At 43.8% G+C, this 144,179-nt stretch overlaps 1 protein-coding gene across 2 annotated transcripts; it reads left to right on the top strand.

Moving 5' to 3' along the window:
* The first annotated feature begins 52,794 nt into the window (after positions 1-52,794).
* On the top strand, positions 52,795-138,856 carry LOC147707049 (WD repeat and coiled-coil-containing protein-like). Of its 2 annotated transcripts, none has more exons than XM_086926265.1 (4): positions 52,795-52,978; positions 97,651-99,577; positions 118,105-118,225; positions 137,415-138,856. In XM_086926265.1, exons 2-4 carry the CDS (start codon positions 97,670-97,672, stop codon positions 137,579-137,581), a joined length of 2,196 nt encoding a protein of 731 aa, XP_086782391.1. In that variant the 5' UTR covers positions 52,795-52,978; positions 97,651-97,669; the 3' UTR covers positions 137,582-138,856. The 2 variants fall into 2 exon arrangements, with proteins under 2 accessions (XP_086782391.1, XP_086782392.1); XM_086926266.1 differs by lacking the exon at positions 52,795-52,978 and adding an exon at positions 56,157-56,242.
* The last annotated feature ends 5,323 nt before the right edge of the window (positions 138,857-144,179 follow it).

Raw genomic sequence — 144,179 nt, 5'->3', positions numbered from 1 at the left:
TAATTTTATGAACTTCAACATGCGTGCAGAAAAAAGGCTTTGCCCTTCTTTTCCGCTTGATATCGCTGATAGTTCTGTGAATTATAAAGAAAAATAGATGTGACAATGGGAAATTTCATGCTAAAATGATGAGACTTTACACTACTTCGCTGTCGTGCCTTTTGACCTCACAGTAAAAAGGGAGTGACTGAGAGCATACTATAGTACTGCACATTAACAGGCACTTTAAATGTACGTCCATTTTGAATTTCAAGGTTGTAAAATGGACATTTGTCCTGACTGTTCAACTAAGCATAGCCTCATTCTGAATTTGCAAAATAAAGAGAGAAACGCAGATTTAGGGCGTGATTTAAATCTTGGCGAGCAGGGTACTCCTGCACAACGGTGATGGATATCCCATCCGCTGCAATATAAATCCAATAGGACATAATGGGATTTATAATTTGGTGGATGGGTATCCGTCACCGTTGTGACGGAGTAACCTGACCGCTGACATATAATTCACGTCCTTAGTCATGTCAGCTTTCTGCTGCACTCAACTGTATCTTCCTACCAAAATCTTTTCGCATTCTTCTCACAAAAAGTGCTTGGCACCTTAGTGTTTATCTTGAGTTTTGGTTTAATCACATGTTCATTCCTCTAAATACTGCATTGATTTTTTTAAATAAAAGTAGTACAGTAATATATAAGATTTAGTAATATTGGGCTCCAACGGGTTAGATAGTGTAGTGCTGGTCTGTTGACATTGCCAATCACACCTAGAATGTTTTTGCTACTCCCTATATTTTTGGCTATTAAACATGTCTTAGACCCTTCTCCTAGACCAGTGGGACACTGCAGGAATAAGGAATAGCGGACAGTAGTGCAACAGCCCCACAAAGAATTACATACCTCCAGATTTCACTTAAAACAGTTTTATGTCTTACACAGGGCATACTTTAACCCAGTCAGACTACAGAAAATCTTCCCTAACACACCTACACACTGCTCCAGGTGTATGACCCCAGATGCTAATATCTTTCACATGTTCTGATCATGCACACGTCTCATCCACTATTAGAGCTGGGTGTCTGGCGCACTAGCGTTTGCCACTGGCTTATGTACTCCTGAAACCTGTTTACTGGGCTTATTTAAGAAACATAAGACAGACAGGGCGAAGTCTCCACGTGTCGATCTGCCTCTCTTCTTAGCCCAACTCAATATAACAATGGCATGGAAGAGTGCCCCCCCCGCCCCCCTTCACTGACTAAATAGCAGAGTGCACTGATACAATGGGCGAATGTGGAACAGCACAAAATAAGAGAGCTATGCACACACACCAGAGCACACAGATGGAGTGAGCTCATTGAACAACTGCTGACCCACATTAAAAACAATAACAAGCCCCCTGAGGGCTCATAATACAGAAATCACCATACAACATCTGGCAAACAGAAGATGCGTTTGTACTACATGTAGAAACTGCTGCAGACACCCAGTAGGGAAGGTCATTGTTTCCGTCAATCATACAGATGACAGAGATAGAACAGGATGGCTGCCTGTTAGGAATACAGAGAGTGGACAGACTGCTTTCCCAACCTTTCAAGATATTCTCTACTAGTACTGCCAACTCTCCTGGACAACAATTGACTACTATTGGTTTATAGATAGATGTGAGGTAAGACAAAATGTGATATAGTTGTTATTTCTCCACAGAGTTGGGATACACGGCGTGCTTTAATGTTAATGGCACATACTAATAATGACACTGATGATTTTCTGAAGGAACACCATAAAACTAGGCGTATGTGTACTTAGAAAAAGAGATGGTACTAATGTGAATATAGTACTTTGGTACCTGTTTATATGTAATGTAATGTAATGTAATGTAATGTAATGTATGTATAGGCATTTATATAGCGCACTACTTACCCGGAGGGTCCCAAGGCGCTTCGACCGCTGCGAAACCCTTCCTGGCTTCCCTGAGAGATGGTCCCTTAATGGGTATCTCCAGGGTGAGACCAGGCATCCCCGGCGGTCTGGTGGGGCCGTTAGTGAAGATGAGGCAAGCTAATGCCCAGAGTTGCCGAGTGTGATTGCTGATCAGAGTGGGCACCGAGGCGAGAGAATTATCGAGTCCGCTGACCCTGGTCCAGAAACCTGCCGCGCCGGGAATCGAACCCTGGTCCCGGGCCGTCCTCTGCTCTCGGGTCTGCCGCCTCTAACCAGTGAGCCACACTACTTCACTGTAGATCAGTACTGTCTATACCTCCACTGACTTGTTGTACATGCTAGTGCCAATAAAACATTGTTTAAAAAAAGTTTTTTCCCAAGAGTTTTCCTTCAGAGATGTCATATTCACATCAATATAATTGGCTTCACTACTCAGTAGATCCTCTTAGTTCAAAAAGGAAGTTGAGACGCATACATTTTATCTCACCTTGAGATAAAAGTAGGAGTGCATCATATCTATGAGTAGTCGGCACTCGAATATATTTTGTGTAATTAATGTACTAATAGAAGGATGGAGTACTACATATATAAAGTGCCTTACGTATAACAGTTGTAGTTTATAAAATGAGAGTTTAAATTGTGACTAATGGAGAAAATGAATGCACTGATTTATTAATAATTTAGAGCAATGTACAGACATGATGTGAATTATTGTGAAACTAATTAAATGAAATGTGCAAACGAATGTTTAGGAGATTCAGGAGCAACACAACATTTTGCTCACTTGAGAGTATTTTGTTAATAATTCATAATAAGCTTTTGCATTATTCATGTGTTGAGATTCATTTCCAATTAGTTTAGATTTGTGCATGTGCATGTGTAACTTAATTCACTTGCTAAAGTTGGCTATACACTTTTGAGGCCTAATGTGCATTTTAGCTTAATTTCATGTGTAATTTCTTTCTAGCCCAAAGTTATATTTCAGTGTAAGCTCACGTCGTAGTCCCATCTTCTGCTTGTGTTTAAACTAACTTTAGAATGTTTTGTTGCATTTTGTTTTCACTGCAGGTGTGGACAAAAGCCTCATCAATTAGTATAGAGTTTTGTGTTAATAGATAGTAGGGTAGAAGAAGATGGAGTTGCCAAGAAGAACAGCGCTAACAAGTTGGGAGATGAGTTAACTCGGACTTCAGAAGGACCTGTCAGAAGGTGCCTAGAGTTCTCCTGCCCCTCTTCAATCTTTTAGCAATTAGCAATTTGTAGATGAGGCTGAGAAAGCAGAACACCAAAAGCTGAGTTTAGTAAAAGCTACTTGAACTGAGTCATGAACAGACAAACAACGCTGTGTATAAACCTGCCCCCTTACATGTGTGCAGATACACTAAGGGATGCGATGGTATATGGGACTGTGTAAAAACCTCACACCCACCTCACATGTCAACTGAGGTACTGAGGTTTAAATAGGCAGAATTGACTGTGCACACACTTGCCTCCACCATGTCAGCAGATGTACCAGGTCCTGAGCAAGCACACTGGATAGAGTATATGTTACCCTCATGCTAAAAGCACAGGCCTGGTATGTGATAGAGATTAAATGAAATGAAATGAATGAGACTTATATAGCGCATGACTTACCCTGGGGCATCTCAGCGCTTGCTTAGGGAACCCGTCCTGGTATTCCCCTGTGAGATAACCCTGGCAGGGTATCCACAAGGTGAAAGCAAGGCATCCTACCGCGAGGGGCTGTTGTGGAGATTAAGCAAGCTATTGCCCAGAGTCGCAGAGTGTGAACCCGTGAGTCGAGAAGGCACCGGAGCGAGAATTAACGAGTCCGTGGAATTCTTTTGAGCCCAAGACCTGCTGAGGCGGGGAATTGAACCCTGGTCCCGGGCCGAACTCAAGCTCCAGGTCTGCCGCCTCTAACCCCTGAGCCACACTTCTCCACAGAGAAATGGTACTCTCAGCTCTAAAGAGGTCATATCCAGGTAATAGCCAGACTGAACGCGGGGCTTCATACCCTGCTGGATTGCTGCTCATTCACTCTGAGAGGGCCAAAGTGACCCTTTCAGCATCATCTCATGACTGCTGGGGATGAAGGATATGACCAAGCCATCACTTGGGGTCTGCAAATCAGCATGTTCTTGCCCCTCCATCAAGAAATGAGGGCAGCAGCTGCAAAACTGGCAGGGTTTCAGTCTGCTTATCTGTGGCATGTTGAACATTTCAATGCATTAAGCATGACATTTTCAGTCACACAATTGCAAATAAAGTAAAGTGGCTATGTTCATATTATAATATAAATGATAAAAGAATCCCCTTTGTGCAATTTATTGATCTACAATAGGCCTTAAAGCAACTGCAGTTTCTGGAAGTCATTCTGAAAAGTCTATCCTATTTCCCTTTTTTGAAATGATCATTCTCCAAACAAACTGCAGAAACAGATAAGGGAGGAGGCCTCAACCAATTATTTTACTCCTTTATAAGTTCTGCAATCTCAGAATAGGATGAACAGTCTTCTATGCCCCAAACTCTATAGCACACATGCTGATGCACCTTGTCAGAGTCAGCTGGGCAGCGACCTCTGCTGCACAGTTCAGGGGCTGGGCCACTTCTATCCCCAGGCAAGGGTCCCACTCTTCCAAAACATGACATTGTCCAATAATAATTAACGGTACAAAAGGGGGTGGTGATGAACGGAGTATGTGAACCAATCAAACACTCACACCCAGTCAACGGATCTGGGTTTAATCCATCACCGTTCTTTAGCCTACTCTGCCATCCCAGTTCAGACATGGCCATGTGCAAATCAGTCTGACCCTGTGCCTCATGGGAACAGTCCAGCCCGAACTGCCAAGCCATGCCTTCCCTGGACCAGAATCAAGCTTCCTAGGACCGGTTTCTGGCATTACAGCCGTCTTCAGCCAGGCTTGCTTGAATCCAGTGGCAAAGTGAGCAAGGGACTCACGTCTGAGCATACCTTGCCAACTAATGGCGAGAAAAGCGGTACAAAAGGGAGTGGTGATGGACGGAGCATCTGAACCAATCAGACACTCAAACCCAGTCAACAGATCTGGGTTTAATCCATCACCGTTCTTTAGCCCACTCTGCCACCCCAGTTCAGACATGGCCATATGCAAATCAGTCTGACCCTGTCCCTCATGGGAACAGTCCAGCCCGAACTGCCAAGCAATGCCTTCCCTGGACCGGAATCAAGCTTCCTAGAACCGGTTTCTGGCATTACAGCCGTCTTCAGCCAGGCTTGCTTGAATCCAGTGGCAAAGTGAGCAAGGGACTCACGTCTGAGCATACCCTGCCAACTTATGGCGAACAAAGCGGTAGAAAAGGGGGTGGTGATGGACGGAGCATCTGAACCAATCAAACACTCACACCCAGTCAACAGATCTGGGTTTAATCCATCACCGTTCTTTAGCCCACTCTGCCACCCCAGTTCAGACATGGCCATATGCAAATCAGTCTGACCCTGTGCCTCATGGGAACAGTCCAGCCCAAACTGCCAAGCCATGCCTTCCCTGGACCAGAATCAAGCTTCCTAGGACCGGTTTCTGGCATTACAGCCGTTTTCAGCCAGGCTTGCTTGAATCCAGTGGCAAAGTGAGCAAGGAACTCACGTCTGAGCATACCCTGCCAACTTATGGAGAACAAAGCGGTACAAAAGGGGGTGGTGATGGACGGAGCATCTGAACCAATCAAACACTCACACCCAGTCAACAGATCTGGGTTTAATCCATCACCGTTCTTTAGCCCACTCTGCCACCCCAGTTAAGACATGGTCATATGCAAATCAGTCTGACCCTGTGCCTCATGGGAATAGTCCAGCCCGAACTGCCAAGCCATGCCTTCCCTGGATTGGAATCAAGCTTCCTAGGACCGGTTTCTGGCATTACAGCCGTCTTCAGCCAGGCTTGCTTGAATCCAGTGGCAAAGTGAGCAAGGGTGTCACGTCTGAACATACCCTGCAAACTTATGGCGAACAAAGCGGTACAAAAGGGGGTAGTGATGGACGGAGCATCTGAACCAATCAAACACTCACACCCAGTCAACAGATCTGGGTTTAATCCATCACCATTCTTTAGCCCACTCTGCCACTCCAGTTCAGATATGGCCATATGCAAATCAGCCTGACCCTGTGCTTCATGGGTACAGTCCAGCCCGCACTGCCAAGCCATGCCTTCCCTGGACCGGAATCAAGCTTCCTAGGACCGGTTTCTGGCATTACTGCCGTCTTCAGCCAGGCTTGCTTGAATCCAGTGGCAAAGTGAGCAAGGGACTCACGTCTGAGCATACCCTGCCAATTTATGGCGAACAAAGCAGTACAAAAGGGGGTGGTGATGGACGGAGCATCTGAACCAATCAAACACTCACACCCAGTCAACAGATCTGTAGACTGGGTGTGAGTGTTTGATTGGTTCAGATGCTCCGTCCATCACCACCCCCTTTTGTACCGCAATAATAATTAACAGCTGTGAGAGTGCTGACTTAAAACTCAAGATTACAGGTGAGAAATAGGGATCTAACTATCCTGTAAGATACATAGAAGAGTGATAGCTCTCTAATCGGAGGCTAGTGATAGCCAGGGCCCATGTCATACATCAGAGATAAGAGACAGTGAAGTCCAGAAGCCCACCACACGAGGGAATACCTAGCATCGGACCAGTCACAGTCACACAGCATGGCTAACCTAAAGACAACGAGGAAATGCTATTGAAGAGGGAAGAAATGAAAAAAGTGTAATCAAACTAATTTGGCTATTCTAATGTGCAATTCTCAGCACACAAGTGGACCTATACTTTTTAGCAAACATAATGCTATTTATTGTTGAAGATTTTATTTTAGATGGATAGTGATCTCTAAAAGTAACTCTCCGCCAGAGCCAGAAACCCACTCTGTCACTTTACCCCAATTGACTAAAACGTCAACCTTCTGTGCTCTTTAAAGAACACTGCCTGCTTTCTGACATTTGACAAAGCTGCATAGTAAATGCAGAAACACAACTAAGGTCTTTCTTTTCTGCTACACTACAATGCCTGAAACAACCTCTTTTGTGCAATTCTGTGGAAAGCGCACCCTTGCCCCCTGGATAGAACCACTCTTGTCCACTTAAATCCAAAGGAGTACCGGTAGTCAAAGGTAAAGTACAGTAATTTAATCATTCTCGACCGGGCACAAATCAACACTGGAAAAACATATCTGTGAAGGAAACGAAAAACTGAAACAATTCTCTTTTCATATTTATACTGTGCTACAAACACGTCTGCATGCAGAAATCACTCCCCTCCCCTAGTCCACTAGAAATTTCCTTCCAGTTATACATACAAAAAATAGCTAACCACACTACATTTACAAGGTAAGTAATGTGAGAGAGACTCAAACAGCTTGACTAACTGCAAATTGAAAGGAAAAAAGTGTGCTTTTCCATTACAGAGAGGCACAAATGATTAACAGGGTGTAATTATTCTACCAACCATTCAGTACTTTCCAAGGGCATGGGGAACAAGAAAATGTACAATTCAGGACATACATGGAAAAACCTCTCAGACAACGATGTAGAAAGTCAGATAGATACAAAAATAGCTGTACTCATGTTCATATCATACAACCTTTTCCTCAAATGGTCCTTGAACATAAGTTCAACATTTTGTCATTACCTGCTATCACTAACCTGATGAATCAATAGTAGATATTTTGGATTGGTCCCTCATATCATGATAGTACTTTATTTTCAGATATTCTCTATCATAGGGTTGTTGGCAGGGGAAAATAAGAAACAAGGGAGTGTTTGTAAGAAGGCTAATCTGTGAGGCCAGTAACACAAATAATCATTAAATCCTGTATTTCTTCTTCTTGCATCATAAGCATATCCTGTTAGGGAACAGAAACTGGAGGGGGCTTGCAAGCTGAAAGGAGCATGGTGCAGCACATGGGAAGACAATTAACACACAGCACTCTAAAATATTCCCACCTATAACCAAGACTATCACTAATAGTTTCCAACCCCATGTGATCAGTACTTCTCTAAACCAACCTGACCTAGTCCAATCTCTAGTATCCTGATCTATCTCAGCAACAATTTTTGTGAAGTTTTTGAATAGCCAAATTTACATTAGGGGCATTGTCTGGGATAGACACACAACATGAACTGCCACATATACGGCATACCCCTTCCCTTTCTACTAAAGGATGTCTAAAACAATATGATTTTGAAGGGAAGCAGGACAGGTAGCTTGCATTTCTACAGTAATGTTACTGAGTGTACCAGCAGTCTCATTGATAACAGCTTCCACTACCCTGGTTAATCAGCGGACCTGAACACTATTGGCCATGGGGCCCCAGAAAGGCACCATGCCCTTCTGCCTCGATAAATTGCTGCAGGGTGGTATATGTCTGGTCAACCAGTACTTCCCGTTTATTAAGTCGATATGTCTTGTGATAATCAGAGGGTGCAAGGTAAGTGAGAATTAATGTGATATAGCATCTGCCTGACCATCCTCTAGGGAGCAGACATAAGCCTGATTACCACAAACAAAATAGGTGTTTTGCAAGGCCACAAATAATCGGGAACTAGTGCAATTTATTATCACTGTACGAGAGAAAATACTATTCCCAACAGCAAGGGACCCTTCACCTTGAAATTAAAAGGGGGTGCTATGGGCATGTGCAGGTATGAATATCATAGCCACCTTGGACAGCTTTCTCTTACTAAAGTATAATAGCATAGAGGAGTTGCTATAGCCAGTGAATTCCTCCCTCTCCTCCATGGTGCCATAGATCCTAACAGCATTTGGCCAGCATAGATAATGGAGATGATCCCTAAACTGCCTCTATACAGTGTTATTAGTAACTTTGATATAGGACGCATAATTCAATTCCCACCAGGTGCAGCAAGACCCATTGTAGGGTAAAGGTAGGGGAATAAGAGGAGCCTTCATTTTGACTGAAGATGGCAGGAAGCCACATATCCAACAGTCTGTGGCATTATAGCCAAGATGGGTATTATGTAAAACCTGAATTAATGTATTATTCACATAATGCAAGTGTTGTGCTTGCTTATGAGGGGCAAGGGTTATGTAATGATGCTCTGGTATTGGTGTGGTAACTAATGTCACAGACTTGGCGACTGAGTGGTTTTCTTCTAACCACGAGAATAACCCTAGCATTCCTAATATTATTATCAGAAGTCACAGAAGCACCACAATTTTCAATTTCTTGATCCAGAAGTATTGTATGACAGACACTGGAGTCTTCCCTTCCTGCCACAGATCAGAAGGTGACTTCCTAAACGGCCTCTGTTCAATACTCTTAGTCTTACTTATAAAGTCAAAGCAGGAGGACGTACCTTTTCTTACCTAGCAGCACGACACTGGAATGAACTCCCAGTGGAACTTAGGTTAACTACCAACTGCAACATCTTTAGGAAAGAACTCAAAGCACATCTCTTCCCCAAAGACTGATGCATGACACACGGCCAATCCAGCTCCCATCCGCTAACATAGTCCTTAGCGCCGTGACATCCCTCGGGATAAATGTTTCGCTCAATAAATGAATAAATAAATAGAAAGTATATATCGTGTATGATATACAAATACCTGTTCTTGATGAGCGTTTGATGCTTTTCCTAATATTTGTTATTATATTTAGATAATTCTCTTTTTTTTGTCTTTTCTACCATTCCTTTCCATGGATAGATAACCCTGTTTCTGCAGGCCTCTTCTGTTTTTCCAAAAGAGAAACAAATCAAAAACACCTAACAGCCTAAAGCAAAGTAACGTGGCTAAGATATCTTAAAAATTCCTATCTACTCTACCAAAGAACATCAAGAGTTCCCAGTGTCCATCTACTTCAAAGTCTCGCTGGCAGGCTTATGTGCAGGTCCAGATGTTGGCAGTCTTGACCACCGGCATGGGTTGCTATCTCTCCAGAGATTATTGTTTTAATCAAAGTCTATAGTTTTTGACCTAGGTTTCAAATTATACCTAGGCGAATCACAATCCGGATGCTCAAGTAGAGGTTTTGCAATCAATTCGGGTTCAACAGGATGGGGTTGATCAATGGATGTGTTACTTCCCATTCTTCAACCAGTTCACCATCATTAAAAGGTTCTTGCTGTGGAATCTGTTCACATTCCAAATAAGGAATACCTTGCTTCACACATTGATCATAGGGCAGAGGCAATGGAGCTTTCTTGACGTGGCTGGCATGAATCCAGAGCGTGTGTCCAATGCACTTGACAGCAGTCTAAGTGGCACGGAGCACTGCACCGGTCCTTTCCAGAGAGGCTCAACCCTGGATTTTTTTTGGAAGCTTCGGGTCAAGACCCAATCTCCTGGCCTCAGTACATGATTGGCTCTTTCAAGGCAAGGTGGGAGACTGGACTTTGACCTGTTGACGAAAGAGATCCAAATCTTTAGTCAATTGTTCACAATAGTCAACCAGCAAGGGATATTCAATTTCAATGTCTTTGGTCAAGGTACACACCATACATTTGCAGGCCTCCCCATGACAATTTCATAGGGAGAGTAATTCATTTTCGAGAGTGCAGTGGTGCGAATAGAAAGCAATGCAATTGGTAATGCATCAGGCCATTTCAATGTTGTTTCAGCCAGACCTTTCCCAGTTTTCCTTTTAAGATACTGTTGTTTCTTTCCATTAGGCCTGCAGCCTGTGGATGGTGGAGAGCATGAACCTTTTGCCTTATCTGCAAGTCTCTGCAGTCCAGATCCATCACTTGGCCAAAGAACTTGGGAAAGCCATATCTTAGGAAGTACTCATTCAGGAGTACTTTTGCAGTACTCAAGGTTGTGTTATCCCGTAGAGGGTAGACCTCCACCCACCTACTAAAGGCGCAAACTACCACTAAGACCTACTTAAGCTTGCCCACTCATTCCAATTCAATAAAATCTATCTGCAAGACCTCAAAGGACAAATCTGGGGTCCAAAATAGCCCATTGGGACAGGGGTACCTTTTCCTGGGTTTTAAGTAGCACACAACATACATCACCTTACATGTGACTCTGCCACTCTAGCAATCAGTTGGTTGAACCATACATGATCTAATGTAGCGTCTATTGCTGTGGCACTAATGTGATCCGGGCTGTGTGCCATTATAACAATAGCATTAATATAACAATTAGGAAGCATCCATCTTTGTTTTTCTGACAGATCTACCCAACATCTGGTAACATCTAATCTACCATACATCCGCCATGTCTCTTTCTCTTCCATGGTAGATTCCTGCTGTATCTCTCTATCATATTCTAAGGTATTGTTAAACATTGGTACTTCAGGGACCCAACTAGCTGGTCCTGTAACATACATTAAACTGAATTCAGGTCTGGCTGTTTGCTTGGCTCTTTCATCTGCAAAAGCATTTCCCTGACATATCTTATCAATAACCTTTTTATGGGCACTGCATTTAACAATGGCAACTTTTTTGGTAACATAGGGCATCCAATAACTTTATTATTAATTCCCCATGCTGTATCTTAGTACCATGTGATGTCAAGAAGCCTCTTTCTTTGCATAATCTCCCAAATGAGTGGGCAACGCGAAAGGCGTACTGGCTATCAGTATAAATATTTACAATCAGATCTTTACTCAATTCACATGCCCGTATAAGGGCAATTACTTCTGTTGTTTGTGCTGACATTTGAGGTATTTTACATGACTCTTCCACTGTTTTCAAAGCGGTGATGGTATATGTAGCAGTGTTTGTACCATCCGGTAATTTGAAACATGAGCCATCCACAAACAACTCTCCCTGTGGGTCAGATATGGGAGTATCCGTCAGGTCACCTGTCCCTTGGTCTCTTCTTCTGTGGTGAACACACAATCATGGTGTTCTTCCCCTGAATCACTGGGGAGGGGTAGCACTCTGGCCGGGCTCAAAACATTGCAGCACTTCAGAAAGATATTCGTACCCTGTTAAACGTGCACTGGTCGGGCAAAGTCAGTTCTGTTTCTGTTCACAGCAGACATCAATCCTTGCCAACTGAAGTACCCGCTGAAATGGGCGGATTGCCCAATGCATTCTTTGAGAATATGGTTGAGCAGCAATATTAAAGAATTGTGGAACATGAACTATGGCAAGGCAGTGGCATGGCTGGAGGGTAAGACAAGGACTTGGTCTAGATTGTCACTATCCCTATCCGGTCGAATCGCTATAGCTAAAATGGTGGTCCTGCCTACCTTTTTATATTTGTTCATAAACATCTCACTTCCACTTACACAGGCCTTCTTCAAAACAATGCGATCTTTGTTAACATCTATGATTTGGGTTGGGAGACAGGCTCTCGTCTCATGAGAACTCCTGACGCTTCCTTTAGCACAGGGCGGGCTGGGAGCACCGGACATCCCGCTGTATGCTTACTGTACCCAAGCTCATCCTTCATTACTGGGTTCATCCTGTACCATTTCAGCCGCATGTCGCGGTCGAGATAGGCAAAGCTGCACCCACACCACTTCAAGTTGCACTACACCAACCATACAAATGGCTTCTCAATGAGATTGACACAGTAGACATTATGATGGGGCTGGGAGGGCCTGAGAAAAAGACCCAAACTAGAGATCCTATATGTGCCTTCTGTACCACTGGTGCACAACCTGCATATCCCCACATTGGAGGACAAGGGGAGTGTGGCGCTAGATCAGGGGCTAGGAGTAAACACATTTGCTGCTTTATATCCTGAGAACAACTTTTGCCCCCCCCCCCAGTAGAGCAAGAAGGGATAGCACCTATCTTCTCAAAGATGCTCTTATACCATCAAATAAGAACGACATGTCGACAGGTACATACTACTTTCCCCAGGCCCCCACTCAAGTTACACACACTCGAACATATGCTGTCTGGCGCATCACCGGGCAGACTCATTACACAATTGTATAGTACAATGCAAAACACAGCCCTGGTGTTGATCCCCAAAGCATTAATGGATTGGAACACTGAAATAACCCTCCACTCTCTGAAGAGCAGTGGAAGTTCTGTTGCGCCCCATTACGGATTAAAGCTCATACACTGTAAATTCCTGCATAGATTCTAATGAACCCCTTCCCAACTGCACTGCATAAGACTTAGACCTGATGCTGGTTGTTGGAGATGCAGGACAGTGCCAGCAACATTCTTACACCTAGCTTGGTGTGGCCCTCCTGTAGCAAAATACTGGGTGGATATTTTCTGCATAACTGGGGAAGCTCTGGGGACACTACTGATGGGCTTACTGGGGTACGTGAAAGAGACCCGGGTGAGTACACAGAAACTACATGCCATGCTACTACTCCTGGCAAGGAGGAGAGTGGGTATGCATTGGAGGAAGCCTAAAGCGCAGTTGACCAAGTCCTGGTTGCAGGATATCACCTATTGCAAAACACAGCTCTTTACATAGTGTAAAATTATGCCCTTCGCCTCCAGGCCAGAAGACATCTGTGGTCCGATTTGGGAATGGATACGCATTAACCAAACCTAGGATGCTGACTTTTCCAGCCCTGAAATGACAGAATCAAGTATTTAGACCCACACCACTGTGCATAGAGGTCCTGAATAATGTGCCACACAAATAATGCTTCTGTCGCTGTAGATGAATGGTAAAAGTATAAAGTAACTTTATAAGCAAAGTACACTGGCAATGCTAATGAGATTCGCTGATTCTATATTATCCTGTATGACTTGCTGTCCTGTGAGTTAACTGTTAAGTTTATTGTTGAGATGTAACTAAATACATGTCATTTACTGGTGTCGACCAATATGCAAATTGATATTGTATATGTAAAATGCCAATAAACATTTTTTTTAACAGGCACTGGTCATGTGCTGGGTCTGAGTTTTGCTTAGTAGCTCATCCACTGCGTGCAACACCATAAATGTCAACTTGCGACCTAGAACATGTATTTCAGATTGTCTGACCACAGCAGCTGCTACTGCGTGCAAACAATTTGGCAAAGCCTTAGCTACTGGATCCAATATGGATGAAAAATAGGCACAAGGTCTATTCCTCCCCCAATGGACTGTGTCAAAACAGACAAAGCACAGCCATATTTTTCATGCACAAACAAGCAAAATTCCTTAGCATAATTAAGGTTACTCAAGGCAGGCGGATTGCATAAAGCATTCTTTAGTTGTTGAAAAGCATGCTCACACTCATCTGTCCAAGGTAGTGGGTTACCAATATTCTTAAATGTTAGAGCAAGCAAAGGATTTGCAATTGAAGAGTAGTTAGGTATCCATTGCCTGCAAAAGGAAGTCATACCTTAAAAGGATCGAACATCAGATTGGGTCTGAGGAGGTTTCATTTTCTGTACCAGATGGATTCCTTGTGGGTGCAGCCTTCTACCCCCCTTTGAAAGAAGGTGACCTAAACAGGCAACCTCCTGTGGACAATATTCCATTTAGATAGGGTAAGTAAAAAAGTTTATTTGTTGATTAATTAAAATCATTACAAACAAAAAAGTACATATCTAGGGCAAAATTTGATTGAAAATATATGGATACAGTGGGTTTTAATATCCAAGATGAGATCCACAGCCAAGCCCTAACATGATTTGTTAAACTGCAAATTAACAATTTGCTAATAAACAGTTAGCAGCAGAAGATAAAGTACATTGTGCTTACAGCAACAGAAACTATAGTGCCTTGAGCTAGAAGCAAACATTACAGGTAAACTTTTTAAGTTGGTAATGCTACATAATATACAACACACCAACAGTATTTAAAGTGCCTTGTGCTAACAATTTAGAGTCGTCAAGTAAACTTTTGACTTAAAAAAAGTACATAAAATGCCATCTGCCAATATAAAATTACATTTAAAACAGAGCGTTACCGGGGGTAAACTCCATCATATATTAAAGTGACTTGTGCTAGCAGCAAAAATTAAACATCAACTTTTTTAATTAGTAAGGACACGTAGTATATGACACACCATCAAAAATGAAAGTGCCTTGTGCTAGCGATATAGAATCGACAGATAAACTTTTAACTTGAAAAAGTGTACATAAAATACTGTCCGTCATTATAAAATTATATTTAAAACAGTTCGATACATAGAGTATACTCCATCAAGTAGCAGCAAGAATTAAAGTGCCTTATGTTAGCAGCAATAATTATCAAGGAAATTACATTTAAAACAGTTTGTTGCATAGAGTATACTCCATCAAATAGCAGCAAGAATTAAAATGCCTTATGTTAGCAGCAGAAATTATCAAGGAAACTTTCAAAATAAAAGTATACATGAGATACAATCCGCTAATATGGGGTGACATTCAATACAAAATACATTTTTAAACAAACTTAAAATAGCCCACACACTCCCTAAAAGCATTTAAGATCATTATATCGTTATCGATTTTTAATTAACTTTCATAACAGATATTTCATTACTTAAAGTGTCTGCTTTACAGAATTTCTTTTCAGCTATAAGGATAAACTTAACAAATTGGTAAATAATACGAATGGTAACACCTCTTAGACATACAATAATTGCAGTCCTACGGGTTCTTACTCCCAATTCTTAAAAAATAGGCTTTAAGGCAATCTTCCGCTCTTCTAACAAATTTGGGCACAGGGTTACTATGTGCTGTAAAGTTTCATCACACAGCCCACATAGCATACAAATGCTCGACGGCCATTTTTTCTCCCATTTTGGAATTCCGTCTTTAGTCGGATATCTCCCAAACCTTAATAACATGAATTTATTCTTAATCAAAGGTTTTAGATGAAATAGCAAATAGGATTGGGGAGACAGTTGACCAAAAGAGTTAGCTATTGACCATAGGTGTTTTTTTTCCTTAATTCATCTTTATCCGTTATAGTAGACAGTGAAGCAGCCAATTGGTTAATTGATTTTTTATAAACCATTTTACTCCTCACTTCATCTACTAATTTTGGGCATTCAAAGTTACGTAAACACTCATTTAAATAAGTTTACCAACTACTCGCATATCCACCTTTTGAGATCTCAAGCCAGCACAGATTTGCTAACGAGCCCTCTTCAGCTTGAGATAGTGCCAGTACGGACTTTAAAAATGGGGATTGTCGGGCCAAAAACTGTTTCTTTAGGCGGAATTCAAGTCTTATATTGGCGCGACTAATATATCTGGGAATCCTAAAAACTGATTTATATGTCCCTAATTCAATATCATCAAGCGTTTTCGCATCTTTGCCCAAAAGATAATAGAACCGTAGTCCAAAGATGGAATTAACTTTGCTCTCATAACCTTCAGCAAGTGATCATAATTTGGGCATAATAGCTTATCTCTCAATTTTCTAAAAGCAAATGCGAGCGAAGTGCCCTTCGCTTCAAGGTTATTAAAATGCTGCCTAAATGACAAACTATCATCAAATGTCATTCCCAAATATTTGTACGATTTTACACATTCAATAACCAAACCATTAATATTCCATTCTTTTACTACCAGTATGCCTTTTCCCACGGTCATTATTTTCATTTTTTTTTGTGTTTATTGTTATCCCGTTTTGTGTAACATATATGTTAAGAGAATCTATTAATCTTTTTAGCCCTATGACAGTTTGGCTTAATAAAATGGTATCATCGGCATATTGTAAATATTTGATCTCCTTACCCAACACAGAGGGGGAGTGAGCATTAACATCATTAAAATGGGCTAGGAGATCAGACATAAAAAGATTAAAAAGGCAAGGAGCCAAACACACATCCTTGTTTCAAGCCGATACTGGTTTCTAGGTGACTGGACGTATGTCTACCGTCGCCAACTTTGATCTGTACCCAAGTATCGGAGTATAATAATTTGATCATTTTTAAAAGTGTGTCAGATATACCCCAATTGATTAACTTCAACCAAAGAACATTTCGGGGCACAGAATCAAAGGCGGCTTTTAAGTCAATAAAACAGATATACAATTTTTGTTTCCTACATTTGGCTCTTTCGCCTAATAATGTTAATAAAATCAGATTAGTATAAGTTGATTCTCCCTTTCTAAAACCGGTTTGCAAATTTGGAATCAAATCCTCTCTTATAGCCCATGGTTCCAATTCGTCCAACAGACAACTGGCAAATAGTTTCGCATCTACATCTGTTAATGTTATTAAGCGATAATTTGCGGGGTTGTCCTGGGAGCCACTTTTATAAATTGGTTGGATAATACTTCCCTGCCAGGCCTGTCTTAAGGCGTTCGGAATTCCATTCGGGCCAGGCGCTCTATTAGATCTAATCTTATTTATTACTTTTTTAACTTTGTCAACCGACCATGGCTCAATATCAAGGGAACTTAGTGGATCATACACCCTTAAGTCGGACCCACCATCTATTATCCCGCGTTGGCAATGATGAGTAGGGTTACTTTTACCACCTTTGCACTGTGGGCTTAGAGCAACAGTTTTCAAATTATTAAAAAACTTTACCCAACTTAATTCATCAATATTGGCACTATTACTTCTATGACTACCATTTTCAAGGTTGTTAATGATACTCCAAAAAAGCCGCGAGTCTTTAGATTTACAAGTACAATGTAATTTAGACCAAGTTTCTTCATAATATGCTTGTTTAGCCTTCCAACAGCCGCGGTCTGTCCATTGGGGCGTGGGGGCGTAGCCCCCCCGCCCGCAGCTCCCTCGAATCAGTTTACTTACGTTCAGAGAGGCCGAGGGAGAACTGACAATCATGTCAATCAACATGACGCCAGACCGCCCACCCCCTTCAGAGTTATGTTATGTTATGTTATAGGTTGCTGGGGAGTATCCTGGCGCGTTGCGGAGGTGACCAAACATAACACGGAGACTGCCTAGACCTGACAAACAAACAGATGGGTCTTGAGATCCTTTTTAAACTTGGATAGACACTGGGCGGTACGCAAATGAAGAGGGAGAGCATTCCAAGCCTTCGCAGTTACCACAGAAATAGATTGGCCGCCCAGCCTAGCCCGCTTATAGCGGGGAAGAGTCAGTTTGGCCAGCGAGGCTGACCTGAGACAGCGAGAAGGAGTGTAGAAAGAGAAGCGCTTCCTCAGGTAGCCGGTATTCCCAACAGCAAGGGACCCTTCACCTTGAAATCAAAAGGGGGTGCTATGGGCATGTGCAGGTATGAGTATCATAGCTACCTTGGACAGCTTTCTCTTACTAAAGTATAATAGCATAGAGGAGTTGCTATAGCCAGTGAATTCCTCCCTCTCCTCCATGGTGCCATAGATCTGAGGAATAGAAAATTGTACGCGGCCAGTGTGTCCCCCACCCGTACCCTATCCATGTACCTATGCCCCATGTATGTCCATGTTATCATGTAATTCCCTTCCTATGACTGTAATAATAATGCCTCTGTATTTCCGTCCTATGTTAGCATGTCAGTTATTAGGCCTTCCATGAATGAAACGTTAATTCTGCATCGAGGCCTATGTTGCCAACGCATTTACATGGTGCACGTTTAAAAGTCGAGATGCACACGTTTTGTGGCACAGCCGAGCCAGGTCCCGAATTCAGGCTCCGAGCCTCTTCTGACTCTGAAAGCTGTAGTTTAGTTATGCATCCCTGACCTCTCCCTTACTTCCTGCTCAGCCGAGAGGTGCCCAGCCTGGCCTGCCAAGACAGTATTTTGCCTACAGTTATCTGCTCAGCTCCGCAAAAACACATTCCAGTCTAGTGAAAGGGGTAAACATATTCCGCCTGCAGAACATAGGGCCTAGCCTTCCTGTCTCCATTCGAGTGATTTACTGAACCCGTTGCCATAGAAGGCCCATGGCCCCCACGTAATGCACGAAGAAATATATGCACACACTAGCATTTAGTGATGAACAGCTTTTGCTCGAGAGACCTTTACTCCAGACAATACATCCTCCAAACACAAGATATCAGATATGCCAAAGGTGCAGGTCGTTCTGACATCCCAGACTCCTCTACTAGTGCTAAAGTCAGCTCCCCCCAGTTACACGTCAATTTCACGTCATGACCAGTTTTGCGCGCACAAGTAGGGTAAAGGTTCCTGCTGACCCTGCAAACCTCCTCTATGCATCCACCCACCTATGACATCCCTATGACTCATCAAGTGAACACCCACGTGTACGCCTCCTTACACGCCTTCTTTCACGCCCATGTGTTCTTATCTCTCTCTCTTTCCCTTGCTCCGCCTTCTTTATTCAATGCAATTGTATGGTTTCACTATATATAATGTGTTATGTGAATAAAGATTCAGATGACGACCCTTCCTGAACCTTAGTGGTGATGGAACCCGATTCTCCAGTGACTCGAGTCATTGTATTAAAGCCCTTTTGAACCGGACACCACGGACTCTGCCTCTCTCATTTTATGAGCTATCTTTATTCCTTATTAATGTATAGAAATTATGACAGGGTAATAACTTATTTACCACATTAATCTGGCGCCCGAACAGGGACTAGTCCCCTTCCCCACGCGCCGGCGATGTAGGTGCAGCCCCCTGACCCCTTCTATAGCCGTGACGGACTTCAAGTGTACACGACAGCGGGACTTCCTGCCAACTCCCTCAGGCCCACGGAGGACACGGAGACTGCGACCAGGCATCCACACGAGGCGGTGAGGATTGCGGACCATCCTGACCAGAGCCCAAGCTGAGAGAGCAAGGTCCGAGGTATCCCGAGGCCCACCTGTTCCAAGGCGCATGCGCAGCAGCAGTAGCAGAAGCCGTAGCAGTCCAGTCCAGTATCGAGTTTCTGAGGCCTTCAGTTTTGCTTCCCGGTGAGTACCGTTGTTGGGAACGCATAGAGACGGGTTCATTTATTTGAGCCCGGTCAAGACGGGTCTGGGTACACAGATCCGGTACAGACGTGTCCATTTAGGTGGATGCGGTAAAGACGTGTCTCTTTATGAGACCGGTATGGCTGTACTGTACTAGCAGTGCATAAAGTAAACAAGTTTTTCCAGGATTGTGTTTCTTTCTATGTACTAGTTAGGATGTATCTGTTTTTAATGTTTTAATGTCGTGGTTTGAGTGATTGTTTCCAGTCTATTCATGTGCATATTGTGTTTTCGTTCAAGTTAGTTCAAACATGCTGCTGTTTCCGAAATTACGTCAGATAGGGACCAGGAAAGGGATACTCGAAGAGGCAGTTCCCGTCCCGCCTAGGGACACACATGGCCATTTTATGTACCAAAAGCATGGGCTAGATGCCATACTGTTTTTAGATTTATGGGTAGATTACACGAAGGATCTGGGAGAGAAATATAGATGGCCTGTCTCAGGGACATGGGATGCTGATTGCATCATGAGAGTAGAGGAAGCACTGTGGAAAAAGAAAGCTAGACAATCCCAGAAAGATGCCATAGAGTTGTGGCGTAAAGAAGCGCATAGGAGAACAGAGAAAGAAATCAACAAAGCAGAGAGAAGTAGAGAAGCATCAGAAAAAGCCAAAGAAAAAGAGCTAAAGGAAGAAGGTGAACGGGTTAAGGCAGAACAAGTAGATAGACAAAGAAATGCCCTTATTAAAGGCATGTATCCCGTCCTCGCCGAAGGACTACCTAAAGTGACCCCGGAAGTACCCAGTAACTTGCCGCCACCACTGACCCCGACAAAAGTCCATAGTCATAAACAGACAGCAGCGGACATTTTTCTTTCCTCCTATTTAGAAGGCGCTGCTCCAGATTATGTTAATGTAGACCTTCCTCCTCCTCTTCCTGTCAACCACCCTAACAATCCTTTTTACCAACCACCCGTAGCACAAGATCAACCCGCACCAGTAGTAACACGGACAGTGAAAGACGACTCAAGCCAAGGCGACTCAAGTCAAGGGGCATCGGGAGGGGGGCCCACTAGAGACATACTGCACACACCACCACCATAACGAACACTACGAGAATTGGCACTACAACGCACGCCAAAAACGACAACGACAACAGCATCTCTTAGACAAACTCTTTCCAATTGTATATATGATCCAGTACCAGGTGTGGGCTCAATGCTCACATACTCAGTACGTTTAAGACGCGTTGCAGACTATTTGATCACTTTACCAGACATGAAGGAACATTTAGACAGAATATACCACTTCGTTAGAACGGGGGAGGGACCAGAAAGTATACAAGAGGCCATGGCGCATAGAAAGGTGGAGCTTCAAAGCATGCTTTTACGATTTTTGATTAATTGTTTGATAAGGGAACAAGACCAGCCAAATAAAGAAGTAACTAAAGGTATGATCACTTGGAGTGACAATATAGCTGTCGGTAAACATGATACATTGTCAAGAATAGAGTGTATGTACAGGAAAATTCGTAAAGAAATTCTGAATATACACAAGAAAGAGCAAGCCGAGAAAGAGGACGAGGTAGTCACAGATGAGGAAGAGACAGAAACAGAGGAAATGGATAAAATGAATTACGTAGGCAGGGCAAGACCGTTTGACAGGCCTAAAGGCCTAGATTACAGTAAACGTTCCCTCTCTCCAATACCAGAAAGATATTATCTCGAACACCTATTCCAAGCTACTGAACATGCACTGAAAAAACGAGTAGGGGGCAGTGAACTTTGTACTATGCATGAACAGGAACTAGCCCGGTCAGCAGTTCAATGGGCTTGTAATTCTAACATATATAAGGATGACATAGTAGCGCAAACATTTTTAAGCCTTCCTCCGGAAGAACAGCGTTTAGCTGGTATTTACATGGTTCAACATCTCATCACACTGTACGAGAGTCAGCATTCTGATCCAGGTCCCTTGTATAAATTACTGGACGATTTACTTCTAGCGAGATGGAGAGGCCTAGGTGCCGAGTTAATTAATGTCATTCTAGATCAACAACATAAGTACTTGACTTTTCTGACCCCGCACTTGATTCCTGCCCCACACCGAGAAAGAAAGACCTTCCACATAGACAGACAGAACCCCCTACGAGAGGTTCATCCCGTTAGAACTGCAGGGGGTGAGCTTCAACGAGTATACGTTTACACACCCTTGACGAAAATGGAATTATTGGAAATGAAAAAATTACTGCCCTGTCATGATAAAGACCCAGGGGGGTTCCACCGTGAATTAAAAGACATGCTCCGCATAGGGGATTACACATATGCTGATATCATTAAATTATTGAAAGTACTGTTACCAGCAGGCATTTACGAAAAGCTTAAAGAAAAAGATTGGGAAGTGGGAGAGAAAAAGATCAGCTGGACAGAATTGGAAGACGAGGATAAACTCCGAGGCCCTGGTGTTGGTCTTGGGGCCAAAGCTAAAGAATTACCCGAACTATTGATACAGGTTTTGCCGAGATTATTGATTACTAAAAAGGAAGATTGGGATGCTATTTCAGCCTGCAAACAGAAACCAGATGAAGACACTAGTGATTTTTATTCTAGATTCGAAAAAAGTTTTATCATTAACAGTGGCCTGAAGCCAAATAGTGAATCGTACCCACATCTTTTTGTGAGCAAATTAGTAGAGAATTCCTTACCCCCGATCAAAAATAGAGTACTGAAGGTTGAGAGTACCTGGCAAGCAAATAGCCCTTCCCAAATGTTGCAAATGTTACAGTACCACCAGAACCGAATTAGAGAAGAACAGGAACACGAAAAGAGACGCATGAAAGATACGAAAATGAAAGTATTAGTTGCTCAATCAGTTCCAGCTGATGGCCATAAAAAGGGCGCGGCACCTGTCAAAGGGAACTGTAATTACTGCAAACAACCAGGTCACTATATAAATGAATGTGCTGTCCTGAAACACAATATAGCTACAGGCAAGACGAAAGAAAGACCGCGTCCTCCTAGACAAGATAACATCCTGCAGAACACGCAAACGCCACAGAACACGCAACAGACAGTAGCTGTACCCCAACCCATTGCTGCCACACAACATGTCACGCAACAAATGTACCAGTATGCACAGTCAGACTATCCAGACTATCAACAGTACTCATGAAACAGCCTAGAGAGGGAGGTTGGCTTGCCCCTTATTGAGGTACCTGTAGATCAAGAGGGTCCCTATGTACATAGTCGTGTATTGGGAAAAGACAGAAAATTTCTGATTGACACAGGGGCGAGCAGAACTACCATCAGTCATGACGAGGTTCCAGGGGCACCCCTCTCAGGCTCACAGAATGTTTCCCTGGGATTTTCAGGAAAGCCTATTGTTAACGAAGTGTCACAGCCAGTTTCCCTAGGAGTCGGTCCATTGTCCCGCACTACAGACTTGTTGCTTACTAAATCATGTCCAGAAAACTTGCTTGGTATAAAGACATTGAAAGAACTAGGAGCAGTGATTTGTTGTTCTCCGGAAGGAGTGAGATTGTTTTTACGTGATTTTAAAGGACATTATGTGTTGAGAGATTTCGATTCCAGACTCCAGAATGTACCACAGCATTTATGGGCGCAAGGTCCGACTGATGTAGGTTACATGCATAATACACCACACCGTGTCACACTCAAGCAAGGAGTTGTACTGACACGAATCCGACAATACAAGTTACCACCTGATGCTGTAGTAGCATTACTGAAAATTGTTGATGAACTCATTGCACGGGGAGTGGTTGTAGAGACTGACTCCAATGTATGTAATTCTCCTATCATTCCGATTCTTAAACGAACTGACCCAAATGCACCACCAGTCTACAGACTAGTGATTGATCTCCGAGAACTGAACAAATGCATAATACCACAGTACCCAGTGGTCCCAGACATTTCTTCATTATTGACTGCAATTGATTCCGAAGCGACGTTCTTTACTGTAATAGATCTCAAGAACGCCTTCTTTAGTGTCCCAATCCATCCAGAGAGCCAATACCTCTTCGGATTCTGTTTAAATGGACGAAGCTTCAAATTTACGAGGGCTCCTCAATGGTTCACAGAAAGTCCTAGTATTTACAGTCAAGCATTGAAAAGACAACTAGACAGTATTCACATGCCTACTGACACTGCACTACTCCAATATGTTGACGATCTTTTGATCACAGCACGAACAGAACGAGACTGTGAACGTGCATCACTGACAGTCTTATACTTCCTGGCAGAAAAGGGGCACAAAGTGTCCCCTTCAAAGTTACAATTCTGTGCCCAGCAAGTGGTGTACCTTGGACACTTGCTGTCCAAGAGGGGTAGACAGCTGACACCAGACCGCATTCAGTTAATCGCACATCTTCCACAGCCCAAGACACAAAAGGAAGTACGGGCCTTCATTGGCCTCACTTCTTACTGCAGACAATGGATTCCTCAGTATGCATATCTAGCTAAACCACTCATACAGTTGACAACACAGGAGGCAGCGACTTCGACTGTCCTCCCTTGGACTCAAGAACATACACTTGCATTTGATGAATTGAAAAAAGCTCTATGTCAAGCACCGGTTTTAGCGACACCATGTTACAGCAAACCTTTTACACTTTTTGCCACTGAAAGCGAAGGCACAGCATTATCTGTCCTTACACAAGATCAGGCAGGAAAACACAAGCCTTGTGCTTACTTTTCTAGTTCATTGGATCCAGTGGCCCAGGCTCTGCCTGCGTGCCTAAAATCAGTTGCAGCAACAGCCCTAGCAATCAGACAAAGCGATTCCATAGTGTTAGGACATCCCCTGACAGTGCAGGTTCCACACTCAGTGGAAGTTCTCTTGAACAGGACTCAGACACAACACCTGACTATAGCAAGACTGACAGGATATGAACTGACATTGTTCCAGCCACACATAGAGATTAGACGATGCAATATCCTGAACCCTGCTACACTTTTACCCTCGAGCACAGTAGACCCTGTGCCACATGACTGTGTGGAAGTAATTAATACAGTGACAAAGCCGAGACAAGACTTGACAGACATTGCACTGCCAGACCCAGACCTGACACTTTATGTAGATGGTTCATGTCTGAGAACAAGCACAGGAGTGTTAGTGGCCGCATATGCAGTGACCACTGATACTGAAGTCATAGAGACACATCGAATTGATACCCTGTCTGCCCAAGCAGCAGAGCTCATCGCTCTGACCCAAGCCTGTATACGAGCCAAGAACTTGAAAGTAAACATATATACAGATTCACAGTATGCCTTCGGAGTCGTTCACGACTTTGGAGTCCTCTGGCAGGAGAGAGGTTTTCTGACCTCTCATGGGGCCAAAATACAGCACGGTCCCCTCATTCAGGCTCTGTTAGATGCAATACACTTGCCTACAGCCATAGCTATCATGAAGTGCAAAGCACATACGAAAGTCACTGACACCATTTCCCAGGGTAACAACCTGGCAGATCGAACAGCTAAACTTACAGCCCAGACTCAAACAGACATTCCAACTGACACGACAAAGACAGAAGTACCATTACTGACAAATTGCATGACAGTCAGGGATCCCTCACAGGATGTACTCGACATACAGACACATGCCACTCCAGACGAAATCAAGAAATGGACTGAACAAGGAGGGGTCCAGACAGATCAGGGTTGGATGACAAAAGGCAAAGCCACGTGGTTTCTCCCTGACTCCATGGTTCAAGCTATCATAAATACAGCACATAGTCCAGCACACTTAGGAGAAAAAGCCATGTTAGACAGTTTACAGAATATCTGGTTCAACAAGCATCTGCGTGCAGCAGCAAAACAGAAAGTGCGTACCTGTATGATCTGTTGTCAGTTCAATCCAGGCAAAGGCATTCCCGTGGAACAAGGTGGATTTCATCCTCCTGACCACCCTTTTGAAGTCCTCCAGATGGATTATATTCAGATGGACAGATGTCGAGGATTCAAGTATGTCCTCGTAGTTGTATGTGCACTATCTAGATGGACAGAAGCGTACCCAGTCCCAGATTACGCTGCTTTGACCACTGCCAAGCAGTTGGTCCGAGAATTCTTTCTGCGATATGGCTTGCCCCGTGTTGTGTACTCAGATAACGGTCAGCCATTCTCTTCTGAACTGATGAAACAAGTATCTCTTCTGTTAGGGTACCAGTGGAAATTCCATTGCGTACGACACCCAGAGGCAGCAGGTCTCGTAGAGAGACACAATCAGACACTCAAAACCAAGTTAGCGAAGGTTTGTGCAGAAAAAGGCGTGGATTGGATGGTAGCCTTGCCGGTTGCCCTCTTTTACATGCGTATGGTAGCTCATTCCAGAACCGGACTATCCCCGTACGAGGTGGTTTTTGGTAGACCGCCGAATATGTGGGGTACGCCTATGCCGAAAAAGATCACTGATGTTGACAGTAATATGCTGACAGATTACCTGGCTTCCTTGATGTCTGCACTCCTTTCTTGTCGTTCACAGGTTGCAGCTGCCTTCCCCGACAACACCCAGGTGAAGAACCATTCGATTGTCCCGGGAGACCTGGTGTTTGTCCGAAATTTTGATCATTCAAGTCCTCTCGAGCCCCGCTGGCGCACACCCAAGCTGGTTCTTCTCACGACGAGGACCGCCGTCAAGGTCGAGGGGAGGAAGGGCTGGCTCCATGCCCACCACGTGAAACGCTACCATGGACTTGGTTCGGTAAAAGACTCTAAGGACTGCCTTGAAATCAGTGACTCTAAACTCCCTTTGCTAGAAAAGACTCCGCAACAGGAGTATAAACTAAAATTACGGTCTAGTAAGTCAGACAGCGTTTAATTGTTTAAGTCCCCCTCGGGTGAAGCGGTTAGACAGGTTCCTGACATGTATAAGATCGTAGACCCAAATAGACAGAGAGATAGACAGAAAGAGATGAAAGATAAATACTGCAAAACCTTACTCAGCAGATGCATAGTAACCCTGATCATTATGTTTTTTCTAAGTATATCGATTATATGTATAAGCTTGACGCTACATGTTTTCTTTCCTCCTCTTGGTTCACACATACATTCTACCTTCAATGACACTGTAGAGCACACATTCAGTGATCTGCCACCCCATGAATTGTCATATCGACTAGCACTGCGCAACAATACTTTTATTCGTATGTTACACCATTCTCACCAGACCAGCAATGTAACGAACTGCTGGGTATGTGGCCGACTCCCACCTTATCAGAAAATAAAGGGAGTTCTGCCCCTCTTTCCTTATCCGTTTTCGCATAATGGTTCGTGCGGAGCTTGGTTTGCTTTAATGTCATCAACACAAGACAGAAAGTTCACAAATTCCCAGAGTGAATGGATTTGGGGGGACCTGAATATAGTAATGAATAAGGCATGTTTTCCCGATAAAGATGGTTTTCCCCAAAGGAAAGGAACAGATCTAGAAAATGAAGTGTACGAATTAGGAAACGTTTCCCTTAGCCTCATGATTCTGAACGTCCAGTCCGAGACAAACACGGGCTCACCGTTTATAACAGTCTTACCAGTAAAAGGTTAATTATGCGTTAGAAAGAATGGTTCAGTGCACTTAGGACACAGTGATTGTAATACTGTGGTCGAATTCAATGATAAAGGAAAGTCTACTTTCCAAGCTTCCCGCCATTCCTATTTCATTTGCGGTCAGACAGCCTATGTACGTCTGCCCTTAGACTGGGGTGGAACGTGTTATATTGCGTTCCCACTGCCACCTGTTTTTCTAGCCCCATCCCATTATCATTGAGACTCCCGACTCGTACATGTAAGACACAAGAGGGAGACCGAGTCCCCGGTTGTCGATCAGACTGAGACAGCATTGGAGCAATATACAGATTTCAATAAAGGATTCTTTTTCTTCATAGGTCCTATCCAAAACAGTAAATTAATACGTAGATTAACAAGAACATTGGAAGCAGTAGTGAATGAGACTACTTCTGCCTTAGGTAACTTGACCAAGGAGCAGTCTGCTATGAGACTTGTTGTTCTTCAGAACCACCTTGTTCTTGACGTCATCCTGGCTGATAGGGGCGGAGCTTGTAGAGTGATCGGCTCGAGTTGTTGTGTGTTTATTCCTAATAACGCACCATCAGTGTATGCAGCAATAACAAGGCTCCATAAGGTAGCTCACGAGATACACCAGAATCCAGGCACCTGGACTTGGTCCGGTTGGCTCTGGAGTGTGATATCAGCCTGGGGATGGAAAGTACTGTCATTCCTAGGAATAATACTGCTCGTAGTATTCAGTTGTTGTCTCTGTCTGCAATGCGGCCCAGCGATTTGCAGCTTGTGTGCCACTGCCTGTATTCCCCGTCCATGTTCCCGTGCACAAATGAAAAAAGACGAGCAAATGATGCTATATGAACAAATAGATGGTCTCATGAATATAGATGTGTCCTGAAGGGCACAGTAGGGGACAAGGAGGGAATGAGGAAATAGAAAATTTTACGTGGCCAGTGTGTCCCCCACCCGTACCCTATCCATGTACCTATGCCCCATGTATGTCCATGTTATCATGTAATTCCCTTCCTATGACTGTAATAATAATGCCTCTGTATTTCCGTCCTATGTTAGCATGTCAGTTATTAGGCCTTCCATGAATGAAACGTTAATTCTGCATCGAGGCCTATGTTGCCAACGCATTTACATGGTACATGTTTAAAAGTCGAGATGCACACGTTTTTGTGGCACAGCCGAGCCAGGTCCCGAATTCAGGCTCCGAGCCTCTTCTGACTCTGAAAGCTGCAGTTTAGTTATGCATCCCTGACCTCTCCCTTACTTCCTGCTCAGCCGAGAGGTGCCCAGCCTGGCCTGCCAAGACGGTATTTTGCCTACAGTTATCTGCTCAGCTCCGCAAAAACACATTCCAGTCTAGGGAAAGGGGTAAACATATTCCGCCTGCAGAACATAGGGCCTAGCCTTCCTGTCTCCATTCGAGTGATTTACTGAACCCGTTGCCATAGAAGGCCCATGGCCCCCACGTAATGCACGAAGAAATATATGCACACACTAGCATTTAGTGATGAACAGCTTTTGCTCGAGAGACCTTTACTTCAGACAATACATCCTCCAAACACAAGATATCAGATATGCCAAAGGTGCAGGTCGTTCTGACATCCCAGACTCCTCTACTAGTGCTAAAGTCAGCTCCCCCCAGCTCTCCCCAGTTACACGTCAATTTCACGTCATGACCAGTTTTGCGCGCACAAGTAGGGTAAAGGTTCCTGCTGACCCTGCAGACCTCCTCTATGCATCCACCCACCTATGACATCCCTATGACTCATCAAGTGAACAACCACGTGTATGCCTCCTTACACGCCTTCTTTCACGCCCATGTGTTCTTATCTCTGTCTCTTTCCCTTGCTCCGCCTTCTTTATTCAATGCAATTGTATGGTTTCACTATATATAATGTGTTATGTGAATAAAGATTCAGATGACGACCCTTCCTGAACCTTAGTGGTGATGGAACCCGATTCTCCAGTGACTCGAGTCATTGTATTAAAGCCCTTTTGAACCGGACACCACGGACTCTGCCTCTCTCATTTTATGAGCTATCTTTATTCCTTATTAATGTATAGAAATTATGACAGGGTAATAACTTATTTACCACAGATCCTAACAGCATTTGGCCAGCATAGATAATAGAGATGATCCCTAAACTGCCTCTATACAGTGTTATTAGTAACTTTGATATAGGACGCATAATTCAATTCCCACCAGGTGCAGCAAGACCCATTGTAGGGTAAAGGTAGGGGAATAAGAGGAGCCTTCATTTTGACTGAAGATGGCAGGAAGCCACATATCCAACAGTCTGTGGCATTATAGCCAAGATGGGTATTATGTAAAACCTGAATAATGTATTATTCACATAATGCAATTGTTGTGCTTGCTTATGAGGGGCAAGGGTTATGTAATGATGCTCTGGTATTGGTGGGGCAACTAATGTCACAGACTTGGCGACTGAGTGGTTTTCTTCTAACCACAAGAATGACCCTAGCATTCCTAATATTATCAGAAGTCACAGAAGCACCACCATTTTCAATTTCTTGATCCAGAAGTATTGTATGACAGACACTGGAGTCTTCCCTTCCTGCCACAGATCAGAAGGTGACTTCCTAAACAGCCTCTGTTCAATACTCTTAGTCTTACTTATAAAGTCAAAGCAGGAGGACGTACCTTTTCTTACATAGCCGCACGACACTGGAATGAACTCCCAGTGGAACTTAGGTTAACTACCAACTACAACATCTTTAGGAAAGAACTCAAAGCACATCTCTTCCCCAAAGACTGATGCACGACACACGGCCAATCCAGCTCCCATCCGCTAACATAGTCCTTAGCGCCGTGACATCCCTCGGGATATATGTGTCGCTCAATAAATGAATAAATAAATAGAAAGTATATATCGTGTATGATATACAAATACCTGTTCCTGATGAGCGTTTGATGCTTTTCCTAATATTTGTTATTATATTTAGATAATTCTTTTTTTTGTCTTTTCTACCATTCCTTTCCATGGATAGATAACCCTGTTTCTGCAGGCCTCTTCTGTTTTTCCAAAAGAGAAACAAATCAAAAACACCTAACAGCCTAAAGCAAAGTAACGTGGCTAAGATATCTTAAAAATTCCTATCTACTCTACCAAAGAACATCAAGAGTTCCCAGTGTCCTCTACTTCAAAGCTTCGCTGGCAGGCTTATGTGCAGGTCCAGATGTTGGCAGTCTTGACCACCGGCATGGGTTGCTATCTCTCCAGAGATTATTGTTTTAATCAAAGTCTATAGTTTTTGACCTAGGTTTCAAATTATACCTAGGCGAATCACAATCCGGATGCTCAAGTAGAGGTTTTGCAATCAATTCGGGTTCAACAGGATGGGGTTGATCAATGGATGTGTTACTTCTCATTCTTCAACCAGTTCACCATCATTAAAAGGTTCTTGCTCTGGAATCTGTTCACATTCCAAATAAGGAATCCCTTGCTTCACACATTGATCATAGGGCAGAGGCAATGGAGCTTTCTTGACGTGGCTGGCATGAATCCAGAGCGTGTGTCCAATGCACTTGACAGCAGTCTGAGTGGCACGGAGCACTGCACCGGTCCTTTCCAGAGAGGCTCAACCCTGGATTTTCTTTGGAAGCTTCGGGTCAAGACCCAATCTCCTGGCCTCAGTACCTGACTGGCTCTTTCAAGGCAAGGTGGGAGACTGGACTTTGACCTGTTGACGAAAGAGATGCAAATCTTTAGTCAATTGTTCACAATAGTCAACCAGCAAGGGATATTCAATTTCAATGTCTTTGGTCAAGGTACACACCATACATTTGCAGGCCTCCCCATGACAATTTCATAGGGAGAGAAATTCATTTTCAAGAGTGCAGTGGTGTGAATAGAAAGCAAAGCAATTGGTAATGCATCAGGCCATTTCCATGGTGTTTCAGACAGACCTTTCCCAGTTTTCCTTTTAAGATACTGTTGTTTCTTTCCATTAGGCCCGCAGCCTGTGGATGGTGGAGAGCATGAACCTTTTGCCTTATCTGCAAGTCTCTGCAGTCCAGGTCCATCTCTTGGCCAAAGAACTTGGGAAAGCCATATCTTAGGAAGTACTCATTCAGGAGTACTTTTGCAGTACTCAAGGTTGTGTTATCCCGTAGAGGGTAGACCTCCACCCACCTACTAAAGGCGCAAACTACCACTAAGACATACTTAAGCTTGCCCACTCATTCCAATTCAATAAAATCTACCTGCAAGACCTCAAAGGACAAATCTGGGGTCCAAAATAGCCCATTGGGACAGGGGTACCTTTTCCTGGGTTTTAAGTAGCACACAACATACATCACCTTACATGTGACTCTGCCACTCTAGCAATCAGTTGGTTGAACCATACATGATCTAATGTAGCGTCTATTGCTGTGGCACTAATGTGATCCGGGCTGTGTGCCATTATAACAATAGCATTAATATAACAATTAGGAAGCATCCATCTTTGTTTTTCTGACAGATCTACCCAACATCTGGTACCATCTAATCTACCATACATCCGCCATGTCTCTTTCTCTTCCATGGTAGATTCCTGCTGTATCTCTCTATCATATTCTAAGGTATTGTTAAACATTGGTACTTCAGGGACCCAACTAGCTGGTCCTGTAACATACATTAAACTGAATTCAGGTCTGGCTGTTTGCTTGGCTGTTTCATCTGCAAAAGCATTTCCCTGACATATCTTATCAATAACCTTTTTATGGGCACTGCATTTAACAATGGCAACTTTTTTGGTAACATAGGGCATCCAATAACTTTATTATTAATTCCCCATGCTGTATCTTAGTACCATGTGATGTCAAGAAGCCTCTTTCTTTGCATAATCTCCCAAATGAGTGGGCAACGCGAAAGGCGTACCGGCTATCAGTATAAATATTTACAATCAGATCTTTACTCAATTCACATGCCCGTATAAGGGCAATTACTTCTGTTGTTTGTGCTGACATTTGAGGTATTTTACATGACTCTTCCACTGTTTTCAAAGCGGTGATGGTATATGTAGCAGTGTTTGTACCATCCGGTAATTTGAAACATGAGCCATCCACAAACAACTCTCCCTGTGGGTCAGATATGGGAGTATCCGTTAGGTCACCTGTCCCTTGGTCTCTTCTTCTGTGGTGAACACACAATCATGGTGTTCTTCCCCTGAATCACTGGGTAGGGGTAGCACTCTGGCCGGGCTCAAAACATTGCAGCCCTTCAGAAAGATATTCGTACCCTGTTAAACGTGCACTGGTCGGGCAAAGTCAGTTCTGTTTCTGTTCACAGCAGACATCAATCCTTGCCAACTGAAGTACCCGCTGAAATGGGCGGATTGCCCAATGCATTCTTTGGGAATATGGTTGAGCAGCAATATTAAAGAATTGTTGAACATGAACTATGGCAAGGCAGTGGCATGGCTGGAGGGTAAGACAAGGACTTGGTCTAGATTGTCACTATCCCTAGCCGGTCAAATCGCTATAGCTAAAATGGTGGTCCTGCCTACCTTTTTATATTTGTTCATAAACATCTCACTTCCACTTACACAGGCCTTCTTCAAAACAATGCGATCTTTGTTAACATCTATGATTTGGGTTGGGAGACAGGCTCTCGTCTCATGAGAACTCCTGATGCTTCCTTTAGCACAGGGCGGGCTGAGAGCACCGGACATCCCGCTGTATGCTTACTGTACCCAAGCTCATCCTTCATTACTGGGTTCATCCTGTACCATTTCAGCCGCATGTCGCGGTCGAGATAGGCAAAGCTGCACCCACACCACTTCAAGTTGCACTACACCAACCATACAAATGGCTTCTTAATGAGATTGACACAGTAGGCATTATGATGGGGCTGGGAGGGCCTGAGAAAAAGACCCAAACTAGAGATCCTATATGTGCCTTCTGTACCACTGGTGCACAACCTGCATATCCCCACATTGGAGGACAAGGGGAGTGTGGCGCTAGATCAGGGGCTAGGAGTAAACACATTTGCTGCTTTATATCCTGAGAACAACTTTTGCCCCCCCAGTAGAGCAAGAAGGGATAGCACCTACCTTCTCAAAGATGCTCTTATACCATCAAATAAGAACGACATGTCGACAGGTACATACTACTTTCCCCAGGCCCCCACTCAAGTTACACACACTCGAACATATGCTGTCTGGCGCATCACCGGGCAGACTCATTACACAATTGTATAGTACAATGCAAAACACAGCCCTGGTGTTGATCCCCAAAGCATTAATGGATTGGAAAACTGAAATAACACTCCACTCTCTGAAGAGCAGTGGAAGTTCTGTTGCGCCCAATTACGGATTAAAACTCATACACTGTAAATTCCTGCATAGATTCTAATGAACCCCTTCCCAACTGCACTGCATAAGACTTAGACCTGATGCTGGTTGTTGGAGATGCAGGACAGTGTCAGCAACATTCTTACACCTAGCTTGGTGTGGCCCTCCTGTAGCAAAATACTGGGTGGATATTTTCTGCATAACTGGGGAAGCTCTGGGGACACTACTGATGGGGTTACTGGGGTACGTGAAAGAGACCCCGGTGAGTACACAGAAACTACATGCCATGCTACTACTCCTGGCAAGGAGGAGAGTGGGTATGCATTGGAGGAAGCCTAAAGTGCAGTTGACCAAGTCCTGGTTGCAGGATATCACCTATTGCAAAACACAGCTCTTTACATAGTGTAAAATTATGCCCTTCGCCTCCAGGCCAGAAGATATCTGTGGTCCGATTTGGGAATGGATACGCATTAACCAAACCTAGGATGCTGCCTTTTCCAGCCCTGAAATGACATAATCAGGTATTTAGACCCACACCACTGTGCATAGAGGTCCTGAATAATGTGCCACACAAATAATGCTTCTGTCGCTGTAGATGAATGGTAAAAGTATAAAGTAACTTTATAAGCAAAGTACACTGGCAATGCTAATGAGATTCGCTGATTCTATATTATCCTGTATGACTTGCTGTCCTGCGAGTTAACTGTTAAGTTTATTGTTGAGATGTAACTAAATACATGTCATTTACTGGTGTCGACCAATATGCAAATTGATATTGTATATGTAAAATGCCAATAAACATTTTTTAACAGGCACTGGTCATGTGCTGGGTCTGAGTTTTGCTTAGTAGCTCATCCACTGCGTGCAACACCATTACTGTCAACTTGCGACCTAGAACATGTATTTCAGATTGTCTGACCACAGCAGCTGCTACTGCGTGCAAACAATTTGGCAAAGCCTTAGCTACTGGATCCAATATGGATGAAAAATAGGCACAAGGTCTATTCCTCCCCCAATGGATTGTGTCAAAACAGACAAAGCACAGCCATATTTTTCATGCACAAACAAGCAAAATTCCTTAGCATAATTAAGGTTACTCAAGGCAGGCGGATTGCATAAAGCATTCTTTAGTTGTTGAAAAGCATGCTCACACTCATCTGTCCAAGGTAGTGGGTTACCAATATTCTTCAATGTTAGAGCAAGCTAAGGTTTTGCAATTGAAGAGTAGTTAGGTGTCCATTGCCTGCAAAAGGAAGTCATACCTATAAAGGATCGAACATCAGATTGGGTCTGAGGATGTTTCATTTTCTGTACCAGATGGATTCCTTGTGGGTGCAGCCTTCTACCCCCCATTGAAAGAAGGTGACCTAAACAGGCAACCTCCTGTGGACAATATTCCATTTAGATAGGGTAAGTAAAAAAGTTTATTTGTTGATTAATTAAAATCATTACAAACAAAAAAATACATATCCAGGGCAAAATTTGATTGAAAATATATGGATACAGTGGGTTTTAATATCCAAGATGAGATCCACAGCCAAGCCCTAACATGATTTGTTAAACTGCAAATTAACAATTTGCTAATAAACAGTTAGCAGCAGAAGATAAAGTACATTGTGCTTACAGCAACAGAAACTATAGTGCCTTGAGCTAGAAGCAAACATTACAGGTAAACTTTTTAAGTTGGTAATGCTACATAATATACAACACACCAACAGTATTTAAAGTGCCTTGTGCTAACAATTTAGAGTCGTCAAGTAAACTTTTGACTTAAAAAAAAGTACATAAAATGCCATCTGCCAATATAAAATTACATTTAAAACAGAGCGTTACCGGGGGTAAACTCCATCATATATTAAAGTGACTTGTGCTAGCAGCAAAAATTAAACATCAACTTTTTTAATTAGTAAGGGCACGTAGTATATGACACACCATCAAAAATGAAAGTGCCTTGTGCTAGCGATATAGAATCGACAGATAAACTTTTAACTTGAAAAAGTGTACATAAAATACTGTCCGTCATTATAAAATTATATTTAAAACAGTTCGATACATAGAGTATACTCCAACAAGTAGCAGCAAGAATTAAAGTGCCTTATGTTAGCAGCAAAAATTATCAAGGAAATTACATCTAAAACAGTTTGTTGCATAGAGTATACTTCATCAAATAGCAGCAAGAATTAAAATGCCTTATGTTAGCAGCAAAAATTATCAAGGAGACTTTCAAAATAAAAGTATACATGAGATACAATCCGCTAATATGGGGTGACATTCAATACAAAATGCATTGTTAAACAAACTTAAAATAGCCCACACACTCCCTAAAAGCATTTAAGATCATTATATCGTTATCGATTTTTAATTAACTTTCATAACAGATATTTCATTACTTAAAGTGTCTGCTTTACAGAATTTCTTTTCAGCTATAAGGATAAACTTAACAAATTGGTAAATAATACGAATGGTAACACCTCTTAGACATACAATAATTGCAGTCCTACGGGTTCTTACTCCCAATTCTTAAAAAATAGGCTTTAAGGCAATCTTCCGCTCTTCTAACAAATTTGGGCACAGGGTTACTATGTGCTGTAAAGTTTCATCACACAGCCCACATAGCATACAAATGCTCGACGGCCATTTTTTCTCCCAGTTTGGAATTCCGTCTTTAGTCGGATATCTCCCAAACCTTAATAACATGAATTTATTCTTAATCAAAGGTTTTAGATGAAATAGCAAATAGGATTGGGGAGACAGTTGACCAAAAGAGTTAGCTATTGATCATAGGTGTTTTTTTTCCTTAATTCATCTTTATCCGTTATAGTAGACAGTGAAGCAGCCAATTGGTTAATTGATTTTTTATAAACCATTTTACTCCTCACTTCATCTACTAATTTTGGGCATTCAAAGTTACGTAAACACTCATTTAAATAAGTTTGCCAACTACTCGCATATCCACCTTTTGAGATCTCAAGCCAGCACAGATTTGCTAACGAGCCCTCTTCACCTCGAGATAGTGTCAGTAAGGACTTTAAAAATGGGGATTGTCAGGCCAAAAACTGTTTCTTTAGGCCGAATTCAAGTCTTATATTGGCGCGACTAATATATCTGGGAATCCTAAAAACTGATTTATATGTCCTTAATTCAATATCATCAAACGTTTTCGCATCTTTGCCCAAAAGATAATAGAACCGTAGTGCAAAGATGGAATTAACTTTGCTCTCATAACCTTCAGCAAGTGATCATAATTTGGGCATAATAGCTTATCTCTCAATTTTCTAAAAGCAAATGCGAGGGAAGTGCCCTTCGCTTCAAGGTTATTAAAATGCTGCCTAAATGACAAACTATCATCAAATGTCATTCCCAACTATTTGTACGATTTTACACATTCAATAACCAAACCATTAATATTCCATTCTTTTACTACCAGTATGCCTTTTCCCACGGTCATTATTTTCATTTTTTTTTGTGTTTATTGTTATCCCGTTTTGTGTAACATATATGTTAAAAGAATCTATTAATCTTTTTAGCCCTATGACAGTTTGGCTTAATAAAATGGTATCATCGGCATATTGTAAATATTTGATCTCCTTACCCAACACAGAGGGGGAGTGAGCATTAACATCATTAAAATGGGCTAGGAGATCAGACATAAAAAGATTAAAAAGGCAAGGAGCCAAACACACATCCTTGTTTCAAGCCGATACTGGTTTCTAGGTGACTGGTCGTATGTCTACCGTCGTCAACTTTGATCTGTACCCAAGTATCGGATCATAATAATTTGATCATTTTTAAAAGTGTGTCAGATATACCCCAATTGATTAACTTCAACCAAAGAACATTTCGGGGCACAGAATAAAAAAAAAGTCAATAAAACAGATATACAATTTTTGTTTCCTACATTTGGCTCTTTCGCCTAATAATGTTAATAAAATCAGATTAGTATAAGTTGATTCTCCCTTTCTAAAACCGGTTTGCAAATTTGGAATCAAATCCTCTCTTATAGCCCATGGTTCCAATTCGTCCAACAGACAACTGGCAAATAGTTTCGCATCTACATCTGTTAAAGTTATTAAGCGATAATTTGCGGGGTTGTCCTGGGGGCCACTTTTATAAATTGGTTGGATAATACTTCCCTACCAGGATTCCGGAATCAGGCCTGTCTTAAGCACTTCATTGAAGAGGAGCGTTAATAACTCTGGCCAATTTTTTATATTTGCTTTAAAAAAGGCGTTCGGAATTCCATTCGGGCCAGGCGCTCTATTAGATCTAATCTTATTTATTACTTTTTTAACTTTTTCAACCGACCATGGCTCAATATCAAGGGAACTTAGTGGATCATACACCCTTAAGTCTGACCCACCATCTATTATCCCGCGTTGGCAATGATGAGTAGGGTTACTTTTACCACCTTTGCACTGTGGGCTTAGAGCAACAGTTTTCAAATTATTAAAAAACTTTACCCAACTTAATTCATCAATATTGGCACTATTACTTCTATGACTACCATTTTCAAGGTTGTTTATGATACTCCAAAAAAGCCGCAAGTCTTTAGATTTACAAGTACAATGTAATTTAGACCAAGTTTCTTCATAATATGCTTGTTTAGCCTTCCAACAGCCGCGGTCTGTCCATTGGGGCGTGGGGGCATAGCCCCCCCGCCCGCAGCTCCCTCGAATCAGTTTACTTACGTTCAGAGAGGCCGAGGGAGAACTGACAATCATGTCAATCAACATGACGCCAGACCGCTCACCCCCTTCAGAGTTATGTTATGTTATGTTATAGGTTGTTTTGTAGCGCGCTCTGCTACTGGGGAGTATCCTGGCGCGTTGCGGAGGTGACCAAACATAACACGGAGAGACAGCCTAGACCTGACAAACAAACAGATGGGTCTTGAGATCCTTTTTAAACTTGGATAGACACTGGGCGGTACGCAAATGAAGAGGGAGAGCATTCCAAGCCTTCGAAGTTACCACAGAAATAGATTGTCCGCCCAGCCTAGCCCGCTTATAGCGGGGAAGAGTCAGTTTGGCCAGCGAGGCTGACCTGAGACAGCGAGAAGGAGTGTAGAAAGAGAAGCGCTTTCTCAGGTAGCCGGGGCCTAGCTCCTGGACAGCTCTAAATGACAGCACGAGAGATTTGAACATAATTCTCTGAGCTACAGGGAGCCAGTGGAGTGCGCGCATGTGTGACCGAGCGCTCTGCCATTTCGGAATGCTAAACAAAAGGCGGACCGCGGCGTTCTGGACAACCTGCAGTCGTTTGACCAGATACGCCGGGATACCACAAAACAATGCATTAGCATAGTCCAATCTGGACAAAATGAGGGCACGCGCAACCGTTTCCCTGGCTTCTCTGGGCAGCAGAGGGAAGAATTTTCTTAAAGCCCTTAGCGTAGCAAAACAGGTCCCTGACAGCTTCTTGATATGGTCCTCAAATCTGAGGTCTTCTTCGAACCAAATTCCGAGGTTCTTAGCTGGGCCTCCCATCACCTTGGGACTAGGAAAATCCGGGGGCCACAGAGTCTGAAGGGGTGGGCGGTCTGGCATCATGTTGATTGACATGATTGCAGGATTGTCACCAGGGCCAGCACCAGCGGGCAGCAACACAAGTGCGCATGAGTGGGGATGGAGGATGAATTTTTTACCCGTGCCCACTCATGCGCACTTGTGTTTGCGTTTTTTTGCGCATGCCCATTAGGAGTCCTTTGGACTCCTAATGGGCCTGCTGCGGGCGAAAAGTAACCTGTGCCCCAAGCCAATCCTGGCGCTGCAGCAGCGCCAGGATTGGCTGAGAGGGGCTGTCAGTCCAGTGCCATTTGTGAAGTAAAGGCGCCAAGAAGGGGAGCAGAGCCAATGGTGCGGACCCGGACCGGTGGCCGGTGAGGTAAGTTTTGTTTTATATAATTCTCTCCCCCCAGGCCTATCCCTCCCACGCGACCCACCCCTCCCCCCGCATCTCCCACCCTTCGAGCTGTGACTGATTATGCGTCAAGAAAAGGCAAACTATAGTTGTAATGTAGCACATTTCGAAACAGTATTACTTCACTGTTTTGTCGTTTTTACTCGAGGTCACACTGTTTGGGCATATATTTCACCACATTAATATCGATTGAACACTGAAATACAGTGTCAGTAAGCTAAAAGCGATTAGTCTCTCTCTGTGTTAAACGCCTGTCAATGTGCAGTAGGGTTTCGCAGTTTGTTTTGTTAAATTATGCAGATGATGATGGATTATGTGGCAAGTGTGCGAAATCCATAATTATATGGAAAACGCTGCAGCAGCAGAATCGCAGATTTCCAGTGGCCCCAGGTATATTTGACAATTCCCTGTGCAACAAAACTAGCACTAACCCATGTCTAGCATTGTCTCAGGCTGTCTTCCTCCTCTGCCAGATGTTGCCATGAATGGGATTTATTTACAGCTGCACAAGGGTCGGTCCACTCCTGGCCTTCGAGGAGTGGGGGGTGGGGGGATAAATTGCTGTTTCATTTCCGGCCCAGCGACAGGAGCACCAGCTCAGTTTTGGGTCTGTACTGACTTCTGTCTGGAGGCATCTTGAAAAAGAAAAGAAAGCCTAATTTAGCTCAACATATTGATAATTTTTACCAAGTTGTGAGGCTGCTGCTACGATCTGTGAGTATTCAGAACTTTCTGGATGTAAGACGAGAACTGTGGTGTTAATGTATATGCTGGAGTGATCTGTGTGCACTTTTATCTCATGTTTAAATCATAAAATAGCTCAGTGAGTTAATGTACCTGCTGCACAGCATTACCTATGGATGTGGGTCACTGATTTATGTTTTATGTATGACAGCTCAGTGGTTTCATATTTTTTGTTTCACATATTGGTATGCTACATCCAGGAAATGAAGGTGATAAAGCAGGGTCAGGGAACCAGCAGCTGTTCTGGGTCAGGCTCTGGTGTCTTGCTGATGCAGTGAAGTATGCTGAATTTGGTTAAATATAACTTGCCATCAATGGGATACAGTGTCTGCTTTCTGTTCAGAGCAACACCTAAAAGCGGTGAGGTGGCTTTTTCACTTTCACTTCCAGCTTAGTCCAAACTCCCCTGGATATGAAAAAAAGGCACTCAGGTTATCAATACCTAAATACCTAAGAGGAAATACGATTTAGAGGCAGGTTGTTGAATATGCATTCACTCTAAGAATGTCATTGTCAGACATATTTGCCTGAATGAATAACAACACAAAAAACTATTTAAATGCACTGATTTATTTTATTTAAATATTCTATAGCGCTACTCATCCAATATAGGGTGTCGGAGCAATTTAGAGCACATTCATACACAGTGATTAATTTGTAAACAAATAGGTGCCAGGGCTCTTGTCAAGAGGCAGCTTGCACCATCCTCCTGTCTTATGTTAGCTCTGCCTAAAAGAGAACCAACTACTAACCATGAAACCCTGCAAGTGGCGTAATGGCCAAAGCTGCCGATTTGGAGCTAGGGAACCAGGTTCTAGGCTCGGCGTGGCTCAACATTCTTTGATTCTGGACAAGTCACTGAAGCTCTGGGTGCCTGTAGTGTGTCCTTAACTGGTGCTATAAGCGCCAGTTTTGATGATTAACCGGAAACCACAAGCTCAAATTAAGCACTGCACGCATACATTATAAAGAGACAATAACTCATACAAGTCTGTAAATCAAGGTAATGGACATGTAGCCTAAGACTACAAGAGTTCCAAGGTATAGAAGTCGAATATCATCCATACTAGTAGGCATTATATGTTATGAGTCCATGGACGGGAGAAACACAGTCTAGATTTAAAACGTAACTCAGTGGTTGAGGTCGTGTCTACATCCACAACATTTATGCCCCACCACTTTCAAATGTCACCAGCCGCCCCTGCCTTCCAAATTTCGTTCTTCTATCCCCTTTTCAATTCTCTACTTTGTTGGAACATAGAAAAATATGATATTCCTTTTGCTTTACAATACAATGATCTTATTGTTTTATTAAGACTTCTTTTAAGGTATAGTAAGCGATGTGAAAACCTCCCTGGATTCTTAGGATTTAAAGTTATACCCCCAGAGGGTTTCGAATTAGAGAAATTAGCCAAAAGCGCAGAACATAAAGAAGGCCAAAGAGCAACCATAGATTTCCCTTCAACATTAGCGTCTTGAACATCTAAAATTAAACGGGAAAGGACTTCCAAAATATCTTTCTCGGTTTTAGATAGGGATACTTTATGTCCTAAGAGTACTAAATGATGTAACAAATTAACTGTTGTCTTTTAACAACTTTCCTCTATATCTAAAGCATTTAATAGGTCATCAATGTATTGGAGTAATACACAGTCTTTTGAGGGGGTAAAAAGGTCTAATTGTTTCTTTGAAGCTTGACTGTATGTACTAGGGCTTTCTGTATACCCTTGAGGCGCTTGAGTACATTGAAATGAATGCCCTTTGAATGAAAATGAGAAAAGATGTTGACTTCCTTTAGCAATGGGTACACTAAAAATGCATTTTTTAAATCAAGCACAGTAAAATATACGGCTGAAGACGGAATCATGGTAAAAATAGAATTCATTTCAGGAACAACAGGATATTGGGGTACTACAACTTTGTTAATGGCTCAAAGATCAATCACTAATCTATATTTATCAGGTATTCCATCTGTGTTTTTTAAGAACAGGAAGTATAGGACTTCTACATGGGCTACCTTCTATTTCTTTTATTATACCCTTATATATTAAATCAGGGATAACATCTTTGAGACCTTCCTCTCACTCCCAGGATATTTTGTATTGAGGAATGCGGGGGTAAGGGAACACCTCGTTTAACAGTGATTACTATAGGATCTATGTCCATTTTACCAACATCATTATCTCCTGATGCCCAGACCGTTTTATCAATTTTCTGTAATTCAGGTGTGAGGTGAGTAACATCTGTCATTGTAAACATTTGCTAAAGTTATCAGAAGCCACTGAGGTAAAAACACCATCAGGAGAACAATAAATGTTGGCATTCAGTCTTTTCAATAGGTCCAGGGCTAATCAGTTCTCAGCACAATTTCTAGTGAGCACAAATTGGGCAGAGATGGTGAAGGGTCCTATAGTAATAGCTATAGATTTGAGATGGGGCTCTGGATGGAGATACTTGAGAATCCCACTGATGTATTCATTCTGTCGGAGAGGGGAGCCCCTGGAAATTGGTTGTGAGCCACTGAGGTACAAGTGGCACCCATATCAACAAGGAAGTCGCATACTTCCCCTTCTATACCCATGGTGACATATGAACCTGCTTGATCAACTGGAATCATGACCCTCTTTCCACCCTTTCCATTGCTGTCCTATTGTGAATACTCAAAAGTATTGTAATCAATGTCAGTATAATCTTCATTATAGAAACTTCTGTCAACTTGTTGGCCATTAAAATAATTCTAATGTCTATTGTCATTCTGACGCTGCATGAAATCTTGCCTATTTGTGCCACCTTTCCCTGTATCCCTTGGCACCGAACTACCTCTACCATTCTACACAATTGTTTGGCCCTGTAGGCTAGGGCATTCATTCTTCCAATGACCCTCGTGGAAGTAATAGGCACACTGATTTGGCCTAATCCTGTTCTGTGTTGCTGCACATAAGCTGATGAGGCTCTGTCAGCCCATCGTTCACGTCCTCCTCCCCTCACATTTCCCATACTCTTTTGCCTTCTCCTGTCTGGGAAGGCTTGCTGTAGCAAAACCTTCATTATTAATACTTTCATTTTCTTACCATTCTTATTGTTATTCATTTTCTGGTAATTCTCATAAAATGTAGCCATTACCAAAAGATCGGCAGGTTCTTTATTTGGCCAGGTGCTCTCTGAAACTCTAATCAACTCTTGTGATTCTTTCATCAAATTATTCACAAATGTGTCAGCAAACTTTCTTTTCCCCATGAGAGTTGCCAAATCCAGACCACTGTGGGCCCTGAATATTTCCTCCATCCTAGTGAAATAGTCAGAGACTTCTTCTCTAGGCTTTTGTTTAAAAGCTGTTATTTTATCCCAATTTATGTCTTCCCTTGGTATTATTAGTAGCAATTTAGCAATAGTACGATCAGGTAAATCAAGTATAAGTTGATCTGGTCTTTCTCCTGGCCTTCTGTGTCTAGATTTTCAAAATGTCCCCAGGCATGCCCAAAGTGCGCTGCATCATCATGTCTACATATTTCATTCCATATTTCTCTGGGGAGTAGGGCATACAAAAATAGATCCAAGTCCTTGAATGCCATTGCACATAATTTAGTGAATGACTCCAGAGCTTCATAAAATCCCTTTGGGTTTTTCCTAAAGTCTGGCCAATCTTCCTTTTTTGCCATTAATTCATGCCTACTTCATGGAGTACATTTGGTGCAGGTATCGCTTGTCCTGCTTGTTAGTGCAGTTGAACAGCAGGCGGATTGGGTATTGTCTGAGTGGGACAGGCAGTTGCTGACCTGGTAATTGGGCTGGAAGAATTGGTACATTTGGAATGGGTACTAGAGGCACATTTCCCTGCTGACCCATCTGTAGTGCTACATTTCGTGCCTGTGGGGCAGGTTGGGAACTTGTGGGACATATGGTGGGGTTTCTCCAGTAGTCTCTCTAATAGCTCATTCCTGTCCTCATGTTGTTTGTCTTGTGTCACATATGTCTTGTTAGTGGTCATTCTAAACTCTCTGTCCATACATAAAATACTTTCAGTCTGTTTTAATTGATCATATGCTTGGGCTTTCTGCAACACTCCATTTTTCTGTTCTCGTTCCCTCTCTTTTTTTTATTTTATTACGAACATTGTAACATGTTTTTTCCATTTATTGAATCCGTCCCACATCACTTGTCTGACCTTTTTCTCAACCAAACATTGCTGCAAATATTGAATCTTATTTAGATTAAATGAACCGTTCAGATCGGCCATCTCACATCCTCATTTCTCTTTGTATCGGTGTCATATTCTGTTACCCAAGTTCACACCTCTCCCATATTTTGTAATCATCTTCCATGCAGGACTACCCTCAACCGGGACTGTTTGGGACTCATCCAGGTGCGTACTCATGAAACAGCAACAACACTGAGAAATACATTTAATTAGTTTGTTCATTGTACCTTATAGTCCAAGGCCACCTAAATAAGAAAACGTTCCAATACAATCATTACAATCCTATTTATCAGGTCCAACCTGAAACCCAACCAATGTAATGCAATAAAATGTTCAAACCAAAAACGAATCAATAATTCAATACGCCTAGTATTTGATTCAATACGCCTATTACAAACAACTCAAAACAATCTCACCAGGTAAAGATGTCTGACTCTCTGCACTCTGCAATTCAGCCACATTTCGCTTGACCAGTTTGGAACCTCTGCCGGGGAGATCCTGTTACAAAGGGACAGCAATTCAGGACTTCAGAAGGCAGCTGCGAGAAACCAGTCTCTTCTTGCAGAGGTCCCCACAATCTATTAGTCTCGGATCATGTCACCTCAGGCACAAACACAAATGCTGTTGGATTTCCCACGTAGAGGTCCCTGTTCGGGTGCTATTTGTGGAAAGCACACCCTTGCGCCCTGGATAATACCACTCTTGTCCACTTAAATCCAAAGGAGTACAGGTAATTGGAGGTAAATCAGAGCAGTATAATCATGTACGAGCAGGCACAAACCAACACAGGAAGAACATGTCCATGAAGGGAATGAAAAACTGAAACAATTCTCTTTTCATATTTACACTATATTCCAAACAAGTGTGCGTACAGACTCCACTCCCCTCCCCTAGTCCATTAAAAATTTCCTTCCAGTTATACATATTTAAAAAAGCATTTTCAAGGTAAGTAATGTGAGAGACTCACATGGCTTGACTAACTACAAATTGGATGGAAAAAAGTGTGGTTTTCCATCTTAGAGAAGCACAAATGATTAACAGGGTGTAAATATTCTAGCAACCATTCAGTGCTTTCCAAGTGCATGGAGAACAAGAAAACGTACAATTCAGCACGTACATGGAAAAACTTCTCATACAAAAATGTACAAAGTCAGGTAGATTCAAAAACGGCTGGACTCTTGTTCGCAAATGTGAACATAAGTGAAACATTTAAATGTTATTATTACCTGCCATCACTAACCTGATGTATCAGTACACCATCAATTTCAATTATGTCGGGCATGTCGTCCTGGGTTGTTCCAAGCGCAGTCGCATCCTGTGCAGGTAAGAGCGATGGGGCAGTGGTGCGGGGGGGGGGGGGGGAATCGACAGACGACGGAATAGGGAAAATAAAATAATAAATAAAACCACTTACCTTGTGCTTGCCGCATCCCCGAGTCGGTGATGCAGCGAGCACAAGGTAAGCGGTTTTCTTTTCTTTTAATTTCATTTTCCCCAATCCGTGGTCTGTCGATTCCCCCCTCACCCCACTGCTCTTACCTCCACTGGCCGCAACTGTCCAAGCGCACTCTGATTCAGCACAGTCTGATCAAGACCATGAACCGGATTGCAGCCATTTCCCTCAAGATCCTAGTATCACTTTGCCAGTACACTATGCCAAGATATACCCATTTGCATGGTGCTATGCCGTGCTGGAGTCCCCACCCGGCCCATTTTCATAACAAACAACAGTGGGGAGTTTCTAAATATAAAATGCAATACAGACAAGAAGTAGCTTGCTGGAAATAAACTAAAGCATATTAGACAAGAGTCTCACCTGTACTCCTGTATTTACTGAACCCACCTGCTGCTTGCTGCACGTCCTAGATTGCTGCTAAATGTTACATTTCTTCATTAATTGGCAATAGGAGAGCGAGACAGAGATAGGAGATAGCCTCGCTTAACATGCCACTTCAGGGAGGTTTCTGTCATTCCCTCAGCACGTGTACTGCCAGAGACTGTTTCACAGCTATTGCAGAGACTTGTAGCTTGTCCTTTTCCTCCTCCCCAGCTCCAAAACACTAAAACCTGCTTCCCATCCTTATGGAAGGAATTACAATTGTAGTAATAGTGCTTTTTATTGACCTTTGAAGGATAAATGACAGAGTAGGTCTTATCAGAATTTGAACCTGATACCTCCAGTTTATGAGCTACTCTGCAGGGCAAACGAACAAACTACTGTGCTACCTTCGTATAAATAGGTCTCATGAAAGCACACCGCTCCATGAGTACAATCACTCCAATTAACAATTAAGTGGCTAGAACTACAAATATCCCTTAAACAAACATATTTATTGAGAAGAGTGGAACACATACAGGGTTGAACTACGATGTAAATTGTGTACCAGCCTTTAAAATTTGCTCAGTCCGTTTTTGGAGAAATGTGAAAAAAACAGCTTTTCCTGATATTCTGCTCCCATGACCAGTGCTACCAGTCTTTACTTTTTTGGCGTTAGCGCTTAGCATTGTGAGTCAGGTAGTTTTACTTGTCCCGTTAACTGTATTTATTTTGTTCCTGTCCCACCATGGGAAATTGTTATTGGACTATGAAAGTGGGTGTAACACTTTCAAACATGGAAATTGTCCTATCTACTAAAAGTGTGCAACTCTTAGAAACAAAAATAGGAGTCATCAGATACTGAACAAATTACAGGAAACAACACTGAATGTCTGTAAATGCAAACAAATACATATTTGTGCAAGTAAAAAAAATGGAAATGCATCCATTAAGAAATGATCTGACCTCTGTGCTGCTGTTCAGTTCGGACATCCTGACTGCATTCCTCTGCTGCTATGCTCGGTTCACTGATGTAACAAAGAAGGAGTATGCAGTTCTTAAGGTGGGGGCTGACTAGTGAGTGCAACAGTAGGGAAAGTGTTGGATAGCGGAGGGGTAAAAATTACTATCCCCATTTCAGTTAGTGCAACAATAGGAAAAGTGTTGGATAGCGGAGGAATAAAAATTGACTATTCCCACTCCAGTGAGTGCAACAGTAGGGAAAGTGTTGGATAGCGGAGGGGAAAAAATAACTATTCCCACTCCTGTGAACGCAACAGTAGGGAAAGTGTTGGATAGCGTAGGGGTAAAAATTATTATTCCCACTCCAGTGAGCGCGACAGTAGGGAAAGTTGGTTAGCGGAGGGGGGAAAATTACTATTCCCACTCCAGTGAGTGCGACAGTAGGGAAAGTCTTGGATAACGGGGGCGTAAACATTACTATTCCCACTCCAGTGAGTACAACAGTAGGGAAATTGTTGGATAGCAGAGGAATATAAATTACTATTCCCACACCAGTGAGTGCAACAGTAGAGAAAGTGTTGGATAGCAGAAGGGTAGAAAATACTATTCCCACTCCAGTTAATGCAACACTAGAGAAATTGTTTGATAGTGGAGGGGTAAAAATTAATATTCCCACTCCAGTCAGTTCAAAATTAAAAACAAACAAAATATTACCAATACAAAATATTTTTTTTTAATGAAAAATATATATAAATATTTGTTTTAATCTAAAAAAGTAGAAACATAATATAATGTTAAATAGATATGAAACAAACCTAGAAATATTATATTAAATAAATTACAAATAATTTACAAATAACTATTTTTATTTAGAAATTATTTATAAACAAAAACATTAATTATTACATAAATGTAATCTTTTTTATTTACTACCCTATAACACCACACAATTCACAACACACATCTAAATTTTAAAAAAATATACCTTCATATTTAACTATCAATTAAAGAAATATTATTCATCACAAACAAAATTAAAGCAGATAAAAATTAATTTACTCTCCAAACGTTACACCTATAAAACAAAAAATCACACACAAAAATTAAACAATTACCCTAATAATTATCAATTGATGAATTAATATTAATGATCACCTATTTAATTAATTAATTAAACATACATTGCTTTCCACCCTCTACCCCTATAAACCCCAGAACCCACACCTAAAAATCATTACACAATTTCCATAATTAATTTTAAAATAATAAATTCATATCAATTAAAAACTAATTAATAATAAATAAATTACTTCCCACCCTTTACCACTATAAACCCCACAAATCACATCTAAAATTAATTACACAATTACCATATTTAAATTGTAAATTCATTAATTAGCATTAATTAACAAATAATTATTTATTAATTAAAAATACATTACATCTCACCCTTTACCCTTATAAACCCCACAACCCGCTCCTAAAAATAAACACAATTACCATAATTAATTACCAATTAATTAACAACCAGACAATAATGAATTAATAATAAATCACTTCCCACAATTAACACTATAAAATCTAAATTAAATAAATATTACTAAATAAAAAATAATCATTAATTTATTATAATTAAATGACTTCCCACCCTATTCCCCTATAAACCCACAAACTGCTACAGAACTAAAAAATGCAAAATGTAATTAAAATAAAATTGATAACTACTAAAAACTGTAACACATATATTAAAAAATAAAAACAGTACCTATGCAAAAAAGTAGATCACATACATTTAAAATACATACTAAAATACATAACACTACTTAAAATATCAATATTTTAAACAACTATATTTTTTCAAACAATATTAATGACTCCGATATTTAAAAAAAAGATATTTCTTACCTTAAAGTCGATATTCTTGACCACAATATTCTTGCTGTCGATATTTCTGTGTCACGATATTTCCAATTTTATATTTGCGTAAGTCGACATGTCCAACTTGATAGTCTGTCTGCATACCGCTGTGCTCACTGGCTCATATAGGGAGAAGTGCCATTGCTTGCATCATGTGCTGCAGGGCCATGCTGTGCACTGTCACTGCAGGGATGGAATTGCAGCTGAGCAGTCACTCAAACACTGCAGCTCTTGGGTCCTCTGCACTAACTTTGTTTCATGGCTCCTTGATGCTTCTGGTGTTACATGGCAGGCAGCCCCTCTTCTAGGGTGTTTCTCCACCACAGCTCACGTTATTTCTGCAGTCACGGCCTCTCCAGGGACAAAGGCACATGTCTGGAGGACTTCACCAGTGAGGGGAAAGTTAAAATTTGTTCAAGCTGCCGAAAATATGTCCAGAAGGCAGGAGGGGCTGCTGCAGTGAGGGGAGAACATCCGGCTTCTGAGCCCGCTAGTTTAACTTCAAAAGCATGCACGGTGGCGCCTGATTGGGCAGACTGGCAACAAGACAGTCCTGCCAAGTACCACGCACTAGACGTTAGACTAACGCATATTAAAGTGATGATTGGCATCACCACATTAAAATGCATCAATCATGCATGTACAGGGCCTTGATCATCTGCGCACAGTGCGAGGTGAAGCAGAGTGTCAGCGACACACAGATTAACAAAATGTAAGTTCAATTTCAGTTCTTGCAGCCTGCAAGCATTGGCTGCTCATGTCAGTGTTGTTCTCAGGTTCGAGCCATGGCGGGTTGGGCAAAGCTGACTTTAGAAGCTGAGAAGATCGGCCATGACTGCCTCAGTCTGTCACGTGGCCTGCAATGTTAGGTCTAACTACAGTGATTGGGACACTGACGCTGCAGGTCTTATTTTTCATTGTCACAGCTGCCAGGGTTTCAGATGGCTGTGTGACATTTTCATAATTTCAGTATAATTAAGAGTGACATTTCAACGACTATGAGTGACACCTTCTCATGAGCGAAATCAAGCAATGAAGGCGAGGAAAACATATAAATATCAGAAATTACATCAATTTAAGCAACAAGAAACTCTAACAAGGTCTTAAAACTGCTGCAAAGCACCAGAAATGGAAGGGCACTAACCTAGTTCATTTCTAACCTGATTCTACACTGGGCGGGCAGCCTCTCTGCCAGCAATCAATTAGCAGAGCATCAGGACGCCAGAGTCTCTCTCTGTCCACGTGGGACCTGGCCTACCAGGAAGGATGTGTGAGGCCCACCATGAACAAGTTACACACAAATCCAAGCATCTAGGCTGCCTAAGTGTCACACAGTCTCACCTGACTCGCATGCGGTCAGACACCATTGCATTATCCTCAAAGGCTGAGACCAGCACAGTAATCTCACATACAACATAGCCAACAGTTATCACTGCCAGAAACCTGTTTTGAATTAGTCCCAGCAATTTTTGAGAAATAAACTGCAAATGAAGGGAGGCCAGAAACACACACTTGATCACAGCCCGGGATGAGGCCGGCAACCTCACCTGCAGCCATACTAGGGCAGAAGTTTCTGAGCTACAATAAGTTCTGTAATACGACCAGCACCTGCTGACTGCAGGCAGCTACTGATTACGCGCTGCCTGAAGGAATTATTTGTAAATAATTAAACACACACACACTCTGTGGCTGCACTGCAACACTGTCTCACTTACTTCAACTTCACTTGCAGTGACTCTGCTCTGTGAGGCATTCTCAAGCCACGAACCACCGGTGCCATTACCGTTTGCCACCCGCCTCATTAGTGAGTCCTCTCGGCCAGACCTGTCATGTCCAGTGACCGTCCTGGCCACTGCAACAGGTCACTCCTGTCTCCCTCTCTCTGCAATTCAATTCGCCGCAGACAGGGGTCAAATTTACTGCAGCTCAGTCTGAGCCACGCAGCAGCCACTGCGATCAGGTAGCGCTGCTGCGCCATGATGATTTCCTGCAAAGTAGCCCAGCTCCTCCCACAAGTTATCTTCGCCAGTAGGACGTGACGACCAGTCCCTGCGGTGACTAAGTCAGTGTAACTTCTCATGGTACATTGTAGCAAGCAGCCTGCTGCAGAGCTGCTGCTAGCTCAACCAGCCGAGTGAGCCCCAAGCCTGAGGAAGCAGCAGGAGCAGGCCACGGTGCGCTTCTAGCTGCCACTCCAGTTTGGTTTAACAGTTCTAGATAGCGCTAACGGCTTGAGTGACAGCTGAGGCACTATGCCTATAATGAGTGACAATGCATTTCAATGCAGTGATGCGGAGCACCACAATGAAAGGCATTAGTCTAAAGCATGATGCGTGGTACTTGCCAGGACTGATACTTTATTGAGAATTTAGGTATTGCATATTTGACTATGTGGACCACATGATTTGGCCATGGTGGGGTATTGAACATAGAATGACCTTCTAACGAATAATGGATTTTCCTCTGCGGGCACTCTGTGGTTTCTCGTATCTAATTAGATGAGTCTAAATTGAGGAGGTGCATAGCTGCCAAGCTGTCAGGTCACTTATGTGTGACATTTGTTTATTTCTGGTATGCTTATATGAGACATTGTAATACTAGATGTGTGACACTTTATCTAGAGAAGAACATAGCAGCAATGCCCATTTAATGGAAAAACACTTTAGAAAGTATCCCTTTTTGGTTATTTCCTGGTCTGGAGTTAACTGCATCACTCCTGAATATTTTGTGCACGATCTCTAACTTACTTCCATTGACTATCTCCTCTCAAAATAACAATTGAGTGTATATCCTTGCCTAAGCTCAGGAACAAGAGGGTCAGTAAAGGGCTTTTTACCACTGTAGACATCTGAGCATGAGCGCCTTAAGCATACTGGGTGTCATGCAAAATGAGCCCCGCTTATGAATGCCATGCAGAATGAGACATGTGTATACTGGTTCTATGCAGACTGTCATGAGCACATTCAGGAGGGATACTACCGATTTCAAGGCTAGTTTTCCTTCTCCTGATTCCTGTAAGCAGAAACGCAATTCAGATTTTTTTTAAACTGCCAAAAATAAAATGTTGATGCATGTCATGCACGCTCCAATCTCCCCTCCAAGAATTACCCTGATATCAACAGCTAAAGCTTTGCCCTTAATTATTGAAGGGAGAGATTACAGCATGTGACAGGCCTCCACATTTTATTTTTGGCAGTTTCACATAACAAAAACAGAGTATAGAACTCTGTTTTTGTTTACGCTATGTTATTAAACTGCCGAAAATTAAACGCTGCTGATTCAGGCAGATTGCTAAGGCTTCAATAAATCGGAACATGATACATTCTCCCAACTATTTTTTTTTAGAACAGCCACTTGCCTGCTCTAAAATACTGTCGTGAATGTATATATGTGCGCAAATGGCACATGCCCATTCAGTTTGATGTGCTATCTATCAATATATACGAGCGGTCTGTGAGAAATCATTGTAGCAGTAGGGTGAGTGTCAAATCAGCATACATGCGAACAGATTCGATTCAAGCGGGAGGTTCACAATTTTTTTTTTTAAAGCCAAATGGCCTTATTTTATCAGTCTCACGACTAAAATTGCCTTCATTGACGAAAATAAAGTCCCACAATTTTCCCCCCAAAATCTACCTTTCTAATGTTTTAAAAATGTTGGCTTGTATTGATCAGCGCCACATTTACAAACGCAATATCCAGTAACAGAAAGTGCTAGAATTATACTCTTCATTATTAAGTTAAAAAAAGGCTTTATTTTGGCTGTCTCTCCCTTGAAATTGTTGGGCACCGGAAAAGAGAGTCCCATAGCTTAAGAAGAGAGCAGCCTCAATGCTGAACCTGAAGTGACTTCAAGCTGGACCGGAAGACGTGGACCAGCAGCACCAGAACCGGCCGCGTGCACCGAGACTGTCCACGGGGCCGCTGGCCGTCTGTGGTGACACCGGCGTGCGGTCAAAGAAACACGGGTATGTTTGGGTAGTGGCGCGAGCGGCACAGCAGGGATAGGCGCCTCCTGCGTCCTAACCATATGAAGTCCCTTGTATTTCCATGCATCCCGGAAGCCGTTGCCGTATTTGTATGTCTCCCCTCAATGAAAGAAAAGGGTGTGCAAATATTTTGTTTTTTTCAGGAATTTAATGTGTGTGCTTCTCCCGTTTCCTCCAAATTCGCATATTTCCTCCTGAAAGTGGGGCAGCTGCACTTTTCACAAGTTTCATCACCGTCCGGTTTTACGATCCCCGAGTCACACACGGTGGGTAGACTAAGACAAAGAGTACGATCAGGACTACCTCGGAGAACAAGGCTGTTGAAGTGTACATTTATTGTAGTGTGTTTTTGATCTAATCTGGTGTTAGTTCACTGAGGCATTGTCATTGTGGGGGGTGGGCAATGCACTTGTCCAAACATCATAGCACAACCGCCAAGGTTTCAGATTGCTGTGTGACATTTTCAAAATTTCAGTGTAATTACGAGTGACATTCAATGACTATGAGTGACACTTTCTCACGGGCAAAATAAAGCAATTAAATGAATGGAAAGAGATAAATATTAGAAATGACAACCTTTTGTCAATGAGACATCCATTCAGGGCTTTAATATCACATTGGCAGTCAGCAATGTAATAGCAATAGTGCTAAACGTTTGTAAAGGGCTGCAGAGTGTGCAAGGGAAATTTGTCTGTAGGATAAAACTGTGGAGACAGCTGCGGGTAGGGTCTGTGCACTCAAGCATGATGACAGAGTAGGATGTTCATTATCCACATGTGGGCACTTCCACAATTGGAATGGGAGGCCAAGAACAGCAGAAACCTTACCTGAGCGGCAAGAGCGAGCATCTACTTATAACCTACAAGACCATGGGTATAGCAGAAAAAGCACAATTACCGTTCATGGACAACGAACAAGTGTTTCATCCATTGAATATGCAGCGCTCTATGGTCAGTACAACACCTACATTAACAACAATAACACATGTAAGGCAAACAGGAAGAAATATTCAATTGCTCATCAAGAGATGACATCCATGTACAATACCTTCTATTTAATCACTGAAAGAGTAGAACATTATGTGCAACGTCTCTTTCAAAAAATGTACATGACTGCAAGTAAAAGTTTTCAAAATGTTTCCCATGCTCCACTGAACAGACCAAATAAAAATTTTGATATAGAACCATAGCCGCAGAAGGAGGGATATCCAAAAAAGCAGGCATTCCCTTTCAAGCTTTTTTTGATAGAATCAAATTTGCTATGGATACAGTATTAAAATCTGCCCAAAAATATAAAGGTAAGAAATCATCATTGAACATGTCTTACACACCCATGCCATTGCACTTGAGTTTAACTCAATACAGTTAAGCACATGCTTCATATATCAAAATAACACTGGGCATAGCATGTGACTAACCTGCCTGCTGCCATTTCAGGTGCCCGGGGGCTCAAAGCGGAGCGTTTTTAGCCAGTGGCTTTGTTTACACGTCTTAAGCTGCCTTCGGGATGGAGAGTGACAGGCAGCTCTTCTCTCCTATGGAGTGTCTCGCTCTGGTTGGCAGCAGTTTCGATGGTTAGGGAGCCCTCTGCATGTTATCCGGCAGGATTTAGCTAAATTAAAAAACATCCTACCTGGTATCAGTCATGCGCACCGAATACCCTTTTAAAAGTTGGCAAGCATACAGAGAGTGCACAACCAGATGCGTAGCGTGGACCAAAGTACGCCAGCCCCAGACTCCCCGCCTGCGATGGGCTGCGTAACAAGAAAAATAATGTTTAATTTGATTTGGTAATAATCGTACACAATTTAGCCACTCAATATCACCCTTAGGGCCTGATTCTGATGCGGTTAGGAAGGCCTCCTAATGGCATTTGCTCCTATCGGATCGGGAACGACCCAGGGCCCAATTATGATGCGGTTAGGAACATATGCTCCCATTGAAGTCGATAGGAGTCCAACCAAATCGTATCGGGAAGCATCCGGATGCATTGTACTCTGTCGGTTGGACTTTGCTGATCCGAGTGGGTTGGAAATTATTTCCAACCCGATTCAGTCGGGAAGCATTTCCAACCCGCATCAGAATCAACCCCTGAGTGTCTCTTACGTGGGTGTATGACAGTAGCTCATTTATCGTCATGCCTCTAGTCCTGGTCAGCAGGCTTTGAGTTCCTGAGGCTGTGAATGGTGGTGCGGCAGGCCAGCGCTGGCACTTTTAAGCCAGTGCCCCACACCTGCTTGGCGCGTACACAAGCCTCTAACACCCTTGCACACATGCCTGTAGGAGATGGCAGTAGGATAAATCTAAAAGTTGTTAGTTAACAGGGCAGCCATTTTTCTGAATCCTGGTCTGCAGTCCAGGCTGACGGGCAAGTGTGATTTATGGCCGTGTTGGCGGCCCGGGAGCGAAGGGAGTGTCCTGTCTTTGTGCCCTGCTTGCTAGAGGTGCCTCAAAAAATCCTGCGCCGTACCCTTCGTGCCTTCTGCAGAGGAGCGCACACACGCCAATGTGCTGCGGCGCCACCTTGTCTCGGATGGTTTGAGCACAGAGAAGCTTAATAATGATACTGTTCCCTCCCAATACCATATGAAAACGCGGGATCTAAATGAAGCTGGACCCTCCTCTTGATATTGTCAGTTTCACACTGGATACACATGACCTGTCGAACTCACAATGCTGAAACAATAAACAAAGTACCAATCTCGGACCGTCGTGTCACAGGAATGTATGATATAACAAAGCACATATTCATCACGCATGCCTTTACAATGCATCCACTAACACGCATGCCTCACTACCCCGCATCCCATTACCACGCGTACTATTTCATCACACATGCATCCGGACCCTTTCAAAGTTCCACGCTTACACTAACCATGCATACCACTTCATGCACACTTTTATTATGTATTTCTGGTATGTGTATAACTACCTATAGCGCTCAAACTTTCACTCAGGGCAGCTCTTCTTCTCCGTGCCAACATTTCAGTTTATGCGGCAATCATGCACACGCTCACCCGTACTCCCCTCTCATGCCGATTCACCTACCACTTATCCCTCACAGTGACATACCCCGCAGTTCCTGGTGTGCTCCTCTATGTGCCATGGCCACATCTCCGATACCCTTAGTTTCTGGTTGTTTTTCTTCTCCATTTGTAGTGTCTACACATGTGCAGTCTCGTTTCCAAGTCCACGCTACTCTCATGATCTTCAAGTTCGCCAAGTCACCCTCTCCTCATTGCAGGTACTTAATTTCCGCTTTGTTTCCCCGGGCCATGGGGCTCATCTGCTGCAACATGATATTAATATAATAATTATAATAATCATAATATAATTAGATTATATTACTTGTTTGCGTTGTGTTGCCTCTGGTGCCAAACCAGGATTACAAATGCCGACCTCCGCCATTTTATTATTTTTCCTCCGTCATTCTTAATTTACCTGCCACACACCCCCTTGAGCCAGGAGATTTCCTACCACAGACATCCCGGTGTTTGTCCTTGAAGACCACAGTTAATTTTAATGAGGCCTCCAATCTTTTCAGACTTTGTCACACTAATTCCTTAAAACTATTTTAAAGCACTTTATCCACAGTCATTACAACAGGCTTCGTGGTGACGGTCACATGTGGTTATGACCGCATTGTAATGGCTGTTTCCCATGTCACAGGCGCCGGGCTATCGCAAAGCAGGCTCTGGCCTTTGCCTGACACTGTGCAGCCGCCCAGCCCTCCCTGCCTGCCCCAACATTGACTCTGTCTCACAGTGAGTGTCTCGGACCGCGCTGTAGTGCAATGCGACCGTGGCACGTCAGTAACTTTATACTACATGGTTTTAGTTCACCCAGGCTCAGCGCACAGCAGGTCAAGGTGCTAAAAAGGTGTGATGCAGTGATGCTCACCACCACATTAAAATGCATTAGTCTAACACTTGATGCTTGGTATTTGGCAGGGCTGTCACAGTGAATGTGGGCATACCATTATATACAGACAAGGCCACTGGAATTACTTGATTCTGTGTATATCTTTACATAATTATGGATTTTCAGCATTTGCCATCTAATACATCATCTACTGCATATTCTACAGATTTTAACAACAAAAAAATTGTTTCTAGTTCCTTCTGTGCTGTGTTTTTGATATTGCAAAAGTATTTTGTATGGACATTACCGATTCTATCATTTACACTTCTCGTCCTTTTTGTGCACACAATCACATTGTGAACATGTAAATAGCTCACATTTACAAAAGCCAAGACACTGCAGTTCACAAGCTTGGCTACCTTTACTTTCCCCCAAAATTCCCCATCCTGTGATGTCTATACATGGCTTCTCGAACATTTTGAGAAACAGATAATGAAATATACTGTGATCATTCCAACTGAATAATTGCAGTGTAATGACTGTTATTTGCATTTGTGTAGCACTGACCACCATTTCAATAGCACAGTACTGCTTTCCCAAACAGCCATCCATTGGTGCAGACCAAGTAATAGCATCAGTTCATTGTGTCTGCCTGTCAGTGTTTTTTCTAGTTCAATGTTTGGCTTAGAAGTGGTTTGTGAAGCTTAGGGAAGATATTTTAGTTTTGATCTCTGTAAAATCTTGAGTGTGTAGGTGGGTAGTAGGTGGGTAGTGACAACCCAAGTAAGTAATTAAGATGCAATGTAGTGAGTGTCATGAGGTGGAGTGTTTATGCTGATTTTATCATAGTGTTTTTTCACAGTGTATTACTTTGGAGCTTATCAGTGCTGTTGGTTTGGCAGTGTATTGTATTTCAGACAGGTGTTCATTGTCATGTTATGTTATGTTATGTTATGTTACTTGGGTATTTGTTTAAGCGCACGTACACCAGCAGGTTTCTTGGCGCTGAAGGCCCAAGCAGAGACTTAACCGACAAGGGAGAAACTAGTTATAAGCCAAGGTAAACAGCTATGTTTTGAACTGTTTTCTGAACCGCATGTAATCCACCTCAAGCCTCAATGAAATGGGTAGAGAGTTCCAGAGCCTCGGACCCAGAAAGGAGATCCGATCCCACTGATGCGTTTGCGTTTGAATCTGGGAACCACCAAAAGATTCAGGTGCATTGATCTCAAGGTCCGCAAGGGGGAGTACTTACTGATTCGTTAAGAGTTAAAATTTGGTCCTGTTCCCTGAATAGCTCTAAAGGGAATGCAACCAGTTTTAAACATAGCTCTCTGTTCCTCTGGAAGCCAGTGGAGATCTTTTAACAGTGGGCTAATATGACATTGTCTATCCTCAAGATGGATTATTCTAGCTGCTTGATTTTGAATCATCTGTAGACAATGTTTCTGCTTTTGCGGGAGTTCAAGATAGAGTGTATTACTGTAATCAATTTTAGATAAGATAAGCGCAATCACTATTTGAGTGCAGGCTTCTTTGCTGAAAAAACGTCTAGTCTTGCACAACTTACGGAGTTTGGCACAGCAAGAAGAAGTAACTGACCCAATCTGGGCACTCCTGGAGAGACCTGAGTCAATGTGAAATCCCAGACTCTTTATCACTGGTATAGGGAGTGGGATCGCCCCTAGCTCCAAAGGCCAATGAGAGGGTGTCCAGTAAATGAATTTATTGCTGGGTATGATTATCTCAGTCTTGTCAGAGCTTATTATCCATCCAGTTTTTTATGTACAGCATGGAATTCTTACCAAAATGTTTAGATTCATCTGAGCTCTCCAGGGAGAAATTTAGCTGCATGTCATCAGCATAGTTAAAAATCTTTACCCCCATCTTCCAAAGGCTGGAGATCAAAGGCTGTATGAATATATTAAAAAGGATTGGTGAAAGAGAGGAGCCCTGCAGGACACCACAACTCATTTCTACAGTGTTAGATTTAAAAGGGGAGAGCCACACAGTGTGTTTACGATCCTTTAAAAAGGATCTGAACCAATCCAAGGCTGGTAACCTGAGACCTGCTGCGGCTATACGATTCAACAGAATTTTGTGGTTCACAGTGTCAAATGCCGCAGATAGGTAGAGGAGGACCAGGGCCTGAGTACAGTCGATGTCCGCATGTCTTTTGAGGTCATCCATGATGGACAAAATCAGAGATTCAGTGGAATGCCCAGGGTGAAAGCCTGCCTGGTGGATATCCAGAAACATGGTTGCTTCTAAGAAAGTACTGAGACAAGTAGCTACATGAGCCTCCAGCAATTTAGCAGGAAATGGGAGTAGCGATATTGGCCTATAGTTCTCTAACTTTTTGGGATCCATACCCTGCTTTCTTTGGATCGGCATGACCACTGCTTCCTTAAAGGATGACGGTACAGTGTCATGAGACAGGGACAGATTAAGAAACTCCAAAATAGTATCAGGGAAGGCGTGATAGATTGCCTTTAGTATATTAATAGGGCAGTCTTCCTTGGGGGAGCCTGATTTAATCTTCGTAACAAGATCTAGAAAAAGTTTCCTGCCCAACTTAGGAAAAGTATTAAGGGAAGAGGAATTCAAATAGGCCAGGCTGGCTTCTGTAGTTAGATTATTGGAAACAATGGAGTGTTGAATTTTCCTAATTTTTTTCAATGAAAAAAGAATTCAAATTGTGTTCAGGTGTACAGTGTTTAGATGCTCCTGAATTGAGTAGTCTGTCAATCGGTGCTGTTTTCCAGCCAGCTGTTGGAGGGACTTGCCTATATCCTCTATATGAAAGTGATAGAGCGCGCAGGTCGCCCGACCCTTAGATGATTTACCAGATTTCACGCACTTGGGCCGATGACGTGTTTATGACAGTATTTTTGTGAATCGGGCGAGTTTACACACCACCATCAGTAATTCTATGTGTTTTCTCTAACACTATTGCCTGTGTACCTGACTTACCACAGGTACATATTCTCCTGACGGATTCAGGAGCTAGCAGTGGACAAGAGATAAAATAATCCAAAATACTTTATACATTCAATAACGCTTCGATATTTTTATAATGACCACAGACACCTGAAGGGTTTTAAAGGTTTTATATAGTAAGTTTAAATCAGAATGACATGAGGATAAAACTAATACAGATCAAAATATCAATAATCAGGATTACAACTATGATATAACTATGTATGAGGGCAAGCACCATTGAGTGCAAGTAGAAAATACTACTGGGTAAGGGTAACAGGGAACATGCTATTCCGTTTCAGGCTTATACTAGGGTAGGTGAGTTTAAAACACATTAGTCAGTGAATTACTAAAGTCCTACAAGTGATTCAAAACCTGATATTAGCCTAACTGCTAAACTAAGCTTAGATCCTAGACATAAGTAAAATTAGATCACACTAATTAAGTAAAACAGTTTCAATATGCCCTATACGAAGGGGGAAAAATGGAACATAGCTAACAAACAGTTTGCATATGCGTCTTTGGAGATGACAGAGAGAATATCATGGGCAAAGATTCTTTATTAAAAGAGTAGGAGGAAGGAGAATAGATAGACGGACACCCACAATTATATTTACCTAGGACAGGAATGAGGACTAACCCTGGCCACGGGTCAGCTTTGGGAAAGGCGAGGACAAGGACCCTCAAAGACTTAGGATGCCAGAAGGCGAGCAGGTACAGCTCACGGACAATCAGGACAGGATACCCCTCAGGATTTGGGTCAGGACTGGGCTCACCAAAGGGCACGACCAACACCTGCAGCTTCGGATGCAACGCCTGCGCTACTCCCTCTCTGCACGGAATCCACCAGTAACCCCGATTGGGTTCTCGAATCTCCCAGCAAAGTGCTTCACCAGCACTTAAGACTATTTGCACCCCTTGGAGTTTGTGGAAATTTCGGACAGAGTGCTCCGCAGCTCTCTGTATCAATCACCTGTAGAGTTCGTAGGGTCGGTGACATGTCAGCTACTCGGACAATTTCTCTAGCTAAAACTAGGCTAGTTATACCCTTTACGGGTCCCCAGACCACCCACAAATGTTGCAAGTGACAGGATCCCCAACTTAGGATTGGTCAGAGGAGGTGGTTAGGTCATTGCCACCACCTAAAATTCTGAGTTCCCATATTTAATATTCAAATTTCGTACCCACCCCTTACATTCCAGTTCCCAGGGCATGAGAAAGGTGTAAAACAATAGGACACACATAAGTAAATACATTTGTAACAATTTTAGGTACAGCCGAAATCTTCTCTCGGTGCACGGAAGATTTTCCCAGGCGCATCTCAACTTCAGAAGCCAGCTGGCTTGGTTTTGCTTCTGCGCAGTTTGAATTTTCCCTCATCACATGATTGGGGTGTAATGGGTTTCAAAGATGGAGCGGCTCCCCACTCCCAGGCCCACAGATACGCGGTACATGAAAAGTAAGCGAAAACAAATTAGAAACATAGAAAAACTGAATACACTGTACACCATGATAAGCTACACTGCACCCCTTACTTTATAATATCTATGGCATTAGGGTTTAGGCAGAAATAGATAGATGTGCAAAAGCAGCAGTAGCAAGCGGAGAGCATGTTAAAGACAAAGCGGCCATTTTAGCTGTAATGCGCATGAGCGAAAAATCCCTCCAGAACTACGAGTGCGTCACATCACATGGGTATGATCGACGCATGCGCAGACTGGATTTCTGCGAAGCAGCGATTCTGTAGTATGCAAGCCTTTGTTATGATTAATAGACACATAGGCAAGCGTCTCTGGGACACCCGTGTGTAGTGTGAAAGTACAATATTAATGACAAAACAGGTTGGTTAATGCTATTACAAGTTAAAGGAGGTTCTTGAATGTGAGTAAGTCGCTTTACGTGCGAATCCTTGCACCATCAATCCCCTCTTTGATGATATTTACTATCATCACTATTAAAGGAAACAGATGCCAACTTCCTTGCTCACATTTCATTCATCTCGTTTTCAATGATTTTGTTGTTGACCCTCTTCTCAGCATCCTTATTAGGATGGAAATTCTTGGCCTTTTTGTATATCTGGTTTCTTAATTCCTCCAATTCCAGCTCATCAACATTCCGTTTCACTCCCCTCTTATTTACTGTGTACTTCTTTCTGCATTTTTGACATTTACAGCAAATTATTATAATAAACACAATCAAACTTATTCCAGCTATTGGCATCAGTATTTTCCCAACGAGACTTCTACCTATGTTAGAAAACCAACTATCTACAGAGGAGAGACCATCAGTTAGTCTCTTCCAGGCACTATCAACCTCCAGTGGTTTGAGTTCTTTTTCCAGATTAGTTATGTTTTGCACATATTTCTTAATTTCTACGCTTTTATCAGGAATGTAAGTGCAACAATGTTGCGCCTTCAGCATCCTGCAGACTCCGCCCTCTTTTGCCAATAAGGTATCAAGAGCAAGCCGATTCTGTAAAACCATTGATCTGATCGCAAACATTTCAGTATTGACCAGCAGGAATCCAGCAGCAGTGTCAGTTGATAACCGATCCACTACTGTAGATAATTTGCAAATACGGTGAGTATTCAGAACCACTCCCACTCCAGGTATCAGTGCACTAAATATATCACCTATAATTTCTCCTACACTTTCACGTCTACTACGTACTAAACCATTAGTATTTTAATTGCTTCCAGCGGCGTTGTTCACATGGTATATTTTCGGGAAGACAATGCGAAAATAGCAGCTTCCATACCAGTGATCCGGTAATTTGAAATAAGCCTTGTTTCCACATATATAATAAATTCCGGGAAACACAGGTTTTGACCCATTTTTGAAACCCCAACCTCCAATTACCTTGTAATTATGTTCGCATTCACTGGAACCGATGAATACATTGTTATAATAACTAGTCTTTTCTCTATGAAGACAGAGTTTCCCTTTCCGTTCAAAGTCCAGCAACAGTGCAGGATTAGCTTCGCCATTTGAGGTGCTTTCCATGTTTTCAGCCCATTTAGGAGTTTTCTGTCTCTTATCATTTGCCTTTCTTTGGAAACTCTCCCTTCTCTTTTCTGCCATTTTCAAGAACATTTTCTCTTGCTCATGTAATGAGCAAGTCAAATTATCTCTGCGTGCTTCATTTAAATCTATGTCACCTATAGTCAGAAAGTATTCTCCCATGTAACGAGTCACTTCGCTTCTAACATGTACAATGTTCAGGTTTCCTCGAATAGGAAGCTCAGAAAAGATTACGTCAGTGTTTGAATAGTAGTACTGTAAGGTGCTTCTATAAAATAAGCTTGCTAATATACTACAAGAAATTCCATAGGTCAGGGGTAGATGGTGATAGGTCACACCTTCAGCTACAGAAGTAGGTAGCTTCATGCAGAAATAGCAATCTTCTATTTCCATAGCTTCTACATAATGCACTAAAAGATTTGCAAAGACATTTAAATGTGTTCTGTTTTTAATTCTGTGATAATGTTGTCCGTCCTCATTTGGTGCTTCTAAGTCAGGTCTGGTTTGTTTCAGGCTAACTGAATTTTCACGTCTTTCTACACTTCGTGGTGTTTCTTCAGTTTGTATAACTTCTGTGTCTGGCGTCATCGTTTTAGTAGGATACAAGTTAGTATCTTTACTTATCATAAAAGGTATAAAGACTGTTAGTCCTATCCATATCACTATTACTATTGCTACACTACATAAGCATATTTTACAGCAAGTTTTACAAAAATTCCCTCTAGGTCTTCCATTCACATTTGAATCAGACATTTTAGCTCACAGGTGGCTTTCCAACCCCTCTTTGTTTCTCAACACAAGAGGCTTACGCAGTTTCACTTTCAAGTTGGGTCTTCTTCTTCAGGACTCAGATCAGTAATCGAATCTTGGTCGCTTTTATCGCTTATTTCAGGATCATCAATTTCTTCCAACACCAGGTAGGTCCATTCAGGACTTCGGTAATTTTTGTTTTGTCTTTTTATTCTGGTACTGCGTCTGTTTTGCTGAATTCCTGCTCTCTGTCTTTCACTAGCTGCTCTTTTCCGGTCTTCTAATTTCTCTTCGACTGTCTTTAACCTTAGTTTCAGTCTTTTTATGTATCTGGGTTCACTTTTCTTCTTGAGCCTTTTAGCTGTCACTGTAGATTGGCCCTCCTCACGAGTCCTTTTATTTTGGTTCTGTTGTGGCACTGTTACTTCGACAGTATCTCTTTCACTTCCTGTCTGACTAGTCCCAGGTCTTTCTTTAGTTTCTTCTGCCTGGTTTCTAAGCTGGCCTTGTTCAGGTATACTTTGGATTTGTCTTTGATTTTCAACTGTTTCTGGCTCTGCCTCCTGAACACGTTCGTCTATTTCTATCTGTCTCTGTTCATGCACTTCGAACCCTTGATTTTCGTCCGCATGAACTTCCGCCCTAATTACTATCTGTCCTTTTTCAGTTTCTGGAGTCTTTGGAGGAGTGTCGATGACCTGGTCTGTCCCTACTTGACCTACCTCCTGATCAGGTCTGATGTGAATCTCGATAACCTGATCTTCTCCTTCTAGTCCTGTCTCATCCTCACTATCCCACTCTCTGTCTAGGTAGGAATACTTTCTGGTTCTTATGTTATGTTATGTTATGTTATGTTATATCTTTATTTGTATAGTGCACGGCTGCTCAGAAAGAGTGTCCCGCCGCTTTATCTAGGCAGCTCAGCAATTAAAAAACATAACAGCATAGGACGGAAAAATAAGAAAAGAAAAACACCCTAGAGGTTAAAAAGCCAGGTCTTAAGGCTCTTCCTAAACAGGAACAAATTGGGAGTACTACGTAGAGCCAGAGGTAAGGAATTCCACAACTGGGGGGCCCTGAGACTAAAGGAGCGACCCCCAGTGCGAGCCTTCCTCACTCGAGGGATCACGGCCGTAAACAAAGATTCCGACCGAAGTGGCCGGGCCGGGCGATAGAAGGCAAGCCTTCTCTGCAGGTACCTTGCTCCCTAGCCGTAAAGTGCTTTATGCACCAGGGTCAGAGTTTTAAACATAATCCGCTTCCGGATGGGCAGCCAGTGAAGCGACTGCACCAGCCCCGATGCTCTCGCTCGCCTACGAAGGCCAAAAATGGCGCGAGCCGCGGAGTTCTGCACCACTTGCAGCCTCTGAACCAGATAGTCCGGGAGTCCTAAATATAAGGCATTGGCATAGTCCAATCTAGAGCCTATTAAGGCTTGAACAGTAATCCTTCTATGCTCTTCTGCAAGCAGAGGTAAGAACTTCTGGAGCATCTTCAGAATGCCAAAGCAGGTGCCCGTCAGACCGAGAATGTGTGATCTTAGCGTGAGGTTGTTATCAAACTTGACTCCCAAGTTTTTGGCCACCAGAGATGACTGAGCAGGGAGACACATGTCCGTAGGCCACCACTCCCGCTATTCAGGGTCCGAGGCGCAGCCGAAAAGCAAAACCTCCGATTTCTTGGAGTTGGCCTTGAGGCTGTTCCGCTGGAACCAGTCAAAGACCATCCCAAGGCACCCCCGGATACTCTCTCCATTAAATGCTTGATCTTTCCTGCACGTGAAGAGTAGTTGAGTGTCATCCGCGTAGGACACGATCTGGGCTCCAAACGACTCCACCAGTGCCGCCAGTGGGGTCATAAAGATGTTAAAAAGAGTCGGGCTCAACACAGAGCCCTGTGGAACTCCGACTCCCAAAGGCGGCATCTCAGCGGAGCTCGGGGAAGCCCAGACCGTTTGTCCGCGACCCTCAAGAAAAGATGTAAACCATTTGAGCACCGTCCCCCTTAGACCGATGTTATAGAGTCTGGCGAGAAGCGCCTCGTGGGGGGCGGTGTCGAAGGCCGCCGACAGGTCTAGCATGACAAGCATGGCCTTACCGCCTGCGTCCAGTGTCTCCCGAATAACCTCTGACACCTCGAGAAGTGCCGTCTCCGTGCTTAGATTAGGCCGGAAACCGGATTGCGAGGGGTGCAGTAGGTCGTTTGATTCTAGGAAGCTAGAAAGAACGCCATGCACATGCTTCTCCGTGATCTTGGCCAGGGCCGGGAGGAGAGAGATTGGCCTGTAATTGGCCAAAACCTCAGCATCCAATCCAGGCTTCTTGAGGAGAGGGATCACCATAGCCCTTTTCCAGGACCGCGGGACCCTCCCTTCCCTCAAAGACGAGTTCAAGAGAGGATTGACCAAAGGGTTCACCACCGACGCCATCCTGGCCAGAAATTTGGCCGGACAGGGGTCTAGTGGCAAGCCTGATCTAAGACTGGCCAGAAGCGTAAGGGAAGCATCGGGGGAAACAGAGGGGAACTCCGCCAAAACAACAGCTGGCGTGGACGATGAAGCGGGTCCCGCCCCAATGCTAAGAAACCCTTCGTCGGACCTCTCAGAAAAGGAAGCCTGGATCGATTTGATCTTATCCGTAAAAAACCTGGCAAGATCACAGACCCATGACTCAGATGACACTATTTGAGGCAAGTTGGATCTAGGGGCCGTAAACTCCCTCACCACAGATGGAGTGAAATCAGAAGGGGTTTTTAGACCCGATCTATTTTCGAACGCTTCAATAGAGGACCTATTGAGGAAAAAAAATGTAACCTTATTTTACGGAAAAATAAGTAAAGGTCTCTCAACTCAAACTTGTTGAAGTTGGTAGTGGGGACAAATGATAATCCCCTAGATAGCAGACAGACCGTCCCAGGATCATTATCCGCCTTGGAGAGATTAAAAACCGGAATGTTTTTTATGTTTTCCAGTATTGGTGTTGTCTGGTCTTGATATACATTTGGGGTTGGGCCTGACCCTGATGGTAATTCCCCTGATGGGGATTCCGGTTTCTCGGGCGAAAATTCCCTCTGCGGTTGCCTAAAAAACGGTTCGACTGGGCTGGTCGTTCAAAAGGTTCCTGTCTGACCTGAAAGTTTGGGTTGTAGTTAGGGTCATAGTTAGACTCATAGCTGTTGGATCTCTCACCCTCTGAGTCGGTGGTGTCTGGAAAAAGTTGTCACTGGTCTTTTGCCCCATCTAGGGGTAGATCCTCGGGGCTTCTGATCTTCCATATTGCTGTAATAATTAGCAGTTAAATACGGGTAGGCATGTTCTTGGGAAAATAGGCAAATATCTTTTCTGAACTTCTCAGTTTTCCTTTTTAAAAGGTAATCTGAGAATGAATCAAGTTCTGCACTAATTTCCTACAATTTTTTCTTGCCCAGTTCGACAGAATTGTCCCGTTTCAACTTCTCCTCCAACTCTTCAATCTCTTTAGAAAGTAAAGCAATCACTTCCCTGGCAGTTTCAATAATGAGCATCATCCAGTCCCTGGAGCATCGATTGGAAATAAGGGCCCATTTCTCCAGGAACTGTCTGATCTCTACTAAAAGGCCAGGGTTGTTGCGGACCCTTAAACCAATAGGAATGGTTCCTGCCTTAAGGTAATCCAATATAAAATGGGCATGAAGTTCAGTTCGTTTGGATTTTTTGCGTAGATAAAGGAGTTTGGTCTATTCACCCTCTGGGCCCTTAGATAGGGTGAACTGTTTGTCACTGCCCGCCGAGGCGCCAATCATTTTGGCAAAATCCTCGTCTGAGAATCCGAACGTTTTAATGCTCTCCATGATGGGACAATAGAAAACAGATAGAGAAACAATAAGAAAAAAGAAAAAGATAAGGTTAGTGCACAACAGTGAAAATAGACAAAAAATATCCTGTGAAAAGAATCTCTAATACAGAAATACGTGATGAATGTAACACTTATTATTGAATCAAACAAGATAACAGTTATCCAGGGTAGTTTCGCAAAGCACCCCCACAGCACAGGGCTGCGAAGCAAATCCTAGAAAGAAGGGGGACCCCCAGTTGTTTAACAGGCAGGTATGCAGGGAAAATATATAGTACCAAATCAGAAGAGATACCTGCCTATGAACATTTAATTATATGCCTCACTGAGAGGTCAATCAATAAACAAAACGGCGCCCCCAGGAAAGACCAAAGACATTTCATTTACCGATATGAAAACATTTTATTAATTCAAATTGATCTTTTTTAATACATAAATATTGATCACATACTGAATTATAAAAACCAGAATATCAAAGAAAGTGTCATAACAGTCCCCCACATGAAATTCAACTATCATACTGCCAGCTCACAAAAATTGTGAAAATAAAATAACCAAATTATATCACCCAGTATCACAATCCATGGTGTCGCAGTAAGAGATCTATCTACCTCGAAGCGCCCGCCTGGCAAGTCAGGAGTCATACGCAGACGTCGCCGCTCACAAATTTCGTTGACGAGACCATACACAAGTTTGAAGGTGGAAAAAGAAGCCACTCCAGCTGGAATACTTCAGCTGATATTTTATTCAGGCGAAAAAACAGAAAATTACGCGTTTCGACCACGCACTGGTCATGGTCACATGACCTGTGATCTAGTTCAATTCATTTATAAACGTAACCACGTCATAAAATGCGTATTCAGTGTTTCGAAGGTACTATATATACAACATAATGCAGTGGATAACTCCACACTAATAAAGTGCACACTAATTCACATTGTGTTACATTGACCGTTTACCAAGTATTGTAATATTGGCTAAGTAGCCAATTCGACTAATTTGATATCCAAGAATTTCATGCCCAAAGAGCTATATTATTGATGACATGTTATTAAATATTTTAAAGTGGCAATCAACAACAAAATCGTTATGCAAATTCAGTATATTCAACTCATTTCAATGTAGACAAAATGTATTGCAAGTGACTGTGCAGGTGTTGCGTCAGGCGAGACTTAAAGCAAGGTCTTGCTACCTTTCTGTAAGTGCAACTGGCTCCTAAGACTCTCTGTATAAAACTATATGCAATGGCAATTTTTTTATTTTTCTTATTTCTTATTTCAAACATAAGATAGCATGTTTTCTTTGTATTTCTGTGCCATGTTTTTGGAATAAAAAAAACAATTGTAGCACTTGATCAGACCTACTGGCTTTGTCAATGATCATTTGTAAGTAGTACAGACACTGGGGCAGGTATTCTGCTAACCATCTATTGAAAGATCTACTTCATATTCCAAATAGACACAATTCTGTTGCTTGTTAATAAACCTGACGCAGGAATACCGAAAGATTTAATTGGTTTAGTAGAGGTTGGCAGGACACGAGCAAAGCCGATCTGTCCAGAATCTCCTGAGTGCATTTGCCACCTTTTCTTGTTTAATAAATTCACACTTTTCAGAATGTTAAGAGAGGAAAGAATGCCCCAAAGCCAGCCCAGCAGTTTCCTCTCCCCCCTCCCCCTACCCCTCAGCTGGGTGACCTGCTCTACAGAAGGCCTAAGAGGCTTAGTGATATTCTTGCAGGCTGCTAATAGGGTGTAGGGATGAGTGTGTGTCCTTAACACCTCACCTGCTTCTGCTTTATCAGGGAACGGCGACAGAAGCTCCCTCCCACTTGTTTAATCTAAATGCTGCTCAGAAATGGTAATGAATTTACATTAAACCCTCTATTCACTCTAAACTCTGTTCTGGCTTTGACCTTCCTTCTCCACCTCTTGACAACACCCACTCTGTCCACTACCTGCTGTCTCTGTCCTTCGGTGCCCTTCGCCTCACTTTCTCTCTCCCCTACGCACTCCCTCCTATAAGCTTCTTCACCTCACTCTCCTTGTTTTAGCCTCTCTTTCACTATCCATCCTCGACATCTCATCCTACGTTTCACTCATGTTTTCTCTATTCCTCCTCACCTGTCGCTATCTCCTTCCTCACTTATACCCATGTCTCCCTCCCTTCTCTCACCTCTCGGTTACTACTACTCTCCTCTTCCACTTGTTCTTCGCCCCTCCCTCTTTGCCCCGTTCAGTCCCTCTACTTTTCTCTAGCTCCTTTATCCTCCTCCCCGCAATCCCCATCTCTTTCTCTGCGTCCTCCCTGCTCCTCCTTCGCCCTTTCTCTGCTGTTGTTACTAGTTCATACCTTGTGAATGACCCTTTCATTTTTAGTTGTTACCTGTTTGACATCCATCCTTTAGGTGTTTGACCTTTTATATCATCACTGTTCGGTGTAAAGCGTTTTCAGTCTCTCGGTGCCTGCTGCTGCTAAATCTGTTCAATAATTACAAACTAAACAAGCATTGTCAAAGCCAACGGGTCTCGCATTTCAATGGCATTACCTGACCTTTTGGATTTGCCAACGCTTTTAACCAATACACTTTTGCATCAGCAAAAAAAGATACTTTGTTATCAATATCGGACCATATAGCGTTAAAAAAAAGGCGACAGCGTGATGACAAATAAGTGTTCATACATCACCAATTGTGTGTATGTATGCATTGTGATGCAGAAGCATGTTTATTTTTTTGTAACTTTTATCTTACTGTTCCAAGATGGGGTGCACTATTTGTGGGCTGGTAAAAATACATCACAGCGCCTTATGGGACAGAGCAAAAAACACATGCACTCCCTTTGTGTGCCTAAAGAAAAAAATAGTCCTCTGAATGTGAGTAGAGAGAAGCATACAAGTCATCCAGTGTAAAGGTTGGTTTAAAAAGCTAGTCTTCAGGAGTGACAAACACAGGAAGAGGAAGGAAAGTCATTAAATAACAAACAGGTAAATGAGATGGACCAGAAAACCAACCAGTGGTAAGCTATACACGTATTGGTATTGTTAGACAGTACAGCTGTCTGTGGCGAGATTTAAAAGTCCAGTTTCCGGTTTTGTGGGTCAAAAGACTAATGCTTCTTCATCCAAGGGTAACATATTTGATATCGGTCTTTCAGTAGCAGAAAGCTGTGCACCAATGAATTGGCTGCAGCCATCTTTTTGCAACCAGTTGGTCACAGGTTCAAATCTTGGCTGGTCAGCTCACTCTTTCTTTCTTATGATGCTCTGAAAATGAGAGCTGTTCCCTTTGGCCAAGGACAGTTGTAGGCTACTTTCAGTTTGGGCTCTTGATATTCCCTTTCCCTTATTTGATGTTGCTTTTCAAATGATCCTTTACTGTTTCGTGAATTTATTTCTATTTATCAACGATATTTGTGTAAAACAAAAAGTTTCCTATTTGTTTTGTGAAACATTTGAACTGATCTCAATGTTTTTTTGAGGCTAGCCCAAGCTACACCATAGTAATGTAACAAACCATGTGCTCTTCCAGCCTGAATCCAGACAGTGATATCCTTACAGCATGCTAAAGAGGCCTGCAGGAAAGTTATAGCTCCCTGTGTAACTATAGACTGGAATGGGCAGCATAGATTGTTTTAGTTCTAAGAGCAAAATCAGAGGTTTACAGACTGTACAATAAACGAAATAGCAAAATATGACCTCAAAATCATCATAAAGAAGACGGAGTGAAATGGGGCACATAAAAGCAGTGTGTCTGGACTTCTACTTTATAAGTGAGATTATTTGTTTGGAAGTTCTGAAAGGGTACTTTAATTACCAATGTGTTAGACTGTTGTCTTGATAGAACACTAAACCCTGTGAAGGTCTTGCTGTAAACCAAAGTCTAAATGTTCATGTTACCCATTCTTCTACATTGTGCAAGATTAATAAGTGATTAAAAATACCAGTAGTATTTTTCTTTTAAAAATGAACAAACAAAAAGTTTAAAAGCACTGCACATTTTGATCATCCCATGTTGGCAATTACAACATGTCTCCCTGCCGTGTCACCTAGGTGTGACGCAGGTCTTGGAGCCATTAATTTTTCATGGGGGTGAGGGTGTGCCACTTCCTCCCTGCGTGTGTGAAGCTGCCTTCTTACATAAAGACCAGTGAGAATGCAGTATGTTTGCATGCAAGTGGCAAAAGGAATGGTTAAAGACCGCATATGTATGCACATAGATGGCTGGCTCATTTTTTCAAGGAACCTTTTTCTTAAACTGGATCTGAGGTAAAAGATGTTTCCTTCTTTTGCTGATGGCAGTAGTTTATCTTAGCATTTGATAATGATGGGCTTTTCAGCCATTCTATCAGGGCACCCTTTTAACCTCATATTATCATTATTTCCTTGTTGAGAAGGCTATAGTGGTGACATGGCCATCCAAGGCTTTCTCTTTATGTTGCATGTCAACAGAAGTGTTAAATCCGGTTTTTATTAAAGTGCCAAATAATTCTCCTTAGAACTTCTAGAAGTTTAGGAAAAAGCGATTGGTTTTCTAAATACAATATTTTCAGGAGCAACAGAGCACTCTCAAAATAAGAAAATAGTTTAAAAAAAAACACATACTTCTATTGAGGTGCTAGAGCATGACCCACTGCTATTAAAGCTAATTTTTCCTTCTCTTGGTTCCAACCTGAATTTAAAAACCTGTAGCGACAAGTTGGCCTTCAGCGCGATGCTGACTCCTGTAGTTTCTTAAAAACAGATCTGCTTTCCTAATATTTTTCTTTCTGCCTTGTGTTTCTCATTGTCTCGAACATGTTATGTCAACTTTGCATGCAGCCCAAATAGTGCTTCGATCATTTGTAGGCTATGTTTTATTATTGAAATTTACATTGATTTATGCTTCAAGGAACAGTTAAGAAAGGTCAGAAGACTGAACTCTTCACAAGGGGGAGCACAAAGGGGAGAGAGCTAGAAAAAGCATAAATTTCTGGTCATTGTTGAAATAAAATAGTAATTCCCTGAATGTGAGCAGTTAAACATGGAAATATTGTAATTTGTATAATTTGGCCATTCAGAACCTTAACCATGTTCTTTTTGTTTGCCGAGCCCTGTTACCAGGTCGTCTTCATTTGCTTCGGTCAATGTTCATACATAATAAAACCGTACGGCAGCATGAGAGTTTCTCTTTACCCCAAAGAATTAGGTAATATACACAAAAATTAAATTTTTTAAGGTGTTTTTCACTCTGTTTTAATCACTTACTATATTGCTATTCGAGTGGAAGAAGACTACAGGACCATTACTCCTACTTCCAGACTTATGCTATGGCTGCCAGTACCTGTATCTTTTTTTGGAAACATTCGGCACATAACGTTTGCTGCTAAGGGGAAGTGGATTTTTTTTAAAAGTAAAATTGTGTCGTCTTAAGTATTGGTTCTACTAATGAAATAATGCATGAATGCCCATTTACTATCATGGCCTATAGTAACAGTTTTAGCAGATTGTAAACTTTGAGGGTATATGAAGAATTTGCCACAATTGTTATTGATTCTACGTTCCTTGGAATAATTTTGCACTTAAGTTTTGCTGCTTGGTGGTTATTTATTTGCACAAATTGTAATCTTTTATGAATTGTTCATATATGGAAGTTGCATAATAACAAATGGCATGTATTTAGCTTGCTTTATTTGATGGCAGGAAAGGACTTAAATATATAATTGAAATATTATTATTATTTTGATATAACTATGACCAACATTTCGTATATTCTGTTTTATCTTACTGTGGACCTCATTAGAGATCCAAATCTTAATAAAAGAATTGAATTCAGTTGAGCATTTAAACATACAAGTCATCCAGTCAAAAGGATGGCAGAGAAGCTATGCTCAAAGGGAGGGACAAACAAGAAGTGGAAGAAATTATTTGACTAAGAGGCATACAAATGAGATTGCTAAGAAAGTCAATGGGTTGTCAAAAAAAGGCTGACCCAAAGCTCGCTGTAAGTATTGGTATTGTCCACCATAGGTCTACACCAGCAAGCGGATAAAAGCTCTCTAGGTGTGCTTGCGCCTTTCGTTCGTTCTATACTGCAGGTATAGTTTGAATGCATGCAGTATTGACGAGGCAGAGAAGTCAGTGGGGGACGTAGTGTCATGCACTGAGGGAAAAAAAGAGAGCGAGAAAGAGAGACTGGTGTGGATTAGAAAAAAGAAACTGGGAACAAGAGTCTGGTGAGAGAGATGGGGCAAGAGAAATTGAGATTGAGAGAGGGTTCAAGTACGTACTTGGGGAGAAAGACAGAATTGAGTATTGTAGAATGAGGTAGAGTTAGAGAGAGGAGCGAGCAAAAGAGAGATGGACTGAATTTGGCCTACTGTAAACCGATAATAACAAATGTAAGCAGGGAAAATGAGGTAGACAAACCTGGTGAGAACCAAAGTCTGAGGAAAATTGTGATAGGGACTGTGCGAGACCGCTAGTGGTTGACATTAGGTGGTTGCTGGGCAATTGTTGGAGTCTGGGTTTACCTGTTGCTGGGTAGGCTAATCAGACATGCTTGTTGGCCTGTAGTGGTTGACCATGTAGGTCCATGTGGGGACAGGCATTACCTCTTATTGGCAATTTGAAGGCTTACATTGCGGGTTGCTGGTACATGAAGACTGGCACTAAACATCAATTGATATTTACAGCCTATCGGTTTCCAGGGTTGAGCACACGAGGATTGGGAATGAGTTGTAAGGCCTGTTTAAAGGAGCAATACATTGCATGGCATGTGCAGGCTGTTAATAGATATTGCAGAACATACATATTGCTGGGTATCTGGAGACTGACATTACCTGTTGATAGCTATTTGATGACTTACCCACATTGCTGGGAATGCAGAGGCTGGCATTACCTGTTTTTGGGCCTATGAAAACTGGTATTATATGATGCTAGGGATGTGTCAATACCTTCTTTAGCTTGGAAATGCGAAAACTTCAGTCACTCTATCGAAGGGATCGATCTTTACAGCGTATCCCGTCTTGACCAGAGTTACAGGCTGAGTGGTCTATCTGTGAGTGAGAATGGCCATACCCATCCTCCTACTTAGAGTACCCTATTAGCCATAAGGTTTTACCATTGTTACTGGCCCTGTATACCTAAAAAGCAACCATTTAGCTGTCTTATTCTTGGAAATCTCTTGGGAGAGACATTGAAACCTTCCTTGAAGGCTATTTAACACTTTGTTGTTTTTGCCAATGTTACATGCTCATTTACTGATGTACCAAAGAAAGCTCAATATGTTGGGTCTAAAAGAAGCAGTATATATTTGAAGGCAATCAAAGCCTCAAACTACAGCAGCTGGACATCGAGGATTCCACCACTAAGGAGGCAGAGATTCTGACACAGCAAGTGTTCATATAAGATTAACACAATTTCCAACATGAGCAACGCTAGCCAGTCAGTCAAAGCACGCTTTATTCGATTTAAAAAAAACCATAAAAAGCACATACAATACATATACATTAAAATCACAGTTCATTTTTGTACAAAAACAGTGCAGGCCATAATTAAACTGTACTACATCTTGTCTGGCACATAAAATTAGAATCTGTTAAAAATAATACCTTATGTACAATAAAATGTTCAGTGGTACACGTTTATTCCTAGTTCTAAAGGCTTCTGCTAGAAAACTGGCAACGCTAAAGGTAATGTACATATTGCCCAACATCTGGAAGTAGATTAATGCAGGTCTGACTTGAATAAAGCCAGCCTCCCTCAACACAGGTAACAGATGTTTTTTCCTAGCGGCAGTATAAAACCCACAAAACATCATAAAATGCATGGTATCTTGCTTTGAAAAATTATCGCACTCACAAGGAGGGGCATCTTCTGGGTTGTCCCATGATGGGTAACAACCTAAGGAGAATTGAATCAAGTTAAACCTGAATCTTGCTAGTTGGAATCTATGAAGGGGTCTTGTAATAAATTTCAGGTATGGTTCCAGGGTGGGAGTAGTGATTAACATAGAGTGTGCTCTTACAGATGATTTAATTATTTCCTTCTCCTCTCTATTGAGACGGACTCTTTTTATAAAATGGACCTTGATCCACTTTACATCTTCTCTCCTGATATTACAAGGAGATAGAAAAAGTTCCGGTCTACCTAGAGCAGAAAATGTGTTTTTTAGATACTTCAGCCAAGGTATTTTCATGGCATGGTCCAAAGAAGTGACATCCTCCAGAATAAGGTGGTTCAGGGTTAATTCTGGATTTAGCCATGTCTTTGCCCATAATAGGAGGGGTGCCAGGTTCAACTTGTCTGCAATGTAAGGCAAACCCACTTCCTCGTGGATGGAGAAGGTAGGGGTCGATTTGGGGACTGAGAGCAATTGTCTGATTAACCCATTTTCTACCCTTTGAATTTTGTCTTGGGTAGCATAGCCCCACAAGGCGGCCCCATAGGTGGCAATGGGAATACACTTGGTATTGTAAACCTTTAAAAGCGCTTCTATCGGCCTGGCCCCCAACCTTTTTGTGAAACCCAACAGTGCAGATGTCGAACGAGCCAAGGATAAACTCTTCCCCTTTATCTGGGGGGCCCAAGACCCCCTTTCATCAAAAAGGACCCCCAGGTAAGGGAAGACCGGAACCCTAGAAACCACCTCACCCTTACATATGAAGGTTTTAGATCTAAACTTTCCTCTCTGTTTACCCACTATCATAGAATGAGATTTTTTCGCGTTTACTTTCAGATCAAGGTTTTCCATGAAGTAACCAAAACGATCCAATAGTGTCTGTAGACCGATACCTGTGCGGGCAATCAGTATGGCATCGTCTGCGTATAGGAGGGCCGGAACCTGCAGTCCTCCCACACACGGAGCGTCTACCCCCCCCTCCTCTAGGTGTTTTCCCAACCCGTTTATGTAAATGGTGAAAAGGAGGGGAGCCACGATGCACCCTTGGCGGACCCCTTTCTCTGACCTAAAAGTGTCCGTACACCTCCCCTCATTTGTGACCCTTACCTTGGCGAATAGGTCCTGGTGTAAAGAGGCCATGAAAGTGACCAGGGAAGGATCTATCCCCATCTCGAGAAGGATTGACCACAGTTTGGACCTATTTACCAAATCGAAGGCCGAGGAGAGGTCCATGAAGGCCAAATAAAGAGACCCCTCCCCGGCCACCGCATATTTGGCGATTAATAGGTGCAAGTTCAAACATTGGTCCAGGGTGCCTCGTTTCTCGCTGAACCCATATTGTATGTTTGAAAGCCCCCCACAGACCTCCAAATTTCCACTAAGTTTAGACAATAAGACTCTGCCTAGGATTTTGATGGCCGAATCAAGGAGGGAAATGGGTCTGTAACACCCCGGGTCCTCACGTTGTCCCTTTTTAAAAATCGGCACTATAATGGAGGTTGCTCAGGTATTGGGGAACACGTTGTCGTTTGCTGCCCTGAAAACTTTGGTTAGTACCTGAGACCAAGTTTTCGGGGAATGTCTATATAGGTCTGCAGGTACCCCATCGGCACCCGGCGCCTTGTTTTTTGAGGTCTCCAAAATGGCCTTCAACACCTCCTCCTCAGAAAAAACTACCGGGAGGGACACCCGAGCAACCATTTGGCCGCGCGGGGCTGTACTATTCTTGTCACCATAGACGTCTTTGAAATGGAGAACCCACTTTTCGTCCGGAATGAAGCAGTCAGTGGCTGCGTTATGTGCCCCGGCAAAAAAAGGGTGATTTATGATCTCCCAAAATTTCTTGCTGTCACGCAAGACATCAATAGAGAGAAGTCTATCCCACGCTTCACTTTTAATTTCATCTTTTCTCCCCTTTAAGGTCCGTTTGTATTCCCTCCTCAAGTTGGCAATAAGCGGCTTATCCCTCGGTATTGCTTTTAACGCGTACTTCAAACGAGTGTGTATTCCTGAGCAATTGGCATCAAACCACTTTGATGTTCTAGGCAGTCTCTTAGTGGGCATGACTCAGATCCCTCGATATTTGGACACATATAGATTCAAAAGCCTGAACAATTGTACAATTGGAGGCCTCTTGATTTAAGCATGTCTCTATGTCTCCCTCGATTTTAGGCAATAAAGTTGCCATAAAATCATCTGGGATCACCTTGCCCCACTTGAGCCGCCTACCCTGATCAGTAGGCATAAGTACCGCCTGCGCATGTGGGCGGCCCAAGCCCTCGCGTTTAAGGTCTCCCCAACACATCTCCAATAACACAGGGTTGTGATCACTATAGGATGAGGGGATTGTCCTATAGGTTTTTACCTTTGTATTTAGCCCAGGGGTGGTGAATATATAATCAATTATGGACCCTTGCGGCGTTCCTTTATAGGTGGGGACTCTTTCCCTCCCGCCTGTGTTAAGAGATTCATAAAGGTTAAAACTGGCCAATAGAACATCCAGCGCTTCACCTGATTTTGTGTGTTCAAAGTGGGGAATAGACACCCCTAAAGGTCCCGCGTGTTCACCTATATGACAGGAAAAATTACATAAAGGGGTATTAAAATCGCCCAACACGATGAGCTCAAATGCAGTGTGCTTGTTGAGACTGAAATTATGTAAACATTTCTCTAGGGGTGCAATGTGATCAGTGTCCATTGCCCTCTCCCAGGAATTATAAAAAATAATTAATAGGATGGAACAGATTGGTGAAACAGTCCATTCCACAATCAAAAGATTAGGGGAGCCGGACTCTAGTTGCTTAAAGGACCCCGCAAGATGTAGGGAGAAGAGGAAAATTAGACCCCCCCCCCTTAGCTCTCCCCGCCGAGCTGGGTGTCGCTGGTACAAAGAAGCTAGCAAAACCATCTAGCCAAATATTTACTGAGGTTTCCCAGGATTCTTGAATAGCTATCGCATCAAAGGAAGAGATAAAATTGATCCATAACGGATCTTCCCTTTTAGCTCTCAGGCCTGCTATGTTCCAACTAAGGAGTTTGCATAAAGCTTTGTCCTCCTCCTGCGAGGTCCCAGTTATGGAGGCGGATGGTGTAATAGAGGGAGTGCTAGAAACTTGCCTTAGGTCAAACCTATTAGCAGGGGACCCCAACCGTCATTCGCAGTCATCCAGGCCGGAGAATGCTTCAAATCTGTTAGATGTCTCAAAAGGAGTAAAGGGCAACAAATGGTCCATTCCCCTAGTTCCTTGCGAGTGGTCCAAGCTTCTGTAGTTATTCCCGTTCTCCCTGTGTGGTACGGTATTCCACCCAAATAAATTTTTTTACATTGTGGGATTGGGGGCCTGCCACATATATTGGTTGTTAAATGTTACGGGATGATTATTCAAAAGGCCAGAGGGTACCCCAAAGGACGTTAAGGGAGTCACCTGGGATCTAGGGTAGAAGTAGGTTAGGTCACAAGGAACAATGGATGAACCAGAGATCCTTGGCATCCAGTTTAGGATGTGTCTGACCGCACCTGGGTCTCTAAAATTTATGATTATTAAATCACCCTCTATATCTTTCACTCGGCTCCCCAGCCAGGGGAGTCGCCGCACGTGGACAATCTCTCCGTTGATGTTACATGGGAGCGGTCTGTGCTGGCTGAGCCAGTGCATAGTTTTATTTTTTAGTTGACTGAGGCCTTCCCTCTTGGCGTCTACTAAAGTAGGGACACCCATAAGTACAACCACATAGGGGACCGCGTCAGGTGGTAGTTCAACTTGGCGGCCCCTCTGATTTCCTACTCTGACTGAATGTGCCTTCCCCCCTACCCCCTGCTTATTTCCAGCGACAGCTATACTAGCCCCCTTTGGGATTTCCTTGCAGATATGTGGGGCGGGTTGATGAGCTGCCTTAGGTGGATTCACCCCTTGGTGATTGCGGCTCACAGGGTTGCTAGATGGATTTGAATCCTTTTGAATAGGAGGGGTGGAGGTTGGGACCACGGCTGTGGGGGGTAAGGCTGGCTTTGCTGGTACTTTCGAAAGACCTGCTTTGTTGGTAATAGCCGTTTCTATGTCCCCAAGTCGTTGCTCCAGCCTCTTCAGCCTCTCTAATATGGGGGATGTAAATGCCCTGAGTAAATGTTCAATGCTGTCGAGGAAGAGAGTAGACAATTGTTCATTAGGTGTACAATTTCTGGTAGTTGTTAAGGCAGGTCTGGCTACAGTCAGTGTAGGGGTGTTTATGGGGGATATTGTTTCATGTGGTTCCTCCTGGGCCGGGTCGGGAGGTAATGTGGCCTTTATGGTGGGTGCAGGTGTAGCGGAAACCTTTCTACCCTTTCCAAAGTCGGTGTGACTAATCTTAACTCTTTGTTGAACACCTCCCCTCCTCTGTCTCTTATTTGGTGGCGGTCCAACGACTTTGACAACTTCCCGCTTTCCAACTTTCTTTTTCCCCAATGCTACTCGTGGGTTATCGGGTATTATTTCTATTAAAGTGCTAATGTCACTAGTGAACACAGTGTTGTTTTCTTCTGCACTATTAATGGCAGTCGATGAAGGGGGCGTGTCTCGCAGAAGCGTAGGAATCCCCTGTGTAGAAAGCGGGTCCTCATTTCCTTGTGTCAGGTCTACGCCCACTGGATTAGTTTGGGGCAGTACAATCACAGGGGATCTGTTTTTAATAGATTCAATAGAACGGCGACGCTCCGCCCTTCGTTCCGCCAGAGCACAATCCCTATCCATGTCGGTAGCAGGTTTTCGAAAATAGTTATCCAGGGTACCTTTGCTGTTTCCTCCAATGTCAGGCGGCAAGTTTTTTTCGTGAATAGCAGCCATGGGGACTAAAAGAGTCAAAGTTGGTGGGAATATATAGCAGGGCTGGTGTTGTTTAAATTAATTACTTTGATTTTCCAAAGAAAAGCCTTAAGTAATAAAGGTACAAACCCCGGGTAAATACCCCTCCGACCTTGTACCCAAAATATGGATAATATTAGTGAGGCAACCAGGGAGGAGGTCCTATGAGTTAACGCTGGGTATAAAGGAGTCTATGGGGTAAGACAGTAAATAAACAATTCCAATAAATAGGTGCAGTATAAGCGCATAACATGGGTGGTCAATGTCAAAAAACGGGACAGTCTTTCTTGTTGAGAAAGAGATGAAAGGGGGGACAGTAGATGTTAGAGAACTGGCCCAGCCCAGCCTCCTTCGGCCCCCGAACGGCCACAAAACCGCCCGCCCTTGTCCAGGGCTTCTCCCGGCGCGCTCCCGCGCAGAGGTGATAGAGGGTTGTTAATATAGGGTAATTAGTTGGTGGGTGGGGCGGGGCGAGCAGGGAGAGCGGCCCAGGTGACAACGGTTTGGGCTAGCAGGGACTCCTGGGAAATGGAGTCCCGGTCCCGCCGCTCGCAGCCCTGCTCCGAGGTACGCTCCCACAACAGCCTCCTAGATGACCCCTCTCCTTAAGTCCAGAGTCCAGGGGTGATGCTCGCAACGATGCGGGACCCGCGAAGCGGGTTCCGCAAGGTCTGGCGTAGAGGCACGAGCCCACAAACAGCAACCAGAATCCCAGCAGATGCGAAGAGTTGTATGCAGCGTCCCAACTACCTACTGGAGGCAAGGGATTTTATGTTGGTTGGTGGGTGGGGCGGGGCGAGCAGGGAGAGCGGCCCTGGTGACAACGGTTCGGGCTAGCAGGGACTCCTGGGAAATGGAGTCCCGGTCCCGCCGCTCGCAGCCCTGCTCCTAGGTACGCTCCCACAACAGCCTCCTAGATGACCCCTCTCCTTAAGTCCAGAGTCCAGGGGTGATGCTCGCAACGATGCGGGACCCGCGAAGCGGGTTCCGCAAGGTGTGGCGTAGAGGCACGAGCCCACAAACAGCAACCAGAATCCCAGCAGATGCGAAGAGTTGTAACACAATTTCCAACATGAGCAACGCTAGCATATGTAATTGTCCATATCAATAACACCCTTTTTGAAATTTTCCATCCCAGCTAGACAAAAGGCGCTAGTCTAAAAGATCTCTTGGATTCCACAGCAAGTATAAACATTTGTGCTTGCAAATTACATGACTGGAGCTAGTGTTCTAAAATTAGACCATTTCAACAAAATAAGCAGCTGACTTACCAGAGGATTTAAAATCGTCAGATACTCAAGGAATGATTCTCCCAGAAGGAATTTCAGATAAAGCAGTACAACAAAGCAGCTTAGAATGCAACTGACTTAAACCAAGTTTCAAGCCAGGTGTCAGTAGGAGTTCACCCAGCAAGCTAGCTCTTGTTCCATGTCAATATAGATGTTGTCTTGAAATATGAGATGGCAAAAGGTATTAGATTGGTTAGATTGTTTTCAGTTGGCGTGCACTTTCCTTTAATTGCCCCAGGATAATTGTAGAATATATTACGATTACCTCAAGAAGTAAACAACTCTACTTGATCTGTTGCAAGAACTCACAGTTCTTTATAAGGGATGCTATGCTTTATAATGTCCAGAAATAATTAAGGAAAGTTGATAAACTGAGCCCAGCTGAGTGGACTAATTGATTATTGTGTGATGGAATCTTAGGGAGGTTAATAGGAACGAGTTGTCTGATTTTGAGAAATTTGGTTTCAGTCAAGCAACATTTTGTGACCTATTTAGATTTGTGCCAGCATCTGACTGTCCTAATACCCATCCAAACTAAATTCCTCAATGCCCATTGCTCTGTGAGAGCACTTGAAACCCCTACTGATGATTCCATAGTGCAATTGTTAGTTTACATCCAGAATGACAGACACCCCATTCTCCCATAGCAACAATCCCATCCATCTCAGGAAACAGATCCCATTCCCCTTTATCAGCAAAAACCATGTGAATCTGAACCTCATCTCAGTCCTGATTTTAACAACTAGTGCCTCTGAAAGAATCTTCCTACCTTAGATGCTCACTCCACAGTGCTAATTAGCGTCTAAACACAATCTTGACAACACACATATAATTGAAGTACATAATCTGGATCCACTATTCCTAACTGAAAACATGGGGTTTGAGGTCACACCTACATTAGCTAAGAAGGAAAATCCGGAAGTGGAGTGGCAGTTATCCACATATCCTTGATACATTATTAAACTCTGAGGACAGACTATCATCTATGTTCCAGTGCCTTTTTTTGGAAGCAATGACATCGGATATGAAAACCACTGTACAACATGCAGTCTAGCATCCACATGGGGCTAGTCTGTTCATGGAAAAAATGCTTGAATTCATCACAGGAAAATTCAGTGCTAAGACGTCTCACATTTTCCTGGGGGATTTCAGTCTCCGCTGGGAAGACAACTCAGACCCTACAGTATTACTACTTGAAACTTGCATATTCCACGATCTGGAACAATTGCTTAAGCCCCACCCACAAAAAAGGCAATGTAATCCACTTGATAACCTCTAAAAGAGGAATATTCATGACTGGTCAACCCATTCCTGTGAATGCTCAGACCAGCTCCAAATAACCTTCAACCACATATGCTCCGAATCTCATCAATCAGTCAATCTAAATATCTGAAGACCTGGATCAGAAGCTTCAGTGATGTGAAGCGTTACAACCTAAAAAGTAACTTCTTTGTGAAACTAGTGGTGACTCCTGACGATCCCAACCCCAGAATCTTGCTAAAAATTATGACTGTAGTCTTGTTTGATTAAATGTCCACTCTTTACAGTAGCAAGAGATTAGGGTGAACGGCTGCACTAGATAGTCACCAAAGAGCTCTCTTCGACGTGGCCACTCACCTCCTACTCCTCTGAGGGACTATGATAATTAAAGCCTCACTCACCTATGACTCCATTCCGAGTTAATCCTATCCTAAAAAAAACCCAGCTCTGGCCAGTCATACCCCAACAACAACTGCTCTATATCTAACATACTAACTTTAGCCAAACTCTTAGAAAAATGTGTGCATTCCTAGCTTCCTGATCACATCGAGCAATTCCAACTCCTTGACCAATGTCAATCTGGATTTGAACCTGGTCACAGCACTGAAACTGCCCTGGTCCACATTATTTTAAAAAAAAATTTTTTTTGTTGCAAAGTCAAATCTCATCATTATCAATTTTCATATAAATGCCTACAACCCTGAGGCCGGCTTGTGGTATGGAAGAAATACAAACAATGCGGAGGTTTCTGAGCCTCGTCCGGTTGTAGAGGTAGCGTCAGTTATCAAAATGATCAAATATACGGAGCGAATGAGTTTACAGTAAAAAATATAATTTGCTTTTTGTGTTTTTTGGTTACATATTGAACGTGAACTAAAAAGAACTGCACACATGAATCAGCATGACATTAAATTAGACTTAGCGTGTTATCTGGCATCATAGTTGTCATGTGAGGGACCTGCTGTTTAAGTCATCCAAGATCCCCACCCGCCCGCATCCCACCCCGCCCAGCCCACCTGCTACATGACCAACCCCGTGTCCTCCATGTAAGTAGCCCACCAATTTACCTAGGCCCTCATTCAGTATTCTTCTTCATCATCAGACCCTTCAAGATCCTCTTCCATCAACGGCTCACAGATATCCACCCTATAGGAATTCCACTGTTGCCAGACCCCATTCCACTTGCGCGGGTTATCCCTTAACTTGTAGACTACTCTTTCCGTCAACATAAGCATGCCCATGTTTCTGATCCACTGTGCCAGTGTGGGGAGGTCTGCCGAACCCCATTTCTGTGCGATGTCTCGTTTGGCTGTGACAAGCCCTATCGTGGTCCACACCCTTTCATAGAAAGTAAGATCAGTAGGCCCCCACACATTTAGTAAACACACTCGCGGGTCCAATGTGAGTGAGGTGTGGAGTGTCTGCGCAATGGTACGTAGAACCCGCTGCCAATAACTAGTAACACACGGGCATTCCCACAGCGTGTGTATAAACGTGCCCTCTGCCCCGCACCCCCTGAGACAGTATGGGTGGTCCACTCTTTGCAGTTTGTGTAGTGTCGTTCGGGTGTAGTAAATCCTATGTAGAATTTTTAACTGCACCAGACGGAATTTGGACGATATCCCTGCCTCACGTGGAGACGCCATGACCGCGTTCCAGTCTGACTCGTCTAAGTCTCCGACATCTGTCATCCATTTGTCTTTTAGCTTCTCCAATGGGTCAGGTAAATTATTGATTAATTTGCGATATGTTAGTGAGGTTGCGCCTTCCTGTAAGAAATCTGTGAGCAGACGGTCCTCCAGTGGGGAGGATTCCGGTGGGGATGTGTCTGGTGGGATTGCTGCCTGTAGGGCATGTCTGATCTGTATGTATCTGTACAATTCGGTATCCCTCAAGTCATATTGTTCCTGAAGGGTTGCGAATGGAACCACTCCCTCTCTAGTCCACATGTCTCCCACAGTTGATATCCCAATGTTATCCCATTGGGTAAAGCCCTTAGTGCGTCGCAGGTGACCCAGTGCCTTGGTGTCCCACGAAGGTGTAAGTTTTGTGATGGTCCCATCCCAGTGTAACTTCGCTTGTGCCTTGTACCACAGTTGAATGGTGTGTTTAGTGGGCCCCTGAGTTTTGCCGCAATGCCTCGATGATATAGTGGTGCCAGCAAGCTATTCGTGCCCAGTTGTGTCCTGTCTGTTTTGAATGCTGGATCGTCTTGTGGGGCGTGCACCCACTGATTAATGATCTTGAGTTGGGCCGCCCAATAGTACAATCGCACATTGGGCAGTGCAATGCCTCCATCATACCAGCTCCTATTCAGCTTTGTGTGTGAGATCCGAGCTGGCCGGTTCCCCCAGAGCAGACTAGTGATCTGTGCCGTTATTTTTTGTAGGAAGCTGTCCGGTATCAAGCGTGGGGTATTCTCAAGAACGTATAAGAATCGCGGCAGAGCCATCATTTTAAATAATGCTGCCCTGCCCAGCAGTGTCAGTGGGAGTTCTTTCCAGTGTTGCACCTCATTGCGGAGTCGGAGCAAGGGAGGCTGCAAGTTGAGCCGCGCAAACTCCGCCTCATCGCGAGTGATATGGATTCCTAGATATTTAAAGGAGGAGGGCGCTATTTCTAGTGGACAGGAATCTGAAAGTGGTGGGAGCGGCCCCTTAAGCTCAAAAATTATCGATTTTGCCCAATTAATGGTATACCCTGATACTCGCCCATGGGAATTACAGAGAGCTAGGAGGTTGGAAATGCTGTTCTCTAGGTCAGTAAGGTATATTAACATGTCGTCCGCGTAAAGGGACACTCTCTCTTCCCACTGCGGGTCCCATTGGATTCCCTTCAGGGGCTGCGTAGTACGGATAGTAACCGCCAGCGGTTCCAGAACCAGAGCAAAAAGGAGGGGCGAGAGTGGGCAGCCCTGTCGTGTGCCACGTCCTAAATGTATGGTTCGAGAAATGGGACCATTAGCTACCACTCTGGCCATGGGGTCCTTATAAAGCATACGTATCCAGGAAATAAATACTGGACCAAAGCCCATACGTGTGAGCACCGCGAAAAGGTAGTTCCACTCCACCAAGTCGAACGCCATCTTGGCGTCTAATGATAGGATCGCTGCCGGTTCCCGCAACATTGAGAGCCTCGCCACAACTCCGTGGACCCTGCGAAGGTTTAAGGCCGTGCTTCGATGCGGCATGAAACGGGATTGATCCGGATGAATCAGTTGACTTAAGCACGGCAGAAGTCTGTTTGCCAGTACTTTAGCTATTATTTTGGCCTCCGGGTTCAGGAGGGAGATAGGCCTATACGATTTACAGTCACTGGGTGGTTTACCCGGTTTCGGGATAGCAACGATAGTCGCCATCCGTTGATCCGGCGGCAATGTTCCCATCAACCTACTCTCCTCGTACATCTGAAGAAGGGGCGTAATCAGAGATTTAGACATAGTTTTAAACCACTCAATGGGCACCCCATTGGGGCCCAGAGCCTTACCCGAATGAAGGGAGTTAATGGCCAATTGGATTTCATCGACAGTCAAGGGGGCATCAATATCTTTCGCTGCCTCGTCCGTCAGTTTTGGCCAAGGCACACATTCGAGGGCATTCCGGGCCTCGTCTTCTGTCACAACTATCGTTGGAGTGTACACGTCATGAAAGTGATCAGCCAGGACTTCCACTATGTCACCCGGTTGGGTGTGGACATTGCCACATGAGTCTGTAAGCTGTAATATGTTCCTTCCTCCCCCCTGCTTCCTATCCAGCCACGCCAGGAGTTTGCTAGCCTTGTCCCCTATATCATAAACCCTGTGTTTAGTCGCGGCGATGTCCGCCAACGTCACACGTCTCAAGTGGACGGTGAGGCGGCGCTGGTGGATCTGTAGGTCATGAAGTGTGTCATCCGATGGGTCCGCCATATGGGCAATGTTGGCCCTCTCAAGGCCTAACTCCAAATCCAATGCTTCCTTCCTGTGTGCTTTTTTATGGTTCGCTATTATTGCGATGGCCTGACCCCTGAACACCGTTTTGTAGGCTTCCCACAATATGGAGGGGGAGTCCACCGAGGACCGGTTCTCCTCAAAATAAAGCTGGGTCGCTTTCTTCAGATCCTTACTTATCTGTGGGGCTTTAAGATACCCTGGAAAAATCGGATATATCCTCTTGCGTTTGGTACCTGTGCTAGTGACGGTCAGAGTGACCGGTGAGTGATCCGAGACGCCTCTCGGCTGTATATTTGCCTCGCTGATGTTAAGGAGACCGTTGCCCAGTGTGAAAAAGTAATCTATCCTTGAAAGACTATTGTGGGTGGCTGAGTAATAGGAGTATTGTTGTTGACCTGAGTGCAGTGTACGCCATACATCGACTAAACCCTGTGCGTCCAAGAAGGTCTGCAACCTGCTGGGGCCATCTGTGTGTGTTCGTGCGGGGAATCGATCGAGGGTGTCAGTGAGTGTCATATTGAAGTCCCCACCTACAAGCAAATCCCCTTCAGGGAGATCCAGCAGGAATTTGCCGAGGTCCGGCAGAGCAACCGAGTGCAATGCCGGCGGAATATATACGGAGACCACATTTAACAGTTTACCCTGCCACTGGCCATGTACTGCCGCGAAGCGGCCTTGATCATCTACTATCGTTGATTTCACTACGTATTGGGAGGATTTCCTTAGCAAAATACCTGTGCCACGTGACCCTGAGGTAAACTCTGCGTGTGTTATCATACGATATCCCCTTCTATCCAGAGCCCGTGTGGCCGCCCCCATCAAGTGTGTCTCCTGCAGAAGAACTAGGGCGGGTCCCTGTCTCTTGATGCCCTGCAACACCAGGCCTCTCTTGATATTATCTCCTAGGCCCCTACCGTTCCATGACATGACGTGCAACGGGGCCGGTGTGGTGTGGTTATTTATCCCGGCCATAAGAAAAACTGGTGGGTAGCCATGAGGCCTTCTTGCCATGAGTGAGAGAGTGTACGGAGACGAGTGCAGGGCAGATGGGACTCCTTCCAGACTTCCGGCACTTGGCTGTCCCCACGATACATGATGCATCCAAAATACTGAGACATACTAATGACATGTGTGTGCACAAAACAAAAACTTGCAGGACCAAGTGGTCCTGAATTGTAAACAGTCCTGAACTCCTACCCACCCCCCTCCCTGCCCCCCTGCTGCACGGACTCAAAACTGCCCGCCCCCCCAACTGAGCAGAGTGCATATCCCATCCCCAAAACAGTGTACTTGCGCGTCGGGGTGAGGGACTCTCCGCTGCCGGCAGTCTCTCATTCACACCCTCGGAAGTCCATCACCCAGTGTCCAATGGCGAGAAGCGCATGTACAGCACTATATGTCTAATAAAGCACAAAAAGTCTGAAGATTACTGTTCCTCATTCTCTTCCTGGCCGCCGTCTGCTCCCAAGGATTCGCTGCTCTCTGGGCCTTCTCCCGAGGCCTGGGAGTCAGGATGTTGACCCGTATTTCGGCCCTTCTTGGGTCGGTTGGTTCGCCGCGGATGTTGTCCCGGCCTCCATCCCTCCAGCCATTCCTGCACTGCCTCTGGGTTGTCGAAGAACCAAGTTTTGTTTTCCGCTACTACCCTAAGCCTCGCTGGGAAGCGCATGGAATACGGTAGTTCTCGTGTCCTCGGCTCCTTTTTTACCTCGAAGAAGGTTCTTCGCCTACGTGCGACATCCGCCGTATAATCGGGGAAGAAGGCGATGGTAGAGTTCTGAAGTTTTATAGGAGGAGAAGTCCAGGCCGCCTGCAAGATGGCGTCCCGGTCGCGGAAGTTGAACAAGCGGGCTACTATGGGCCGCGGAGTCGCCCCCGGTTTCGGCTGGCCTCCCGGCACGCGGTGGGCTCTTTCCACAGAGAAAAAGGTGGACAATCCCTTCGGTTTAAGTTCATCCGTGATTAAACTTTCCACAAACAAGTCCATGGCTCTAAGTCCTTCCGACTCCGGCACCCCAATAATGCGGATGTTGTTCCGCCTAGAACGCCCTTCTTGCTCGTCAAGCTTCTCACGCAGCATTCTATTGTCTTGCGCCATCTTCCCCATTGCCTGTTGAAGTTCGGAGACATCCTCCACTAGGGATTTTGTAACCACCTCCATGTCTTTAACCTTCTCCGACATTTTGTGGAGATCGGCTCTAAGCAGAGTGACATCCGTGGAGATCGATCCCACTGCCGTCTGTAGTTGAGCCAAAGCATGCATCACATCGTCCAATGTCGCCTTCTTACCCCCGGGGTATCAGCAGGTTTACCCCCCGTATCTTTTCCCGTTACTGGGGAGGCAGTTGGCTTGTCGGAGGTATATCGTTCAATGCGGGTCTGTGTGGCGCCGCCCTTGGGACCTTTCCCCGCCATTCTGTTGGGGTTCGTGCTTCTCGTGCCTCTCCGCTCCAGGTTGTCGAGTGGCGCGCTCGCCCTCCCAAACCAGATGTAGTCGCGTACTGTGCTCAGGTCCTTGTAGAGTGTTCCGTAGGGCGAAGAGTGTCAAGAAGCACCAAGTGCGCAGTAGCTTCTTCGGCCTAGAAAATGGCGGCTGCCCTCCACCTTCTTAGGATCTCACATGCTTATGGCCGCCTGATCGACTTCAAGTAGTGCTGTGGCGCCGGCGATGGTGCTATATTCCGTCACGTTCCTTTGGTCCGCAGGCAGCGCCCAATCTAGCTATGCGAAAGTTGCGTGTTCGGCCGACCTGTGCGGTCTGCGGGCACTTCCGGTCCAGATCCCCAGGATCGACCGCACTTCCTGCCGGTCACTCGGCCAGGGAAAACCCCCGGCTCAGGAGGCTGAAGTAGGCCAATTTGCAGCCACGACGTAACTCGGTCTCCAGACGTCGGATTTGAACGCCGCTTCTCGCTGCTTACACCGCCCGGTCCTGGGCTCCGGTACCCTTCTGCAGGGCTTGAAAGTTGTGACGGATTATGTGTCGGATAGACGAAGAGGCCGCTTCAGCTGCGGAGCTTGTCCCTTATGCTGCCTCCATGATCGGCTGCTAGCCACGCCCCCCCTGGTCCACATTGACAATGCCTCATGCTCTCTCGATCAGAATGAATCTTGCCTACTAATCCTACTTGACTTGTCAGTGGCGTTCGACACAGTCACTCATGATAACCTTTTGAACCTATTAGAGCACAGGACAGGTCTCTCCGGGTGGGTGCTAAAATGGTTCTCCTCTTTTCTTCACAATAGATCTCAGTGCATCCTAATCAACCACACCCTCTACAATCAGTCGCCAGTGCCACTTGGCGTACCCCCAGGTTCTACTCTCACTCGGCCATTGTTTAACTTGGAGCCCTTAACCGAAATATTGAACTAGCTCACATATCCTACCACAGGTATGTGGCCGGCACCCAATATTACATGAAAATCACCTCCCTGGATGACATCAATATCCTCAATTGCACCTTGACAAAAACGCAACATTAGTTGACTCATAACCACCTCAATCAAACTTGATACCCTCAAAACAGAATTCTTATTGATCTCACCGCCTGCCTTTGTCCCTAGTATCAACATCTGGCCTCCAGCATCTTACTGTCTTGTACTGTATCCCAAACATCATTGATTCTGCTAAATCTCTGGATATAATCATGGACAATGCCCTCTCTCTGTGCAAAAGCACATCAGTACTACCACCAGAGGAGCTACCCATAAACTGCATGCACTTAGGAAACTAACACCTTTCCTCCCCCCTGGCAGACCTCAAAACAGCAGTTCAAACTCTTTTGTTATCTAAATTAGATTATGGTAGTGCCAACCTTGTGGGCCTCCTAAAATTCACACTCACCCCATTGAAGACTACTTTAAATGCAGCAGCTAGACTCATCACTAGATCAAAAAAAGTGATCATATCACCCCTGACCTACAGTCATTGAAATGGCTAGCCGTTGAGCTAGGATCCATTTCCAATTTGCAAGTTAGACCCATAAAGCCCTGCAGCACAATCCCTCCTCTTACCTGACCCAGAAATTGACCTTAACAGGTGGAAACAGATCTTTCCGAGCGCAAGCTCTTTACTACTAAAGCCACAAAAACTCAACAAAAAGAAAACCTTCACCAGATCCTTCTCCGGAATTGACCCCTAAATCTGCTGTCCCTCCCGAGATCAGATGCAATGCATCCACATCCATCTTCAGGAAAGAAGTAAAAATTCTACCATCCAAAAGATTCCTCTCACATTGAGGTCATACCACCCTCTGCTCATGAGCGACTCTTTCCTTCCTGTTCGTTGTTGCTTTTTAACAAGCCTTAGCCTATATCCTCGATTATCAGCTATGTTTTTCTGCGTTTCCCTGCGATCTTCACACCGTTCTGACACCCATTGGACTGTGTCAAGCCAGTACTTACGATAGGCCATATGTTCTTGTCACTCGTCTTACCATTTGCTCTTAATAATGCTGTCCTTATAATGTAAACCATGTTTGTATATTGCCTACCGTTTGGTATCATATCCTCACACCATTCTGACAGCCATCGGATTCTGCTCATGAGAGTGCCTATGATTGACTATGTGTTCTTATCTCTCTTGCTCTTGTAAATACTGTCCTCATGATGCGCTAAGTATTTGTATATTGCCTACAGTTTTTGTATCATACCTTCTTTGTTATTCTTGTAAAGCGTTCTGTCAACCGATGGGGTCTTGTGACCTTTTGTCACCCACCAACTGGGATTCATAACTTACTGTAGTACAGAATTTGCAGTGCTGAACATATTAGACGATGCTCTTACCATTTTAGGCAAAGGTACATCCTGTCTTCTAGTTCTTCTTGACCTATCATCAGCTGTTGACTCAATCCTACCAGAAATCCTTAAACAGTGACAGGTCTAGAGGTTTGACTCATACCATGGTCCACAAAAAGTACTCTCCTACTACTAACCGTGTAAATCGGTTGTTAATACAGATAGATACTGAATAATCAATGGTGGAATATCCCTATATGAAGCTTTAGATTTTACACCACTCTGAAGTGGCAAAGGAGGCAACTCCTTTTTTCTATATTCCCTCACATCCTAGTGGTGTCATGCTTCATCATCTGGACACCCCAACGCCTATAAGTCTGGGTGGGCTCGACCATATTTCATGGAGCACTTGAAGAAGTGTTTGGCCATGGGGATAAAGATTAAAAATCCACTGACCGATCCCGGTTTCCTTTTATTCTTGGATCTGTCAGGGATATTAAAATAGGAAAAGATAGGGTCTTCAGGATATTTTGGTCCTAGGATCCTAAAGCCAACATGTTTCAGTCCGATTGTTGCCCAAAAGTGGTGCAGGACTTTCTTCAGGGCGATAACGTTGCCCCCCCCTGGAAGGATAGTAATGTGGGAATTTCCCTATACTATTTGTAAAACGGGTCGATAGCTGCTCCTTTATTTGTCACAATCTTAGGTTTTGTTTGATCACTCCAGCTGTAAAGAGATAAAGATAACGACAAGACAAAAATGCACACCTTTGTTTTTAGCATGTATACAGTATCCAAAGTCACATGTAGTGAAGAGTGACGTCACCCTCTGTGCCAATTATGCCAGGGGGTGATAAGACACAACAACAAGCATGCTAGTACCGTATGTGTAACGCATGCTCATTCGTAGGTCGACATCGCACTTTAATATTTGTGCAAAATTGTGTTGTGGCGGCTAATTTTCGCATACTGACAGTACCCATAACAGTGTGTAGATTATCTGTGAATAAACTGGTCATTCACTCTCACTCAAACCGCTATAAAAGTTGCAGTAAAACTACATACAGGGCTCTCAAATTTCCCTGGAATATGGTCGAGCCCACCGCAACTTATAGGCGTCGGGGTATCCCGATGATGAAGCATGACACCACTAGGGTGTGTGAGGGAATATAAATAAAAGGAGTTGCCTCCTTTGCCACTTCAGAGTGGTGTAAAATCTAAAGCTTCATATACGGATATTCCACCATTGGTTATTCAGTATCTATCTGTGTTAACAACCGATTTACACAGTTTAGATAGTAGGGGAGTACTTTTTGTGGATCAGTGTACAAACACGGGAGGGTGTACTCCTCCTTCAGAATTTCTCTCTGCCCATCAAATAGTGAGAGTATCTTCTTTCGCTATATTAGTGTATCAAGTGACTCATACCTTACCAGCCATTGCCAATAGATACGACTGGCAAATTATATCTTGACTTCTGCTCCCTTTGATCAAGGAGTAGCACAGGACCCCATTCTCTTCCACACACTTCTCAACCTACACATGGAACCTCTGACCACCCTTATGAGCAAGTTAAGCATCTTAATGCACCTATATTCTGATAACATGCAACCATATCCTTAAGTATCCTCTCCAGAGGACTTAACTGCCTTGGAAGACCTTTTAATCCTGGATGACTCTGAGTCACGTAAACTGAACTGTTAAAAAACATAATTCCTTCTAGTGAATTAATTGGGCTCACCCTGGATAAGTACCTGAATATACATGCACACATTAATGACTTTACAAAGAATGTGCATCACCAAATCAAACTCCTCTGCAAGATAATGCCCCTTATTCCAACTGAGGAGTTCAAGGCTGTACTACAATCACTCGTCATCCCCATGCTTGACTACAGCAATACTTTCACTAAAATACTCACAATACACCTAGCCCATCTAATAGCAGTTCTCCATTCTGCAGTCCAGTTGGTAACCTGCTCAGGCGATCTGAATACCTCTGTGCCACACTGCTCGCCCTCAACTGGCTCCCCATGAAAGCCAGGTGTCAATTTAAACTATCTTAAATTATCCACAAAGACCTACACCAAGCAATGCCAAGGTACGTTGGCCACAAAGGCGTTCTCTGATGGATCATGTGATCTTCGAAATACTGACTCTCGTAGACTTGAATCACTGCTCTTCAAAAAGTCATGTGCCTTGAATCAGTCCTTTTCAGGGAACTCCCAAATATCTAACTATTCCACCAACTTTAAGAACCAACCACTCGCATGACTTCTTCAACAAAGAGCTTAAATCACTTATCTTTCATCACTATTCCAGTCATGACCTGTCTCCATTCTTTTATCAGGAAGTTGATCAAGAAATCAGAGAAAGCTTAAGAACAGAAGATATTTTCCTAATTTTGGCAACAAAACCCTCTTCAGCTTGATTTTCCACGAAGGAATCGTTATCCCTCCATCACCCAATCCTATCTGCTTTGTGAACTGGAGTTTCTGAAAAAGGATATACATTTTCCCCCAGTGACTGCCCTCACCGACTAGTTGTGCATTGTATACCTCCTCCCCATCCCCCATGAGTCTATGTACACCCCTGATTTATGTGGAACACACTTCTGCCCTAGTGGATGCAGTTCACCCTGTTCAAAATTGCAAAAATAAATAAAGTTGCTTGACTCCAATTGCACTGTTAAAAAGGGATTAGAAAGCTCATCTGACCAGTATATATATTACAATAGAATCTCCACAGAACCTATGGGAAGGAACATACAAGCTGGTTCAAGCAGTGTCTTGTGGAGGGGACTTTTAACCTGAACATGACTGTTTTCAAAACAAAAACACTTTTTTAAGCACCAAGTAACTAAAAGCTGTTTCAAAGGTGAAAGTTAGAGTTTCACCATAGGACAATAGCATTTGTTTCTTTTAACAGAAACAGGTATGCATACTGTAAAATTGAACGTGCAGATCGTTACTGCAATAACAACACCTGTGCTGTGAATGAGTAGGTTGCAGGCTGCTGCTCAAGGAATTTGGGTGGGGGCAACCTCTGGTACTAGGAAAGGTAAGTTACACAATACAAGGTGCTTTTATTTATTGAGTTACTAAACTCAGAAACTTTAGAGATGCCTTCCCAAAGAACTGGGGAGTGAGTATGGCCTAACGTGTCTTTTGGAATGGCGTGGCTTAAGAAATATGAAGGACCTTGAAAGGCAGTCCCCTTTACAGCATAACGGAGTGTCCACATTAGAAGAGTTAAATAGCTGGGCAGAGGCACAGGTAGAGAAAGAAACCTGAATGCTTTTAAGATAAGGGCCTTCAACAATAATGTACTAGGTGGCTGTTAAATATCCAAGAGCCACCAGAAAAGGTTGTTCTTATTGGCCTTTTACATGTTCTCTTCTGGGCATGTGGGGAGCAGGAGAGTCAAAACTACCTCAAAACGTATTGAACATGAATCGTCTCGAAATAGAAGTATCAATCTTAAGAAAACGTGATCTAAGACAGTGATTAACAGTCTTAGAATTTAATAGTCATACCTTGCATGAACACCTTACAATGAAGCAGGAGTTGAGCCAATGTTGATTAGGTTTAGTATTTTTGAGTAAATTTTCATACCAAAATTACTTTGAGTTTGTTAAGTCTGGGGAAATGTTTCAGTTTTTGAACCTGAGCTCAAGCCCTGGTAGTTATGGTACAGAGCAGAGCAGACAATATGTAAATCATTTCGAAATACCAAAACAGTTAAAAAGTCAAAGGCAGCATGATGAAAATCCCACTCCAATTTAAAAAATGGAGGAAGATGCAATAAAATGGAGCTAGGCACAATTTCAGGCCGAGCGTGCTTTGGATACACCAAGCATGTTCATCTAGTCAAAGGTTTCACCTTCTGACTTAGCCTCAGGAATCTTAGTCGAAATCCTCCATTAGGGAAGGTTGCACACTGTATCCGAGAAAGTCCTTTCAAAGTTGGATAGGTGCTGAGCGAGGTCCTTCTGAAGCCGTTTGTTTTGGTGGAAAAAAGCCCTGAGTGGGAAAAGTAACATTTCCTTCTCAGGGAAGTCCTGACATTTTCCAGATACTTTTGGTGCCTTCACTTTATCAAGATTTCTACCTTTGAACGTTATCTATTTTTTTTGTAGCCTAGATTCCTCCAGCGCGACAATGAAGCAGGCTGTATAAAAGAAGTTTGCAACAGAGTTGGATATGCTTGCCACAGGCATTCATTGAACTGGATTTCCAAGCTTCAAAAAGCTCAGAGCAAGACCACCTGGATTGTCTTGCCTCGAAAGGTCGTGGCTTGGATAGATTGACTAAGGTGGTTGTCTCTGGTCCTCCAGAGGTCTGGAAATACAAATGTTTCAGAGATTGTAGAATAAGTCCTTCTGGATACCACTATGCTCCCCAGAATACAAGCACCGCAGTTGGGAGCCAGGACTCACTCCAGCACAGGCCACCAGCAGGGCCCAGTCCTCAACTGGTCTCTCCCCAGGAGAAAGGTCTTTTTGCAGCATATTATGTCCCTGTAACCACAACTGACCTTTGGAGTGAACTTATTTGTCCTGGATACAAGTGAGAGCAGATTAAGCCCTTCAGGTCTCCTCACAGGTCTCAAACAGCAGGTGTAGGCTTTTATTCTCTTCTTCCACATGTCCAGAAAGTGTCCTAAGGAGCTGGGCGTGAGTGTGTTAGCTTTGTAGATTTCACTAGCCAGTAGGTGGGAGTGAGTTTTGGGCACTCCCGAACCAATGGGGAACAAATTCTCTACCCATTTTTACAGCACATCCTGTTTACTTTACTGCAAGCTAATCCAGAGAGCACTAGTCCACGGGAAATCCAGAAAGGCACAATCCTGCCTTTGAAGAATGTTTGTTGCCAAGCAGGGGTGTCTTTAGGGAAATGAGCAGTCCCGTACCCCTAAGCTACCCAAAGCTGGCTTTGAGACTAGCTCCTCCTCACACTGGGCTCAGGCCCAATTAGCTACCCTGGGCTTAATTCCAAAAGCTGTTCTTTCCCAAGGCTTCCCCTTATACTAAATTACTATAAATGGCCAGGCTCCACTTGTGTCCCTTTCAAGTTACTGAAGTTCCTGGAAACTCCTCAGTTGCCCTTCTTAAGCTGATATATATCACACTCTCTACCCCCTCTCAGCAAGCCTTAGCCATTGTCTCTGCACTGGGGCAATTTTCATATGTCATAAAGCACTGGCAGAACAGTTGTTCTCAGACTCATGCAAATTATCCTCCAGGATCCTCGGGCAGGGAAACGATAACTTTCTAAAAGTTACTTTTCCTTAATGTTTCTCGTAAAAATCTAAATTTACCTTTAGATTGTTTTTTTTTAATAAATGTAAAAATTAGTTCTTTTAACATTTGTCTAGCTATTCCCAAATTCAAGATAGCAGAATTTCTGGGGGGTTGTCACTGCAGGGAAATGGCAACAATAAATATCTACATGTCCCACTTTCAAACACCATGCACCTTACCTTGTGGGCTGGAAAGCGTACATAGAGGTGACTTATTAATATTGAAAAGTTATGTTTTTCCCTGTCAAATGGGTTATTTTGACAGGGTAGGCTGCAGGACCAGTGATAATGAACCTCATGCAATGGGTGTATTGTTGCACCATATGTAAAGGTTTTATAATAAAGTTAGATATACCGTTCAGGGATTAACCAACATTGGTTTTAGGGGTCAGAGCACAACCACTCGGCACAAGACAGCAGGGCCCCAGTGTGCGATGCCTAAAAATTCAATAAAAGCAATAAAATTCAGCAAAAAATTGGAGGGGCCTAGGAAAATGAGCCAGTTTCTCAAAGAATCACCCAGCCAAACTCACAGCATAGTGAACATGGTATTAGGTGTGAGGCTCTTCCAAAGCATGTTTCATGTAAAGGCTTGCCTTGGCAAAAACTGAAGGGGTTAGAACATAAACTATTATGACTGAGCACAGTGTGAATCAAGAGGTTAGGTTTATTGAACTCACATGAAACCTTATGCCTGTGGGAATGTGTAAACTGATCTTTGAGCTTTTCCTAGCATTCTTGCGACGAAACTGGAGAAGATAATCAGAATGGTTTTTTTTAGTACATTAAAATACTTTGAAATAAAATAAGAAATCCATGAACTCTGTACTCAAGTACAGAGTTGCTTCATCCTTGTAGAATACCAACAATTAGAAAAGTATGTGTTTGTAGATGTTTCGTTTTGCACTTGTTAATTAGTCCCATGTTCCCATCTCCCTTTCCTTCTCAACTCAAGCATTGTCTTTAATTTTCACAGGTATCTATGCTAATAGAAAATGGAGCTCGGAAAAGGAAAACTTCTGAGAACTGGACTTAATGCTCTACACCAAGCAATACATCCTGTGCATGGCTTAGCCTGGACTGATGGGAGGCTAGTGGTGCTGACTGCTCTCCATCTCCACAATGAAGAACCAAAGTTTGGTGATTCAACAGTTATTGGGCAGTTTGAGCATGTCCATGGACTTTACTGGGGACCCATCTTTGCTGAAGATAACCCAGCTCTGCTTGCTATTCAGCATAAGAAACATGTAACTGTTTGGCAGCTTTTCTATAACTCAGTAGATAAGAGCAAACTTGTGGTTTCTCAAACCTGTGAAATCGGTGAAATGTTTCCTGTTCTTCCCCAGGGTTGTTTGTGGCATCCAAAGATGGATATCCTGGCAGTTATGACGAAAAGAGATGCTTCCGTTTTGCACAATGTACGTTCAGACAATTCCAACATTCGAGCAGAAGTCAAAAGTAGTGGTGTTATCCAGTGTGCTTGCTGGACTAAAGAAGGCAATCGCTTAGTAGTTGCCATTGGCTGCTCACTCTATTTCTACATATGGGACCATGCTAGCAAAAGTCTAAATGCTTGTTTGTTTTGTCCAATATTTGATATAGGTAGTTGCATCTGTGCTATTGAATCAACAGTGGATGCCCAAGTTGCTGTAGCAACAGAGCTTCCTCTAGACAGGATCTGTGGTCTAAATTCGGGCATTACATTTGATGTTCCAGCTGGTGCCAAAATAGGATCCTTGTCTGTAAAGCCTAATGTACCACTTACAGATGAAGAATTTTCCATGGATGGTGGAAGGAAATATTCAGAACTAGAAACATCTAAAACACTTGATTCTTTGGCTACAACTACATCTGGTCCAATAAACCTAACTCATATTCTCGCAAATCATCGGAAATCTGAATCAAATCCTCTAATTTATCTTAGACGAAAGGACCTTGTTACTGGATCAGGCCAGGACTCTTCCCACTTAATTCTAGTGACATTTGAGAGGAAAGTTACGTCTACTCGAAAGGTAAGCATTCCAGGTATTCTAGTTCCTGACATATTAGCCTTTGATCATCGCGCTCACATTATGGCAGTGGCTTCCAATGCATGCAGTACTGTATTGGTCTACTCACTGACTTCCTCCAGCTTGCCAAACATTCAACAAATCCAGCTTGAAACTAATGAAAGACCAAAGGGATTGTGCTTCCTATCAGAGAAAATGCTGCTTGTATTAGTGGGAAAACAGAAGTTCAGTAACCCTGCATTTCTTCCATCTTCAAACTCTGACAAGTACACCATTAGCTTAATGGTCAAAGAAGTTGTATTTGAAGATGATTCTTCTGCATCATCTGCTGGAAGTCAAAGTGCTCTCTCAACCTTTGATTCTTGTGCGAGTTTACCTGGTAAAAAGAAATATTCGGATCACTTATACAGAGATCTACGCGATTTCAGCAGAGAGCTCTTGATTCCAGGTAGCACTGCTGTATATCCTTTATTGGGTAGGAAGAGGCTTATAGAGGAACTTAAAAGCCCTAACGGTGAGCAAAGTCCAACATCAAGTGCCAGTGATTTTGAAGAAAAAACTTCTTTCGTAACTGTGAATGCTTTAGACTCTGAACCAAGAAATCGACCAGCGGCACTGCATAATTTAGAAATGCCAAGTAGGCTTTCTACTAGACCATCATCTCCAAAGGTGCCACCAAATGTGGACCATGAGATTTCAAATGTAACTAAAAATAACCAACCACTTGAGAAAGGAGCAGGCCTTGTTTATAGAAATATTGAAAGGTTAAGTGGTTGCTTTGCAGAATTGCATCAGGCGCTATGTGAAGTTTCAGACCACACAAGAAATGGGAAGAAGCTGCCTATGATCTATCCTTCTTTCCAGGAGCCGTCCTATGTTTGCATCAGTTGTCAGGTAACTCCTAAATGTGTTTGAATACATCTACATTGATTTGTAAAAACTAAGTACTTACCTGCCTACTTGTTGTTCAGGCGTTTATTCTTTATACAGTACTGCCAGTTGGTGCCAAATACTATAGCTGCTATAAACTCACATTAACAGCTAAGGATGCATAGTTAGAAAGAAAACCAAAGGCAGTTAAGCCTTCTTATCTTTGATAGAAAAAGACTCTAGAGTTCTGTCTTGTAATACGTGGAGATTAAAATTATTTTGTTTAAATTGGCGAGTAACCTTTTTATACGCAAGGACTTTAAAAAAAATGTTTTTTCTAAAACTTTGTGGGAATGAGAATTTCTTAATCACTTTAACTTTTTTCTTTCAGTTTCTGAATATAAGGAGCAAAATGCATTCAGATCTTTGCTGCAGCCTTGACGTAATTCTTAGTTCCACCCCGAGCCCATCCAGCTGAATATAGTGGGCATGTTGGTCAACTTCTTTATTGCTTTCTGTTTAGCCTTATGTACGAAATGCACTTCAGATTGATAGGTACACTCAGCTCTGAGGAGGAAATACGAGTGCTGTTTGGTTGGGTAACAGAACCAGTGACATCTGTCAACAGTGCTATTAGGCAACTTCTGTATAAGAATGTACTGCCCAAAAAGTTTCTGATTATTATTTAGAATTTTTGTCTTTAATTTTTGGGTACAATTATGTCCCTTTTTTCACAAAAATAAGTGTACAACTATGGTTTAAGAATTAAGATGTAATTTCTTTTTTTTTTAATTACTGTGGTCTTAGTTGGAAAGTCTTTAATCCTTTCATTCCATCTATCATGCAATGGTGGTATTTGTATCAGCAGTTGTACATGGAAAATTCCACCAGTAGTAAAATACAGCTCATTTAAATAACAAAAAATACCCTGCACAAGAAACAATCTGACAGATGTTTGCAGAAATACTGACAATTTAGCTCTGAGCTGCACTTAAATTGTGTCAAAATAACACCCACCTGCAGGTACCTGAGATTTCGCTTTGTATGGTCATAAAACATTCTAATAATGAAGGATAGTTTTTCCCCACAAGGTTTTGGCTTTCCCCCCCTCCATTGGCACTTTGAATTCTGATTAAAATGTTTATCCTACTGGCTGAAATAAAGAAAATTATTGTTTCCACCAGTAGTATTTTTACCACTGGTTGTAGTTACCACTGGTAATAGGTCAGTCACTATTGTTAATTCAAAATACCTGTTATGCCCCATTACCACCTGGGGAGAGGTAATTTACCACCAGTTTGTCATCCAATATGGTCAAGAATTAAAACGAGGATTATTGAATTACTAATAGGTTAACCCACCACAGAATATTTAATGGCGTTGATGGTCCCGTTTCTTTTTAGTTCTATGTGAGTTATTACGTGCACCACCATTCTAGAAGCAGATTTCTTCAAGCTCCAACCAGAAGCTGTAGTAACTCCACTTTCATGAAGGAAAAGGGAACAGATCGCATCGAGAACTGCTGGAAGTACAGAAATAGGGCTTTCTTCATGGGGCAAAATGTGTTCACGAATAAACCATGTGAAACTTGTACACCACTGGATAGTAAGCCTTTCAGAGAAGGCTTACAGAAAAGGGAAAGTGTCAAAAAGTAAGGAGTGCACCCCAGGTCAATAATGTCTCTGACATGTGGTGGAGATGTTCCTTTTTAGTCCATCATTACCTAGATTAGCCCATCTGTCACCTCATACAGTGCAGTCCTATCTTAGTCTATGTTCGTTGAGCAAAGATGACCTATTGAACCCTCAGCTGTTCTATGGAAATTTGTTGCTTGCAATGTGTTTTGTAGAAATCACATGTTGTATCCCTGTCCTGAGCACGTGTGGAATTCCTATTGCCCAAAACACAGGACTCCTTGTTTTTGTTCAAGGACAACACATGTTCATGTTTATTTTGTTCACTGTACTAGTAGACCCAACCCCCTGCAGCACAACCCCTTTGGCTTCCAATTTACAGTACATCGGTTTGTGAAAGAGTATGGTCTGCTACTAAGTTAAGATTTATATCTCTGTGTATTAGGTGTTCAAGCATGTATATATGATTCATTATTACAAAGTCTTTACTGTAAGGGTATTAAAAGCACTCTAATGAAACGCCGGGAGATGTCACCTTAGCTTGCATTACTAACAGTGGTTCCATTATAAAAGACGTGGGCACATGGTAGCAAAATGTATCAATTTAAGGCTATTTACAATGATCCCTGTTTATATGCAAATACATGCATGTGCATGAAAAGCAAGATTGGTAACTGTTTACTCAAAATATATATATTAATGAAACAGAACATTTTGCTAAACTATTGTGCAACTTGTATATCATATCTCTGCGGCAAGATTAAGAAAAAAAAATTTTTGTTGAATGCCAGTTTTTTTAACACTGATTAATAATGGAGAATCAGTGCAAAACCTTTAAGGGCAACATGAACCTAAATCATGGACTAGATTCTTAAACGGTGTTGCAGAAGTGCGCTCTGAGGTATATGCCTATCAGCAAATGCATTCAGTTCAAAGCTCTATTTATTGCGTTTAAGGTTGCATGCGGCAAGGGTCCTTGGCAATTGCCGCAACTCTTTAAGCCTTATGTCCCGGCCGTATCACTAAGATCATGAGACAGTGCAATATGTGCATCCCAAGGTACATAAAGAAAAATGGGGAGGTAAAAGCTTTGCTTACTCCACCGTCAAACTTTGGAACTCCCTGACTACTCTCAAAAATGTACCCAATCTGTTGCAATTCAGGAAGCACTTGAAAACCTGGCTTTACCAACCTAGCAGATAATTCAACCTCTCTGCCTGTCTGTCTACCTACCGCCTAGATACCCTCGGGTCTGTGTAGCGCTTTATAAATTCTTCATTTAATTTAATTTCATGTCCTTGCGTTGGTGCAGATTTGCGATTTTAAGCAGTTCACAACAGTTTATAGAAGTAGGTTTAGAAACTATACGCCTAGAAAACGTTTGTGAATTCCATTTTATACACATTCGATCATTGGAAAAACTGTCAGCGATTGCAAATTGCATTTTTCCTGTACCCTCTTTTTCCCCACAATGGAAGAAGATTTACTCCTGCCTCTGTCAGGAGTACATTTCTAATCTTTTCCACTGCGGGAAGAGATTAGAAAGAAGTTGTAGAAGAGTTGGTGTGTATGTGTGCTCCCCACCTACTTTCCTCTCCTTTAAGTACATTTTCAAAAAAGGGCAAAATAAGAGCCTCCTAGAATCCAAACCCTGATGTCATATGATCCCCATCATAATAAGAGAGGCTGTTATCGGAGCTCTAATGTAATGATAAGGCTCCCATCATTTTTTACCTCACCGCATGATGCCAAAAGGGACAGTTACATTTTTTTTAAAGAACAAGTAAACTTCTGAAGCATCCCGTCTCTTGGACAAATTGATCTTTTTTAAAAAGCCATACCTCTGCCTAGGGATGTTTTAAATGTATAATAATTGCACACCTGCAGAGTGATTTTGTAAAATAAACCGCCACAGTTGCTATTCCCTCTTGTGAAGGATGCTATATTAGCCCAACGTATGCTAGTGGTGTTTGACATTTAATTCTGCTTCTTGTTGCTAACGCTGTCCTGGTTCAAGGTTGCAGTTTCACAGTAAAGTCTGCAAAATAAATTTACAGGGTTTGCCATTTTTATGCCACCAAAATGTTGCCCTTGAATGTAGAGTTTATGGGCAGCTAATGTTGTACCTCTGTGCATCCCTAATATGCAATTCATTTTGAAGTATGGGACCTCATGAACAAAATGGCAGTCGGATAGAAACGTTTCCATAATTAGTGTACAAAACATCAATTATATGTTAGGACCGGAGGCTTCGGATTATGCGTCTCTTACTTTACTGTCTAAAACACAGCAGCCAATGAAAGTTCAACAATCTTTCAGTGTAACAAAAACTTAATTTCCCAAGATCACACTAAGAACATCACCATATCATGTACCAATCAGGTCCCATTGTGACCTCAGGGCCGGCTCTAGGCATGTGCAAGCTGTGCACCTGCACAGGGCCACCAAACCCCAGGGGCCACCATGCCAATATATATCCTTAATATATTAATCCTCTGAGGATGGATACATATTTGCGTGGTTGCCCCTGGCAGGGATTTGGCGGCCTCTGGCTCTGTTCCACTTCTAAACTCCCTGACCCCCTCCCCTCTTTACTGGCCTGCGCGCTCCGCCCCGCCCGGACCCCCTCATCCGGGCCCCCTACCTACGCTCCCTGCCCAGGGCCACCTAGAGCCGGCCCTGGTGACCTATAAGATCTGTTGCCCCAGGGCCGGCCCAAGGCATGTACAAACTGTGCACCTGCACAGGGCCGCCAAACCCCAGGGGCCGCCACGACGAGGATCGGAAATATCACTGGAGTGGCGGCCCCCTGGCAGGATTTGGCGGCCTCCGGGCAATGGCAGCGTGAGTGTTGCTGTTTTCACTCAGTTTCACTTGCCCAGGGCTGGACAGGACACCCCACGAGTATGGAAAATGTACCCTTAACCCGAAGGTCTAGAAGGGCACATAAAGGACACACAGCCAGATTCGTTAGGAAGAAAAATATAGCCACTACAATATCAGTTGCCGATTGTTTGTTTGCTGTTATTTTGTTTGCACTCCAGGCCCGTTCTGGTTACAAGAGGCCAGCGCGCAGCACCTCTCCTGACTCACAGACACTGCTCTCGCGAAGGTCACACACAGAAGCCGCTTCCCTCGTCAAAGTTGTGTGAAACCATATAACAGTAGACTTGATAGGATACAAAGCGAGGCAGTATAGCCCATTGTGTCAATGCACCTGCTGCTGCTCCGTGCAATATTCAGCTTAGACACACATTCTTACCGGACCAGCTTTGCCTTTCATCCCTCTGAGTTTGAAATGGGCACTGTGAATTTGAGGTGATATGTACCCACAGATGACCGAGTCCTGTATGGTCGTCCCCTGAGAATGAGTTACAATGTGAAACAATACCGTGGCACTTCTAGACCGCACTCCCCATTCAAACAACATCCTTCAGAAGGGGCATTTTAATTTAAAATAAACGCAAGATTTACTGCACCACTGTCCCCTACAGGTACAACAAACATACAAAAACCAATAACTTTTGACTTTTTACAAAGTCATGCAACTGATAACATTTGTGTTTTTTACACAGGCACTTTCAGTCCAGAAGTCCATCAACTTGGTGCTTTTCATTGGCATGCTGCACCTATCACTTTACACCCAACAATCCCTTCATAATCAATGGCAGGTTGGAATACTGATGTGGACATACAGTGAAGACATATGTTAGGGGCAGTCATGTTCATTCATTGCATAGCCTATGTGCTGGAAGCCTGCACAGCGGGCGTTTCTTTTTAAGTGCTTGTTGTGAACGGGTGGCGGACAGGGTCTATCTGAAGGACAGCCAGAAGGTTCACACTGAAGAAATGCTTATTTTCCTTTATATGGTGCACATGTAGTCCAAGTTGACGTCAGAGCCGTTTAATAAAAGACACACTAGACACTGTAAATTATGTACATTCAAAGCCGAAACAACGAAATCACGATACCTCATTAGAAGTAGTAAGTTCTATATAAATAAATTGCCATTCACACGTGTCCTCATCACAGAAGTGCTCTCTCAATAAACAAAGATTGTGAGTGAAGAATTTGAAGACCCCAGGATGAGAGAGCGTCATGGCCAGAAGAGGCGTGAGATTTAAAACCAGCATTTGCAATGCAATAGGTCTTGCATTTGCTAGAGTTTGAGCTATTGGCATTATAAATGACTGCCTTTTATTTATGTGTTGGTTTTTAAAACATAAATAAAAGGCATTGTCATTTACAATGCCAATAGCTTAAACTCTTGCAAATGCGAGACCTATTGCATTGCAAATGTGTGTTTATTTGATTAGCAGTCCGGTCATTAGGGCAACTGTGGAACATACTTTAAAGTGCGTGTTAATTATATTTACTGCTATATTCAATGTTTCAAGTTTAGGGGTGATTTTACTAATTTTGTTTACCTGGAATAATGAAAGTGGAGCTGGATGGGGGCTGGTATAGGGCAGTGGACCAAGGTCAGCTGTGAGATAAGATGGACTAGAAAGGGGCGGTAGAAAAGTGGATAATCAAGCCTGTAATTGAGTGAGCTGCAGAGTCGGGGTCAGGTGAAGGTAGTAATGAAGAGGTATTCTACCTGAAGGCTCGCACATAGGGAGTGAGGTAGTGTCACTTGCCTGATACTCCCACTTCAGAAACCTTCTCTTCCCATAAAAGGGACAATACATGGAAAAAACACTTTTGAGAGTCATAAAATTTAGAAAGAGATTTTGAAAAAGTGCATTTTACTGGGCTTTGTAAGACTAAGAAGAGATAAAGGGCGGCCCAGAAGCAGGCTTGGCTATACATTTTATTTATTTATTTATTTTTTGCTATTTTTAAAGCGCGCAAATACCCATACAGGTGTCTCGGCGCTAGTGATCACAGAACTTCCTACACTTTGACGGGGTGGTTAGGCAGAGGAGAAAAGCCATGTCTTGAGGTTTTTTCGGAATTTAAGGAGCGTGGGGGCGGTTTTGATGTGCAGTGGGAGGCTGTTCCACAATTTAGCAGTGGCTGTAGTGAAGCACCTGTCTCCCCAAGTGGCCTTTTTTGTCCGAGGGACAGACAGCATGAAAACTGTGGAGGATCGAAGGGTTCTGCGATGCTCCAATGGGCGTAGAGCTTCTTTTAGGAACTTAGGCCCTGGGTGGTTAAGGGTCTTATAGGCTATGCAAAGGGCCTTAAATTTTATTCGGCTCCTGATTGGGAGCCAGTGGAGCTCTTTGATGTGATGGGAGACAGATGTGAATTTGGAAATAGAGAGTAAGGTTCTGGCAGCCGCGTTTTGCACGGTCTGGAGTTTGTTGAGGACTCCTTCCTGAACATTAAGAGCAGAGAGTTGCAGTAATCCGTTTTAGAAAACACTAAAGTACTGATAAGTGTTTTGCCGGCTGACTGTGGTAGATAAGGAAGGAGTTTCTTGATTTTTTTGAGGGTGTAGAATGCAGATGATACAACAGCATTGGTGTGATGGTGGAAAGTCAGTTTGTTGTCAAAGGTGACTCCCAGGTTGCGGGCCTTAACCACCGGTTGGGGGGGAGATCCCAACTCCGGTGGCCACCATTGTGGGGACCATGCTGGTTTCAAGCTCCCGAATGTCATCACCTCCGTTTTATCAGAGTTGAGTTTAAGACAGTTTGATGACATCCAGGAGCTTATTGCCTTCATTCCCTCCTGAAAGTTGGCTGCCACGCTAGCTCCCTTATTGTACACCGATAGTACTAGTTGCGTGTCATCGGCGTACGTGGTAAGGGCAATACCATAAGATTTTATCACCCTCGCCAAGTCCGATACATAGATATTAAAAAGCGTCGGACTTAGCGAGGAGCCCTGTGGAACGCCGCAGGGGAGTGAGAAGGTCTGGGAGGTGAAGTTACCCATTTTGACAGTCTGTGGACGATTGGCGAGGAACGAAGCAATCAGATTTTTAGCTGTTCCTCCTATTCCCAGAGCTGCGACACGGTCGATCAAGGTGATATGATCGACCGTGTCAAATGCAGCGGAGAGATCAAGGAGTATCAAGACTGCTGATCCTCCCTTGTCCATGGTTATTCTGATTTCGTCTGCAGCTTTCAGTAGTGCCGTCTCTGTCCCGTGTCCCTGCCTAAAACCGAACTGTGTGTCATCTAGCAGATTGTTGTCGTTGATGTATTTTGATAGCTGTATATTCATGGACTTTTCAAAAATCTTTGCTGGAAATGGGAGACAGGCGATGGGTCTATAGCTTGCTGGGATAAGAGGGTCTAGCGTTGTTTTTTTCAGCAATGGCTTTATAATCGCCTCTTTCCAGACTGAGGGATATATACCTGTTGCGAACATAGCATTGCATATGGTAGACAACGAAGGGGAAATTGCTTCCGGTATGCGGTTGAGAATGGAAGGGGGACATGGGTCGAGGGGGGAGCCGGATTTAGTGCTGGCTACCAAACGTTGAATGTGATCCTTATCCACGGCGTTGAAAAGTTGGCTGAGTGCTCGTAAGGGGAGGACTCGAAGAAGGTAGGGGGGCAGAGCGTGAGAAAGTCTGGAAGATGGAACTGACTTTTTCCTCGAAGAAGCTGGCCAAGGCATCTGCCAGTGATTGAGAGCCTTCTAAGGGCGGCGTCGGGGGGTTGGATAGAGTGGTAACTACCCTGAATAGTTCTCCTGACGAGTTTTTTGCCTGATTGATTTGAGTGATAAAGTAATGGCTTTTTTCAGTGATTATCGCTCTTTTGTAGATGGCGAGGGCATTTTTATAGTTGGGTTTGTCTGCAGGGCTGTAGTTGCGACGCCATTGTCTTTCGAGGTTCCTGCAGTATTGTTTCTGCATGCGTAGGGCCTCAGTGAACCATGGGGCTGAAGGTATTTTCCTGTTTCGGTGTGATGATTTAAGTGGGGCTAGCTTATTACAGGCCGTGTCTAGGTTTGTCAGGTAGTTTGCGGATGCTTTGGTAGGGTCATGCTCATTGGGAATATAATTATCCTGTATCATCTCTGCTAATTGTGTTATGTTAATGTTTTTCCAGTCTCTGTATGTTGAACGGGCTGGTACAGTACGGCTTGGTTTGGTGGAGTTTATTTGCACTGTAAAACAAATAGCTGAGTGGTCTGTCCAGATTAGTGGAATTATTTGGGTAATATTTACAAGAGGACTGTTGGTAAATATACCGTCTAATGTGTGACCTGCCTGATGAGTCGGGGAGTTAATAAGTTGTATTAGGCCTGCAGCTTCAAGGTCTGCAAGAAGTTGCATGGTATCGTGGTTATTCGAAGTCTCAAGGTGAAAATTGAAGTCACCTAGTAGCGTAAAATGAGGGGCGTCGGCGACTGCTTCGATTAGGCTACCTATGTTAGCTAGGAACTTAGCTCTTGACCCTGGAGGGCGGTAGATCAGCATTCCCTTGAAGGATGATTTTGCTGATAGGACTAGAGTAAATGTGAGAGACTCATATTCTGGGCATGTATATGGTTTAGTCGAGAGTTTGAAGTGGCTTTTGTAAATTATGGCAATGCCGCCACCTCTTTTTATTGGTCTGTCTAGTCTACAAACATTGTAGTTGATTGGAGTGGCTTCTGCAAAATCGGGTCCTGAGGCGTCATCGCCCCATGTCTCGGTGACAAACAGTAGGTCCAGTTTGTGCGCGTCGATCAAGTCGGCGATTTCTGTTTTGTGTTTGGGGAGGGATCTGGCGTTTATTAACGCTGCTTGAATTGAAGGTAAGTTATTTGTTGGAGGTTTCCCGGAACGTTTGATGCAAGTCGGACATAAGAGTGGACCTAAGATGTGATTAGAGTAGCTTAAATACGGGGGTATATGCGGTTGGTCCGCTAGATGTCTCAGTTGTAGTAATTCATCGGTGGAATAGGTTAGTCTCACCGTGTCCGTAGAAGGTCGTGGAGCTGGAGTTGCAGGGGGGGTGGCCGTTGGCCCGTCCTCGGCGCGGACGAGCGCAGACGAGCTTGCCCCATGCGCGCCTCCGGCGCGCAAACGGCGCTCCCGCTGCGCTCGTCCGCTGCGCTTGCGAGGATGGCACATTTGGGGAGAGGGTGGGTGTGGCCAGAGAGATGGGCGTGGCCTCGCGAAGCAGCGATGGCGGCCCTTTCACTGTCTATCCCGCGATGCAGCGCTAGCTCCGCTGCTCGTGGGGTGCCCTGGTAGGCTTTAGGTGCTGTCAGCCTCAGTAGAGGAGTTAGGAAAGTTTAAAATCATGTAAAGCACAAAATACAATTTTTTAAAAACACGAGTGATTCTGCCCTCCGGCTTCCGCCTCAGAGGTGTAGGAAGTAATCACCAGCGCTTTCAGTCAGCGCTTAGATATAGGCGGGGGAGTGGGCGTGGCCAGAGAGATGGGCGTGGCCTCGCGAAGCAGCGATGGCGGCCCTTTCACTGTCTATCCCGCGATGCAGCGCTAGCTCCGCTGCTCGTGGGGTGCCCTGGTAGGCTTTAGGTGCTGTCAGCCTCAGTAGAGGAGTTAGGAAAGTTTAAAATCATGTAAAGCACAAAATACAATTTTTTAAAAACACGAGTGATTCTGCCCTCCGGCTTCCGCCTCAGAGGTGTAGGAAGTAATCCACATATAATTACATATAAGCGACAAATCGGGCACACAGTGGCCCACCTGAATGCACCCTTGGCCCACCCAAATAAAAATTCCTGGAGCCGGGCCTGCCCTCGCCTCTCACGCGCCTGACTGCTGACCTGGTGGTCCGCGGTGAAACAGCTCTTCTTGGCAGATCGAGTTCCGAACCCTGCAGCTCGTGCGACATCAGCAGGCACCGCCCCCTCGGTAAGTGCAAGGGGAAAAGGAGCACTGTATAGTGCGTCCAGATTGGAGTCTGTCTAAGTCACACCCTCTTCCAACCCTCATTGAGGGAATCGCTTAGGACCTCACTCCAGGCTGTTGTCATCACGCCGTCATTGCTTTATGGAACTCAAAACAAAGTGTTAGGTGCCTGCGCCTACCTACCCCGTCTTATTAACCTTTCTCTTACTCGTGCATTCTCTATTGATCGCACAAAAATAGCTTCAAGTCTTCACAGTGTTTGCTTTTATTATTAGCCCGTCTTCTGTGTTGATGCATAGATACAAATATTAGATGGCGTATAGTTACCCGCAGTCTCAGTCTCTCTGTATCTCTACTTTTACTTATTAGGGGCCTTCTTATGGTCCTCATTTGGGCAATATATAGGTGCTTGAATACTTGGGGCTGGGAGGACTGAAGATTCCTACTGAACCTCTGCACCTAAATTGGGCAATTCCAAGCTTCTAATCTACGGAATGGGGGAATAACTATGCAAATGGTAAATAACAAGTGGAAATCTCAATAGTTTGCCTTGTTCTGAAGAATACTCCACTGACATTTACCTAATGCTGTTTGCAGGTGGAAAATATTTACAAGGGACCGGGCATATCCGTCGTGGGGGCTGCGGCAAGGAAGGTGCTCCAGGCCGTGGTAGGCTGGGGTAGCATTTTCTGCTCCAGCTGAGGTACTGTTGGGTGAAGTATTATGGGCACTAGCCCTTCATTAGGGATAACAAATGAGAAAGAGGCAGAGTGCTGTTAAGCTACTGGAGTCAGGGCACGCACAGAGCAACTCTTTCTTTATTGCAAGTGTCACTTTACTGGTGACACCTGCGGGGGTTTGGTGTAAGAAAGTGTAGGACATTCCTATTAGGAGAGAGGGCCTGCACAGGAAGGTGTACCCCTGGACACTACATTCCTCCCAAAAAACAAAGAAGCGTCAACACGTTCAACAGTGGAAAACAAAACAAATAAAACAAGTGACCACAATGAATATATTGACATCAAAGCTCCGCCCGTCCGGACCCCCTCTTCCGGGGCCCCCACCTACGCTCCCTGCACAGGGCCACCATGAGCCTAGAGCCGGCCCTGGTTGCCCCCATTGTCCGTCCTCTTTCTTTGTTTCTGCAACAGCCCCAGGTAACTGTTCACTTTGCTTTTCACTTTAACCTGTTTGTGTGTACGTTACATTTTATCAGGTTGTGCTTAAAGCGTTGTTGTGATTAAATGAGCATGCGCTTATACGCGACATGTCCTTAATACTCCTTTTACATCGGCCCGACACAGGAACTCTTGCGTAAATCAGAACGGCTCTGTGCCCCCGATACAACCCCTTTGTTGTAATTGCACTTATTACATTTTTGCTAAGGTTATGATTTACAGCCACTTCGCTGTGAGCACCCTAATTGCTTAATTTACACAGCGTCATATTTTATGGCCGGATGTTGTTGTAGTGAGGGGCTTGAGGACGCCACAGCTCTTTCTGTAGCAAATGCAGTCGACTTTTTTTTACTGCTGGTGCTCAATCCCGCATGTGTAAGGAGCCCACAGCAGCGTGACTCAGCTCTGAAGTTTTTCCGAGTACGCAGCTGAACTTGGCGTGCCTCCTCTGTGCCCTCCTGGGGCTGCAATAAACAGAGAAGAGCTCAGCTCTAGGGGATGCCGGCTGCTCCCACCATACCCGAACACTGGCATATTTGATAGCAGAATTCTACCAAGTTTCTGCATTTAGCCTGCTTGGCGTGACACCCCCGCCCTTCTCTCCATTTTTATGAGTGCTTGCAAGCACATCACCTATTCCTTCCATAATGGCTGAGCAGAATACCAACTGGAGGAACAACTAGTGGAGGCCATAGACAACTTTGTACAAGAGTCAGTTAATAAGGCACTGGCTGTAGCATTTAAACATTTCAGGCATCATTTAAAGTGCTATGCACTTTGTGAAATGGGCCAAGAATTACAGGGTCCCTGTACCCTTCCCATAGTGACAATCTAACACTCCTAATCCCTCTTAGCCTCTCAAGAAAAATATTAACAAAATGGCCAGATATGCCCTGGCCGACCATGGATATGGGTCCTTGACCAACCTGGCATGTCTACCGTTTCGACACATCCTGAGATGAAACGGGATGATGCCTCATCACTATCTTCAAAATCAAATGTTCTCAAAAGGGCGTTTCTCCACCTATCGGGTGGCTTGCTCGTGAATCCCTCTTTGTTGGACCTCAGAACCAACCAGATAAACTCCTGTTTTTCAACCCAGAGGAAATGCATCACCCAAGGTCGTCTGAGTCATGCCGCTCTTCAGAGGTGGCTAACTATGTCCAGTCACAACTACACAAAAGATTCGAAAAGGAAGTCAGAGGGAAGCTATATACTGAGTGTCCCTGTCCTTCACTGCCTTGTAAAGTTGCAGATACCCCAGAGATCAAAAAGACTCTAAGACAGGTATAGACTGTGGCTGTCAGGACAAGTCATTAGATCTTTCCGGCCCACTCTCCAAGATATTGGAGATTGCGGTTCAATCGAAAGAGACTGATGCTCCTATTGGCCCGATGTGCTTATGGACTGGGCCCAGCGTACTGTGTGCTTGCAGGGAATGCAAATTGCACAACTTCTTCTAAGCGTCGCCACTCAATACTCCTGGGCAAGGACCCGAAGTTGGCAGAATTAGCCCCTTCAGAAGTGGGTCCACTAGCTAATGGACAACTCCTTGGAGACTGTTTTGGGAAGTACCTGGGAAAGCTTGTGTTCACCTTCTCCACTCTTGATAAGGCACAGTCTTGCCATTCATTATCGCGCCCTTCAACGTCTGAAGATCCCTTCATCTTCAGAAGGGCTTATCATATCTCTCTCGTAGGAAGCCAAACTGGAGACATCTTGATGGCTGGACCACATGTAGGCTCTGCACAGTGTTCGGTTGTGATTATGGAATCGGACGACAGCCATTGGGACTGGGGAGCAAGATGCGGTCAGCAGTCTATGGGGGGGCGTTGGTCTCTGTCGGAACTTCAACTTCATACCAATTGCCTGGAGTTGCTAGCGGGATCGTTTGCAATCAAGACACTGTCTCCACACAAATCCCAATGTTGTGTTCTACTGCGGATGGACAATGTCTCGTGATTCAATACACCAACAAATTGGGACAGACCAGATCACATACCTTAGTGGAAATTGCCAAAGATTTCTGGCATTTTTGTCTCCAGAATGAGATCTCTGTGATAGCGGAATTCCGGGAACAAAAAAATTGGCGGTGAACTGGAACTCCTGTTTCCTCAGAGAATCGAGCGACTGGAGGTTACACCCCAAAGTCTTTCTCAATCAAATCTGGGGACCATGTGTAGTGGACCGCTTTGCCTCACGTCTGAACTCACAACTCGTAATCTTGTTCAGTTGCGACCCGATCTCCTGGCGGTGAGTTTGGATGCCTTCCTGCAGTCTTGGCAAGGGAATCTCCACTACTCCTTTCCCCCATTCATTACAATTCCGAGAGTCATGTCGCAAGTGAGACACCAAATGGTAGAACTGACTCTCATAACCCCCCTTTGGAAAGCTCAACCCTTGTTATTTGAAATGTTGTGTCACACTTCGATTTGGATTCCAACCTTCAGTGACCTTCTCGCCGATCCCATTGGTTTCCCACACCCTCTTATTCTGGCAGGCCAACTGACGTTGACGGCTTGGAGGGTTTCGGTGGATGTTGGAAAATGTAGGGCCTTTTAGGAATGCTCTCCTTTTCATCTTGAGCAGTCATGGGATCCCAGCACTCCCAAATGATATGCTTCAGCTAGGAAGCGCAATGCGTTTGTTGGTGCGGCAAATGGAGTGTGGCAAATTTGAGTGTGGAACCGATGGTCACAGATTTGTATTCAATTATCATTTTTTGATCCCAATTGGCAGATCAGTGTTTTTCCTATAGATCTAATAATAATTTTCGATCTGCTATTTCATCGGGTCATCATCCTGTGGAAGGATGTCCGGTAGGTCAACATACCTTAGTCTATAAGTTGTTGTGGGGTGACAAACTCATTCAACCTCCTAAACTGAAGTATTCAGTTCTGTGGGACGTGGATGTTGTCCTCCGATTCCCAAGAGGGTGGACGGCTAATGAGAACTTGTCTAGAAAACAGTTGTCTACGAAACTCACAATGCTTGTGTGTCTCATTTCATGCTAACGTGTTTTGGATATTCGTGCCCTAGATCTAACAGGTAGACTATTTTCACCTTCTGGTGTAATATTCCACATTTCCCATTGTACCAAGACATATTCAGGATGCATGAGTTACCGAGCATTTCCAGTTAACCATAAGCTATGCGTAGTGCGCTGCTCAAAGGCCTATGAATATTGCACCAAAGAGTTGTGCCAATCCTCCAACAGTCAGGTTATTATTGCCACTTAAGAAACCTTTCAGCCCTGTGAGATCAGTCACCTTGATGAGGTGGATTAAATGGTTGTTATCAGAGGCTGGAATAACCACCCCCCTTTTTGGTGCTCAGTCTGTTAGGGGGGCTTAAAAATTCTATTCCCTGGGAGCCGTTTGGAAGATTCCTGAATCGTCTACTGAGTCTACATTTAGAGTATTCTACCTCAAACCGATTCTTGACGTTGCAACTCTTCTGGGTCAGCTTTGAACAAGCATAATCCAAAGCTCCTGGTTCTTACAAAGATTACAAAAATTGTAGCTATCACTTCAAAGAATTTCAATGCAATTAAGGACACGAGGCGAGGATTACCACACCGCATGTATCTTACTTGAAGCCTTGTTGTTTGCAGTCTTTTGCAATCTATTAATTCAAATTATTGTTCTTGTAAGATAATGCTCACTGTGAGAAGTTAGCCTGGCATATGATTTCCACTATTCTAATGGGCACCTTGCACCAGTCTAAACGACCCTTATTGATGGTGGTTGTAAAGTCAACCTTATAGACAAGCTATCCTAGTGGAAACATGGACCAGCAGTCTTAGGCTAAACTCCAAAGAGCATGTGAAGCTGTTTGTTTTACCAATTATAATCCCTTGAATACCAAATGAAAGGACAAGACACAAGGTATATATCAAATATATATGTATTTATTTCTAACACAACCCCTCTGACTTCTTTATGAGGTCAGAGATCGAAGTACCTCACAAGTTACTTAAATAGCATACGATAAGTTGCACAAATACAGTTTTGCCCTAGGGGCCTCACAAACCATATACGTATAAGAACCACTTCAGAAATAGGGAATAGACCTAGAGCCTAGGGAATCGCTAGGGCTACACTAGACAACCAAAGGTTAGGAAGTAGGAGCCCCACGGGAGACACGTGCAATGTCTAAAGACAGTCGCGAGTTACCATTGACTTAGAATGGAGAACGTAAAAGTTACAAAGTTAAAGATTTAGGGCACTTCCGGATGGACTACGACAAAACCACTTTAGCCTAGGACACTTGGATAGTCAATACCCACGGGAGCACCGGAGTACTTGAGTTACCTCACCCAGGGAAGCCGGATGCATAGGTGTCTTTTGGTGTCGGGTTTCGTCGATGTTTCCTGTGGAGATCTGCGAAGAAGTGCTGCAGGCGACCAGAGGAAAAGTGTCTGGGTGGATCCAAGGGTGGATAGAGAAACTGAAGAACCTGAAAGCAGAGGGGACAGAGTCTGGGTCACTAGCCAGTGACCAGGAAGGATCCAGGCGGTTGTGGAGATTTCAGGTGAAGAGGTGAAGCTTGTCTCTGCAGCCACGAGGACCAGGAGGCGTTGACGCTGACCAGGAGCTGGATTCGAGCTGTCCCACGAAGGATCTAGTTGACTGCGGTATTGGTATCCGGATTGGACCCAACAAGCCTTGGCAATCGCAACCTGCGCAGGAAGTGAAGATTGGCTTTGAGTCAGACCAGCAAGGTCTGGGGAGCTTCTCCTTTGCAGGGAAGCTTAAGCAAGCTTGGAGCAACCAGGCCAGTGGTGTAAATTCAAAAAGAAGTCTTCCGAGGGCTAACTAGCCAGCGGGCTAGCAACCGGGAAGACGCGTCGAGCTGAAATGCAGAAGCAGGCCCCACACGGCACTCGTGGAGGGCTGAGCTTTGGTGCAAATGGCGCTCTGGTCTGGGGCTTCTCGTAGCCCAATGCACAACTGCAAGGGTACCTCTGGAGTCGAGCAGTTAGCAAAATGCAGGAAGTCCTGGGTGTCTGGTCCCACGTCTCTCGTGTCCGCCACGGGTCTCAGCTTTGCTGTGGATGTGGATCGGAGTCGGAGAAGTCTGGAAGTACAGTTCCTGAGTCGCAGAGTCTTCGGGTTCCGGCAGGAGCGTCTACAAAGCAATCCAGCAAGTTACTGGTGCTGCCTGTTTGCACAGGGTGGTCACTCCTTGACCACAAGGGAGATGTCTTCAGTCTTCTAGTCGGTATAGAATGTCGAAGGTCCCAGAGTTTCATTTCAGAGTTTCAGTCCAGGATAATCCAAAGTCTCTAGACACAGCTCCTATCTTTATACTGATTTTAGGGGCTGGATTAACTGCTAGGTCCCTCCTATGGGTGGACCTGGGAAGGAGGTGGTTACACCCCTTTCCCTTTGTCCAGTTTCGCGCCTGAGCGGGGCTGGAGTGCCCCAGCAACTGGTTTGAACTGGGCTATGCATGGAGTACCTTGTGTGCCCCAGGCAGTGTCTGGAAAAGCATCTTTCCATTCAACCCACCCTGCCCAATACACTACAGGCTGTCTGGGGAGGTGCTAGCACCTCCCTCAGCAGGAAACCTATTGTCCAGGCTTCCCTTGCCGGAGTTTCCCCCAGCAGGAGGAGGTCAGGCTCGTGTCTGTGGCAGCAGCATCCATTTTGTGATGCTGAGGCTTTGTTTAACTTTAACCGGGAAAAGCAGTAACTACATGTCTTTTCCCGCTAGAAGGGTGGAATGCTACCCCGCCGCCAGAACTGGTGAGGGGTAGTATTCCAAAGTGTTTGGCACCTTACACAACATGTTTTGATAAAGTCAAACCAAAGTTAGCATTAACCGCGAGGATTATAATGCACTTAAGGGTATATGGTATGGCTATATCATAGAACCACTAAAAGGAGAAGGTTCCGAAAGCTGCAGAGGGGCTCAGCTCATGCTAGGGCACCCTCTCACATTAAACCCAGCACTCTGCCTCGAGGATTGTTAAGGCCTGCCATAGGAGTGACTTATAGGTTACTATGTGTCTATATATAAGGTAGATATAGACATACTATATCTAAGTAAGGTGTGATTACACCACCTTACCCAAGCTGAGTGATCAGCCTGTGGTGTCAGTTTGGATGGCCAGCCAGGGGTGGCATAATACATGCTGCAGCCCCTGGTAGGCCTTGGATGCACCTATGCCCTGGGTACCTATGGTACAGTATACAGGGGCTCACAAAGGTGACCCAATACCCAATCAGGTATGTACCTAAAGTACATGGTATCAATTTAGAGAGAGAACAGCTGGGCTGTGGGTCTGATTAGCAGGCCCACAGTCACACTAAAGTCGAAAAACCAGAGAATCACAGCAAAAAGTGGGGGTGACCATAGGAAGCAGACCCTACTCTCCTACACTCACCTTTCTTTATCTTTCTTTATCAAGATTTTAAATGCTGCCATTCCGAATGAAGGTCTGGATGAAGTTAAAGGCCACGAAGTTTCTTTTCCTCCGCAAGAGGGGCCACCTTTAAGTGATGGAAGGTTTTCATAGGATGGACGTTGCCAGGATGTTTTTCTTTTTTAAGTTTGGTTAAGAAAAGTTCTGGTACATTTCTGTTTGATCTTTCGCAAAGAAAGAGGAAGGACAATGGAGGCAACAGATCTTAAAGGTCTCATTGGGACTTGATTGGTACATGATATGGTGATGTCATTAGTGTGCTCATAGGAATTTAAGTTTTTGTTATACTGAAAGATTGTTGTATTTTCATTGGCTGCTGTGTTTTGTACAGTAAAGTAGTCGAAGCATAATCCTTGCCTAAGAGTCCTCAATAAAATTGAAAATTCTTTGATGCAATAGCTATAATTTTCTTTTATTCCATGGCAGTTAAACATGAACTTCTATAAGAGTAGAAAAATCTGTACAATAATAAATATCCCCTATAAAGCAAATGTTTTTCTTATGTCTCTAACAATGTTACTTTTCTTTTCATTTAAGAAACCACTTTCAGCCGGGGATGGAGTTAATGAAAAGAAATTGTTTCTTCTATGTGACGGGAAACTGCAACTGAGTGTAGTGCAAGGTGTTTTCAACTTGTCGCTTGTTGAAATGCAGCATGGTAAGCATTTGTTATTTTGCTGTACTTTTTACTTATTTATTTGTTGGGGGTAATTATTTACATGGACCTGTACTGTAGGGAAAGATGAGATGGAGCCACATATGCCAAGGCATGAGGGGTACAGATGCAAACACAATACATATGCAAAGGGGGAACTAACAGCAAAACGTGGCTTTAAGTGGGATGTGTTTCGTGCCCTAGTAGTCCTTCCACAATCAATCAATCGGGGAATTGTGAAGCGCGCTACTCTCCCATGAGGGTCTCAAGGCGCCGGGGAGGGGGTGCAGCTAGAGTCAGCCAAAGAGCCAGGTCTCCACAGACTATGCAACTCATTGATGTGGGAGAGGGAAAGACTTCCACGATCAAGATAGGGTGCAAAAACTATCTGTCACTCCTTATGAAGTGCTTTGTGAAGGGGTGGCATTTGTTTATATAGGAGCATAGGGATTTGTCACTGGTTAGTGGTCCTATGATGGTAAAACTAGCAAGCTGCATGTCGTTCAGCAACTCATTGATACTGAATTGACTCTTTAACTCAGAGATGGGCAGGACATAGACTACAGATATCCAGGGATGAATGATGTCCAGAATGTGCCTTAGACAAAGGATGTTAACTGCCAGCAGCGCTTTGGTGAAGTGTTGGTGGATCAGTGTGTTGTTGGATCAGCTGGATCTGTAAGCGTTCCATGTATAAATTGAATTTTCCAAGAACAAGTAGAACGGGAATGAGGTTGGAAATGGGCATGTCCATCTTAACGCATCGTTTTCTGTTGGCTAGGATAGAGATAATCAAATTCAGCACTGTTTAGAGATAACCATATGGATGACGAGGGTATTGAGACGTAGAAGTGAACAATCCAGGGAATTATTAGTGAGAACCTAGCCAAGCATCTGGGTTGACTCAAGTATCAAAGCATTCGGAGCCATCAAAATAATCGTTAAGAAAATCATGCAATGGATGTCCTGTAAGACAAGTTTATTCCTATAACATTTGCTGTTATTTAATTTACTACATTAGATCATTTTACTGTGCTGGATTATATTGAAGTTAACAATTTCTAAAAATAATCTTAGAAAGGTTCAAGAATGTTGCCCCCCTCAATGCCCGGGCATAGCCATGCGTGTGCAAAGAGCTAATTCATTTTGTCATGTGCATTGTTCTTGTGGCTTATATCGTTGTTCTGTTTAGAGCAACACTGTATTCTATTAAACCATGTGTAAGTGAGATTTGTGTGTACTATTCGCTGAGTTGAATTGTTTCAAGTAAATTTGAGAGCCAGGGAAAATGGGGTGGGGTGGGGTAAAGTGAAGTGATTTACTTAGAATCTAACTATGTAGGTTAAGTGGAGTAGCCAGGATTTGCATTGAAGTTTCCCAAGGCAAACAATTCAGGGAAATGACCCCCTTTCACCAGTTGTGCACTAAAGAGCAACACACAGAGCTAAATTAGTACTCTATGTTCAATAGAGCTGATTTGAGAAAATAAACCCATCTTAATGCTAACCCCATTTGACAGTATAAGAATCTTTCCAGACAAAGGTTATCGTTTAGTTTCAGAAGGGGCAAAGGCGCTAAAGAGAATAAAGAGTTAATGTTGCATCAACACAGTTCCCCATATTTAAAATGAAAAGTGGTAATTTTAATACCATTGGCCCAAACCAGTGTAATAAAACTATTTATTGAAAGTTCCATTACCAAATGAGGGTAGTTAAATATATTAGCCAAACAAAGAGGTCAAAGTCAATTTATTTGTTTATATACCGCACATACCCGATGTTGTTTATTTAATAGAAACTTCCTTTTATTTCTTTGAAAATCCACATTATAGCTAAGATGTTGGTTGGATTTAAAACGGGTTGTCTTCCCATGGCAAATGGGAGGATTCAAACACACAAAAGGAGATGGGACCAATTCTTGCAATAAGTCTAACCACTGGCAATTGCTTGCGATAGCATTCCAACCTATCTTTCTTTTCATCACCACGCTGCCTCAGATTAGACCCGGCCATATGAAATCAGTGTTGGTCCTGCTTCAGGCCCAGCCTGAACTAACAAGCCAGGTCCTCTCTGAACAAGAACACAAGCAACCCACGACTGGGTTAGGCCTGAATGGGTCCATTGCTGCCAGATTTAGAGATCTGTCCTAAGCCAAAAGCTGCCCAAGTATAAACCCAAATTTAGTCCAATGCAGACCAGTATCAGCCCAAAAACCAAACCCAAGATGCAACTCTCAACTATGCAGAAATAGCCTTCAGAAAACATTTAAGAATAATTCTCAGTTCTGTTCAATACACGCATAGTGTGAGGAGGTTATTTGAGCACTTGTACATTTCCGCAATCATACCCAAATTCTTTTAATACCTACTCATTTTCATCACCAGTCCCCACTATGACCATCCAACTTGTACTTCTGTAACCACAGACTCGAACCACTCGAACAAAGTACATGGCATTCATGAATGAACTTTAAAAAAGCAGATTATAATCCACCTTTATTCTAAGAATGGGAGCGTCAATGCTATTTCAGCAATTTTGCTCCAAATATGAATATTGAATGGATCATGCAGAATTAACACCACACAATGATTCACCTATTATGAAACCAGACCAACTTGTTTGGCATGGCTTGCATTCTGTCTACTTGCCTGAAGACATTCAAGCAAAGAAAACAATTTTACAATGATAGCATGGGACAACAGTAAAAATAAACCTTGAGGCAGCCCATTCAAAAAGCAGTTTTTGTGCAGAACGTGTACGTAAATGTGAAGCAACAGTGTGAAAACTTAAAAGAATAGAAGGAGAAGTGTGCTGTCTGACCTATGCAACGGTTGCTGCTGTAGGACGAGAGATCCACACCCTTTCAGTTAAAATGTACAGAAGAGGCCTGAAAAGAGACAGTCACTTTCTCTGACCAATTCCATGCTCTCCAATGCCAAAGTCCTTCACCATGATCACTAACTCTGGCACTAAATGTTATGAAAGAGTTTTGCCATTACCCTTGTGTTGCAGAGATCACTAAACCTAAGCTCCCAGCTTGACAAGCAGCAGAGGGATTTGTTTGGGGCCCAAATGAATGCAAGGCTGCTGGAGGCAAAAAGATAATGACCCATTTTCCCATACCTTTTGGCAACATCCTCCCTCAACATCTCCACACTAACACTCCCTTAGCTCTATTGATACTGTCATCACTCCTCTTGCCCCACCCATCCCTATTCTCCAACATCATTAGCTCTGTCCCACTCTCATACCACTGCTGGCCACAGCAATCTCATAAGGCTGTGCAGCTACTTTACACCTATCACGCCCCCAGGGTTTTAAGTATTCATGTGCATTCTCTAAACATTATTTCTCAATGAAGGCTGTAAAAAACCCAAGGTAATCCATTCCAGCAAAACAGTCCCTATTACATGTTTTACTTCATGCTACGGTCCCTACGTGTATTTTCCTTTACCAGATCATTTGTTTCTGTAGTAGTATTTTAATAAAACATACTACTTTAATGCAGTACACATTGTAAACTAAGTCGCTTTCAGGTCTGGGTAAGTACAGATTGTGGGTGGGCATTTTTGATGTGGACATTTGGGAGTCCTGAGGTTGAGTGCAGCACTAGTTTCTCTCAATGTCTGCCAGAGGGTCATTAAGGTGTACAGACTTAATGCAAATCCCATCCTTAGCTTCTCTAAAGAACACACAGGGCTCTGGTGCTATAAATGTGTGTTGTAAATGAAAGAACTACTACATGTGTGCATAATGAGGGCTACAAGCAGTAGGAGTCGCATATAATCAAAACAGGTAGGCATTATATGTTAAGAGCACTTGGTCTGAAGAAACATAAAGTCAGGATTTTAAACTTCACGTAGTGGCTGAGTGTGCTAATGACCAAATAACATTATTATTGTCCAAAGTAACAACTTTTTTTTATAACAACCTTGGAATAATGAAAGATTGGAAATCAAAACCCAGGTTTTCACGCAACTCCTTGATGCTGGTTTATACTTCATCAAGGATTGTGACCTATTATGTTCAAATAACAAAAGCATCTCTGTGATAAAAGCGTCAACTCACTGAGCGATCTCCATATAATACAATAGAGGATCGCCTGAACCTGGCTCTAAAAACCAGTGCTCAAGCTGAGACATGAAAATATTTGGCATGTACATCATGTTAGAATATGATACGGTGTCTTGACAAATCAAAAAAAGTTTATTTGTTTAACATTCGGAAGCATTTCACCTTAGAACATTGAATTATACCACAGCATTGAGTGGTATTTATTAAAAGTGACTGTTTTTAAACGAACTGAGAAACGCTGCCCTGATGACAAGGGATCACGTGTACCGTATATTTAGCATAGATTCTTAGTGTAGATGGTGCAACATCATAGGCTATTAAACCAAACACAAAAAGGTTTTCGTACAGTGCACATCCTGCACTCTTGTGTTTGAAGGCTATCATGTATGATAAGAAACAACAAGCATTTACAATGCAATGGCCTTGGCTTTGTTAAAGTTAGAGCTATTGGCATTGCAAATGGCTTTATTTTTTAAATAAATAAATTGTATTGTCATTTACAATGGCAATAGGTGAGCATTAGAGAGTATTAGCGGACACAGAGCCACACACACAGAGAGCCACACACACAGAGCCCCACACACACACAGACAGACAGAGCCCCACACACACACACAGACAGACAGAGCCCCACACACACACACACACAGACAGAGCCCCACACACACACACAGACAGAGCCCCCCCCCCCACACACACACACAGACAGAGCCCCACACACACACACACAGACAGAGCCCCACACGCACACACACAGACAGAGCCCCGCACACACACACAAACAGAGCCCCACACACACAGATGGAGCCCCCCACACACACAGACAGAGCCACACACACACACACAGAAAAGTGGATAAGTGATTCTTCAAGGGAATGGTGCTGAAACTGAAGCCTTACTCCTGGGGCTTTGTCAGTCAATGTCCTACCAGCCAGTGTCTCCAAAAGCTCAATCTGTTAGGCCTAAGAACCTTGGCAGCTATGAAACTGCTAACTACTGTACATAAAATATTAAAATCAATAGAACTGAATTATCTTGCGAAACGCGATCCTACGAAGCCAACGGTATACAATACAATGGAACAAACATGTGACTGCAGAATGTTTGACGTGCATAAACCACTATAGAAGCAACGAGAAATGAGCGGCTGCAATAAGGGGATGCGCCCGCCTCTCCACTCAAATTGAGGAGCCAATTGGGGACTGCCTCTGTTACTTTTGGGGACTGGCCGTAAAGCTCAAGTGGCAGGCCCAGACCACACGGTTGTGGCTGGTCGCTGGCAGCACAGAAGGTCGGGGGTCAGGCGAAGCATACTTACCATACCAGACACGTTGCCCTTGGCGGGCTTGAGGGGAGATAACAGCCCGTTGAGGCACGACCACTCTGCTTCCCTTCAGGAAAGGAGCCACAAAGCGAGTCACAGCGGAGGACATGATGTACAGCTACGGCAGAAGGGCAAATGACCGGAAGCGAAGCAGACGCAGCTTGCCGAAATGAACGTGAGCCCCGAGGCAGCTGGTGGCCGTCTTAGAACGGGAACAGCTGCGCTATAATCAGTTTTAGCAAACCACAAAACATTGTATCGCTCCCAAAGAAGAGGAGGGTGGGGCGGTCAGACTTTTAAAAAAAATAAAAAAATTAAAGAGAAGAAATACTAATATACATCGCTACCTATGAGCGGCAATTGTGTACTTGGATTTGGGAAGATTAAACAGTCCTCTTTTAAACGGGAATGCTTCTACAGTATTGTATTGCGATGTGTACTGTTTTCCTTTTTGATCTGGAAAACGCCAGGGCAGGTTACATTTTTAGAGCTTAAAGCACCATCAAAGAGTTGAGTTGGAGGTGCCACCCAAGTAGGGTTTCATGTAATGTGGTTAGCCCGAGTTCCCGAGCCAGTTGTATCATACATTAAATCTATTGCACTCTGCCTCATCTGGGAGGGGTGGGGGGAGAGGAAGCGATGTGTCTGCTCGCGCTGCCTGCACGCGCCAGTCGGCCCTCTGATTGGTTAATAAGGAACACCAATCAGAGAGCTGACTTGAGCGTGCAGGCAGCGTGATAAGGGGCGTGCTTTGTACCGATGACGTCAGGGAGAGAAAGAACACCAAAAACACACCAGAGTCCGGTCTTGAATGGAGTGCTTCCCCTCTCCTCCAATGGCTGGCCTCCGTTTAGGAAGCCAGCCAATGGAGAAGAGGGGCGGGTTCAAGCCCCCACTCTAGAAATCATAAAATCTCGCCAGCGAGACTGCGCAAGCGCAGCCATCGATAGGCAGAGACCTAAAAAGGAGACTTGTTGAAAAAAAATAAGTATTTTGACTAGATCACACAATTTGTTCAAACATGGAAGCTGGGATTGATCCCAGATTTCCAGTTTTACACTGTGCAATGTGGCCACTAGATAGGTATCTTTATCCAACATCAAACGTTAACACTTTTCCTTAACTCTAGGAGGATGGGATTTGAGCTTCTGTGACCGGTAGAATGCACATTTCATTTATGGCAGTTTTGCATAGCACAAACCTTGTCCCAGGACATAAGAGCGAGCGCTTCACAATAAGGGGGACTACGTTACATGTTTGTTTTCACTAGACATAAAAAACAAATCTCTCCAGCAAGTTAATTAATCTTATATTACTGTTACTAAAATTGCTCGGCACATAGGGACTCTTATGCACTCTACAGTAGCAAGCTGCTGAGAAGGCCATACTATTGGAATGGTATAGAGTGGAGTCGTGCAGCATGGGGTACAGTGAAGTAGTTTGGAGTGGACTGGTGTAGAGTGCATTGGCGTAGAATATGCAGAGTAAAGTGGCGTAGAGTGCAGCAGCATACAATTCAGCGGTCTACAATGCAGCATCCTAGAATGCAGTTGCAGTGATTACAGTGCTGCATAGTAGAGTGCACTGACATAAAGTGCAGTGGTGTAGAGTGGTGCAGAGCAGAGTGTGTTGTAGAGTGAGTGATACAGAGAAATGTATAGTGCTATAGAGTGCAGTGACATACAGTAAAACGGCGTAGAGTGGAGTGCTGTAGAGTGAAGTGGCGTAGACAGGCACGGCCCGTGCCGGGCGTTATACTGGGGCGGTGACGTCAGGCAGGGGTGGGTCAGGGATGTAAATTACGAGATAAGGGCCATTAGAGGCAAGTATCGGAAAAAAAAAAACGAATTTCGTTGTCCACGCTGCATCACATTTGGCGATGCAAAGTGGGCAACGAAATTTGTGGGTTTTTTTCCCGATACTTACCTGTAATGGTCCTTATCCCGTATTTTACATCCCCCGACCCTGACCCTCCCCTGCCTGACGTCACCGCCCCAGTACAACGCCCGGCACGGGCCGTGCCTGGGCGTAGAGTGGAGTAATGCAGAGTAGAGTGGCGAAGAGTGCAGTGGTGAAGAATGTAGTAGTGCAGAGTACAGTGGCGTAGAGTTCAGTGAAGTAGAGTGCAGTGTTGCAAAGTATAGTGCTGTAAAGCGCAGTGGTATACATTGTAGTGGAGTAGAGTGAAGTACTGCAGAGTGAAGTTGCATAGAGTTGGAGTGATGCAGAGTAGAGTGACGTACAGTGCAGTGGCATAGAGTGCAGTTTCAAAGAATGCAGTAGTGCCAAGTAGAGTGACGTACAGTTCAGTGGCTTAAAATGCAGCTGGTGGTGTAGAGTGGATGGTTGTAGAGTGGATGGTTGTAGAGTGGATGGTTGTACAGTGCATTGGCATGGAGTATTGCACTGTATAGTGCCATAGAGCGCAGCTTCATGGAATTCAGCAGCCTATAATGCAGTGGAGTAGATTAGAGTGGTGCATAGTAGTGTGCTGTGGGGTACAGTAAATGGTATATAGGGCAGTGGCGTAGAGTGCAAAGTATAGTGGCATCCAGTGCAGTGGCATAAAGTGGTGCAGAGGAGAGTGGCAAAGAGTGCAGTGACATGACATAGAGGGAGTGCTGCAGTGTGCAGAGTATAGTGGCAGAGAGTTCAGTGGCGGAGAATGCAGTGATGCCGAGAAGAGTGTCATAGGTGCAGTGGCGTAGACTAAAGTGGTGCAGAGTAGAGTGCAGTGTCTTAGAGGATATTGCGACGGAGTGGAGTGAAGTGGCATAGAGTGGAGTGGTGAAGAGTAGAGTGAGGTGGCGTATGGTGGAGTGTTGCATAGATTGGGGTTTCTTATAGTAGACTGGAGTGGCCTTGACTAGAGTGGTGAAGAGTGCAGTGGCGAAGAGTAAAGTGGTACAGGTGCAGATTGTGTCAGAGTAGAGTGAAGTGGCATACAGTGAAGTGTTGAAGGTTTCAGTGAGGTGGCGTATAGTGGAGTGTTGCAGACTGGCGTAGAATGGAGTTGCTGATAGTAAACTGAAGTAGCCTCGACTGCAGTGGTGAAGAGTGCAGTGGTGAAGGATGAAGTGGTGCAGAGTAGAGGCATAGAGTGGTGCAGAGTAGAGTGCAGTGGCGTTGAGTAGATTGTTTCAAAGTAGACTGAAGTGACGTAGCGTGTAGTGGTTGCAGTTTAGAGTGAGGTGAGGTGGGGTGGAATGGTGCAGGTTAGAGTGCAGTTGTGTAGAGTAATGGCGTAAAGTGGTGTAGAGTACAGTTGTGCAGAGTAGATTAGAGTGCCGTACTGTGGATTAGCATAGGGTGGAGTGGTACAGAGTAGAATGTGTTGGCATAGTGCAGTGGCATAGAGTAAAGTATTGCAGGGCTGCGTGAAGTGACGTAGAGTGAAGTTGTTGTTCGTAGAGTGGAGTGGCCTAAAGTGCAGTGATGAAGAGTGCAGTGGTGTGGTGTAGAGTGGTGCAGAGTGGAGTAGAGAGGCTTAGGGTGCAGTGGTGCAGTGTAAAGTGGATTGGTGCAGATTATACAGTGCAGTTGCGTGGAGTGGTGCAGAGTAGAGTAGAGTGGAGTGACATGGAGTAGAATAAGCATGGTGTGGTGGCACACTTCAGTTACATCCAACATATCTTCATTTGAAATTACCATTACATCTACAGACATATAATTTCACTGATAAAAATATATAGCGCATAAATGATAATGTATAGAAATGTAATCACCTAGTGCAGTGTTTCCCAAACTGTGGTCCGCCGACCCCCAGGGGTCCTTGACACATTCCCAGGGGGTCCGCAGGCAGCAGTTTTAAAAGCACTGCAAAGTTTCCTGTATCATTAGCAGTTTTCGAGCAACAATAAAAGTGTCAAGATAACACCAGTGATTAATGTACCTGCAGGAGAGAGATGAGAGTTTTGTCCAGTGGCAGCTTTAACTTATCTAATGTAGCCCAGAGGGTTAATATGCCTACTGCAAAGAATGTGTACCATTCATTTACATTTTTTTTATTTCATGTGCATAGGTCAGTGGATTACTGCTTTTGTCAGTAACTTATTTTTCTTCCCAGATAGTCGTACCCTGGTGCATAGTAAGGTTTTCATATACTATTCTTTAAAAGCTACTAAAATTCAATACGTAATGATAAATGTGTTGTAGGCTGCACCATTGTTTCACAAAATCTTTTGGGGGAGAGCCTTACAAAGCCCCCTCTGTAGTGACCAGGCTCACTCACTGCACTTTGTATGCAAAGTATGGGGACTGGTCTGAAAACCTTTTCTATGGCTGCTTTTAATTTCCAGTCTGGCCCTGGCAGGAGCAGGAGCCTGGTACCACAAAATAAAACCAGCCATTTAAAATTTAGTCACTGGGATGCAGCACCAATCTTGCGATTAAATTATTTTATTTTTTGCAAATTCTTTCAATATAAAATATTAAGAGGGATATTTACAACAGAAGTGGAGGAACTTGTTGTTAGCCTCCTTGGCTTGACACGCTCCGCCACTTCTGAAATTGAGGGCTGCACCATATTTACAAGAATATGGTGTAGCCCTGCATTTCCCCCTGCTCTGGTGCTACATTTAGCAGGCACCCTTGCATCATAGTGCAAGGGCATCTGTGTGCAGGAGAAAATAGTTTATGTACAGGAAGGTACTCCTTCATGCACATAAACAATCTTGTAATGCTGTTTTGTCACTTCTATGTGTTTTGCTTAACACCTTAACTGCGTGTAAACATCTCTCCCCAGTGCTGCGCTGTCCATTGGAACCAGTGCTGAATGGACGTCCAATGGTCGTGCGCAGCACTGGGGAGGTAGCGCTGCTGACGACCGTTGGCCGTCAGCAGCACTTAAGGGGTTAATGCAGCACACATGGAAGTTACAAAATGTAATTTTTTTAAAGATTGTTTATGTGCAGGAAGGGTCGCCTTCCTGAACATAAACAAACCAAGGCGTTTTGCTTTCTCCATGTGTACTGAATAAGGCAGCACAAATGGAAAAAGCAAAATTGAGGAGAAATAAAGCATTTCTCCTCGTTTCGCCAAATTAAGACCAGGTGTTTCCTGGTTTTAATTTTGGTGCAGTCGCCTATTTACACTGCCCTTGTAAATAAGAGGCAGCGTAAAAATCAATGGGTGTTGCAGTGGAACGCCCACCGCAACACCCACTGCTTTTACGCTAAGATTGCATGAAAGGGGGCGTTATATGCAAGGCAGCGTTAAGCCACGGTAAGTGCCTCGACCCTGCCTTGTAAATAAGGCAAAGCCCCTATCGCCATGGGAACATCACAAAAAGTGACATTCCCTTGGGGATAGGGGCTTGTAAATATGTGTGCACATGTGTGTTTATTTTGTCCAAATTAATGTTTGAAATTTAAATCCTACAAATTGCTTGGGGGTCCCCGGCTTCCAGTGGTGACTTAATGGGGGTCCACAGGCGTCAAATGTTTGGGAACCACTGACCTAGTGTATTGGTTTGTTTTGATCATTTTAAAATATTTGTTTCCACCACACTTCAGAATTACCCACAGATGTGCGTCCTTTGGGCTTTTCTAATTCTGAAAATCTGCACAGTTCATTTACAGACATATCAATTTTGCTGTGTGCTAGAAAAAAAAATAACGTTTTACAAGCACTCCCCTGGAGCCAGCATGATTATCACATAAATCCTCTCACTTAAAAGTCCGAGAAAGAAAAGTCCGCACCAAGCTCCCTGAAAGAGAGAGTCTGACATTTGACCTCTGTCTTTGAATGCACAGCAAATTTGACAAGATAAGAACAAAATCTAAAGGCATGTTTACAGAAATCGAGCACTAGTGCCGAATACAATAAATGGGGTTTGGGCAAGGGAAGGGAAAAACTCAATCTGGACAGCCTAAAACCAATAGAGCCAGCAAATAAAAAGCAAGCAAATGTGAGATACAAATCACAAAGCCAGTGGTAAACAACTGGTGGAATGCATTCCTGGGGAATCTTATCGAATGTCCCCAAGATGTCCTTAGCAAACCAGACAGCTGCACTGTCTGGGTAGGCTTCTACCTAAAATATGGCAGGCTTGAACCTGTTATTAACATTTGTCCATTCACCGTGGGGGCAGGCGAGCCGCATGAAGCCGGGACGTTGTAGGTAATGCTTTCGCGCTATGAATGATTGACAGCACTGGTTTAAGATTGTGGGCTGCACAGAAACTCGAAGCCTGCATTGAAATTACAGAGCATCTGGAGGGGCTGCTGTATTTTCCAAATATTTTACACAGACGTGCAGATAATGTCAAAAATTACCCACCCACCAGGATTTTTTATTTCCAGCACAAATGGGGAAAAATATCGCCCATTTGTGTGGGAAATAGCACAGTCTGGCAATACTGATTGGGCTTCTTCAGTCAAGTGTAGCTTGTTTCCAATTGCATTCTGAACAAAGGATTCGCGTCTGGGCATACAATTGCCACTTAGTGCTTTACATCAAACTCACAAAAGGTGTTTGGCAAGATGTTTCCAATAAGTCTAACCACTGGCAATCTCTTGTGGTAGCATTCCAACTTATCATTCTTTTGTTCACCATGCCGCTACAGTTTAGACCCAGCCATATGTAAATAAGTCTTAGTCCTCCCCCAATAGGGACCATCCAGCCTGATCTGCCAAGCCTGGTTCGCTCTGAATTAGAACACAAGCAACCCAAGATTGGTTCCTGCCTGATTGGGCGTCTTCAGTCAGGTGTAGCTTATTTCCAGGGGCATGGGGAGTAAGGCATCCACATCTACGTATACCCTTGGCACCTACCTAGGGTTTTACATCACACACACAAAAGGTGACAGGAGGAATGCTTGAAATTATTGCAACCACTGACAGTCGCCTAGGGTAGCATTCCAACCCATTTTTCTTTTGTTCACCATGCCACCTCAGTTAGACCCAGCCAGATGCAAATAGGTCGTGGTTCTTCTCTAATAGGAGCAGACCAGCCTGCACTTCCAAGCCAGATCATCTCTTAACCAGAACAGATGCAACCCAAGACTGGTTTCAGCCTGATTGAGCCTCTTCAGTAAGGTGGTTTAAATGGCACAGTGAGCGAGAGACCCCCATCTGGGCATACCCATGGCCACTTAGGGTGTTATGTCAAACGCACAAAAAAGGACATGGGAGGAATGCTTGCAATCAGTCTAACTACTGACAATCGCTCATGGTAGTTTTTCAATCCATAGATCTTTTACCCTCAGATTAAACCCAGCCATATGGAAATCACTTGTGGTCCTGCTTGAATGAGTGTCATGATTTTTCTAATTTTCTGGTGGTGCATTTGTTTGTGTTGAATGCTCTCCATTGGTCTTTGTGTGATAAAATTAATTCAAGTTCCTTAGGGGCCTGGCACTGTTGAGACCATTTTTCTAGGTATTCCTTCATGTTGATTCTAGTTAATTTTAGGGCCAGTTTGCTGGCATTGGCCTTTTATATGATGAGGTTGTTGCATAAGTTACTCAGCATAGTTAAAGCAGCTTCCTTGATAACCACATGCTGTCAATATAGGCATGTCTCTTGACACTCACTTCAGACAGCAGTATTAAAACATTCCTATTCAATTGAGTAGAGTTGTTAGCTGGGGGTGAATGTTTGCATTGTTCAGCATTCCATCTATCATTTGTTCCTTTTGCTGTTGTCGCTCTAAGTGGGAATGGTATGCCCAGACATGGGTCCTGTGCTCACTGCGCCCACTGGATTCAAGCTAGTCTCACTGATGAGGGGTGATGCCTTGAAACTGGTCCCAGGACGCTTGTTTTCAGTCCAGGAAGGACTTGGCTTGGCAGTTCGGGCTCGTCTTTTCCCATGAGGAGCAGGGTCAAGACTCATTTGAATATGACTGGGTCCAAACTGGAGTGGCGTGGTGAGCAAAAGAACGATGGATTAAACCCAGATCTTTGTGACTGGGGGTGAATGTTTGCATTTTCAGCATTCCATCTATCATTTGTTCCTTTTGCTTTTGTAGCTCTTAAGTGGGAAGGGTATGTCCAGATGTGGGTCCCGAACACACCGTGCCTACTGGATTCAAGCTAGCCTGGTTGATGAGGTGTGATGCCCCGAAACCGATCTCAGGTCTCCCTGAAACCGTTCTCAGGATGCTTGTTTTCAGTCCAGGAAGGACTTGGCTTGGCAGTTCGGGCTGGACTGTTCCCATGAGGAACAGGGTCAAGACTGATTTGCAAATGGCTGGGTCCAAACTGGGGTGAGGTGGTGAGCAAAAGAACAATGGATTAAACGCAGACTTTTGCGACTGGGGTGAATGTTTGCATTATTTAGCCTTCCGTCCATAATTTGTTCCTTTTGCATATGTCTTTTTCACAGCATTCAAACCAGATTGTGATAGCCCATTTTGACACTTATGACCGGTCATAGGAATGTATGTGTTATACCTTGGGTCTAGTCTGTTTGCTAGTGGACCTGTAGCTTTACACAGCAAACTGTACATACACATAATAGTATCTGTGGGACATAGCTGTATGTGCCAATGAGGTGTTGCAGAACTACTGACCCGCAATATTGTGTTATTTTAAATACTTGCCTATTCAGCAGGTGAAGATCTAATGTTGGTCACTAGACACCTGATTTCTTTTTATTCAACAGACAGAATTGTGACAAAAAACGGTGCAGAGCTTCAAAAATCAGCAATGTGCCACTAAACCTAAGGACAGGCCTATTTGGTCATGCAATCTCCAGCCTTCAGTGCCAGTTGCAAGACACCGTGGAGGAGGGGGTTTATGTCTTATGTGCAGGCAACTGTGTCTTTTTAGGAAAGAGTAATTGTGTACCATGCAAAAAAGTACTGTGGGCTTAGAGACAACCCACTGCTTGCAATTGGTTGGCTTTGTCACTCTCATTTTCTTGATTGTTTATTCAATGGCTTTCCATACACTTCTTCTTGTGTTTGTCCTACCCCTAAAGCATAGCTTTATTACCATCCTTTTGTTGGGATGACTAGTATCCTTCCAATGCTCATGTAAAAGAAACTTGCTTTTTCTCTTTTTTTCTTGAAGCACTCCATGAGAGTGCATGTGTTTTCTTGCACCCTCTCTTGTGTGGCTCTCACCATATAACTACCCATGCATGCTCTGTGTTCCTGCATCCTCCCTCATTTTCAGTACTCAGTCCTACCCCGTCCATTGCTTCCTCCACCCTTTTTCTTCAAAAACTCAGTTTTTCACAAGTAAAAACTATTGTTTTTATTTATAGCTCAAAGTGGTGTCTGCCATATTGGAATGAAATACAAAAATTAGTAAAATGGCTCCTGAGTCATTGTGTAGGCGCCTATGCATTTGAATATATCATCATCATGCACGGACACACCTGTAGAATGACGCATCCACCAGCAACATCATGGCGCGTACACACTCATGCATGCTTTCCTATGCTCGCGTTATTCTATTATTTTGTCTTTACCCCATTGCAACACCACATCTGTAAAAAGCATTGGGAAAGCCAATAGGTAATATATGCATTACATTTTGGGTTTGCCAATACTTGTTTTACCCCAGATGTCATTCAACGGGTGGCAAGGGCATCTCCATCAGAACTCAAATTTTGATCTAGACTCGTTTTGTTGCTTGCCATTTCACAGAGGGAATAGACCCTCTACAGGATGAACATTTGGATGTAATTATTTTTTCTTTTGCTGTCTAAGTAAGGCCTTGTTATAAGGATTGTGTAAGGCCATTTTATCTTTGTTCGTATTGTGAGAAGTTGGCCTGGTATATGATGTCCACTATTCTAGTGGGCACCTTGCACCAGTCCAATCGACCCTTATTGATGGTAGGTTATAAAGTCAACCTTATAGAAAGCTATCCTAGTGGTAGACTTGGAGACGAGTTAGGAAAGTTGTTTTACCATTTATAATCTCTTGAGTACCAAATGAAAGCACACCACACAAGGTATATATCAAATATATATGCATTTATTCTAAACACAACCCCTCTGCACTCTTTGAGGTCAGAGGTAAAAGTACAATACAAGGAACTTAATTAGCATACGATAAGTTGCACAGTATACGTTTTGCCCTAGGGGCCTCACAAACCATATACTAAAATAGTGGTATAAGAACCACGTGAGAGTTATAAAGCAGTCCTGAGGCCTGTGGAATCGCTGGGACTTCTAGGAACAACCAAAGGTTAGGCTGTAGGAGGCCCACTGGAGACGCGTGCAGTGTCTAAACACAGCCGTTGGTTACCATTGACTTTCCATGGGAAACAAACAAGTTACAAATTTACAATTTAAGGGCACTTCTAGGTGAACTACGATGGAGCCCTTTTAGACTAGGACACTTCGAGAGTCAAGACCCACGGGAGCACGGGAGTACTTGTGTGATATCACCCAGGGAAGCCGGGTGCATAGGTGTCTTTTCTTGTCGGGTTTCGTCGTTGATTCCAATGTAGAGCTGCGAAGAAGTGCTGCAGGCGACCAGGGGAAGAGTGTCCTGGTGGATCGGAGATGTGAAGAACCTGAAAGCAGAGGAGACCGAGTCTGGGCCACTAGCCAGTGACCAGGGTGGCGATAGGAAGATGCCACCAGATGTCGGGTGATTTCAGGTGAAAAGGTGAAGTTTGTCTCTTTAGCCACGAGGTCCAGGAGGCATCGACGACGACCAGGAGCTGGAATCGAGCTGTCCCACGATGAATCTAGTTGGCAGCGGTGTCGGTATCTGGATTGGACCCAACAAGCCTTGGCAAACGCACTCCACGCAGGATGTCGAGATTGACAACTGTGTGGACCAGCAAGGTCTGAGGAACTTCTCCTTTGCAGGGAAGTTGGAACAAGCCTGGAGCAAGCATGAAAGCAAGTTAAATCAAGGATTGGCCTTCTTGGGTGCTCACTAGCCAACGAACTAGGAACCGCGAAGACGAGTCGAGCTGAAATACACAAAGCGGGCCCCCCGGACACTCGTGGTGTGTGGGCCTCTGAGCTTCGGTGCAAAAGGTGCTCGGGGCTGGGGCTTCAAGCACCCGAATGCACAACTTCAGGATACCTGGGGAAGTCGGTGCAGGTAGCAGGATGTCCAGGAGTTCCGGTCCCACGTCTCTCGTGTCTGCCACAGGTCTCCGCTTTGCTGGGAGCGAAGGTCGGGGTCAGAGATGTCTGGAAGTCCGTGTCCTGTATCGCAGATTCTTCAGGGTCCGGTGGGAGCCTCGAAAATGCAGACCGGCAAAGATGCTTTTAGTGCCTGTTTGAACGGGGTGGTCACTCCTTGACCACAAGGGAGATTTCTTCCATCTTCCAGTCGAAATGGAATGTCAGAAGTCCAGGGTATATGTTGCAGAGTTTTGTCTAGGGTAATCTAAAGTCCTAGGGACTGGGGTTCTATACTTCTAGTAAGTTTAGGGGTTGGACTAACTCTAAGGTCCCTCCTATGGGTGGACCTAGAGTGGGGGTAGTTACAACCCTTCCCCTTTGTCCATTTTCGTGCCAGAGCTGGGGCTGAGTGCCCCAGCAACTGGTTTGAACTGGGAAATGCATGGAGCACCTTGTGTGCCCCAGGCAGAGTCTGGAAAGCATTCACTGAATGCAGCCCTCCCTGCACCAATACACTAAAGCCTGTCTGGGGAGGTGCCAGCACCTCCCTGGACAGGAAACCTATAGTCCAGGCCTCCCCTGTCGGAGTTTTGTCCAGCAGCAGGAGGGCAGACTTGTGTCTGTGGCAGCAGCATCCATTTTGTGATGCTGGGGCTCTGTTTACCTTTAACCGGGTTTAACAGTAACTACATGTCTTCTCCCTCTAGAAGGGTGGAATGCTACCCCCGCCGCCAGAACTGGCAGGGGGTAGTATTCCAAAGTGTTTGACACCTTACACAACATGTTTTGATAAAGCCAAACCAAAGTTAGCATTAACCGCGACGATTATAATGCACTTAAGAGTTTATGGTATGGCTACAACATAGAACAGCTATAAGGAGATGGTTCCGAAAGCTGCAGAGGGGCTCAGGTCATGCTAGGGCCCCCTCTCACACAAAACCAAGCACTCTGGCTCCAGGATTGTTAAAGCCTGCCATAGGAGTGACTTATAGGTTACTATGTGTTACTTACTATGTCTAAGTAAGGGGTGATTACACCACCTTACCCAGGCTGTAAGAACAGACCTGTGGTGTCAGTTTGGAAGGCTAACCAGGGGTGGCACAATACATGCTGCAGCCCCTGGTAGGCCTAGGGTGCACCTATGCCCTGGGTACCTAGGGTACACTATACAGGGGCTCACAAGGGTGACCCAGTAACCAATCTAGTATGTACCTAAAGTATATGGTATCAATTTAGAGAGAGAACAGCTAGGCTATGGGCCTGATTAGCAGGACCACAGCCATACTAAAGTCGAAAAACAAGAGAATCACAGCAAAAAGTGGGGGTAAACATGGGAAGCAGACCCTACTCTCCTACACGTATGTCTACTGGAACAGATGACATTTTATAGATCTACTCTGGTGTCATTTGTCTCAAATGATTAAATCAGTCCTTTCCTCTGACTCCTTTTGAGGTGCTCTAAAGCGATATTGATTTAATACTTACATTTTTGAGTCATTGCTTTTTTTTATTCAGGCACTGGCGGCTTAAGAGCTATTTTGTGCATTTTCTGACAATTTGGTCCATTGCATTCATGCACTGGTTTGCCCAATGTATTGTTCTCCTTCTCTTATCTCACAGCCTAATACTTTGTCTATGTTATTTCCTCCTAAGTTTCCTTTCAAGGAAGAGATTTCATAGGCTAGACCCTAGAAGGCCACCACGCTTTTATGTGGACAGGGCTGAGCTGTGCATGTTAACAACCAGTTGTTTGTAGGTTTGCAGGAGGAAAAAGACGAAGCCATTTAAAAGTGCACCATTTCCCTCTGTGTTGTGCTTTGAATCAAGATCCGTCATGCTGTAGCGAAGAAGGACCCGCTTCAGTGCATTAATGCTCATTTTACTAGAAAAAAAGTCAGCTGTTTAGCTGTGGCTAAAGTGATTCGCTTTTCAAAGATTTGTTGTGCTGGAACTTCAACTTCCCTATATATATCCACCAAAGATTATTGTTCTTTCAAGCTAAAGGTCAAGAGAGTTTTGCCAAATTGAGTTCATCAGGATTTCTTGGTATAATGCTCTCTTCTCTTCTTTGAGACCCCCATCTTACATTGGTACTGCTAGCAGATCCATACAAAGAAGAGGAAATCTGCTGGAAGAAGTGTTTGTCAGAATAACTTACTTATTTTTGGTAATGCTCTCTTTGGTGGATACTTTGTCTTCCCACAGATTCTTCATTCCTCTTCCTCTAAAACTGAGGTCTAGTATGTGAATGATAAGATGTCCCATTTTGCTTGTATGTTGAATTTAGTTTCAGGCTGGATTTGTGGTACATTGCTCTATATTGCAAAAGCGTGGAAAAAGAGAATTCAACTGGCGTCAAAGTAGGAGATGATACCTTATATGGGTCTATGTCACCATACCGGTGGAGGAATCAAATACTACTGAGGGATAAAGTTTGAGACCGAGTTGGGGCCTAAAGAACATTTAAAGTTGAGGAATCTGTGGATTTATAGAGTATTTACCATACATATCATTACCGAAAGTAAGTAACTTATTCTCCCCAAACTACTATGACGCAAGATAAAATATATATTAAAATGAAAATGATATGTATTGTATGTAAATTTAATAAACATGGAATGATTCCGATAGTCTGGCTACTGCCTTTGTCTGTTGTCATGCCACGAGTCGTTTTATGGTCACTATCATGTGAGTTTGATCGTTTTGAAATTGATCCTTTTTTGCTTTCTAACTTCTGTTTTTGTGTCTTGTAGGTTCTTCATGGATTGTCCTCACAACTGACAGTGAGGGGTTTGTCCCTTTAACTTTCAGAACTGCCCAAGAGATTATAATACGTGATGCAAGTATCCGTTCTAAAATCACAGTTCACAGTTCGGAAAAGAACTCTGAAACCAGCATCTATTCGGAACCTGTGACATAAGTAACCTATGTTAAAAAAAAAAACATGCTATCACTGTGTTGAAAATGCCATGCTTTCACTAGAAGAGTCATCCAGCGTGAGCTGCAGACTGATTCATTTTGTGTTTGTGTTGCAATAAGGCAAATGTTCATTGTATTTAGAATACAGTATGTTGGAGCTCTGTGTACTGTGTGCAATAATACTAAGTACTGAACCTCCGGTTTTACTCAAGGTTTCTAACAGAGTATAAAAAAAAACATTTTTGGTGAAAAACCTTTTGGTTTTTACAGTAGGCTTTCTTACAGGGTATATGAAAAATCTTTTGGTGACTATCAAAATGTTAGTCATTAGTTCTTTTTAGATTGTCAAACTGGTTTTATCTACTGCTGTTTTCTGTTTTTAAAACTGAAAATTTGTATCACTACTTGGTCATCAGTGCTGGAAAGGATTTTACATTTTGAAAAAACTGTGGCAAAAATGTTTCTTGCAGTGTGAAGTGACATAGATGATCCTTTGCATTGAATAGTTGAATGATAGTATGGATTGTGGTTACAATGAAACACATCCATTCTCACTGTGTCATTTAGAATTGGCCGGAAACAAGTGGGGAAATAAGATAGTTTTACGCAACTGTGACAAAGGCTGAATGCAGAAAATGGTACAGTAAACATTATTTTCATACTGATGGTATGTACGTCAAAGCCTTGTTTAAGCTGACTGTAAGTGACTAATGTTTATTAAATGCCGGCTGCGAATCAGCTGTGTGGTGCTATAGGTAACACATACTTGTAACTGCCAAGAGACTGTTGAGAGGAAAGGCATTATGACCTATTACAATTCAAATAATAGAAAGAATTACGCTGCTAGCCCTCCATGGCACAGTAGAACTCTTATTTTTAATAAAAGATCAAAAATGTAGCATTTATGTTAATCAGGAAGTGAAAGTGTTGGGATTTCTCAATCCGTCTCCTGCCGCAGATCTCTGTAGCCAGATATGCGTATTGATTTAACGAAAGTTTTTATACCATTATATTTTTTGAGAATTTGCTAGAAAAATGTATTTTGAGCTATAATTCTAAAACAGCAAACTTAATGGCACCAGTATGAAATGAACAGGTATTGTTACATTGCAATGTAGTTGTTCTGATCATATTGTAATTTAATTATGAAGGAAGATTTTGAAAACTGTGCAAAACAGGAAATCTCAAGACTGCGGACGGAGATATCGAGAAATTGTTAATAATTTATCTTAAATGTGTTCACTCTCTTTCAAATAAAGGCGCATTTGTGGGCGTACACTCTTTAATGTGAATTATTTTAACTTACTACAATATTACAAGTATTGAACCATGATTTGATAAAGTGGATGGGCTCTGGTTCTTTGCAGTGCAACCCAGTACTTCTTATTAAGTGTTTTGTTAATATGCCTATTTGCATCTCTTCTGTTACTCAGAGAATCTTGGGGGGTGACCATGTTTGTTGTTATACCTACTCATCTGTAATTCTGTTTTACAATATGTGTTTGCTAGTTGCTTACGATTTTTAACGGAATAATGACTAATGAGTTAGCCTTTTTCAAAATAACAGTTCACATAATTCCATCAGATTACATTGCATTGGTGTCTTCTAAATTATGAAGTGGCTCATACTTAGTTTCCCTTAACTTGAAAGAGCTAATTACTGTTATATGATTTTAGGATTTATCAATCCATGCTTTTGGATTCGCATACATTATTAAGATTAAGATTACATGTGTGTCCCATCATATCATCTGTACATCCTAATATCTATGTTTAAAGTTTATTATGATCGAATATAGAACCAACCTACCAGACAAATTCCATCTTTGATTAAGACGGCTTTGTACCAGCATATGTATAAATATATACTTTATTATTAACAGCCAAGACTTGCTAAATAATTTGATCAGCTAGCTGAAGGCTACTCGGGTAGGCTTGGCAACTGGCTTCGCCATCCTTGTACATGCAGATCCAGTGAGGGAGACCATCTTCTCTTGTATTCAAAAGGTGAGGCAGGCTTCCAGATAACCATGGCTCCTACAGCAAGATTTACAGACTTCATGTGATGTCCCCTCACCTCTGGGAGACTGGCTATCCATCAGACGCCAGCTATGGAGTTCTTCAAGTGCTCTGTGAAGCACTCGGTTCCTTGGTATTGAAAAACTTGCAACTAGAACATAAGTTGAGTAGTTTGGATACCCCTTTTTAATGCACACTTCCCAGACACAGGATAATGATCGCAAGCCCGAAACCCACAAACCAGGTTGGTGTAGTTCATTTCCATATTTCATGTTCTTTCTGTAGCACAGACATTATTTGCAAGAGGTGATGCCTCTGATAGTAGGCATTGATTATCCTGGCTCCAGGCAGGAGTAGCCAAAACATGAGCACAATGATGTGTGGAACCACTGCATTTGGCTGTCATCAAGCTTCCTAAAGTAGCACTTGGGTAGAGTCAAAACTAGTAGCTTGCCTCCCTCTAGCATAATAATCTGCTCACTCACTCCATTCGTCAAACATGAACCCAAATGTCTTGTAAGCAGTCCCCTGTTGAAAAGAGATGCCATAATTTTTTTTAAGACCGCCCTGTCTCCATCTTCCTACACCTCAGTGGGTAGGGTGAAAACTTCAGCTCAGTAATACAGAGCCCACTGTCTAGCAATTCTGTACCCCAACTTCCATCTTGTTCAATGTTTTGTTGGGGCAATCAAATTGGATTTCACTTGACTAGCAATCTTAAAGTCACATCCCATGAAGTCCAGCTACCATGCATACTTTATGCAACACACATACGACGGTGCGCATTAGATGTCAGCATAAGGGTTTTATTTCCCATGCAAGTGTAACTTTAGAAGAGTGTGGCTAGTGGAGACTATACTTCTTCTTAATCAGAAAAAAGGGTCTTGAGTTCTAGAATTATCAAAATAGTGCATTATCATCTCCACTGCATTCCAATACTCTAGGTCGAGTCATCCTGGCACCAGGGTTCATTGGGTAGGTTCATGCATGTTGTTCTAGCATTTACATCTGCACGATAAGTAATTTGCTTAAGTGCCAGGGACTACTACTCCAGTTCGTGCTTTTATATTATTTTTAAAATGACTTTCAGTCTTATCGTTTGACGTGGGCAAGGACCCAGCAGCTCTTCAAACACTGTCACAGAATCACTTGTGTGTCTCATGCATTCATAAAAGGCCATTCACAAACGAAATAAATATTGGCAAACCCAAACCATCAGCATCCAAAACCAGACCTATTTATTGGCTTTGCAAGTGCTTGTTTCTTGTCTAATCTCCCTCGTCTCTCCATCCTATCTACCTCCTGCCCCTTTACCCTTCTAAACTCCATTTATTTTGTCTTCTACGCTCTTGAAACGTTTTCCTAGTAACTGATGTACCTTGTAACTGATGTAACTTTGTAATTTTGTGGAACCTTATGTAAAGCACTCTGATACCTCCGGGTCTAGCCAGCGATATATAAAACTCAAATAAATAGAAGTGATTTGGATTAATTGCTTCCGATCAGAAATTACTATTGAAAGGGACAGAATTGAGCTATACTAGAATCTAATTATCCAATATGAGGGTATCCTTCATGGGGGGGTGAGGCTAGCCGGCCAAGATGGCGGACGCACTCAAAAGAGGCTCGGCGTTGTGGCCCTATTATTCGCCAGTGTAATTAAGCCACTGATGCCATCGTACCAACTGACCTGGCTCTCCATGTAGCTGGCGATGGTGGGTTACGGAGAGGCGAATCCCAGAGCCAGGGGAGGATAATCCGGCTGCTGCGGGAGCTCTCCTCTGAAGCCGTGCATTCAGTGGGCCATGGCCATCTTGACGAGGCGGCACGAGTCTACCATCAGAAGCTTCCCATCCCCTGAGCTGCCAGATGCAGGAGCTGGTGGTGGTGAGATAACAAGCAGACCGCATTAGTACCTGCCAAGCGGTAAGGAGCGCAAGTAACAGTGAGGCATGTGTACCACAGAGGACTGTAAAGTAGTGCACCCTGCCTCAATGCGGCCCACAGCCAAGAACACATGCCGCTCCTGCGTTGGGCACCTAGCAGAGTCCCTTGGGCTATATCAAGCCCAAGCCCACTTACAGCCAGATCGTGCAGGAATCTAGCGGCAAACCCAGTGAGAGGCAAAGCACAGGAGAGAAGCAGAGGGCAAGCAGACCCCTCTCAGCGGCTAGACCTCTGGCACTGTGACGCCCGGACTACTGCTGCAGCGCGAGTTGTGTCCCCATGAAGCAGATGGGATCTGGCGGCATGTCCTGCTTCACCGTCGTCCGCCCATAGTGTTCCGGGGCTGTATCGAGTCTAGGCCCGCCCAAGGTGGAAGTAACTGGGTGCGAAACCCTTGGCTAACCCCAGGCCCAGTAAGTCGCCACTACATTGCGTACAATATGGAGGGCATCAACACAGTGGAGTCGCCCAACTCGCTCTTTCATAGGCCCGGAGTGAAGGGTCTAGGACACAGGCCTCAGCAGCCGCCCATCAGTACAATGCAGCACAGTACACTTCCCTCTATAATTAACACCTGGAACTGAAAAACCCCAGGTCAACATAATACGGGAGACTCTGTAGCCCAACCCGGTCAGATCCAGGACCCAGGCGTGTACAGCAACAAGTGAGCGATACACACACAAAGTGCTGGTTCACCTTGAGGAAGCGAGCCCAAGCGGAGAGGCGCCTAAATAGTGACCACGTAATAGTGTGCAACATACTGTGGCAACCTGCAGGTAGCTGTACAAGGCGTTCCTATGGTGAGCGGCCTGGAGGCTATACCAAGCCTAGGCCCAGCTACAGATGCTACACGAGCGCAGGGGCAGGTGCCTGGTGTGTCACCTGAATTTCACGTCCACAACTGCGCCTGGTGAATACTCCATTTGGCAAGCGACTTGCAATAAAAAATAGTTGGGGTGGAGAAGCTGGAGTAAGATCTACCTTGCGACCCCAGTGGTTGGTTGATGAGGCAAATGCAGCGGGCAGACACGCGCAGTAGTAGCCCCCCACTCCACAAACCCACTCCCCTGAACAGCATGCGCTCAGAAGGTGAGGCACCAAGAGGGTCCACAGTGTGCAAAAACTTTGCACCCCAACCTGATGCAAAGACATGCATAGCTTGCGCAACACTGTCCCCCAAGATGGGCAGACAAGGGACAGGAATGGACATGGCCGCCACACACCCAGAGACAATCTCTAAGCAGTCAGAAGAAGTTCACGAAGCGGCGGAGTCCTCAAGGGCCCCCATGTTGGAATCAGTGCTCCAAGCAGTGGCGCAGATCAGAGTTTCCCTCAATCAATCAATCAATCAAAGCATTTGTATAGCGCGCTACTCACCCGGAGGGTCTCAAGGCGCTTGGGGTAGGGGAGTCCGCTACTGCTCGAACAGCCAGGTCTTGAGTTGCTTCCTGAAGGCGAGGTGTTCTTAGGTCAGGCGGCGGTGGATGGGGAGGGAGTTCCACATCTTGGCGGCCAGGTAGGAGAAGGATCTTCCTCCCGTTGTTGCTCTTCGGATGCGGGGGACGGCGGCGAGGGCGTGGCTGGTCGATCAAAGCTGGCGGGTGGGAGTGTAGAAGGTCAGGCGGTCGTTGAGGTATTTTGGGCCTTGGTTGTGGAGAGCTTTGTGTGCGTGGGTGAGGAGTCGGAACGTGATTCTCTTGCTGACGGGGAGCCAGTGCAGGTTTCTCAGGTGTACGGAGATGTGGCTGTGTCGGGGGATGTCCAGGATGAGGCGTGCTGAGGCGTTCTGAATGCGCTGGAGTCTTTTCTGGAGTTTTGCAGTGGTTCCGGCGTAAAGGGAGTTGCCGTAGTCCAGTCGGCTGGTGACGAGGGCCTGGGTGACAGTCTTCCTGGTTTTGGTGGGGATCCACCGGAAGATCTTACGAAGCATGCGGAGGATGTTGAAGCACGACGAGGAGACGGCGTTGACTTGTCTGGTCATGGAGAGGGAGGAGTCTAGGATGAAGCCCAGGTTGTGTGCGTGGTCTGTGGGTTTGGTTGCGCTGCCCAGGGCAGGGGGCCACCAGGAGTCGTCCCAGGCGGAGGGCGAGGATCCCAGGATGAGGACTTCCGTCTTATCTGAGTTCAGTTTCAGGCGGCTGTTCATCATCCACTCGGCTGCGTCTTTCATCCCTTCGTGTAAGTTGGTTCTGGCGGTGGCGGGATCGTTGGTGAGGGAGAGGATCAGCTGGGTGTCGTTGGCGTAGGAGATGATGTTGAGATTGTGTTGGCGTGCGATGGCCGCAAGGGGGCTCATGTAGATGTTGAACAGCGTGGGGCTGAGTGATGTTCCTTGTGGTAGGCCGCAGATGACTTCAGTGGCCTCAGATCTGAATGGGGGGAGGTGGACTCTCTGTGTTCTTCCGGCGAGGAAGGAGATGATCCACTCCAGTGCCTTCTCCTGAATTCCAATGTTGTTGTGGCGCTGCACTAGGGTGCGGTGGCAGACCGCGTCGAACGCCGCGGTGGCAGACCTTGTCGAACGCCGCGGTGGCAGACCGTGTCGAACGCCGCGGAGAGGTCCAGGAGGATGAGGGCCGCTGTTTCCCCGTTGTCCCTGACACAAACTTGCACGTCCCTGGAAGGGCGCGTGG

This window comes from Lissotriton vulgaris, chromosome 6 (assembly GCF_964263255.1).
Source record: "Lissotriton vulgaris chromosome 6, aLisVul1.2, whole genome shotgun sequence".
Classification (NCBI taxonomy): Eukaryota; Metazoa; Chordata; class Amphibia; order Caudata; family Salamandridae; genus Lissotriton; species Lissotriton vulgaris.
The sequence above is the reverse complement of the archived record's forward strand: the minus strand, read 5'-3'. Positions and strand labels throughout refer to the sequence as shown.

Coding starts and splice junctions, on each gene's coding strand:
- LOC147707049 (XM_086926265.1), top strand. CDS start 97,670: ATGGAGCTCGGAAAAGGAAAACTTCTGAGAACTGGACTTAATGCTCTA. Junction 99,578..118,104: donor ATGTTTGCATCAGTTGTCAG/GTAACTCCTAAA, acceptor TTTTCATTTAAG/AAACCACTTTCAGCCGGGGA. Junction 118,226..137,414: donor GCTTGTTGAAATGCAGCATG/GTAAGCATTTGT, acceptor TGTGTCTTGTAG/GTTCTTCATGGATTGTCCTC.